The sequence below is a fragment of the Lontra canadensis genome, unplaced genomic scaffold (assembly GCF_010015895.1).
Source record: "Lontra canadensis isolate GAN:19392208 unplaced genomic scaffold, GSC_riverotter_1.0 scaffold65, whole genome shotgun sequence".
NCBI lineage: Eukaryota > Metazoa > Chordata > Mammalia > Carnivora > Mustelidae > Lontra > Lontra canadensis.
The window spans coordinates 3,679,744-3,823,922 of NW_022631059.1; the positions used below are offsets into that span (position 1 = coordinate 3,679,744).

The following is a 144,179-nucleotide window of genomic DNA, read 5'->3' on the forward strand; positions in this document are numbered from 1 at the left end:
CAATGAGTCCCCAACAGACCAGTGGGTGAGCAGTGGTGACAGGCTGCCTCGGGCGAGAGACACCGGTTTATCTCCCAGAACCTTCCTGAATGTAAACGGCTTGGATGGGTTTCAGCGCCTGCATTTGGACACGGCGAGCCTCTTCGAACCCTCAAGTAACGTGTTTTTTCATTTCATTTCACCTATTCTTATTTTACCATTTGGTGTTCTCGCCCGATGCATGGGGTACTTCTTCTAGAATTCTTCAGAACGAGGTATTCCCGGTGTGCCTGCCACAGTGGTTCTCAGCTGGGAGAGAGTCGCCTCCCGGGGTACACCTGGCAGTGTCTGGGCTTTTGGTTGCCACAGGTTTGTGGGGGAGGGACGTTGGCTCCTGGCATGGGGCCCGTGAAGCCCAGGGATATCCTCCAGGGCACACAGCAGCCGCTGGAGAGAAGCCCCGGCCCCCAACGCCAACGCGCCAGGGCTGGGAAACCTCGACCCGGCAGACCGCACATTTGAGAGCTCTCGGTCGGCAGACGGCAGACGCTCACGGAGCATTCCTTTGCACACCGGGTTCTGCCTTTAGAAACCTAAGGACCCTTTAGATTATAAGAGGCAAAACCCAGCTCAGACACAGAACAAGCAGGATAGGCTCTGGTGACCCCGGTCTCCGGCTGGAACCTTTCCTGGACTGAGCGCCGTGGGTGCCTTCGCGCCAACTCTGATCCGACAGAGCAGCGCGCCTGCGAACCAGACGTCGGGGGTGCATTGTCCGCCCCTGCTTTATCCTTCCGAAGCACCTGCCTGACGCCGGTAGAGCTTCTGTTTCTTGTCAGTGGAGGGGGAGGAGAAGGGAGCCCGCAGACCTTTGATTTTCTGCTGTCTTCCAGACTTCCTATAGAACTAGTTGGCATCTCTCTGGGGGTCTGGACTCTTTCCTAGAAAAGAATGGTGAAAATCAATGTAATTTATACATAGCTGAAGCTTACACACAGGCGTTGTGCAACGGAACGCCCCCTCGAGATGTTTTCTGTGCAGCCTTGTCCGTCTGCACTGTACTGAGAGGGTATCTGGTGAGTTCTGGGGCATTTAATCTGAGGCTTGAGCTAAGCTAGGATCTCCCCCTCGCTCTCAGAAAAAGAAAAAAAAAAGAATTTGTCTTCCTCAGTATCCATTTTTCACTCATGATCTCAAAATTGCCATGAGTTCTTTAACAATTAGGCCAATACGATTCAAGTGTTCTGACAGTCGCAAAGAACAAAAGGTAAATCACATCCAAGCCCATCACTGCTTCTTCCTCAACCCAAAACTTAAAAACTCATTTAAAAATAGCCTGTTTTCTGGTGAAAGATGGAGACTGTCCCTCATTTTGTGTGGCTGGCCGCTCAGAGGCAAGGAACTTGCATAGCGCAGTGTTCTTTCTGTCCAGAGATGACCCTGGCATCTGTGTCCCCAGCACGTGGGGCAAAGTGACAGAAAGACAGATGAGGTCCCTCCAGCCTATAATTTAAGACCCTCACATCTGTGTTGCATTTCCTATTTAAAAACACCTGTGATGTGTTTTGTATCTTTGAGTCTCACAGTATTCTCAAATGGGGCTTTTGGAGGACTGGAACTTTCTCGTCTTTCTGTCTTCGCGTGCCCAAGGCCGATCGGCTAAACTCAGGGTGAACCTGAGGAGAAAGGCCAGCCAACTGCTTCGATCCCCCTTTCATGCACAGGGAGGCCAACAGCGGGCCACTTTGAAGGGAGTCTTCTGAAGTTACATGGGAAGTTCGTGGAAGAGCCACCACAAGTGTTCCTTTCGGCCACGAGGTTCTCCTGGGAGCTCTTCAGAAAGAATCTCCCCCTTCTCGCCACGGCTCACTGTCCCCACTACATGCTGAGCTGTGGCTCTGTGAGCCTCTGTCCCTTTGTCTGTTGGGCTCTTCATCCTGGGCCAGAGACGGCTGTGCTAGTTCATAATCTGGTTTCCCACAGACCCTAGCTGCCGGCAGCCACAGCCCTAATTCAGAAGCTGTGGAACAAACCAAAGTGAACAAAGCATTATGGATTGGGGGTGGAGGCCCCTGTCCCCACCCCAGACTTGGGGCCCGGGGGGGGCAGGAATCGGGGCTGACTTACCTTTGTGTGAGACAGATACACATCCTGACAAAGGGAAATCCTCAATAACCACTTGCTCAGTTCACCCATGTGTCTAGTCGTCGTGCACCTGCCATGGCCTGGGATTCTCCTAAGCTTCCCACAGGCGTATCATCAAATCCTCAGAATGACTCTGGGTGACCAAGGTACATGACGGTGAGCAGGGTACTTCAGCTCTGTGGTCTTCTTCCCTCAAACCCACCACTGCAGTCAAATCACGAGGAAAACATCAGATGAACCCAAACAGAGGAACCTTCACAAAGCCCCTGCCCAGTCCTCCACCAACTGCCAAGGTCATCAAAACCAACTGGCATGAGTCAGAGGAGCCTAGGAAGGCACGGCAACCAAATGTCAAGTGGTGTCCTGGGTTGTGGGGACCTGCAAAGGACACTGGGAGAAAAGTGCCAAGATCAGAGTGAACTGTGGAGTTTAGTTACTAGTAACACACCCCCATGGGCAGTGTTGTCCTAGGTGCGTCGTGGAAATGTAAGATGTTAAAAATTGGGGAAACTGGGTGAAAGGTTTACAGGAATTTCTGTTCTCACTCTGCAGCTTTTCTGTAAGTCTAAAACAATTTTAAAATTAAAAAATTACTTAAATTAGAAAACTGGCTACAAAAATCTAACCCTTGACAGTAGACACTATTAATTGCCCCAGTAGGATGGGCAAGGGTATTGTCTAGAGCAGTTACAAATCACCGTCTCCTAACCTGATCACCATTCTTGCAACTTCTCAGACCCTGCTCTCAGCTCCTGTTGATACCACAGCTCCTGAGAATTAGATCATGGGAGGGGATCTCGAAGGGGTAACTTCTGTGCTTGGACACATGAGCAACCCGACTCGCTCTGAGGGGAAGCCAGTGAACGCTTCTGCACGGTCTGGGCGCCGGGGGCTCATGCAGTAATTGGATTGTTCGAGCACTCCCAAGGAAAAACCCTGCAAGACTGATTTAGAGGGTGCTCTGAGACCTCCTCAGAAACTCTGTAAGTCTTAGATGTCTGAGTGGTTGAAAAATAGTTCCAATTCAGCAGGGCCCGGGCAGCAGGAAATCATCTGGAGTAACCTCTAACACCAGCAAGACACCAAACTTTCTGCCTCTCTGCAGAGTCAAAGGCCCACAGCTGCTTCCAATCAGGAAAAGCAAACTTTCCATCTTGGAGCACCACGCTCTTGTGCATTCCCATTGCCGGCGCCTCAAAGCCCTGCTCCCTCACCACAGTGCAAGGAAGGAAACACGCACCCTTTCGAGATCCAGACCCAGCGTTCCCTTCCACCCGCTCTCCTCGAGAGTATCAGCTTTTTTGCTGAGTTCCAGTGGCCTCCAGCAACCCCCACAGGGATTTCCCGGAAGGCACTCTTTCTTCCAGGCTTTTCTATCTACCGCTGGATTTCCAACAACATGCAGGCATGTAGACTGCAATGGAGCCTGCTGGTTCCACCTTCCCAGCCCCCACAGTCCCTTCCTCCCAGATGATCACGGGCAGGGCTGTGTCCCCAAACATTAGCTCTTGTCCTCGAGCTTCTGAAAGAAGAGGTCCCCACCTCCCTCATCCAGGCCTGGCTTCATCACGGTTGCAGTGAATGGCTGGCACCAGGAAGGGAACACAAACCCAGTGGGCTTGACCTAAATTGTGTCTCCAGCAACAGAGAGTCCTGAGTGCTCTCTGTCATGGAGAACTGCTCCTAAGTGGTGCTGCAGGTGGCTTGCACAGCTTCTGGCCACCACCGCTTTACCCTTCTCTGCACCCATGTTGGCCAGTTAGTTATAGGACTACATTACTTATGGTGCCACCTGCCCCCTGAGAAAGTCACCATCAACTGCCTGAGCCATAATCCTCTCACTATTTTCTTCTACATTCAACTCGAAGACAGTGCTGCCTCTTGTTTTTTTTCCACAAATGCAAGCATCCTATCAACACGGTTACACCCTTTCCTTTTCGGACGCGGTCACCCTTCTCTGTCATACTTGTCTATCTACACCTTCGTTCCAACACCGTGGAAACACACCAAATGCTTGTACTACGGTGTGCTTCACACTGACCAGCCGGCGGGTGTGGAGGTTGTTCCCACTCTGTCGCTGCTGCAAACAGCACTGCCTTCTCTCATAAAAATGTCTTGGGTGGCCTCGTAAACGTGTTTTTGGAGGGCAAATGTCTAGCAGTGGACACATTACTTGAAAGGGAATATGTGTAATGAGCACGCCATGGACCAACCTCAAGGGCTCCTCCGTGGTCCCGTCCTCCGTGGCCGCCACCTGAGCAGAGGGCTCATCTTTAGGGAGCACGTTCTGGGTGTTGGTCTCCAATGCATCTCTCAGCATGTAGAATTTTTCTGTGCATTTAACCCTGAGCAGGAGAAGTTCCTACCCCCACTTCACAGATGAGAAAACTGAATTTTGGCAAACGTAAGGAATTTGCCTAAAATTGCATAACTGTTACGCACACAGAAAGTGTGGATTTGACTGCAATCCTGCCCAGCTCTGGAGCCTGTGCCTGTCACCCTCCCGGCTCCTTCCCAGTGGCTGTGTGTCTTGGAGCTAGGAACATCTTCCTAGTCTGCCCTGCTTTCTGAACTCTGTTAATGCCATTTCCACAATAATCGATTAGAAATCAGGGCAATCAGGGTGGGGTAGGATATGAAGTTCTCTTCATCTGGTTTGAATTATTATGAAATCGGGATTATGTTGTTATTTTTCATGCTACATCCCGGAGGAGAGTGATTATTTTCTCTTATTCATTTATTTTCTTTTTCTATCAGCTTCAGTGACTAAATCCGTCTCAGTATAACCTTCCGGATCTTCCCAAAATTGCACAGGATGAGGAGGCTTTACTGTGTCCTCAGCAAGTCTGCTCCTCAGGGTGGGTTAGGCGGCCCCACAGGCAGAACGGTGCTTCCAAGGTCTTTATCTTTTGGCCTATTTTGCCCATAAACTGTTGGTTTCTGCAGGGAAAACACATTTCTTCAATACCCCATCAACAAGCCCACATAAACTCTTCCACACACGGAATGCATCAGAAGCCAAATGGAAAGCAAGTTGTCTTCCGGAGCTGGGGCCACCATGTTCCTTGGCTGCTGGTGGGGCATAACACAGTGGGAAATAGCAGAAGACTCTGTGGACAAACTAGCTTTACTGTCCTCTCTCTCTTGCTTCCCTCCCCATGGCTTCCTTCAAAGACTTCCCTTAGAATTTCTAGGATGCTGCGTGGCAGGTCAGAAGGGTGGATCTCAATGGAATGACTGTGGGGTCACCACAGTCACCAGCGCCACTTTGGTGTAGCTCAGAGGAGGTGAGTCCATTAGGGGTGGGGGGAAGTGGTGAGGAGAGGAAGGTTCTACAACTAGAAAGGATGGCCACATCTCCCAATAACACCTTGTCTATTGGGATGGAGGCACTGATAAGTTCAGCAAAGGCATCAGGGACATAACATGTATAAAAAGTTCACCTTGTGTAACGGGGTATCTCAATGTGGTTTTGATTTGAATCTCCCTGATGGCTAGTGATGATGAACATTTTTCATGTGTCTGATAACCCTTTGTATGTCTTCATTGAGATACCACCTTACACCAGTTGGAATGGCCAAAATTAACAAGACAGAAAACAATGCATGTTGGAGAGGATGTGGAGAAAGGGGAACCCTCTTACTCTGTTGGTGGAAATGCAAATTGGTTCAGCCACTTTGGAAAACAGTGTGGAGTTCCTTAAGAAATTAAAAATAGAGCTTCCCTACGACCCTGCCATTGCACTACCAGGTATTTACCCCAAAGATACAGATGTAGTGAAAAGAAGGGCCATCTGTACTCCAATGTTCATAGCAGCAATGGCCACGGTCACCAAACTGTGGAAAGAACCAACGTACCTTTCAACGGACAAATGGATAAGGAAGATGTGGTCCATATACACTATGGAGTATTACGCCTCCATCAGAAAGGATGAATACCCAACTTTTGTATCAACATGGACGGGACTGGAAGAGATTATGCTGAGTGAAATAAGTCAAGCAGAGACGGTCAGTTATCATATGGTCTCACTTGTGGAGCATAAGGAATAACACGGAGGATATAGGGAGATGGAGAGGAGAAGGGAGTTGGGGGAAATCAGAGGGGGAGATGAACCATGAGAGACTGTGGACTCTGAGAAACAATCTGAGGGTTTTAGAGGGGAGGGAGTGGGAGGTTGGGTGAGCCTGGTGGTGGGTATTAAGGAGGGCATGTATTACATGGAGCACTGGGTGTGGTACGCAAACGATGAATTCTGGTACACTGAAAAGAAATATTAAAAAAAAAAAAAAAAGGAAAAAAAAAAAAAAGTTCACCTTGTAAACCTGCATCCTTCCACCCCGGGGGTTAAAACTTGACCTTCTGAGGTATCAGCTAACTAAGAAACCCAGCATATTCCTATGCATAAAGACAATAGAGCCATTTACAACCTAGAAGAGTGGGCAGGGATAGGCAGATAGGGTCATCCTGTTAAATAAATATATGAGTTAAAAGTGATGGGTACAGTGAATGCCTCGCAACATGGATGGATCGTAACAACAAAGGACTTCATTTTAAAAATGGAGCAATAGGACAAGATATATAGATCATTTATATAAATTGGAAATACACGCACCCCCAAATTTATTTATGGTAACAGAAGTTAGAATAGCGGTTCCCTTGGGATGCAGGGTGGGTAGTGATGGACTGGGAGGAGCATGGGAGAGGCTTCTGGATGTTGGAGGTCACCTTCACCTTGCTCCAGGAGCTGCATCTGAGTTACAGACGTGCGCTGAAGTCCCCTGAGCAATAGACTTCCAGACTCGTGTTTATATGTGTGTATGGGGGCGCCTGGGTGGCTCAGTGGGTTAAAGCCTCTGCCTTTGGCTCAGGTCATGATCCCAGGGTCCTGGGATCGAGCCCTGCATCAGGCTCTCTGCTCGGCAGGGAGCCTACTTCCTCCTCTCTCTCTGCCTACTTGTGATCTCTGTCAAATATATGTGTGTATGCACATAAAATAATAATACATATTTTGCAAATAATACAAACAAAATGATTAACATCTCTGAATGTTGGTTAGTGGAGTCAAAGGAAAGGGGAGTGGAGTAGGTGGTAAATGAGGATGAATGGCTAGATGGGTGGAGGGGTGGGGGGGTTAAGAAAAAGGGACAGGAGTGGATGGGTGGATAGATGAAAGGGAGGACTGGCAGACAAAGAGATGGCTAGAAAAATGGGAGGATTGAGAGAGAGATAAAGGGATGAATGGATGTGTGGATGGATGGATGGATGGATGGATGGATATAAGCTGACCTAAGGCCAGTTGGTGGGGAGGTATAATGTCATCGTTCTTGATCTACCACAGTAGGAGCAAGTAGCAGACATCTGAAGCTGACGCCATCTAGCTTAAGCATTGAACAAATTGATCAGAAGGACATAGGTGAGGTCATAGACCTAGGAAATCAGGCTCAGAAAGCAGGCCAGCCCAAAGGGAGCTGAGAAGCCACAGAGGGCTTGCGACAGAGACAACCTGAATGCCCGGTCTCGAGCAGGTAGGCTTTAATCATCCTTGAGACTTCATGTGTCTCCTTCAAGACTCAGAGTTCTGGTGGAGAGCATACGGTTAGCCAAGCGAGAACATGCGCCAGAGCCAGGGTCGCATGGGGTGGGGAAAAGGAACCAGCACCTCCATTGTCTTTTTGTCCCTGTAGTGATGGAGGGAGGCCACACTAAGGGGACTTCCCCCAGAGAGAACGGGTGTTCCCACGCCAAGCAGCCACTCCGGCCTCTCTGCTCTGACACAGCAGAAGAGGGGGGATACGAGAAGAGCAGTTCTCCAGGTTCAGGCGTGAGGCCAGTTCCAGCCATTAAGACCAAGGGCACTTGGGGAACACTAAGGTCTGAGCAAGCCACTGGCTGGAGCAAAACCAGAGAGAGGAGAGGGCAGAGGGAGGCTCAGCATGCGTGCCTCTGTGTGGGACTGTCAAATGTAGGGTGCCCGGCTGAGCAACTGTGCCCAGACCCGAGGGGGGCAGCGGTGGGACACTGGGCTTTCAGCACTCCCAACCGGAAAAGCCCAGGAGAACCAGGACAAGGTGGTCCCCATGGCAAAAGGTTCCATCAAGTTAGCACTGGGAGAACGCGGCTCAGCCTGGACCACTCACTCCCCAAAGCGGGGCCCGGATGCCAGGCCCAGACCTTTTGGTTCTGGAAAGCAAGTTCTGAAAAGTTTTGTTGACTTTAAAGATACAATAAAAAACATGTTAACTATTAATGACTTCCTCCGCTCCACTCCCTCCCCCGCCTTGCAGGCACTTTGATTGGATCTGGAGAGTTTCTCCGTGATTTGGGGCAGGACAGGAACGCAGTAAAATCGCCGGCCTCTCCCACTAGCTCCACCCAGGGCAGACTCTCCATTCCGTGCAGCTATCAAAGTGAAATCCATGGGGTATATGACAGGGCCTCGTAAATTGTAAAGTATTATGCAAATGTAAGTAAGATATCATTATTATCCTGGGTTGTGAAGGTCCCTTGTGGTATTGATGATTTTTTATATGACAAAGATCTATGCTTTTTCTGTGCTGAATTAATAACTCGCTTATGCTAATAAAACAAAGAAATCCAGTTGCCAGTGTCTCAAAAACAATCTTACTTCTTCCCATGAATTCTAATGTGGCTGGGTTTTTCCCCCTCGTCTTTTTTTTTTTTTCTTCTTCTAACTGGCAAATGGAAACAGGTGAGTTGCAAAGTCTTTAGGGTGTTTTTAGCCAAAAAGAGTAAATGGTCTGTGGATGTAAAAAAAGGGGGGAGTGAGGAACATTCCTCCGCATTTGCTTGGCCTCAGAGCTGCAAGGGCTCCGGGCCTCCTCTCAGGGGCAAGCCCTTTGATCAACAACCCACCTTTTTGGTCAAAGCATGAGAGATCTGAGCTGATGTGACATTTTGCTCCTGCCCATAAATGTGCCTGCCTCCTTGGTCCTCCACGAATGTGTGCTGTGGGCAGGCCCCACCACCAGGTAGACCACAGTGGGAGAGAGCTGCTCGGTGGCTGAGGATGTCTAAAACTTTCCAGATGATCTGACAGACTCTTCCTCTGTGAGTGACTTCTGGTTCCTAGAGATGTTCTGGAAGGGATTCAGGTATTTCGGGGGTGGTCAGAATCTTACTATTTTCCAAAGCCTCCTGTCTTGAGATTCTAGTGGCCTCGTTCTGCCCGCTTCTCTGGGGGCGGAGATGAACAGCTCTTCGGGGATGGGGTGGGATCATCCATGCGAGAGAAAAACGTCACATGCTTCAGGGTTGTCCCAGTGCCCCCATTTCCCTGGAGCAATGCACGTCAGGCATTGCTTTGTGCTCTCTGCCCCAAGGTGGTAGTGCAAAGTCCCTGGGGGCAGAGAGCTGGGTATAATTGCCAGCTTGCTGCTTCGCTTGTGTGGCATCAGTGAGGCCTCAGTTTCCTCATCTGTAGAATGGGAATGAAAATAGCCTCCGTCCTGGAGGGTTGCAGTGAAAATCTAATGACTTCCCACCTTGGTGCCCATGGTGTGGTCTGGGTCCCCTAGACCCTGTCAAGGGTCTAACCCTATTTTAACAAAAAGCCTCAGGGGTGCCTGGGTAGCTCGGTTTGCGTCTATCTTTGGCTCAGGTCATGAGCTCAGGGTCCTGGGATGGAGCGCCCAGTTGGGCTCCCTGCTTAGCGGGGCGTCTGCTCTCCCTCTGCCCCTCCCTGCCACTGCTCATGTGCGTGCTTTCTCTCTTTCAAATAAATAAATAAATATTTTTTAAAATAAAAAAATGATAAACAACAAAACTCAGATTCTGTTAGGACCACACAGGGGAGATTACGTGGAGAGTGATATTGCAACAGACTTTAAAAGTGATGTGCAAAAATGATGAATAATGCCCTTCTTTTCCCTAAATACCCTGGAAAATATCACTGGTTTCCATTAAAAAATACATAATGAGTTTATTACTGCTATTTTTAAATGAGTTAATGTATTATTCTGCATGTGTTCCATGTTAATTTATAACACAATAAATATCGATTGGTATGCTATAATAGAGATTTTGTAACAAAAGCTCTTTAGGGTTCTCCATCATGTTTAAGGGTGTCGAGGAATCCTGCGGCCAGAACTGCTAATACAAGTAAAGCGCTTACCGAATGTCACCAGTCTGAGTGGGGCTTCCTACTGTCCTTGTTTTAGAGAAAGGCAAACTGAGGCACAGAAATTCAGAGGAGAGGCAGACTCTAGCCCAGGTCTGGCTGAGTCCAAAGACTGTGTGTGTGGCCCGACATTGAGTGTACTCTCCTGCAAGTCCTCTGTGCTATCTAGTGACTGGTCGACCATGCCCCGCACGCGGTGGGCACTCTGGAAAGGCCCGTCGAGTGAATGAATCCATGACTGAGCCTCCCAGCTTACACTGTACAACTGAACACATCTTGGCCCACCACATGCCAGCGTGTGCAGGGGCTAAGACAGGTTTCCCCGGAGCAGGAACAAGCCTGTCTTGATCTCTGAGTCTTCGGTGTCTCACAACGGTGGGCTCACAGGAGCCCAATTTGCTATGCAAATTGGCAAGCCCAGGTGACTGCTGGGGGTCTATTCTCCAGGGAAGCAAAAGACTTGTTAAAGGAAACCAGTGTCCGTACTAACAATGAACCCCACCACAAAAATTTTGTCTTTTGTTTCAATACCAGAGGAAATCTCTGGAAGCTTAACAAAAGAGGGCCTTCTAAACTTGGATGCTAAAGAATTTATATTAATTCAGAAAAGACTTCTTGTCTGTCCCTCATTTTATCTTGACATTAGTGAACTCCTGGAATACCCCTGAAAGTCAGACACAACCACCTTTTGTCTCTCTGACTTTCAGGGTAGAAAATGGCTGAATGTATCCAGAGGTTTTTCTTATTCAAGGCAGATCTGAAATCTATTCAGGCCAGGGCCACCGCAAGGGCTTTGCAGCAAGGAAAGTAACATGCGCCTCGACAGAGGGCTGGCAAGGTGGGGCCCTTACAGATAGGGGTTTTCTCCCCCACAGTGCTCACCCCCAATACCCTAACTGCATCGTTTTTTGGGGTGGCGTGGTTCTGCTCAAATGCATACACACACGGGTTGCAGCCCCCATCCACGTGAATTCCCCTCTCTGGTACACCACGTAGTCATTTGAAATTCACATGTATGTAATTGGAAGCTACGTTTCCTCCCGCAGCGCAGGAAACCACCAAGCAGTGACCACAGTGGTGATTAATAATATAGCCTCCCCCACCCCACCGCCCAAGCTCCGAGGTTTAGGGTAGAGGTCAATTAGATTTCCACCTTTACGTTCCCTGCTGCTCTAAAGCATATTATTTTATTCAATCTGTCAGTAATTTCCCACAATCTGGTTATAAAATCAAGGTACAATCTGTAGGGCTTTTTTTCCCTCCATCCATCCTCCTATAGGTTATTTCTCGCCCAGATGAAATAGTGATGAAACCTGCACAATGGGGCTCTGATCCTTGGTCATACGCAGCCCTCGAATGTTCCCAAGGCTGCGGGCTTCTCCTGGCAGAGGGCTCTTACTTCTCCGGCCCTGTTCATGTCTTGTGGCAGGCGTGTCCCCCAGGAGGGGACTGCAGCTTTACTTTCTTGGCCACTTGTGAAAATCGAGTTGTCACAGCATGAGGGGTCTACAGTCGGTTCTAATCCTTCCTGCTGAGCGGCGTTTAGCTTTGGGTCAGCGGCACAGGCCAAGGCAGGTACTGGGACAGCTGGGACAACAAGCCCATCTTTGTGACCCAGAGGTTCCACACCGCCTTTAAGCCACCGGTGGTTTAAGAAGTTAAATGTTCTTCATTCTCAACAGTTTCCTTAATTAAAGACCAACATGCACCTTCTGTTCCCAGGCTTCCAGCCCTGATGTGGGATCTGACACTCTGAAGACAGCACATTTTGAAGTGCTTTTCCCTGATGCGCTCCTTGGCGGACGTGGACCACTTTTGTAAGTGCCAAATAAAAGATGACTCATCTACACTGACCCAGGAATTGGTTTTTTAATTGGATGAGCTCCATGGGGGAGACCTCAGCTACTAATTGAAAAGGTTAAGCTTTTCAAACTTTATGTTAAATAAGGACTCAACCTGCTGAAGGCAATAAAGCAGCCCGGGGGCCGGGGGGTGCACGCTCCGAGACAAGCCTGAGCAAGACCACAAATTCTTACAGCCTGCTCTTCCTCAAGCCCAAAATAGGCTTTTCAAATGCTTCTCCGCCATTCTGTCTGACTGAAGAGAGAATGAGGGACAGAGAGGGAGCCACAGACTCCGAACATGAGTCCCTTCTGGAATTTTATCATTTTCTAATTGATTTTGATTCTGCTCCTACATTAAGTCGGAAGAGAAACCTCTTACTCCGTGAGTCCCACAAGGCACAACACTGGATGGCAGACATCTAGAATCTTCTGGATGTTAAAGTGACCTTTTCCTTTCATCTTTTCAACCAGATGAACACAAAAATTGCAAGGCGATTCCAGCCACCTACTCCTTCATTACAAGCTTTACGGACTGCAGTTCTCAAATCCCACGGTTGACTGACCCTTTAGGTATTTTGTGTTATAGCTTAGATAATCCCATGTAGATGGTCTGTTGTGAAAACGTGGCCAGGTTCAGTGGGATGACAAAAACCTAAATAGGTCTGTATGAAATTTTGCATGGCTCTGCACAGTGCCTCCTTGCGCCACATTGAAAGAAGCTGATTTAATCTTAGGTTAGCTCCCATTCTCAAAAACTATACAAACTTCCTGGGCAGGACTGCCATTCTCATTTTAAACCAATTTCCAGCTTTCCGGTCCCACAACTTCCCTAGCTCCCCAAACATGGTGTGGAATTTTAGGTTGTATTGTTCAGGATAAAAGCACACTGCTTAACTCTGTCCACTGACTCCTCAGATCCAGCCTCGCCCAACAGTGTCATTCCCGCTCCTCTGTGGCCCACAGGCCACCCCTGTCTGCTCCTCTCCAGCTCCATGCTCCTTTACCAGGGGCACCATCACCCTCATCCCAGGTCAGCCTTCTGGGTTCAGCCCAAAGGCTCCCTGAGTCTGTTGGTTTCCCCAGATTATTTTTTCTTTTCTCACCTGGCATAGTCCCTTGTTAGCATTTGTTAAGTTGTAAGTAAATAATATATAATACTTTGTTCAATAACATCTTCTCTACCAGGCTATGCTGGGCAGATGGCAGATGCTCAGTACGTATTTGTTAGATAGGAAGGAAGGAAGGAAGGAAGGGAGGGAGGAAGGGAGGAAGAAAGGATAGGAAGGGGACGAGGGAGGGATGAAGAGGAGGAGGACAGCAGGAAGGGGAGGGAGGGAGGATGGGCCTGGAGTGGAAGCTCATTGGAGTAGATCCTGTGATGTCCCAGCCCAAATCCCCCAGTGAAGGGCCAGAGGGCTGTCTCCAGGCAGCAGTGGTCCCTCCAAGGCCCACTTGGGCCACAGAGAGCTGCTTCCCCCAGGGGCACCTCCAACGCACCCCATGGGTTGGCCAAGGCTGTCTTTGTATTAGAGCTCAGCCCCCTCCCTCTGCCCTTTCTGTTCCCCTGTGCTACTTTACACAGCTGTCGGTCATCCCAAGGGCCCTCCCAAACCAATCTCCAACACTAAATTCTGTTTCAGAGTCTGCTTCCAGGAAAAGCCAATCTGAAACTCTCACAAACCTCTCCTTGCGAATGGATGGTCTCCTAGGAGGAGCCAGCCAACCCCTAAATCTCGGGTTCCAGTGGGGAAAATCCTGGGTGCTACTCCCCAGCTATACCTCTAAGATGAGCCATAACAGTTTTGGCAAAAACCTTAGAAGAATGGCCTTTCTGGACCCACCACTGGAATCAGCAATGAGGCATCCAGAAGTTTCTTTCACCTGATTCAAAGTGATTTTAAAAGTAGAAAAAGTCAGGGGCGCCTGGGTGGTTCAGTGGGTTAAAGCCTCTGCCTTCAGCTCGGGTCATGATCTCAGGGTCCTGGGATTGAGTCCCACATTGGGCTCTCTGCTCAGCAGGGAGCCTGCTTCTTCCTCTCTCTGCTTTCCTCTCTGCCTACTTATGATCTGTCTCTGTCAAAGAAATAAATAAAATCTTAAAAAAAAAAAAGTAGAAAAAGTCACAGAAAGTATAGCCTGGTGCCTGGCAACATACCAAATACCCAATAAATGTTTGTTGAAACAATGAAAGCTGCTTTTTGTCCTTGTTCTCTGTTTCTCCCCTAAGAATTTAAAACCAGAAAAAGATAATAAGACTAACACATTCAGCCCCATGCAGTTATTTTCTTCAAATCACTTGTTTTTAGCACAAAAGGGATAACTACTTGTGATGTATTTTTCCATTATTTTCTTTGTGCGGGAGGTTTTTAAATTAATTTATTCTCTCTCTGCATCAGGTTGTCTTATAATTGAAGATGTGAAGTGTTTGTCTTCCACAGGCTTTCTGGTGATGTCTTTCTGCTGTTAGCGTCTTCTTTGTCTGCGCTTGTGATCCCTGCCAAATTGCCCATGGAACAGCAGCTCAAGTACATAAATTATAAGACCACATAGGTGCTGCTAACATCGCTGAGTCTAATGTCTTAGGACGGAAGTTTCCTTTTTGCAAAACAAACACAATCAAACCTTGGTTAACTAGAACATTTAGGAAATGGGATAGTCCGGATAATTTCATTATCTGGGTAATTTCCAATTAACTAGGAATTGATCAGTATTTTCAAACCCTGATGCAGAGAATCTTTATAAATAATGTATTGCTTTTCTTTGCACTTTTAGCAAGGATGGTAGAACAAAATGGAACATTTCAGAGGCAGAAGGTGACCGTGTCATGGCAAGAATGTTGGACTTCAGGGCTGAAGCCCAAGTGTTATCACGGCTAACTCTGACTCAAGCCAGGACAAAATCCTCTGGTTTTCAGTTTCCCCTAAAAAGAAGAAAGCTCAAGCCAACAAGCCGGCTCAGCTAAGTCAAATCCAAAAGCTTCCTGGTACCGACATCAGTATCCATATTCTTTCCTTCCTTTTGGCTCTGGAGACCATCTGAGAGTTTGGGCTGCATTCACCAAAATCCAAGCTTTTGATCTAGAAATATTTCCTGAATGTCTACTCAATACTCAAACACCTGTTCGCATGGATTTACCTTCTCGTGTCCTGGTTCTTTCTCCTCAAGGAGGAATGCAGAGTAGAAAAAGCAAATGAGATTCAGGGTAAACAGAACCATAATCAACAGATGGCCTCCTGTGTGCAGACTCTGGAAGCACATCCTCGTGCACCTGTGACGCTGTGGAAAGTGTGCTGGCCTGGGACGTGGAGCCTGGACTCTACTTCAGGTCCAGTGTCATCCCCATTATGAGGAGCAAGCTGTTTTGGGGTCTCTCATGTACTGTAACCTCACCTCCTGAGCCCTAGGCGCTCAGCTCAGTATGAGCAGCTCGGCGGACTGGACGTTTTTGTGCGGGGCCGGCCCATGCCCACCACAAGAGATGTGCCACAGGATGTCAAGCAGCATCCCTGGCCTTCACCACAGCACCCCTCACCCCAAGCTGAGACATCAAAACTGTCTTCAGACACAGTCCAATGTTCCCCTCTTGTCTAAGAACCCTCTTTTGAGAACCACTGCCTTTAAGGGTGATTGCTTAACCTCTCCTGAGAAAAAGAATCCAGGACTCAGATCATCAAGAGGACTTCAGATCATCAAGAGGACTTTGGTGGTTTCTGTCAAGGGAGTTAGGCCTAAAACAGGGCCCACATGCTACCATGGGATCCAAGAGGCATTCACCCCTAAGTGCTGGGAACCCTGTATATCAGCATGAAGTCACCATGTTTGGGTCAAGATATGCCACTGACATTTACTGAAGCGACCAAGAAAGTAAGCACAAGACTCATGAGATCACTCTGCAATACTTTCTGCCCCATGTGAGAAGAACCGAGGTGGTTGGCACAAAGTGGGATAGATCTTAATGTAGAGGATGACTTCTCCTGCTTTACTGAGGACAGTAAGAGAGAAACGTTTATTTGCATTAAATGTTTTGAATTAGGGTGAGATAGACACTCTCTAATACCTCCTTAGCACCACCTGAGAGTATATTGTTTACATATTTGTCTGTCTGGTTGGTTAATGGACACTCCCCCCTCCCAAATTAAAGCTCCATGGAGCCTGACTTTTTCAATCTTACATCCTCATATGCCTACTACATACTTAAGCACGCGGTAAATATCGGCTGAACAAACAGGATGGAGGAGATCATGGAAAGTGTTGGTACATTCTGAAATCGTTGGACAGAAACTTTGCTATATGGACCTTTCAGATTTACTCAATGCTCCCGCAACTGTGAGGGCTATATCTTATCTCTGATAAGGAGGATCAGGGCTGGGCCGAATCACTCATCTGCGAGTCTCTCCCTCTCCCTGCCGAGCAGTGAGCCACTTCACAGGCTTACTCAACAAATGCGCGCTAGTACTCGCTGGGAGCCAGGCACTGCTCTAGCTGCTGAGGACACCCAGATGAAGACACTGCGGGCCGTGCTCCAAGGAGAGCCCTCCTGGACTACGTATGTGGCCATCTCATTTCCTAGCTCACCAGCCCTGCTCCACTCGTTCTTGAACAGGAAGAGGACCTTTTGTGTGGGTCCTCAAGGAATGGCCTCTACATGTGTGCAGGAATCCTTAGAGCAAACGTGTCTGACTAGAACACTAGCATATAGAAAAAAACAAGCCTGGATAGCCAGCCTTTCACCTTTCATTTATAAGGGAGTTGGCACCTCATTTCTGCCAAATTACATCCCATTTCACACTACGTACACACGGAAGACTACCAGATTTGTACTGTGGGGAGAAATAGGACTATGTCACTCTGCCCCAGATGCCACACATATAAAACCACCAGTTTCTTATAGGAATCCATTCACTCACCCATTTATGCAGAAAAATAATTCATGTACTTCTGGGAAGAAATCAATCATAAAGGGTGCTGAACTTGCCTCTGGGAGGGAGACTGAAAGCAGAGATGTCTGTCACAGCTGGAGACCAAGGTCCTAGATGCCACAGGGCAAGTCCTTCTGCAATTCACAGCCGGAAGATCAACAGGCTGTCACCAAGCAGGAGACTAGAAGCTGCTCTCCATGGTTCTTGATGCAGCCAAATCCATTCGCTTCAAATCCAGGAGTATGGAGACAGGTCCTTGAGCAGCAGAATTGAGGATAGTCCTTGTGGTTGTGCACGGATCCTGAACTGTGCCTTCCTGGGTATCACGTGGTACTCACCAGCCACCAATCCATCAACCAACCCAGCAACCAAACACCAAAACAACAAAAAATGTACAAAAAATCTATCACAAGACATGATGTGACTATTCCTTTGCAGCTGAAGGATGCCATAATCCTTTGACTTGGAATGTCAATCACTCACCTATGAAGTTTGACTGACGAAACTTATCTGACAAAACTACAGGTCTACTTCCGGTCACCAGTTCTTTTGGCTTGGAGAAAAAATGGGGAGAGAGCTGTGCTTACCAGGAACTAGAATAGCTAAAGAAATTAACAATGCATGGACCTTTCAGATTCACTCAATGCTCCCGCAACTGTGAGGGCTATACCACTGGCAGTGTAAAGATGGTATTTAACTGGTACATGGATGAGTAATTTTTAGTAGTTTCATTCATTACAGATCAGAAAATAAAACTATCAAATTCAGGCTGAGATTTCACAGATATTATTTAGGGTAATAATCACTTCTTTGAGACAGGGATGATAAAGATGTAATACACAAACACACACACACACACAGTGGAATATTATCCAGTCGTAAAAAAGAATGAAATCTTGCCATCCGTGACAACATGGATGAACCTAGAGGATATTATGCTAAGTGAAATACATCAGACATAGAAAGACAAACACCCTATGATTTCACTTACATACAGAATCTAAAGAACAAAAACAGATAGATACTCTAAAATACAGAGAATAAACTGGTTATTGCCAGAGAGGAGGTGGGTAGGGGGGGTGGGGGAAATAAGGGGATTGGGAGGTACAAACTTCCAGTTAGAAAAGAGTAAGTCACAGAAGAAAAAAGGACAGCATAGGGAATACAGTCAATCTTACTATAATAATGTTGTGTGGTGACAGATGGTGATCACACTTAACATTGACAATTGTTTAAAACTGTTGAATCACTATGTTGTATACCTAAATCTAACATTGCACGTCATCTGTATTTCAACAATAAAAATTTTCTTAAATAAAAGCATGTGGAAAACAAGATGAGTTAAACACAAGTATTAAGTAAATAACACACCCATATGTGGACACATATGACAAAAAGCACTAAGATGATTCCTAAATGATTGAAGTTTGGAAATAATGGGTTAATTTATTACTATTAGAGTTTGACGAGTTAGCAAAAAAAGTCTCAGAGCCATCAATAAGTATATCTGTGCCTTCCATGTTTCCATTCGTACTTTTTCTCTCGATGCATTGTGTCTCCATTGACTTAAAGGGCCTTTAAGAGGTATAGATGTAGAAGACTCGCGTTGTATCGGTATGTAAAAGAACTCTACTTATTCTTGTGAAGAATACATGGACTATCTTCATAAGGAGGTGCTGTTTTGAATTAAGAATGTTTTTTTCTGTTGATGAATAATATTAAATATCAAAGAGACATCAATTCTAAGGGGAAAAGTTTTGGATTATTGCACTGTGGATAGTGCCCTCATGTGGCTTCAAAACTTCGCTACATTTAAGAATTTAAAAACACATTTTTAAGTTAAGAAGTCTAAAATATGGCAGACAATGACAAGTGAGACATGTGGGAAACGGAAACAGCACAAGAAAATGTGGTAATTTGCCATTACCCAAGCTTTTTGTTGAGTGGAATGGGATACCAATATGGTGGACAGGATGTCTGGTTAACTACTTGGGAGTAATCAGATATCATATTCACACAGGCTACTGCCTGTGATAGTTTGGGCTAAAATGTTAACAAATCACACAACACATTTTTCTTTTCAATTTTATTTTTATCAAAACAAAATAATTTAACCATATAAAGAAGATCAATTTCAACAAACATCCAAGAGGCCAATAGCTTTCCTGATTATGAACAATCAAGAGAGGAAGTTCTGAACAGCTGACTGCATATAGGAGATGCTGAGTCATCCTCTAGGGCTCCAAGTGACGGAGATGGGCTATCTTTCCTGGCTCCTTTTCTTCCAATGGTGAAGCAATATGGTCAAATGTTCCTAGACTTCTTCACATCGAATGACATTATGTGCCCACATAAATACAAAAGCCATGGGTAAAAAGAACTATACAGGTGCAAATCTAGCACACAAGATTTTCTGGGCCCTGCAACCTATATTTACTGAGTTCTGAAAGATAAAGACAATGTAATTGTGCTTAAATATCAAGAAACGTAGTGTTTCAAAAGCCAAAGAGAACTCTGGGAATCACAACTGAAGTGAGGAAAAATACACAAATCTGTTTGCTGCAGTTGTAGAAATCCGATCGCCATGGAGCCGGGCAGACCATTTTCTCCTCGCCATATTAAATTATGTCTGGGGAGTTGAACAGCAGCACATTCCAATAATGATGACAGTTTCCATAACTATAAAAATCTGCTGCACCAGGCAAATTTTGTGCAAAATGCAAATTTCTATGCTGGGGAAAAAATGAATAATGTGATCATTCTAAGTAATGAATGTAAATGCAAGGAAATACTTTTTGGCATAAGGCTGCAACTCGTTCATCTTTCATGCCAAGAACTGTGGTCACAATGCATTCTTGCAAGGCTACTCTTCCCATATGAGCCTTAGAAGAGGGATTTTAGGAGGAGAAAGTATAACCTGCCCGCAGTTACCCATCATGCTACTGGCAGGGTTTGATTAGAATCCAGAGGCGCCCCCCATCTTTTCTTAATCTCTTGGCAAATGAACCACAGGTTCTCTTGCATTGCAAATCAAAGGGATATTCATTTCATCCAGTCTCCAAGGTCATACGTATCAGAAGGGACGCGCTGTCCTCCATCATGCCTTACAACAAAGAGGATCCAGGTTGTCTGTTAAACACCATGTGATTTCAAAGGTCACTTAAGAGTACAGTCTGCCAAGGGAGGAGGTAAAACCCCTTCCCTCCATGCATCTCTGACAAGGGGTGTCTGGCCAGGTGTAGGTACAGCTGGAGAGATAAACCGGGTGGTGAGCCTTGAATATAACGTAACGAGTCATGGCACCTGTATACCTTGCCCTGAGAGAACAGCAAAGAATTCAAAGTGCACTTGACTTTAGTCTACACCAGAATCCCTGGAGTGGAAAAGGCTGAGCACCAACCGCCTAAGACCCTCACCTGAAGGTACAATGACATTAGCAGCCCTCGGGAGAGGGGGAGTCTGTGATCTGTGCACTCCGGTTTGCCTTGTTCTGAAATCAATTTGTTTTCCCCTCGCCACTACACAGTGGACACCTGAAGAGTAAAAATGGCAGCAATTATCAATTAATAATATTTAAATTTTATTTTCAATAACACAAACTGGGTTGTAGATTGCTGATAAATGTAGCACTAGGACTGCATTTCTCTTTAAGAAGCCCCACAGGAAAATTAAGATTTATAAAATCAGAGAGTATTTGTTGCTTTATAAAAGGATTCTTTTAAAAAAAAATTATACCTTAAGATGATTTCCAATAGCCAATTTCCCTAGAGTCACTCAAAATACTTTGTTGTTGTTTTTTTAAATCCATTGGAATATAGCTTTTCACAATTCATGCTGATATAAAGTGAGGCACCCTTGTAAACACTGCCACCCGTTGCAAATGACCAGCTGACAGGATGGCTTAGCAACCTGCTCGCCCTGATAAGACACACATACAAGGAGTCAGAGAGATGGAATCAATGTTCTACCATATTGGATCCAGGCTGGGATGTGGCAGCCAGCAATGGTGGCTCTTAGAAGGACAGAAATTCCACCACCATCTGAAGGTCAGTGCTATTTGGAACTGTGACTTACTGATATAGATCAGCAATCCAACTGACAGCTTAGCAGCCACCAGGAAAGAAATATCTGGAAGATAGTTTTCTTCCCCTAACCATGGCGTCTCCAGACAAAGTAGTCAATTCAGCCCATAGACATGCTGTCTTCCCCTCACAGGGTAGTGTTCTGGGTTTGCTTTCAATTTTTGAATTATGAGTCAAATGTATAAACTGGATGACTGTACCCCCAAAATCTGGAACTCTAAGGAAAAAGAAATCATATGGAGCTTCTCTGAGCTCATGTTCTTCGTGGCAATACTTGGCTGAAAATGTTCATGCTTCAGTTCTCCATGGTCCCCCCTGAAATGTCTTGTGGGGGGCCCTCCCCATGGAGGCCACCTCAGAGCCCCCAAACCTCTGTAGGTAAACGAGAGGGAGTTCATCTGACAAGGACTGGAGCCTGGAGACACATCCAGCTCATCTGGTCCAACTCTGATTCTCAGCTGGAGAAACTGAGGTACAGAGGGCATGTGTCTTACCCATGATTTCCCAGCTCAGTAAGGACACGGGCAGGCTTTTTACTCTCCCTCCAAGGCTCAGCCACTTTCCTAGACCTCCTCTCTCATTACAGGAACATGAAACATTCAAAGGTAGATAATCACCACATCATTTTTGTTTGGTTTAAGAAGTACACAAAGAAAAGAACGTACACAAAGTGAATACCTAGCAACCTTTTACCTCCCTTCTTATGTTTTACTTGGCTGGGCTTGAAATCACTTGAATATTTATGAGTGCATCTCATATATGCTAAGTCACCAGGGGAAGCTGGTCTTGTATTGAAGTTTCCTATGAATAACTCCAGAATCAGAAAACTCACGTTGACAATACTTGAAACTTGCCCATCCTTAGTCCCAGGCAAGGACACGTTAAGTGTGTTCACGTGTGTGAGATACTGTGCACTGCTGCTGCTCCTGAAGGTTCAAGATGTCATATAAACATCATCACATCAAAAGCTAAGCCAAAAGAGCTTGGCTATAAATTTCAAATTGTACAAAATCATACCAAAAGCAAGTATAAAATTTTTTCTGAAATGCAACAGTGTAAATCTCTTTAAGTTTTTCCTCTCCCATTTAAGGAGAAGGAGCAGAAGTCTTCGCTCACTGAGTTGGCTGACGTCGATCAGCTATTTTCTTCTGCACAGGGGCGCACTGGCTTGGAATACGGGGGAATTTCATCTGTACTGTTCTGACTTACACAATACAGAGGCTGATTTAATTTGACAGCAAAGTAACACCAAGCCCCCAAAATAAAATTACTGAGCTGTAAAACAGCGTCAAAACTCCAATTAGTTTTGTATCCTTGAAGCTTCTGGAGGAAACCTAAAAGGCTCCCGTCACGATGAGCCCCATCAGTTTAAGCTGTAGAGATTGCTAAAATGTAACCCTCTAATTGAAATTGCTCAGAGCACAATATGACAGAAAGAATCAGAGAAAAATAACTGATTTTTTCCCCCTCAAAAATGACTCATTACAGAGACTGTTCTATTAACTTTTAACACAGCGTTCCTTTGCAAGAGCTAAGAAAACCGAGGGTTTCAGAGGTCTCAACAGAAAAAGCACCGGGTCCAAGAGCAGTGCATGCCTGTGTCGCTGGACCACACGTAAGCATTGACCACTGGCAGGAACATTTAAGATAATCAGCATTTTACTAGATCATAGGCATTTTGGAGTATATTTACAACTTCCACTAAGGAAGCAAGTTATTCTAACCAAACTGCAGTTCTTAATGAATCTGGATTTTGTTTCCAGAATGAACAGATGTATCTTGATGCCCCATTCGTACCCATTTCCTCTGCAAGCTACCCCAATTATCCACGTGTGCTTACCACCTTTGAAGCAAACCCTCAGCTCACTGACGGAGAAGTCGGTCGACTCGACTCTACAGGTTCACTTGCACATAAACATGCAGACCGGCTGTCCTGGTTAACGCCACCTTATGGATGAGGCAGTGGGGAACGATGCAGAGGACGTGGCTGGGAGGCGAGTGCAATCGTTGTGCACCAAGCATTCCTACACTGGGCTCCATTGCTCCCTTTGCCCTTCCTGGCACCTGGTATATCGCAAGGGGACAGGGGGAATGTGGGCTGGAGTTGGCTGGGGATGGCTTGCAAAGATCCCCAGATGGCTTTCCTCGTAGGTAGGTGCTTGGTGAAAGAGTGTTCAGCTGTCCTGCCAGCCTGATAGCATTTGGTCTCTGACCACAGGCTCAGAAGCTTCACATCTCTATCACTAACCGGTCCTCATCGTCACTGCTGGTGTCACTGACCTCCACTCGAGTCTGCTTTCTCAGTCCTTCCAGACCCCTCCTCTTGACAGTCTTTGAAGGGACTTCAGGGGCTTCTCTGGGCTGCCCTGGGTTAGAAGTAACCACATGGTCCTTTAGAGCAGTTAATCCAGAGCCTCGACATTTCCCACTGTCGTTTCCTAAGGGAGGGCAGGAGACTATCCTCTCCCCACACCTGTAGTGTCCCCCAGTAGGAAAAAACATCTTGTGTTCCCCTTCCTCTTGGTATGAACTAGCCAAGCCTGGTCCTAAAGCTGGTATTTCAAGATGAGTTTTTCCAGCTGACCGCAGCAAAACCAAACCTGAAATTCTTTGCCCAGATGAAGGTCTCCCTGGCAGGACTGGTGGCGACATGCCCTCTGCTCTAGCTTTTCTGTCTGGGGAGCTTCGTGTCAGGGCCTCCCCTGCAGCTCTGTGGTCTTGTGGCCCTGCACTGTGAATTCCCAGGGTTGTGTGACCTGCTCTCTCCCCCAGAACACAAATGGCATCCACAGAGGGAGCAACATCCTTGAGGGGAGAGGTTCCTTTGGACTCAGGGGAAGAAGGTTCTTGAGCATCTGAGAAAACATATGGTTTCAGATCCACTGAGACTTGCTCCTCGGAGGGCAGGGGCTGGGGCTCCAGCAAGCCTGGGCCGAGACCTCTGCCTCCAGACAGGAGGCTGTCATTATTAGCCAGTGCCACACAGGACTCAGAGTGCTCGGACAGTCCTGACCCAGCAGCAGTGTTCTGAGGGCAGCAGTCACCGTGCCCACCGGCAGCTGGAGAAATCGCCTGCAGAAAAAGTGCAAAGGAAAATAAATGGGGGAAGAAAGGTTAATTGGTACAAAACAAACAAGCAAACAAACAAAAACCTTGTGGTCAGAAACGTGGTTCTCAATGAAACTAGGTCTTGAGTTCTTAATGATTCTTTACCAAGCGTGAACTTCAACAGGGTGCCCTCCATCAGTTCCCATTAGCAACTAACCGATGCATTAACTCGAGAAGAACTCCTTGTTGACACAAGATCAGTCACGGAGATTGCTAGGTGTTTTTATCTGGCTTTATGAAAAACCCAATCGCTCAATTATCCCTCTAGTTCCAAGCATCTGATGCTAGATTACCACTGCTCGTGCGGTAAATGTTACCTCAAACTTAAATTTTTCCAAAGAAGCAGCTTCGAAGTGTGGTCTGGATTAGCATTTTTGTGCTTTTCAACCCACACCCAACCCCTCCATCCCCAATCCCGCCTGGCGGTGAAGCCACGGCACAGGGATGTCGGCACATGACAGCATCTCTGTCCTACTCAGGGACTAATTAAAAGCGTACTTAGGATTTGAAGTGATCATCCCACTCTTTTGCGCACCATGTCTGCAGGTGTTTGTGTACCTACTGGGGTTTGTGTGCCGAGTAGTGGGGGGAGCTCTGCCTCCCAGGACACCAATGACAGCAAGCGAGACCCATTAATCTAGACAGCCCGCGGACAGAGAGCTCAGAACCGTGGTCCCCACCTTCATGGTTCCATGGTCTATTCCACTGCCAGCCCGTGAACTTGTGCTGGGAGAGAAGCTTCCTGACGTTTGTCTGGAGCCATCCTCCTCCTCCTCCTCTCTGTGCCCACAACCAACAGGCGATTCTGAAGAGGCACGAGATGGCTCCTCTTGTGGATTCAGACCTAAAATGGGGAGGCACACTTACACACACCGAAACTGGTAACATCAGCAAACAGGGGTTCCCTAGGACTCTGGCTTCCTCCGCAGCTCGGGGCTCATTTACCCGAGTCCCCCACAATGTGCGCGGGAACACAGCTTACTTTGAACCACTTCACACAGCCTAATGAAACGTTTCCACTTTGGCTAAGAAATGGTAAAACCAATTCCCAAGGCAAAAAAATCCCTAAATCACGTGCATTTAAAAAAAAAAAAAAAAGTCACATGGATGTTTTTCATCAGCACCATCTTCCTGGCCACGTTTAGGCCAGGTTAGGTTCATTTCAGGTTGGCAGGATTTCTCTGGTCATGCAACCGGGATGGAGGGTGGAAATTTCCGTCTCCATGGAAATGGGATTTTGTCTCCACTGGAGCACGGGGCAGCAGGAAGCCAGGCGGGTTTTGGTGTTGCTGTTGTTTGGTGGCGGTTACTGTGACCTGGGTGGGGAGAGAGCGCCGAAGAGGAGACCTTGACAGCATCTGCCACACAGCCGCGTCCTCTAAAGGGAGCAGCTGCTTCCCCTTCTGCCTCCCCCGCACGCACTCTCCTTTTGTCACAGTGGCCTGGGATACGGTCAGAAGGACCACGGAATTGCAGAGAGGACGGATTACATCATGAGATGAGATCAGAAAATATTCTAGAACGGCTGTGCCACCAGAGAAAAGCATTAGATCCCCTTTCAAATTTGCTTTCCTTTTGATTAAAGTTAGATATGCACAGACTTTCAAAAAGTCCAATCTTTCTACTTATTAAGAAAAATAACAATGCTTGCCCACCCACTCACCTTTACCCACTTTGGATTCTTTTGATATTTACCTACTTCACTTTAATAATATGCTACAGCAGTACTTCTTGATTACTTTTTTTCCGTTTGGAGGAGAGTCTATGGCTTCCCACGAGGGAAGACAAGCGTTCACCTTTCTCCAGCTCTCCTGGATCCAGAACCTTCATTCCCCCACCACCACCTGCCATGTATGCACACTGCCCACTCCATCTCCTTTCACAGTGACATAACTATGAGGTCATAATTTCGTTTAAGAGAATATTCAGTGTTTACATGTTCAGGACCATATCTCTCACTGCTGAACCACGTAATGTGGCGTGACTACACAGTCTTTCTGGCCAACACTGTTTCTCCTCAAGTTAACAGCTACTTTGTTTTTAAATTTTGCTTGGTTGTCCATAGGTCTACTACTAAAACCATCCTCCCACCTCTTTCCCAATCGTCTGAGGTTTTCTTTCATTTCCTTAGAAATGAAAAGATCTCTTTTCATTAGAAAGATCTCTTCAAATTCTCTGACCTTCCTCCAGAGGCCCACTGCTCCCTGGGCCCACTGTGTGGCAGCGCCCCCAGATCCCTTCTCCCCACTGTGGCGATTCTCCTCACCTACTTGGCTCCTGGAGCTCCCCACTTGTTTTCTTGCTTTCCTAATGCAAAGCTTCCCGCAGCTTCGTGAGAAAGGATGCATGAAATACAACTGTTCAGACTTCAGTCTGCCACTTGTTGGGGTATAACATTCTGAATTAGAATTCATTTGTTTTCAGAACCAAAGACACCACTCTGTTGAGTTCTAGTTGTTAAGAAGTCTGGAGCCAACATGATTTATGATTCATGAGCCTTTGGGCAAAACTTTTTTGTGTTTTGTCTCTCTGGAAACTCCTAGACTCTTCTTTGTTCAGTGTCTCCATGGTCCTGCGTCTATTTTCATTCATTGTCTGGGCATTCAGTGTGCCCTTTCAAACTGAATCATGTCCTTCGGTTTTGGGAAAACATGGTGCTGTTTCTTTGATATTTATTCTCCTGTTTTCTCTTTCCTCTCTTTCTAGAACCGCTCTTGGTAAGTTACTGGGCTTCCTTGTCTAATCCTCTTTTTCTTGTTTTTTCTCTCCTATATCCTACTTGTCTTTTTATTTTACTTCTGGAATTTTCTATTCCAACTCTTAATTTCCTATTTCTGCTATTAGGTTTTTTAATTTCTAAGAGTCTACTATTACTTCCTTCCTTAGAGCACCCTGTCATTACCTCATGGCTCTAGTATCTTCCATTCTGTCTCTGGCAATATTAATAATGTTTTGTCGCCACTGTTGTTCTGGCTGAAGTTTGCCTCTCCCTACATGATCTGTCTTCCAAGTTCCTTTTGTTCTCATTTGTTTTCACCTTTACCTTTCAGAGTAAAGCCTGCCCTGAGGTATCCATCCAGCAGTCTCAAATTCCCACCCACATCTAGCAAACAGGCACTGCACAACAGACTGGGAGCTCTTTACACGGGCACTTGGTCCACTGGGGCCACCCTGCCGGGGGCTACCTGCTTGCCACGTTTCATTGGGAAGCCCTGAAATAATTCTCTGGGCCTTCCACAAGGACTGGATGGCTTATGTGTGAGGGGTCTTCCAATCTTCTGCCTGGAAAGTACGATCTACTTCCTGTATCTCGAGGGGTAGGTTACCAGATTAGCAAGTGCATTAATCCTGAACAAATCAAGTCTGAAAATCTATAGGAAAGTGCAACGGTTTGGGGAAGGAAGTAGTCATTTTTCCTCTAATACAATTTTCACTTGAGCACCTGCGCATCGACACAGAACCCGACTCTTGGTATTCCATTCATCTGCTCATCAAACATGTCTTGGGCCTGTTCAGTGAAGCAGGCACCATGCTGCTCGGCCCCAAAGCACTGGAGAACAGGGTGGAGGAGTCCCGGCCCTCGAGAGCCTCTGCTTCAGTGGGAAAGACAGACGAAGGCCGGTCAACTGATCATATCATTGCCAGTTGTGCCGGGGTGAAGGAGATGAGCACACGGCGGGGCGATCGCAGAGGGGGCTCTGAAGGAGACTGATGGTGAACAGGGAGGGGAGCACATCCCCATCACCATAAGCAAGGCTCTCACAGAGAGCTGCAGTCAGTGGGGGGCACAGGACAGGAGTGGTAGGGGGGTCACTGCTGCCCATGACCGAGGAAGGTGTCTCTGAAAAACCAGCATCTGGAATGAAACTTCCAGGTGAGAAAGAACCAGCCCAGGATGGCCATTCCAGGTGACAGAGGAACAAATGCAGAGACCCTGAGGTGGGAAGGAGCCTGGGGCAGGGGTGGGGGGGGACCAGGGAGGAGACCATTGTGGAGGGGGGCAGTGAGCAGGAGCGACGGGAGGCGAAATGAAGGTGGGGCAGCCAGCAGGGACCCAGACGTTGTCGGGTGCAGGCAGCTGTGGAAAGGGGCTTAGACTTATCCCGCAGTCACTGTGAAGAAACCAGTTTCCAGTGGGGGGGCCCCCATCTTCTCAAGATGCATACTCGCCTGCCGCCCAGCCACCGGGGCTTCCCAGGGCGGTCCAGGGGCCAGATGAGACAGTCAGCAAAGGCAGCGGACGTTGAAATGGAGAAAACACGTGGATTCCAGCTATATTTTCACCCCCCCATGAAAAATCACCAAAAGATAATAATGATGATAAACGTTTCTCCAGCCCCTGCCCACCTCACTCTAAGTGGATTAAGCTGGGTCCCCACAGTGACAAAACAGCCAGGCAATTCATTCAGTCCAGTGAAGAAGGAAAACCAATTAGTATAGAGAAAAGAATCAGATTGGCCAAATGTCTTCTCAGCAGGCTGTTTGGGTTTTGAAGCTCAACGGAAAGGCCATGTGCACATTTGACCAATACTTTCTGACTCATCTGAGAGCGTGAAGGGAGAAAATCCATTGATTTAATTTGCTTTGACCTACAGTCTGCAGAGAAAAGTGAGTTATCTTTAATAATTGTGAAAAATGCCCAAGTAATGTCACTGAAGTGTGTTAAACTAATTTGGATTATTGAAGAAGGATGCTAACTCACTTTTAAATGAATGGCCCTTTGCAAAAAGTACGTGGCGCCCTGGCCAAATGGTAAAGCACAGAATGTGGTCCTGTTTGGGGCACAGCATCACTCCGTGAATCACTTCCTACATCTTCAGAAATGACGGACACTGCATCTTCACGCAGTCTCACACAATTACGGGAATCTTCTTAAGAAAGCACCTGTCCTCTGAGCTCCGCATGCCGTTCTGGTCTCCCCCTGATGAGAGGCTGTGCTTTTAATCATTTCCCTCAGAAATAATTGCCAAGCCACGTTGAGAGGAAGAGACTGCTTAAAACGTTGGAGCGAATTTAAATTTAGCCATCTTGAAAAGGCTACCAGAAACTGCAAAATAATTAGAGAGAAAATGGAGTGAAGCAGGCTGTGAAACTCACAGGACTGTCGACCTCTTCAGAGCCGAGCCTCCTCCCACTGCCTCAATCCCTGGGCTTTATGGAAACGCTAATGAACATATTACTCAAATATCATTATCAATGATAATGCAAGTAAACGGATACCTCTCCTTCGGTTGCCCCAATACACCAAAAACTCCATTAACCCGGAGACCAGACTCTGAATTGTGTATGAGGAAGGGGTAAAATGAGTCCACTGTGTTGGGCTTCTAAGCAAGGTACAAGCATAAACAAAAGCACAGGCGTGATCTCCTCGACTCTGAACTGATCTGAGATTAAACTGTTTAGGAGCATCGCCATCAGGCAAGGATGCACAGTGTGTTGGTGAGAAAAGTGCGCAGTGACAAGAAAGGCCGGGCGCAACTTTTCAAGTTCGGCCGCTATACTGGCAGATGTTCACTTACTTATTCAGACGTTCGCTGAACTCATTTTTCTGAGTCCCTCTTTGTTGGGCCCATACACAAACCCTATCTGTAAGCCTAACTATCCAGTGAGCCCAGATTTACCGAGCACGGAGTCCAGCCAATACTCGTGTCCAGAACCATGCCGAGCACAGGCAATGCATTCAATGGCAGTCAAGGCAGACACCCTCATGCAAATTACCGTCTAATGGGGGAGAGATGCAGCCACCACAGTAGGACGCAGAAATTGCACCAAGCAAACGTGGTAAACACCCTGAAGGGAAAAGTGGAAGGAGCCATGAGATGGTGAAAATGGGGCCCTGACCCCACCTAGACCTGTGGAGGACAGCAGAAGCCTGCACACTGCGAGAATGTGTGGACGCTGCCCCTGTGCAGGCTGCTTCTCTCTTCACCAAGTCTCGGGCATTCATTCATGTTCTTATTCAGCCAAAACTTTTTAGGCTCTGTTTCATGCCAGACATTGTACTAAAATATTTTTGCAAGTAAATTCATCCACTTCCTCAATCACACTACAAGCTTCACTGGTAAGAACTCTGTGGAAGGGTGATGGAAGACAGGACTTCTTCTTCTCAGGGAGAGCCTGGGGGACGTCGATCCTAATCAGAAGGTGATCATGAGCCAGCAGGCGGCAGCCTGAGACCCAAGTTCCACGGACGAGGGGCATGGGAGGGAGGACCACAAGGACACTTTCATCGGGGAGAGTCTCAGTGTCTCTGTGCCACCCTAATGCAGTCTGGTGAAAGTTTGCCTCTAAGTAATCACAAACACATCTTTTACTTCAGAAACTGCATTTCCTTGCGGTTTTCATCTATTATCTTTTTTTTTTTTTTTTGGAGGGTAGAGGGGCAGAGGGAGAGGGAGGGATGAACCTTAAGCAGACTCCATGCCCAGCACAGAACCCAACGTAGGGCTCAACACAATGACCCTGTGGCCATGACCTGAGCTGAAATCAAGAGTCGGACATGTAACCAACTGAGCCACCCAGGCGCCCTCTTGTCCATATATTTGATGAAAGGCAATCAGTCAGGACAAGAATCCTTCCCACTTGGAAATTCTTCACCTAAATTTTGTTTAGTGCAAAGGGTGGTTTAAAATCTTGCTTTCACAGGGCGTCTGGGTGGCTCACAGTTAAGCGTCTACGTTTGGCACAGGTCATGATCCTGGGGTCCTGGGATCGGGTACCACATCAGGCTTCCTGCTCAGCAGTGAGGCTGCTTCTCTCTCTGTCTCTCTGTCTCTCATGAATAAATAAATAAAATCTTTAAAAAAAAAAAAAAAACCCTTCCTTTCAATTATAAGTTTTATCATGTCCAGACAGGAATGTGACTTTAAGGCACACAGCAAAAATAAGATTAAAGAATCACATAAGGAAAAAAGAAGATCATAACAGAAATGCCATTTGGAACATTATAAATGCCAAGGCTGCACCTCGCCGATCTACTTCATGTATTGTTATTCCAGAATTTTCTTGTTGCTAAATGAGAATTGTCTATGCGAGCCTCTTCCCTAGGACATAACTGATACACCTGCAACATCCTCTCATCTTTTCTCAAGATTTACACCCTAGAATGAAGAAGGAATTATTCTGTTTCAGCAATTTCGGAGCACTAAGACTTAACTAATAGCTTTCGGGAAAGAATTAATACTTCTCTATTAATTCTAATGAGAGAAGACGTGGAGAAGTCATTACCTCCTGTCAGGGAGAGTGAAGGCACCGGGGGAGTAGAGCACTGCAGAGACCCCTCTCCAAACCCTCCTGTGTCTTCCTGACACTCGGACTACATTCCAGGGGGCACCCGGGTGAGAACAGGGAGGGGAGGTTAGCTCCCAAGGTGCCACCATGGACTCACAAAAGGAAAGCACCGCCAAGCGACCAGTGAACAAAGGCAGGAGCCACCTTTATTCCAGGGACTTATTCAGCCTCTGCATACACTAGTTAGAAATTGTACCTTTTATGTATGTAATTAGGTAAAGCTTTTACTTCAGAAACCACCTGTAATCACGGCATCTCTACATTTCTGTTCTTCAGATGAAAGGAATACATTTTGATCACTTTCTCCTCTCAGATATTTTCTCCAAACTCAGTGCATGGGGCTGGTTTGAAACATTTCAGGGATTTTAGAGCTTAGCCGCGTATGGAATTCCACGTGCCTTCATAAAGTGAAACCCAGGCCCACTGAATAGGGACATAATGGAGATGGCTCAGGCCCACTCTAGGAAAAGTTTACCTCAAAACCGGCCGAGGACAATGGGTTTTGTGATCCATCTGCAGCAGTGGTTTTTAACCGGAGGTGATGTGTCGAGACTTCCCATGGTCATCCTGACTTGAGCGGGGCAGGCCCCTGGCATGTCATGCAAGGAAGAGGCAGCCAGGGAGCCGGTGCCCAGGACAGGGCCCGACCCCCGGCAGCTGAGTCGCAGAACAGACGGCCCGCCTGAAACCGAGTCACAGACTCAAACGCCGTAGGGCTCAGGCAAAGAACATAAATGAGGGAGGCTGCCTGGGGCTAGGGACTGCGGTGAAGGGAAGGCATGCCCAGGCTCAAGGCCACAGGAGACCCCCAGCACCACCAACTGCCACTGGCAAGGACCAGTTTGCCACCTCTGTCCATTTTCCAAGAGACACCAAAAAACTGGATTCCATGTGTTTGTCAGCACCGATGATGAGTTTTCACACAGCGACACTGTGCTAACCAATGTGCCCGCGGTCTGAATTCGGCCAAGGAGGGTCCGTCTGGGGCGCTCGCCAGTCGAAGCTCCGGGGCGCCGACGGCGGTGAAGAGGCTGTACGCCTCGCCCGGGCCTCACGCTTAACCGGAGCGAAGTTTCTTTTTAAAAAATGCTGCTGACATGAAAAAATGTTCATCATCACTAGCCATCAGGGAGATTCAAATTCAAACCACAATGAGATACCACCTTACACCAGTTAGAATGGCCAACATTAGCAAGACAGGAAACAACATGTGTCGGAGGGGATGTGGAGAAAAGGGAACCCTCTTCCACTGTTGGTGGGAATGCAAGTTGGTGCGGCCTCTTTAGAGAACAGTGTGGAGATTCCTCAAGAAATTAAAAACAGAGCTTCCCTAGGACCCTGCCATTGCACTACCGGGTATTTACCCCAAAGACACAAATGGAGTGAAAAGAAGGGCCATCTGTACCCCAATGTTTATAGCAGCAATGGCCACGGTTGCCAAACTGTGGAAAGAACCAAGATGCCCTTCAACGGACGAATGGATAAGGAAGATGTGGTCCACATATACACTATGGAGTATTATGCCTCCATCAGAAAGGATGAATACCCAACTTTTATATCAACATGGACAGGACTGGAAGAGATGATGCTGAGTGAAATAAGTCAAGCAGAGAGAGTCAATTATCATATGGTTTCACTTATTTGTGGAGCATAACAAATAGCATGGAGGACAAGGGGAGATGGAGAGGAGAAGGGAGTTGAGGGAAATTGGAAGGGGAGGCGAACCATGAGAGACTATGGACTCTGAAAAACAATCTGAGGGTTTTGAAGGGGCGGGGGGTGGGAGGTTGGGGGATCCAGGTGGTGGGTATTGGAGAGAGCACGGACTGCATGGAGCACTGGGTGTGGTGCAAAAACAATGAATACTGTTACGCTGAAAAAATTAAAAATTAAAAAAAAATGCTGCTGCTGAGTGTGCTGTGGTGAGTGCTGTGAAGTGTGTAAATCTGGCGATTCACAGACCTGTACCCCTGGGGCTAAAAATACATTATATGTTTATAAAAAAATAAAATCTTTTTTTAAATGCTGCTGAAAACTATGGAGGAGTACACATGGTCTTGGAGAAGTACTTTGGTAGTACCTTACATAGGGAAGTATGTAACTATAAAATACCAAACGGAGCCAGAACATTTCCTGCAGCAATAGTTGTGGTAGAAAAACAACAGCAACCGACAAGAACGCCCATGGAAACAGGCAGGGTTGAATTAAAAAACTGTGGTACAGCTATGTCAAGGGATTTTTATGCCATGATTAAAATGATCAATCAATCTCTAATATAGGCCCAGAATTTTATACAAGACGGATGAAGAAGAGTTGCGCACTTCTACATATGGGATGACTCTAGTTGTGAAAAAGCAAGGAGCCCGAAGTGTCTGTTCTGAGTTTTACGCACGCAGAGGAAGGTGTGCGAGAACACGTCTGGCAGCTGCAGACGGCCCCGAGACTGGGGACCATCAGGCTCTCCTCAGATATGTCGATGCTGCTTTCTTTGCTGCAACAGGCATAGTATTGCTTTACTCATTTGAAAGAAAAATAAGAGGCACCGGCCCTAAAATTCACACCGAACGGAATAAGGAAAAGCCCCCGGGGTGTGCCCGGCATGTTTGGGCAAAGCTATGGCTCAGGTCAATTCAGTCACAACACAACAGACCTGCTGACAGAGGGATCGAAAGACTCACACTCTGGTGTGTCATGAAAGTTCTGCTTCTCGGGCAGAGAACAGGGGAGACTCACCAAAGAAGAGAAAAATACATTTTTCCATCTCTAACCAAATCTGGAGCATTTCTGAACTACCCTAATTTTTTTTTTTTTTTGAAATTTCGCCTCTTCTGAGTAATCATTTTTCAATCTCTTTTTTTCAGAAACCACTTTTCTCTATGGTTCGAATTTCTCTTCTCTTTCTCTGATGAAAGGCAATCAGTTTGAGAACACTTCACTTACCATTTTCTCCAAAAAAAACACATTTAGTGGAAAAAGTATGCTTAAAATCTTTTGGTAGGTTGAAACTTTAATCACACTCAGACAATAAGAGAATGCTCTAAAATGAAGAGAGGACAAATTGTGGGGAAGAAAGAAAACTAAATGGAGAACAAAAAATAGCTAATATTATTTGAATTATTTAGTGCCAAAATTGAGTCAAGAGAATCCACTTTATGGACCATTACTTTCAAAGTTTCTTAACTCTAAATGAAACTGTAGAGAAAAAAGTTCAGGCTTTAGAATATAATTGATGTGTTTAAGCAATTGTCTCATCACTTCTTAGGATTTACACCCTGGAGAAGGAGGTGTTATCCTGTTTCAGCAATTCTGTAAGCAATATTACTTAACTAATGGCTTTAGGAAAAGAATATCTCCCCATTAATTCTGACAGGAAAAATAATGGTACAGAGCCATTAGCTCTCATCAGAGAGGCAGGGAGGGAGTTCGTGGATTTGGAACCCTGGAGTTCAGGCTGCCATTCGTGTTTCTCTTAGGAAAACACTTGGAGGTGATTTGTGACAGAGAGGGCAGGGCACGACCAACACCAAGGGAGCCCTACCACCCCCATTCCACTCATGGCAGACTAAGAGAAGTTTAAAGACTAAAAAGGAAAAAAAAATGAAGATACTTAATTTCAGAGAATTACATCACTATGCTCACATAATATTTAGCTCTTCTACCTTTTCAACACAATTAGGTAAACCTTTTATCTCAGAAAGTACCTGTCAGAGAAGTTCTCTTTACCTTTTCTGTTTTTTCAATGAAAGACAGCTGCTTTGATAACGTTAGCCTCGGAAGCATTTTCCCTAAACTATGTTTGTGGGGGGAAAAAGAAAATCTAGTTAAAACATTTCAGTCACTTAAAAGTTTACTTATGTGCATAATTCAAAGGAAGAGATTCCAGTGAGAAAGAAAGTAAATGAGACAACGAGAAAGAATAGAGTGGCTCCCTCACCCTGGAATTAAATACAGGTTTATTGTCAATGATTGAAGTAGCTCAATTCTACCTAGTTGATGCAGCATGCGTGTAGCTGAAGAGAAGAAAATTAGGACATAATTACACAATGATTGGTATTGTGGTAAATACCACAAAGAAGATGAGTTATGAATCATACCACAAGGGCATCTAGTCCGGCTTGAGACTCAGGAGCAACCAGCCTACAGACCCACTAAAATGTCACCTCACAAAACCATCCAAGGAGCCAACATGAAGAAGGCTCAGCCCGGTTCTTCAGAGAGAGCATGGCCGAAGGACCCATCAGAGGGACCCATCAGAGGGACAGGAAAATACATTTACTGAAAACCTCACCACATGCCTGGGTACTTCCCTCTCCTAATGCAATATTCTGAAAGTTTGTCTCTTCCAAGTAATCCTATATTTTGCTTCAGAAACTACTTTTCTTAGCAGTATTCATTTCTTTTTCATTTCTTTGATAAAAGGCAATCAATTTCAGATTTTCCTCTTGGAGGATTTTTCTTTCCCTAAAAGATGTTTAGTGGAAAGTCATGTTTAAAATCAATTCTTAGTTAAAAGTTTATACCCAGACCATAATCATGTACTTAAAATTTACAGAGCAAATGCAGACAATGAGGTGAAGAGGCAAAAAATACAATTACTGGAAATACCATTTGAAATCTATAATGCCAAGACTGAAATCAAGAGTATCTACTCTTTGAATTATTATTTTCAATGTTACTCATTACTAAATGAGTCTATAAAAGGTAGTCCATTTCTCAAAATATAATTGAGGTATTTGAGAGAGCTCATTTTTCCTCAAGATTTGCATCCTTAGAAAGAAGAAATTGATCCATTTCAAGGATAACAGCTGGGAAGAAAGATCTTTCCTTTTCTACTTCATTAATCCTGATAAGGGGGAAAAATGGACTAATTTCAAACTAGAAACAAAGACAAGAAAGAAAATATTGGAGTTGGCCTCATCAATTCTGGTTTTCCAATATACCTTAGGAAAGAAAACATTCCCAGCCCAGTCTCTGTGAAAAGATAAATGGTCACGGAGAATCTAGCTCTTCCCTCAATTCTAAATTGTAGACTAATAAAACCAAATTTGATGACAAAACCAGGGAAAGAGGAGGAGGGAACACTCTTCTGTCTCCATGGCATGTTTGGGTACGCTACCTTGTATGGCACAGAGGTCATTTCTTACTTCAGAACACCTGCGGTGCGGTGCTCTTTGCTTTCTTGAGGAAAGGCAAGTGTTTGGAAAGCTGGAAACCCTCTTCCACTCAGATACTTTTTCTAAACAACATTAGTGGAAGAGCCTGTTTAAAATATTCCAGTAATGTGAAGTCCTGTACATGGACAGAATTCAACAGCATTTCTCACATACTATTTGAGAGCAAGGGGACCGGGATAAAGGGAAAGAAGAGAGGTGACCCCCGCTCTTTAAAAACTTTCATACCAACGTTCACTCAAGAATGTGTGGTTTTCTTAATAATGGCAGAACCCTGACTGGGTCAACTATGCCAGTCATTGAAATACTTGCAACTCGGCTCCATCTTTTCTCAAGACTTGAGAGAAACAGAACTTTTGTCCCTGCAATCCTGCAGCAACATAGCTCGAGCAGTGGTTTTTGAGCAAAAGCCTCTGCGTAGTTTCTATGGATCCTGATACGAAAATACAGGGGGATGGTCCCAAGTTCTTTCAGACCCCAGCAGGTAATGAAATGTCAAGAGTCTGGGCGCCTGGGTAGCTCAGTGGGTTAAGGCCTCTGCCTTTGGCTCAGGTCATGATCCCAGGATCCTGGGATCGAGCCCCGCATCGGGCTCTCTGCTCAGCGGGGAACCTGCTTCCCCCTCTCTCTCTGCCTGCCTCTCTGCCTGCTTGTGAAATCTGTCAAATAAATAAATAAAATCTTTAAAAAAAAAAAAAAAAAAGAGAGTCACCTGTGCCCTGCTTGGGAAGACCACGGACACTTGGACTCACAGGTTCCCTGTGCCTCAGAAGCTGAGACACGGGCAACAAAGCAGAAAGGAGGAACAATAGGAAGACAGGGGCCAAATTCTCCCAGGACTCTATGAAGTCACTCTTTTGTCCTCACACCAGCTTTAGAAATCCTCCCTTTTATGATGTGAAACTTGAAGTACCAAACTTTTTTTTTTTTTTTTTTTTTAACTTCAGAAATTCTCTCCCATGCTCAGAATAGCGCCTCTGGCCTCCTCTGAACTTAACAAAAGCTCAGGTACATGTGCAACCAAAAGCCTACCCGGAAATAGGAGTAAGACCACCAATGCAACAGGAAGGAAAGAAAGAGAATACAAAAGAGAGAATACTGCCCCAGAAATCATTTTTAATCCCAACTAATCAAGAAATCAAATTTCCAGATTTTTTTAAAATAGACATTGACATAGTGGAACCATCTAGAAAGTCCAAACTTTGAGGCATTTTAAAAAACTTTACACCCTTTCTGAAGACTTCTACTCCACACCCCCCCCTCCAAAAAAGTACGTCTGTTTTGCAGTTCTAAAGCAAAATAAGGGAAGGAAACCCATGGTCTGAGAGAAAATGGGTGGTGCCCTCAACTTTTGTCTGGAAAAGACTGTAAACAACATCGTGCACCCAGAAATTCCACCCGGAGAAGGGGTGGAGGGTGGAGTGGGAGATGAATCTTGAGGCGGATACACAGTTCTGTGTAATGACCAAAAGGAGCTGAGGGGGTGTGGCAAGAATGGAATTTAAAACACTTGAACCCGCTAGAGGGTGAGGGGACAATCTGTGGGAGCTTCTGTCTTGGAGCAGCTCCCAGAATGCTCCCAGTAGTGGCCCTGGGCAGGCACAGGTTGGGGGCATTGACACCCCTCACTATATAGCTGTCCACTTGCTCCTTTTCCTGAAAGAAAGACAGCTAGATTGGTAAGATTAGCTCTCCAAAATCTTCTCCCCATAGAAGGCACAGGGTCTGTTTAGAATGTGCGCAGAATGAAGTGAAAATTCAATTAAGCACGGAAAAAGAGGGTCTGAGGAAAGTAGCCTTGGGTGTGTGGGGGGGTGGTATTGTCACTGAAAAATCATTCAAGAAATCCTCTTGACTTGTCTTTAAAAATATGTTATTACTAAATTCAAATCAGAGAAAGAATACACAGCTTAAATTATCATGGAGTAAACTAACATAATGATTTTGAAATAAAGTAGTTTACACTGTTTCTGTGAATGCTGACAGGAAAATAATGAGAAAATTGCATGAACATCCATCAAAGAATGCAGGCTAGAAGCACCAGGAGCGGGTTCTGGTAGATTTGCTCACTCAGGCCCCTCATGAAAATTGAAAAAAGTCAGTGGAGAACAAAGCAGAAGAAAAATGGCAAGTGGGCTCCAGCCCCAAAGGACGCTGGTATACAGAGACAGAGAGCCCATGGCAGCCTGCCAGGGAGAGAGAGATGCGTGGATTATGATGTTCCACGCACATTCTATCACTTCAAGGAGTTTCCAACTTCTCTGTGCAAGAGCAACCTTCGAAACTTCTATCTCGAGAAATTATTAGTCTATTTTCACCTCAAATACTTCTCTCATACAGAGGAAAACAAGGCTATCCATTTTCCTTGCAAAATACCCTCCAATCTTGTATTCACCATGAGCGGTTGCCAAGTACACTTCATTATTATGAAAGTTCTCTCAGGGAGAGAAATCCATACCCAGCCTCTAATAAATTCAAGGGGGAGAGGACAAGAAGAGGTGAAGTAGCATAGATAATAAAATTTAAAATAGGTTCTAGTGTAGAAATGTTACCCTGTACACAATATCGTAGTTCGCTGCCACCTATTACTAGGGCTTCCCAGTACATCTTCTGAGCCAGAATGGCGCAGCTTTGATGCTTTCTGCCTCACGAATTTCAAAGAGAAGAGAAAATTAACCCCTTTCCTTCCATGATTTAGCTTTGCAAAAAAGGAAGTGAAGGTGGCAAAGTAATGGGGGGAGGCCCGTTACTGTCCTCCTATCTGTCCTCTGGTTGGGGTAAGCAGCTGGGAGGCCTCGGACCCTGAGGAGGAGGAGGAAACCCTGTATATTTGAGCCAAGGACCCAGAAGCAAGACCAACAGACATTCAGAGAAGCGAAGAGACCAAGAAGGATCAAAATGGACTGATTGCAGGAGACTCCAGAGGGTCTGGATGGCCAGGATGGAACCAGCCTCCCACTCCTCTGACAAGGTACTTAAGTAAGAGTTCCACCACCCCAAAATCAACGCAGCCACCAGGATTCCAGGCAGATGGGGCAGGAAGGACAGGAACTTCCAAACTAATGACGATTCAGAAGCGAAATCAGATTTGAACGAAAAGTTGAAGGTAAATTTTGAATCACATGGAGTCCTCCAGGGAGGCCTCAGCCAGAAAGAGTGCTCTGAGGATCTCGGGGAAGGGTTGCCAGATAAAATGGGGATGACCACTTAAATCTGAATCTCCGGTCAGCAAAGGATCATTTTTAGCATAAGTACGTCTTAGGCCATGTTTGGGACATACTTATGCTGAAAAAATATACTCACTGTCTGAAATGTAACTTTAAATGGGTGCCCTATATTTCCATTTGTCAACTCTGGCCACAAGCCATATGGCGTAGGGAAAGGGTGAGCTGGTTGGGAGCCAGCTGTGCTCAGAAACATCTCAGTGAAGGTGCTGAGCTGGGCAGCCACCTCTTCCCCTGACCAGCTCCAGGCACCACACACTGTAACTCCGGGGATGGTTGCAGACTCTGGATCGAGCAATTATCGAGCAAGAGATCTTGTGACAGGGCACACCACAAACATGCGACAGTCAGATGGCCCCAACCAACTGTTCTTTTAAGATTTTATTATTTGTTTGTTTGTTTGTTTGAGAGAGCGCGCATGCACTTGAGTGGGGGGGGTGGGGGTAAGAGGCAGAGGGAGAAGCAGATTCCTCGTTGAGCAGGAAGCCCAATGTGAAGCTTGATCCCAAGACCCAGGGATCATGATCTAAGCTGAAGGCAGATGCTTAACCAACTGATGCAGGCATCTCGGCCCCAACTGCTCTTGATGGAGAAACGGCTTATGCATCCGAAACTCTCAGGAGCCAAGCCCACAGGCAAAGGCTAAAGCCGGGTCTGGCGTGGGGAGAGAGCCAACATCCCACAGCCCTTCTCCCAATTTTAAGAATTTTTTCACACCACCACGAGAAAACAACCTTCAGTCTATTTGGGAAAATTATTAGTCTCTCTGATCTCATTATTTCTCCCACTCCTGTGTATCTAAGGATCCCAAGCCATTCATTTTCCTCCCTAGAACTTCCCCTAACCCACACTCACTAGAAAAGCCATCGAGCAGAGTTGGTTATCAGGTTTTCTGGGTGAGAGGCCATGGCTGGCCTCTAACAAATGCCAGAGGGAAAGACAAGCAGAGCAGAAATGGCATGATGCAGGTAACGGCACCAGGAAGGCACATTCTGCAGAAAGGCATTCTAGAGTTCCCAGCCAGTACCCAGGACTGGCAGGTGCGACGACACTTTCTAGACGAGAGTCTTGTGCTCATAACTTCTCCAGCAAGAGCTTTAATCCAGAGGAAGGGAAGAGAGAAAGAGCAAACTTTTTTTTCTTCTTTTTAAGCCATAAGGGGTGGGGGGGGGGGCGAGTACAAACTTTGGCTCTTAGTGGTAAACTCGCCAATGGTATCTACTTCAGAAAAGGGAGGGAGGTTTTTCCTGCCAGGAACATCTCTTTTTCCCCAAGGGCAAAAGGCTCATAGGAAAACAAGCCCCATCCAGAGAAAGGAACTCTGCCCTCAAGGAGGGCTCCCTGAAGGGACAAACCGAGCACCCCAGAGAGACGCTTGGGTATTCATTTCCCCTCCTACACCTGCTAGAGGAGGGAGAAGGAAGCAAAAGGACACAATGAAATGTCTGATCCAAGTGTTCGCTTTTGGGTTCACCACATGGTTACACACAGCAGAGAAAGGCATGAGCTGCTTCATGAAAGCATCTTGACGCTGCAGGGATCTGGGCAGGCCTGGAAGGAGGAATGAATTTACGAGGATTTCAAATGGACCCAGAAGGCCACAATACACAGACAAAAAGTAAGGGATTGACCAATGGCCAGGCTGAAAAATCAGTATCCCATTCCCTTCCTGTCAGTTCAAGGCATTTTTAACCTCACTATGCAAAAACAGCCTTCAAAAATTCTGTTTTCAAAAATTATTAGTCTGTTTACCTCAGAAATATTTCTCCCCAATATCTGAGGACCCAAGGCTATCCATTTTTCTCACTGAACATCACTCTACTTGCGGGCCTTGCGCTCCCCGGAAGAGAATCGGATGTGCACGCTCCAGGATCATGAAGGTCACTGAAGCCGAGAATGCTCTGCCCACCTGCTAAAAAATTCAGGGAGCAGAAATGGGAGCCCATGAAATAGAGCAGGGTAAATAGTAAAACTTAAATCAGGTTTCAGTGTGGAAATGTACCTTACGGTTATTTTCTAGTTAATCTCTCTCCTCTGACTATAGGTCTTACGTATGTTTTCTCAGTGAGGATTCTAATGCAGTTCCTATCCAATATTTTCAAGGAAAATAAAAGTAATTTACTTTTCCAATAATGTCTGGGTTCAGGTAAAGACTCTGTGAACTTGGGTCTACCAGAGCAGCTCTGGGTTATCCCTATTCCAGAAATCCTAATTACACCATGCATCATAGGAGACAGAATCTGGTCAATGGGGAGACTCTTGAAGGCAGAGGGCCGAGTCTGCAACCAAAGGAAACCCATGGAAAAATGGGGGAATGGGAGAGGGAAGCCAACTTCCTGCAGGTAAAAGGTTAAGGGTGGGCATAGGGGCCAGGTGACCTTGCAGGGGAGAGCTTGACAGACCTTAGCCAGACGGTCAAGGACAACATCAACTGCGGTGAGTCATGCCAAGAGCACGCACCCTTGATATGATGGGTCGAGAAGGGCACTTCACTGCTGGAGTCTTGCTCCCCAAACCATCTCCCCAATCTAATCAAGGTGAAAACACCAGACCCCAACAGAGGGACATCCGACAATATACCTAGCCAGTCCTCCTCTAAACTGTCAAGGTCATCAAATACACGGAGGGTCTGGGAGATTGTTACAGCCAAGGGGAACCTAAGGAGACATGATGATAAAAGCCATGTGGTGCCTGGGTGGGGTTCATGGGCTGGAAAAAGAACATGAGAAAAAAAATAGGGAAATCTGAATCAACTATATAATTTAGTTAATAATTCTTTACCCATAGCTAATGTATCACTAATTATAACAAATATGCCATACTAATGTAAGGTGTTAAAAATGGGAAACTGGGTATAGGCTATATGGGCATTCTCTGAATGATCTTTACAACTTTTCTGTAAGTCTGAAACTATTCTAAAATAAAAGGTGATTGGGGGAAAAAAGGAAAGGCCAGTGTGCCAGGTGCTGTCTCCTGGGGCCAGAGCTTTGTGGTAGAGGAAGTGGTCTTTCCCTTCCATTGCTCTAGAGGTCTCAAGACTTAGACAAAAATTTGAGGTCCCTCCGGAAGCCCACATCCTCTCCCTTACTCTCCACGGCTTGTACAACTTGACGGGGCTCTTCTGACATGTGACCACGAGGGCCTCTTTCCTCCCAGAAGGGACCTGAAGCAAACATACACCTTGCCCCCATTTTCCTGTCCAACCACTTTCCTCAGCAGAATTCCGGGTACTGTGCTGTCCAGACACACGGCCTCATCTGCAGGCCTCATGTAAATGAAAATGCAGGCTCTTGTTCCAAAGGACTGAGCTTTTCAAGCCTCCCAGCAGAGCCCAGGTCCCAGTGTGGGGCCCTCTGAGCGCCCACATGGGTCACACACTGTGAGGGCTGTGGTAGGAGGCTTTCGCAGCTTGCCATGAAGCTGTTCTTAGTACCAGCACTGACAAGCCACAGAACAGCACCTGGAGGGCAGAAGAGGGGAAGGATGGAGTCTTATAAAGCCTGACGTGCAAGGAAGTGAGGTGTGCCAACTGGAGGAGCTACACTCTGTGCCCTCTAGCTCCCGAGGGACCCCGAGCCCCGCCTCCAGCTGGAGGAACCGGACAGCCCAGAGTGGGGAAAGCCGTTCACGACCAGAGGTGGTAGTGAGGGTGGGATGGTGATCTGGGTTGTTTTCTCTCTTATTCTTTCCCAGAAGGTGGGAGTGGAGTGGAAAAGGGGGGCTGTTGGGTTTCGGGGCGGGCACGCATGCGCATGCATACACACACACACACACACACACACTCTCTCTCTCTCTCTCTTTCCCTGAGAGAGGGATTAACTCCTCAAGAGCTGGCACACAAGGACTATCGTTGTCAGTTTGGATCCTCAGGAACATTGGAAAGGGGCTTCGGTGAATCCCTCAAGCTGTCACCCTGATTTCTGTCATGTCTTTGGGATAAAGCAGAGGAGTGGCTTAGGTCTGATAAATAAACCTTTCATCCAACCCCAGGCCCACACGGTACTTCAGGGATTACTGAACCAGAGAGATCTGGATGGGGACAAGGCGCGGGGGCGGGGGCTCTTCTTCCTCTGAATGGATTGTTTTTGAAGCCTTGGCTTTGGTAGAATTTACATTCAGGGCTGTTTCCTGATCAGATTTGTGGTTTTTTGGTTTGGTTTGGTTTTTGTTTGGGTTGTTTGGCTCCCCTGTTGTCCAGTGTGCAGCAGACGCCCCCTGAGTTACCGTGTCCTTGCTACACTAGTGTGTCCCCCACCACAGCTGAGGGGCTCAAAGGCAAATGTCGGGGGGAGACCCCTGGGCCCATGACAGCTCACTGAGACATCCACTGCCCGTGCCGAGGGAGGAAGGAGGTGACAGCCAGTGAATGAGCCTGACACCTCAGAGCTGTGAAGAAAGTTGTGGGCTCCCACCTCCAGTCTGTGCCTCAGTGTCCTTAACTATGTGATGGGACGATTCTAGTCCTTCCTACAAGGGTGGTGGAGAGAATTCAATGAGCTGATAGCACATGCACCACGCTCAGGCCTGGGATATTGTGCCTCAAACTTGTGGGGCTGCTATGGCCTTAGCGCTGCCAATACCGTCACCTCTGTGGCATTTTTGTGTTATCTGACTCATGGCTTTGTGGCTTAGGCCCATCTCCCTCTGGCATAGTGACAGGACCTGGTCCTGATCGTAGGTTTTTCCAGCACCTAAAACACTGTGAGTGGCACATAATAGGTACTTCATAAACAACCTGTTACATGAACTCACCAAGTGAAAACTAGTCTTAACTCCAAACTCAAACCCCACCCTGCTTTTCCACTTCATTCCTTGAGATCACAAATATAAATTTGCACAGAGACTTCCCCTTCTGATGTGACTGCAGATCCTGGGGGAGGCTCATCAAGGGTTAACGAAGTATCTAGCAGGCTGGGGCGAGGGGGAGAGGTCCTACAGTAGAGGCGGACCCCAGGGAGGACTCACAGTTGGACAGGCTTTCCAGAAAATCTCGTCTGATTAATTCACAGCAGTTCTTCCCTCCCACCCCCACAAGTGAGATCAATAATGATTTGACTCTGCTCTACTATTCTCACTGATTATAATCATATTTAAAAACCCTGATCATTTTCTTAAACTCCATTTAGTGTGAATTTGCATTCATCAAGGGTTTTTCTTTAAAGGGGTAGTGCTCTTTAACGGCTAAATCTGAATTTTGAAGGTGACAGGTCCTAAGTGTGAAGGGAGTTTGAAGAAGATGAAAGGTGCCCGTGTTTTTCAGCCATGTTCCCGCAACAGGGCCTCACCATGCGGGAAGGCTCTGCATCCTCGGTTATGAGCCAGCTCGAGCACGTGTCTCTCCTCCCAGTGACATGTGGTATTAACCTCCTTCGAGTGGGTATACAGGCGTACCCGTGAGCAGACCCTGGGCGGTTGGCAGGAGGCATGGGGAAGGAAAAGGGGAATATGTACAGACGACGGGATGCACTTCTGCAGTGATGACGGGCTCACGCCTTACAGCAAGGTGTTTCCACTACTGCGAGCTGCTGCTGACGCTCACCATACAATTTGAGATTTCTTCAGTGGGCGACGGTGGGAAAGAGCAAGGACTGAATGGAAGTGACAGGGAGGAAACCAGCCACCATCGGGTACAGGGCCTAGAATCTTGGGGACAAAGGAGGAAAACGTGTTCCCTGTTTTATAATCGGGGGGTGGGGGAGACCATGCAAAAGGGTTTCGAAACAGAAGCATCCAAAAGTACACACTCAGGAAAGAAAGGCACGTCCCCAAGCTTGTAAACATGCACATGGCTGTTTAGTAACAAGACTCTTGAGCGGGATTGCTCGCCTTCTGCAGATAAACAGACAAAAACATGCTCTTCTCTAACGAGCATTTCAAAGTTCTAGCTGTAATTTTTTTTCTTTTAACTTGACTTCTTACTGTGATAGAAAATGCAATCACGAACAAGATTTCACTCCTGCTTAGGGAGGCACATGGTCAGGGTACGGAGGGAAATCTAACCGTGGAAACAGAACATGGAAAATTGCATTACTGCATGAATGTTAACTGAAACTTCTCTTTACAGGGAAAAGAGTTTTGGACATTCCAGCCTGTCTGTATCTCTAGCTCATGGGGCAGAGCATGTGAGTTGCCTCCTTATTCCTGATCCCTTTTCTTAGTAACAAGAACCTACTTTCTAGGTGAGGTGCACTGTTGCTCTGCTTAAAAACTACATTTCTCAGTTTTTCTTGCAAATATGACCAGGTAATTAAGTTCTGGCCAAAGAGATATGAGAGGACATGATCCACAGAATTTGCAAGGCATGCCCTTAAGGGGAAAGGGGGTAGATACCTTCTCCTTTCTCTTTTCCCTTTTCTGTTGGCTGGAATGCAGACCTAATGGCAGGAGCTGGGGCAGCCATCTTATACCACAGCAGAAGGAAAACCTATGGCAAGGAGAGTAGAGCAACAAGACAGAAGGAACCTGGGTCTCCACAGCACCATGGAGCCACCATACTAGACCAAACTACCTACACAGATGGTTGTCTCTGGGAGAAATAAAGTATGTATCTTTTAAAATCATTGTTACTTTCAGTAGTGGTGAGAGAAGCTAAGACTTTATTGTGCTAATACCATGGTAATGAAAAACACTACAGTGCAAAAATCCAAACTTTGTCCATATACAATGTTAGTGAATCTGCCATGTCTGCTGACTGCAGGAAGTATTAAGCCTTCGTCATTTTGCCATATCTGCAAATTATCTGAACTAGGGGTGAGCAAACTACAGCCTGTAGGCCAATTTGGCCCCCCACTTATTTTTATAAATAAAGTGTGATGGGAACACAGCCACGCCCACACATCTACCTTGTGTCTACAGCTCCTTCTGCCCTATAATGCCAGAGTTGTGCAGTTGCAACAGGGCCTGCATGGCTAGCAAAATTTTTTAAAAATACAAAAAAACCCTTATCTGGCCTTCTAGAGAGAAAAGTTTGCAGACTCCCATCTATACTATTAATTACAAAAAAATGTTTAATTAACACTCTTTTCTACTTAAACTAAATTATTTTTTTAAGATTTTATTTATTTGTTAGAGAAAGAGAGAGAGACAGAGCGCAAGCACAGGCAGACAGAGTGGCAGGCTAGAGGCAGAGGGAGAAGCAGGCTCCCTGCTGAACAAGGAGCCTGATGTGGGACTCAATCCTAGGACGCTGGGATCATGACCTGAGCCAAAGGCAGCTGCTTAACCAACTAAGCCACCCAGGCATCCCTAAACTAAATTTAAAAAAAAAAAAAAAAACTATATTACTGCCTCAGGTGGGATGCTGGTATCACTCAGACAGGCACTGTGAGCTGTCTATCCACTATTATTCTCCATTCTTTCTTACCCATGGAACCCCAAAGCTGTTTGGGGCACCCCTACAATACTCTTTTCCCGGACTCCCTGCAGCCATGGGTGGTCTTGTGACCCAGACACCCATAGACAACGAGACACAAGTAAGGACTGCTGGCAGCCCTCAAGAACGTTCTGGAGGCATTCCCCTTTGGGCTTTAGGCCCTTTCCCTGCCTGCAGCACAATCTTGAGGTCTGCGGGTACTGCAGAGATCATGCTATCCACAGAATAAAGGCACAGGGTGGCAGAAAAACAGAAGGATCCTGAGTCACTGGCAGGCTCCCCGGCCAGCTGTACTAGCTCAGACCTCCTCTCCTTAGCCTACTTGTTGTATGAAAAAATGAGCCATTTTTTTCCAGAGCTCCTGACAAATGTGTTCTAAATTGCTACATGTGCTCTAAATAGAAGGCAGGGTTGGCTGGTAACACAACACACACAAAACCAGCCAAATTCTTCACCGTTTCCTGTACCCACACCCTCTGCAATGTGATTTTTAAGGTCGTTCATGGGAGGTGGGGTCAATTTCTTCACCCTTAAATCTAGGTTGGTCTCGTGATTCTCCTTGGCCAGTAGTATACAACAGAAATGATATGCAGTCCTAAACCTAGGCCCCCAGAGATTGGTGTGAATCTCCTCGCTCTCTTTCTCTTGCTCTCACTCCCTCTGAAATCAGTGCAGGTTGGGAGACATATTCTTTTCTTAACTCTCATTCCCCAGCTGAAGCCCAGCCAGCTTCCAGGGATGCGAGTGAAGCCTTCCAATCTCCCAGCCATTGCCCCAGCCCACCCCACAGATGTGTGAGCCAATCTGGCAAGGCTGGCCCAGCCAGGGTCAGGTCAGCAGAATGCCCCGTTAACCCAAAAACTCACGGACAAGACTAAACACTTACTGCTATGAGCCACTGAATTTGGGGTATTCTGTTACACAGCAGTAGCGAACTTCAGTCACGGCTAAACATATATTTGATGTAAGTTAGCTACTGCTGTACAGCAGACATATTATGGTCACCTCTGGTGTAAGCTCTATACAGAAGTACCCTATGATCTAGCAATTGCACTACTGGGTACTTACCCAAAGGATATGAAAATACAGATTCAAAGGGGCACAAGCACCACAATGTTTACAGCAACAGCATCTACAAGAGCCAAATTAGAGAGAGAATCCAAATGTCCATCAACTGAAGAACAGATAAAGAACTTATGGGGTGTGTATGTACATATATACAGGGCAGACTATTACTTGGCCATCAAAAAGAATGAAATCTCGCCACTTACAATGACGGGGATGGAGATAGAGCATATTATGCTAAGTGAAATAAGTCAGGGCAAGAAAATCACATATGAGTTCACTCATATGTGGAATTTAAGCAACAAGACAAACAGATGGGAAGGGGGAAAAGAAGGAGGGAAAAGAAAAAGAGAGGGACATGAACCGCAAGAGACTCTTCATGAGAGAGAACAAACCAAGGGCTGCTGGAGGGAGGTGGCTTGGGGGGGGGCGCTGGACGGTGATGGGCACGGAGGCGGCACCTGTCCGGATGAGCACCGGGTGTTGCGCGCGAGCGCCGGCTCACTGAACTCCCCTCCAGAAACCAATATTGCTCTGTATGTTCATGAAGTAAAATTAAAATAAAAAGTTTTCTTAAAAGATGTGTGACCAAGTGAAAAAAATAAGATGCAGGTGTATATTTATGATTGACAGGCATATTTCTTGACAACTAAAATTATTTCAGACTAGGTCTTTGTAAATCGCAGAGGCAAGCACACTACGTGTCAGAGCTTCCCGTGACGGCTAGCGAGGTTTAGAAAGAGCAGCTCAGTAGCTGATGACCTGGGACGGGGGTCAGACGTCCTACATTCCTGCCGTTCCTTGTTCCAACCACCACCAAGTCAGTTACACCTCTGGGCCGATTTCCTCATCTGTGAGATGAAGATAATTACAGCACCTGTGTTTCCGTCCAGAAGCTTCCAGGAGCCGATAAAATGGCTTAGAATAATGGCTAGTCCATGATAAGTGCCCCAACGATACAAGCTACAATTATTCCTGTGGTGATTATTAGATAACGTAAGACTCTACGAGCAAATCACAATGGGACCAAGCACTGAGCAGAACCAGAGTCTGGGAATAGAGATGTTCACACTAGAGAAGCCTAAAAAGTGAGCGGTTCTTCACAATAGCGCATGGGAAGCTAGAGTTTCCGCGAACGTCCCTGTCTGACTGACTCATCACTCAGATGCTGGGTCTCCTTCTGTACCTGTTTGTACTGAAACACTGTGCTTTCAGGAGGTCACGTCCAAGTCAGGCAAGACCCGCTGGTCCCACCTCAGCCCACTGCTGAGCATGCAGAAGGCATGGTACACAGAGGACTACACAGGTCTGACTAGTAGAGGTTGCCCTAGCTCATCCTTCAGAAAAGATGGAGCCACTTTATGATCACATCCTTACAAAATCTCCTACTGTATGAGCAACTCCCCAGTTACTTCATGTTGCGTTACAAAATACAGTTTAGGAAGGTGCACTGGCCTCATACCATGTCGGCCCCTGGTGGGCCGGGTCACTGACAGGAGCACTAATAAAACTGGTGCTGAAAAAGGCCACGGGAGGGCGGAACTTTAACACAAATCTAGTTATTCTTGGGCACTTAGGACATGGTTATAAGCACTGGATATTGTTGTAGATAAGTCTCTTGAAGATTGCCTTAAAAAGCAAAAGTCAACAGGGCCTGTTGACCCATGGAAACCACATATGTGCATGGACCAGGAGAAACTAAAGCAGCCCCGGGTAGATGGCTGTGACAGCACCAATTCCAGAAGCACCGAGTCTCAAGTGTCCCAGATGAAAGTGCGGGTGTTGTGCTCTGGAAACTCTTGTCTGACTCTGGCAGGTTGCCCTTGTGGTGACAGAGGCCACACAAAGATGCATGCCACAAGTCTGGCTAGAATGGCTCATGCAATGGGAGCAGGAGACACAAGACGGCTAAGTTAATAGTTTATGTCACGGATGGTTTAAATTGAGTGTGGGAAGGAGAAATTGCCTGCTTCAGCTACATCTTTACTTATTATATTTCAGGTTAGCTCCCAAAAACCTTTCAATCTTTGTGCTGAGAAAAGAGGGAGGCCCGACATTAGGGTGTGAGTGGTGGGGAGCTGCAACACACGATGTGCAGGTGACTGCTATCTTGGGTTCTTGTGCAAGTGATTTCTGGAGAGGGTGCTCCCCGGAGAAACCCGACAGGAGCTGGAGAAATAAGAAGTCAGACAGCAGTGTGACTTCTGAGAAGTCTAGCCTCTGCCTGAGCCCCCAGGGAGGTCTGCAGTGTGTCCCAGTTGGGGGTCAAGGGCTGCGCAGCTCGACCCCCAGTCAGGCAATGCCCTGTGCTTGCGGACGGTAAGGTGGTCCCATCGGCCAAGGGCAATCCTTTGCAGAAGGGCCCAGATAAGAGCAGGAAGCAGCATGTGGCAATGGGCGGGTGCCCGGCCTGAAGGGAAACCTGGGCAGGCCACCAACAGCACCGGCCGCCACCGCTGCCCACAGTAACTTGCAGCACCCTGCATGGAGAACAAAGCTGACCCCTTGGCTCTGACCTCCCACACCGAGGAAGCGAGAGAAGCTACGATAAACATCTGAGTTCATTCTGAGTTCAGCAGCGGGCTCATCCACCTTCACTGTCCTTTGGGAACATCCTTTTCCAAAAGAAGTCAGCTGGCTCACGATCACCTCCCCATCTCCAGCTACGGGCACATTCTGCCCATCGGCCCAAACAGAAGCTTCCGGGCCAGGCGCACAACCCAAACCTCACTGAATCAGAGTCAGTGCTGGGGCTTCGGCGCTAAGTGGGGAGGATAAAAGCTAGGGCCCCTGGGGGTCAGCAAATGGAATGAAATGGGATAAAAGCAACCCAGAGGAAAGCCAACTCCAATAGGAAGATGGGAGCATCAGAGCCCAGGTGACATCGCTGAAGTCCCAGTCAGGGCTGCTGGGGGCTCTGCATTATGTGAGCAAGCCACGTCTTCCCGGTGCTTAAACCTTTCTGGGTTGGGATTTCAGTTATTACCAAGAATCACGACCCATACCCAAATGTCCTCTGACTTGTACAGACTTCCTCCCCCCTTCCTTGTGCCCCAGAGGATGAGAGGGGCAGGCGCCATGAATACCCACTAACCCTGAACACCCTCTTAACCACATTAAATGTGGGATTACAGATTTCCTTCCCGTTACCTAATGACAGATCTAAAATTCAGACCTTGATTGTCTGCTACCAGCCCCTGGAAAACCATCTAATGTGTTTGCCTAAGAGCTGCAATCATGACTTTGATGAAAGAAGCCAGTCTTTTTTATAAGGAGACATTTCCAACAGACATTGATTAATCTAGTTTCCCATTCTTCTAAGCAAAATAATAGAGAAATCATCATTTTCTTCCTTATCTAACTACACAGATGACTGCTTCGTGACTCCTCAAATTTATTGAGTGGCAAAACTGGAAGCAAAAAGAAGTATGTCCTGTGTCCTCAGAAGCATCGAGAGCCTCAAGATGTCAGGACCAAAGCAAGCAGGGTGACGCCAGTGGACACACATCCAAACAGAGGCAGGGACAGGCAAACAACATCGGGAAGAGCCTCTTCTTCCTCCAGGAGGCTCTGGAGCAAACCAGGCTAAGCAGGTCTTCTTAGCATTAATGCAGAGTTACTTAGAACTCACTAAAAACGTTCCCCATTTTTTAATTTAAAAAAAAAAATTATGCATTCATCGAGAATGAAATGTTACTTAAATGAATCCAAATTAGTTGAAATTAAAGACAACACAGACTTCAAAAGGCAGAGTGGATCAAGATTATTAAGTGAAAATACATGCGCCCTCTCCCCTGAGCAGTGCGCGGCGGTCTACAGAGTAGAAAGCACGGGGAGCCCTGCAGACACAGGAAGCAGTTTTAAAAGGAAAATAATTGTTTTCATATTAAAACATACAAAACCGATTTCTTTTGAATCACTAATGTGTGGATTTTTAAAAATCAATAACATATTACATTTAATCCAGTTGAACGAAGATAAATGGGAATGCTTGTCCTTGGTTCTCAGCAGTGCTCATGAGAATGCTTTTTGGAATTGCTGTTAGCATGCAATTTCTGTTGTTTTCTCTATTCAACTTGGAAAAGCTTGAAAGTCTCAACACTTTAGGAGACAGCGGGAACACAGTGAAATATGCTTGATACGCCCTTCAAGACACAATGTCAAATGCGCAGTAGCTGCTCAGTAAACAGCCCCAAGGGCGTGGGTGCCCGAGTTGAGAAAGATGCCTCTGCCAGGACCTGGCCAGGTATGAGAGCAGTCAGACTTATCACAACAACAGGGCAGCAAGCATGCGTGGGCAACAAGCACCATCCTCAGGGCGGAAGGGCATGAAATCAGGAAGGGACAAAGGAAAGCCAGAAGGGACCACAGGCAGAAGGGGCAGCCCCTATGTTCTCTTCTCATGGTGCAGGGGAGTGTCACCCCCTGGAACTTGGGAGAAGCCAGCCTGGGAACAGATGCCACTGACGGAAGCCAAGAAGAACCCTGAAGCAACAAGGTGTGTGGGCTGGCAAAAAGCACGCACCTGTTGGAAGGAGAGAGAGAAGTCTCCAGGGACAAGGACGAGGTCACACCATCACATTTCCATAGCAGCTACTGAAGATTTCCTCGTGCTCTTGAACTCACAGTGGGTGCCGTCCATATTCTCCCAGGGGGAGCGGAGTGGGCCCACTTTCCCAAAAATCATTTGCCCCATAGTAGCATGAGCACACTGGGTTTGGCGTTTGGCTCGAGTGCCCCAGATGCTCCGGGTGCTAGATGGCAGCCAGCACCCTCCCTTCCTCCCCGCTCCCTGCTCCCCCTGGCAGCCTCTAAGGTAAAGGTCGCAAACTACCTGAGTGCATGTGGGGTCCAGATTAGTGTGTACATGTGTGTTTGGATGTGAATTCATCACCATCATGTAAAAATTGGGAGAGTTTCTTTAATGGAAAATTCTGTGTCTCTGGCTTCTCTATGAAGATAGATTAGTAACAATGAGCTGGCATGCTCACCATACAGCTCCATTTTAAATTATATCTGATTAAATTATAAATTATAATTATTAAATTTTAAATTATATATATATGATATAAATGGTAACTCAACAGCAAGTAGTTACTGCTAATATGAGCCTCATGTTATGGATGGTAAACCAAGGTGGGGAGGAGCAAAGACTCTCCCCAGAGACCAGACAAGGGGGGGGCGGGGACCACCAGATGTAAGCCAGGTTGTCTCCGCCCCCGGCCCCAGGTTGCCTCCCAGTTACTAAGGCACCAAGGGGAGGCACCGTGGCCCCTGCTGGGCAGGCTGCTGCAGCCGCTCTCCTCTCCTGCATCTCTGTTTTAAAAGGTTTGCTTTAACATTTTTGCATGTGCTTTTCAAAAAAAACATGGCCAACTCTGAAAGAGAGCCGGCAGGTCTCCTAGTTGTGGAGGATAGAAACATCTCCTACTTGGCACAGAGAGCTGCAGAAGTCAAGCTCAATACACAAAGACAGGGAGCTTGAGTTCGTGGCAGAATCCTGGATTCCACATCACATGCCTCAGGACGGTCCTCAAACCCCGAAAAGGTGCTTGAGTGCCCAGTGCAGTCCTTCCCATCTCTTCCCGCATCTTCTCTTGCTCCCCCTTTCCTCCCCTCTCAGACTCTCCTGCTCTCAGCTGGGGCTTCTGCCTCCTCTCGTCTGGTGATCATGCTTGTTCTTGCACACGCAGGCACCATTTAAGTGCAAGCAACAGAATCACACAGAAGACCCAGGGTCTTCCTGCTCTGACAATGGCAGGAGTCCTTCTCCAGCAGGGGTCCAGCCTGTTTCCAGAAGCACCAGGGCTCCCTGTCTCGAAAACCCTCCTCTCCCTTTCTCTGGCTGCAGCCTCGCACATTAGTTCAGCCACGTAAATTCCTAGGAGCAGGAGACAAATCTGTGGTGAGGGGCCCCCTGGTATTCAGAGCAGCCCCCCATGTGCCCAGCCCCCGCCCCTCCCTACCCCGGGGAAAGCCAGGTCCAATGCACGTCCAGACCCACGCCTGGCTGAGATCAGGCACCCGGGCAGGAGCAGGCTGCAAACGTGTGCTGTGCCTGCCTGTCCTCACAGACCGGCGCTAGGGGGCTCCCTTGAAGTTTGGAAGACGGTTTCACATCAAATAAAGAGTCGTGCTTCACTTCTTCCGGTAATAAATTCGCAGAGCTTGTTTTTTAACCCCCACCAGAGGTTAAAACAGTTTCATAAAAAGTTTTGGTAAATTCATGGGTAACTTTGGAGGTTATACGAGGTTGTTGCCAAAGGAAAAAAAAAAAAAGAAAGAAAAAAAAAAAAAACACAGCCTTTTTCTCTGCTCATGTAAGAACCCGAATGACAGCGCCCGAGAGGGCAGACAGGAGGGGGGCTTTGGGCTTTCTGGTTCCTTCTAGAAGGGTCCATGCAAAGACATGGTGCCCGCCGCCCCCTAATGCCAATCAGTGGGGGGCCTGGGGGGCTGGGGGGAAGCAGAGGCAGGAGATTAGCTGAGCTCATCCTGCACCAGGGCTCAGACTGCTGAGAGCCCCTGCAGCCCAGATTGCCCATCCAAGGCTGTCCGTGCTGCCTTCCTGATTTTTCCACTGCTCTCACCCACACTCTGGGGCAAGGGCTAGTCGGCGCTTTTGCACCCGTTTCTTCCTGGCAGGTAGTCAGGAGTAAAGCAAAAGTTCCAGTCCCTGAGTAGGGGGTTAAAAAGAATGAGAACTTTATAGGATTCATAAGAAATCAAAAGAGACAAGAGGAGGCAGAAGGAAAACAGTGCAGTTAAGGGAGGGGGCGTCGCACATTAACTATGATTCAGAGACTCAAATGCTCTGAGTTCATTTTTCAATCTGCCTTTAGCTAGGGGGAAAAAAATAAGGAAATTATAGAAAATTGAGAAACAAACATCTCCGAGAGTGCTTTGCACCCGGGGGTGCTTAATGAACACTTAATAATTTCAAATGCAAGTACTTAGAAAAATGGTTTTTGTCCATTCCCGGCATGCCAGGTGCCTTGTAGCAGAAAAGGGAGAGCAGACAATGACTGAAAATGATCACTAATGTCTACGTGGAGGGGTACAACAATTACTTTTTCGTGTCTCTGGAAGTTAAGGAAATAAACAAGCCAAAATTTTTAGAGTTTTAGCAAAGGAAAAACCTTGGAGCTCAACTTGCATTTCTTATCCTCAATGTTTGAATTCAGGCAAGACTCCTAATTGGGATGGAGGATGGCCACAACGCCCCCCTGCCGACCCCATGGGGTCATAGTGAAAATGAGAGGAGGAAAAACACTTGGAGGAAACTCTCCAAATGCTCAGGCAGAGGGCAGTGCTTGTTGCTGGAGCGGATTTCCTGTGCCCCTGCCAGCATCCAATGCTGGGGGGAGGGCCAGGGTGGATGCACGTCTTCAGAGGAAGGCAGTGCCCCTAAGCAGAGCTGGGGGTTGCCAGGGAGATGGGGTGGGGCTGGGTCACAGAGGGTTATTCTGATCCTTCTTGCTTTTCTACCTTCAAAGGGTCTCGCCTGAGACAGGGAGAGCACCTATGCAACCATGTGTCATAAAGTGCCCCCAAAGAGCTCCCCAATAACAATGAAATTCACCAGCCACTGAATTCATGGGACTTGTAGATGTCTTCTCCAGACCTGGGGTGGAAATTTAGCACATAGCCTCCCACTGTCAGCCATGAAAGCCACAACGCCGACAGAGTCCTCTATGGTTGACAGAATACCCTTCTACTCACCAACACACATAGCTTGAGCCTCTCAACAGCCCCCTGGGCAGATTCCCAGACCAGTTTCATGGGGTTTTCAAGGGTCAGGTGAAATGATTCAGTGCAGGTGAACACCTCTGAGCTCTAACACCCCTATTTTTACAGATGAGGAACTGAAGCAAAGAGAAGGGATGGCCCTTGTCCAAGAATGCAGTAAGAGGAAAAGTCAGGATTTGACCAAATTCTTCTGAATCCAAAACCAAAATTTCTTCCCTGTACCAGTCCTGGCCTAAAAAAGGCTAAGAAGAGGGTACTGGGATTACTGGCTTTCTAAGGTCTTTTGTACAAATCAGCTGGGTAAGATGAGATGTCCAGCACACAAGGATACCTGTAAATACAAAGTAGTAAAAACAGAACCGTGCTCTCAAATTCTAGCTAGATTTGAAACCTAACCTCTCTCTGTTTAACAGGGAGATTAGTAAAGAGTTGGTTAGCAGGCAGTAGAATCAAAACAAGACATTCTCCATGATGTAATCAAGAGACTTAGAGGGGAATTAAGAAGAGAATTACCTTCTCATTATGACTGATGTATTTTAATGTAACTGTATATATCCCAGGATCATTCCTCCTCTAGGCTCACCACTGGTGCCACCATTCTGCCTCAACTTACCACTAACACCTTAGTTAGAATTGATCCTAGAGGATCACCTGTCTCCAAACCTCCCCACTCCAGAAGAGCAGGTATGATGTGGAAGTGGGAAGAGAAAGACCCAAGGAGGTGAGCTCTGAATCCTTGATAATTCTGTACGCCAGCTGGAGGTCTGCTGAACATCATGCCAGAGATCATCACTTCTCATTCTGTCTCATCCTCTGACTCTATATGACTACTGGCTTCAGCATTTCACACAGAAAATTCTAGAACAAGACTCAGATCTTCTTTTGTGGGATCTGAGAAGGGGCTCTTCCAACTCAAGGTTGAGAATGGTTTTCAGAAGGTCCTTCAAAAGCAGGACAGTTTCCATTTCAGGTGTGGGACTGAAGGTATGTCTTTCTCTCTCTCAAACTCTCAATATAAACATACATCTACCTTTCAAATACCCATATTTCAACTTCTCCTTAAATGACTGTATCATCCTGCCCTCCCACCTCCTCAACTGAACCAGCCATGAGTGCACGTTCCCACCTTCCGTTGGCACAGAAATCAGAATTCAGAATGTATCGCTCTGTTCCTACAGGAATCTATTAGTGACTGCCAAGGGAAACACTTAGCATTTTAGATAAATAAGTAAATAGTAGTTAAGTGCTGTGCGCCTCCATTTCCAGCAGTTTAGTGTATATGGCAAAATTTCTTTATGATCCAAGGAGGAAAAGACGGATGACAGAGAATGCCTGCCTTTGGGCCGGCTGCGTGCTGCCATCACTCCACTCTGCGGTGGGGGCCCAGGTGGAGGGGCCTTCAGGGTGGGTGTCAGAAGCGTGGCGGCCCCCCCTCATTATGTTCCTGTTTATGCTAGCCTACTCTCCCTTCTCGCTCCAGCCGGCCTTGTCAGAGTCCCTCATTTGGCAGCTTAATCATATCAGCGAGCTTACCGCACTGCATCTGTAATGACTTGTTTACCAGTCTGTGCCGGCTCCCTCTGCCAGACTGGGCTCTCCCTAAGGACAAGGGCCGCGTCATGTTCTTCTCTGCCTCTCTTCCTGCTCCCACACACTGCCTGGCACAGAGCAGGCCCCAGTAATTGCATGTGAACCTCAGGCTGTGTGACTCTAGTCTGTGCCACAAAGGCGTCCCCATCCACCAAACAGTCCCTAAGCTCCTTGAGAAGAGGGCCCACGTCATCTTCCCCCTTGGCGCTCTCAAGGGGCAAAAGGGGACTCGACTCGTCACCAGCGTGTGCTGAACTGCATTAGCCCAGGAGTAAGAGGTAATCTGGACATCCGTGCTCTTTACCTGCCTTGTCCCCTCTTCTTTGGGGAGACCGGCTCTCCGTGACCCTTAACTGCCGTGGCAAAGGAGACCCCTGCCAGTCCCTCCATAAGAGGTCAGGTACGCGATCCAGACCTGGCCACTCAAATCCCTAGTGACTAACTCAGGAGAGACACATGGCCCCATTCGGGCCAGCAAAATTCAGTCTGGGAACTTGGGCGAGGAGCTGGGCAGAGTGTGAACAGGCTGGGAGGTCCCAGGGGAGCTGCAGCTGACAACCAAGAGGACAGAGGGGCCAAGCGATGGAGAGAAGCATCGTCCTGATGGCATCACCCATACCTCTGAACCTGGCCAAGCCTGCGCCATCGTCTTGCACAAGGCAATGAAGGGTTTTGCTCAGGCCCGTTTCAATGGAGTCCCTCTTCCCTGCACCCAGAGTCCTTCCTACCACTGCATGCAGAGTGGAGAGCTCTGCCTCCAGGGGCAACATTTCCGAATAAGACAACCAGGGTGTCTGTTTGGGGATAATAAAAGCTTGCAGAGAGAAACATTGCTATCATATTGGCAGACGCAGTTCTGTGAGCCTTCTCATTTTATCCTGGGAGTCTGGGCTGTGGCCCCAAATCCCACACTAAACCAGAAAGGACTGAGAAATCCATCTCTCTGCCTTCTGTTTATAATGCAGAGCAAAGACGCTGCTCAGCCTCTCTCTAAAGCCCTCACATATTACTGTTTGCTCTCCGGAGCTCCCGGGCGGCCTGAGCTCTCTGGGAGGGAGCTGAGCGACACTTAGGGCTCAGCAGCCTGCAAATCAATTAATCCCTCCAGCAAACTGCTCACCGGGTCTAATGAATTGGCTAGGCACAGAGAAGGCCTGCATGGCTCTGTGTCCTGCACAGTGACAGAGCTCTCTCAAAGCAGACTAAGACATCATGCCTTGACTGAGGAACAAATCTATTAATATTGGGAGAGAACATCAAACTGTACTGGTGGACTTAAAGTCTGGTCAAGAGAGACTCACTTCCCTGCGATTTAAAAGAAAAGAAAACAAAAACAAAAACAGTCTTGTGATTCCTCCAAGTTTTTTCCCTACTGGATTAGGCCAGCCTTCCACATGGTCCATCTGGGCAAGGGTCCCAAGTGAGCTGCCGCGTGGGGTGGGAAGGCCACGCTGTCCACGGGCACTGGAGGCAGTATCTTTTACCCAACAGAGGAACTTTTTTTAAAAGTTGGAGAAGATCAAGGAAAAGAAGATGTACTTTGAAATGCTACAGCTGGGAATGTAAACAGAGAAGCAATCTGGAGAGATCTATCAGAAATGTGCAACCCAGCACCCAGAGACCCAGCCATCCCTCTACTTGGGTCTCCCTATAGAAACCCCCCCCCCCCGGCTCAGGCCAAGGAGTTTGAACGGCCGGTCCCAGGAGCAGGATGCAACAGTGAAAGGCTGGCAATGCCAGACTCCCCCCGATTAGCACAGCTCCATAACTCAGAGCCTCCCACACAGAGAGGCTCTGTCCCTATCTGCAAGGTTGAGATAGCTCTCTGTGTATTTATTAACAGTGTGGAGAACTATGAAATGTGGTTGAGTAAAACAAGCAGCAAGTTGCACAATGAGACATACATGTGGCTGTTAAGCACACACGCACGTGGCTGTTAGGCACACACGCACGCACATGCACAGATAACCATCTGGCAGATGCACTCCCAACAGCCGTTTTATCTGAGGGGGTGCTGGGAATGGCGGGGGGTGGAGAGGTGGTCAAAGCGACCATTAGCCTTATCTACTGTACTCTGATGCGTTAAAGGAAGTATCATTCATGTTTACACACATAATTAAAAATTAATAATTCACTACTTTATACCTCTAGGTGGAGCATCAATTTTCCCAAGATCTCTTTAAACACAAATGTGCCCAGCCTGTCTCCAGGGCCTTCCAATCAGTCTCCTGGGGACCACGCCATCTGCCACAGTCCCTGCTCCACTCTGCGCCTAGAGTGATCTTTTCAACGCCTCCGTGAACAGTCTCCTCGCTGCCCTCCTCCTTGTACCCAAATCCTTCAGCAGATCTCCGTCTTCCTCAGAAGCAAGATCAACGCCCCACCCGAATGTCTGCAAAGGCCCAAAGAGTGCCCGGCCTCTCCTGCATCCTCTCATAGCACCTGGGCTCCCAGGCCCTTCTCACCACCCCCTTCCTCAGCAGACAGCACCCCAGAAGCCTCTGGGACGCTGTGTGGGAATCAGATATACAGAGTCTGAAGTTGCCTGGGAGGCCCCTGGCAGGCCCTGCCCACCCCTAAGGAGGCAGAGAAGGTACGGACTTCAAGGAGGGTCCGTGCAGGTCATCCCATGGCCTCTGCAGCTGACTCTGGTGAATGCAGAGTTTAAATCTATACAGGTCAAGCAAGGCCTTATAAAAGTTAAGGAAACATTAGGTTAGGACAACATAAGCTGAGGGAGGTCCTTCCTTTTGTGAAGAAAAGGGTGTGGCAGCCACCAAAATCCCGGGGAGAGGAGATTCCCAGCTTAAAGTTAAATAAAATTGCATCACACAGTGAGAGAGCCAGTGCCCTTGGAATCCCTCTCATCAAGGGAAAGAAGAAAGTCTCAACTGGGTGCTAACGGACCTCTAATGCCCCTCAAGACTTCACACTCTCTTGCCAGCAGAGGGGGGCCTTCCGAGGGCTCCTGGCCTTCTGCCCACAGCAGACTGCAGTGGGAATCCATTTACCATCGAACGTTAGAGTGTTTTTACCCTGTGGCACTCTCTTAATGCCAGGCGATGTTGGCTTTCCATTATCCGTGCGCAGAAATAGTTTCTCTTTAAAATAAATGTATTTGCGTTTTTGGTGAATGAGTTTAAAGGATAAGATGAGCAAACATTCACACAAGTGACATGCAGACACAACATTTCTAGAGGTGACACGTGGATGATGTGAACGCAGAGAACACTGCTGACCACCAGCTTTATCACGCCAGTGGCCCCAGGCAAGTTGCTGACGCCTCTCTGGATCTTGTTTCTCCAGTTGCAAAGGACATAAAGAGTCCCTTATCACTAGCTTGCTGGGAGAGTTTCTAAAATCTCACTGTGAAACACAGCCCTGAACTTCATCATGTTTACTGTTTTAAGCTATGCCAGCTGCAGAAAATTGCAAAACCATAAACATGGTATAGTTCTTATGGTTCAATAAAACAACCCCCTCAATCAGTATGACTTCAGACATGTCCTCCAGGCGGAGGGCCATGCTCGGCTCCCCTTCAGTGTTCCAGTTTTAGTCTGTGCACCAGCAGAAGTGTACAACTGCCAATGTGCCCAATGAAACCCGAATAATTAACCTCAGCCACATCAATGTTCCCCCATTCAGCTCTGCAAAATGCATTTCTAAGGAAATATATAAGCGCGCTCTTCATACCATGGAATGTTTTAATGTATCCCAGCAGCAGAGTAAATAGAACAGGTCTCAATTAATGGAGCAGGTCCTTTTAACACAAAGGATTTCAAGAATAAAAAAATAAAAACTGATATGTCGTCGACTGGAGAGAAAGGGATGTGCATATAAACATGAAAACAGGGCAAACCTGAGATTCTTTTTTGCAGCCCAGGGTCAGTAACGGTGAAATGAGGAAACCGGTAATAGGGTCGCATGCTCATGGGTTTTAAGCTCCCAGAGACCAGAAAGTCCCACTTGAAATGCAAACAGAATTCAATAATGTTGTGTTCATCTCCACTGCGCCCCCCATTCTGAAAAGAAAAGTATTCATTTCAGAGCAGTGACCTCATCAGGAGAAACACATTGGGAACTGAGTAACCACAACAAAAGAGAATCAATAGCTGCTTTTGCTCAGGTGGTGTCATCTACTTTATATGGATGTGTGGGTTTTTCAATTGCTTTTCTAATGGAAAAATAACCTTCGAGTGCGAGCACGTGCACACATGTGTGCACACACATGCACACACGCACACACACATGCACGCATGCCTGCACACACACACACACACACACACACCTGCACAAATTCTCTTCTTAGATGAGACCCCAACTTGGGAAGTAAACAATAAACCACTGTCATGACAAGGGTTGGTGGAGAACTGCCCCTTATAGAGAAGAGACGGTCTTTGGCTGACCTGCACCAGCTGGTTCACACTGTGTGGAGCAGCCGCCATCCAGAGAACAGCCCCCAAGCGCTAAGCCAGCACCAGATGAGAAACACCAGCATCCCACCGCACATTCCGACACTCAACTCTGAGATGCTGCTCCCCACACCGCCCAGAAGACACAACTCCAATATCTTAATCCCACTACAACAAGCCAGTCCCTCAAGACGCCCGGAGAGGTTTGAGAGGCTTAACGCTAAATGCAAACGGCCAGCACCGTGCTGCAAAGCAAGGACACTGCAAAGTTCCTCATTCCCCTCCTTAGAGGGAGGGTTTGTTGTTGATCTTCGAACAGCTGGGACAGACAGACTGCCTCTTTCCCTTCCTTCTTTTACTCAGTGGTCCTCAAACATCTTGTGCATGAGAATTTCTGCTGAGAGCTACAGACACCGAGCACACTCTTGTAACCGAGTTACAGGATTTTTGAAGATAGCGCTGCCCACAGGTTGTTTCGACTGAAGTGCGGGCTTCGGCAAATCCCCCACTCAAGGTTTGGTCCCATCATTGTGTAAGAGAAGATCCCAGGTTAAGAGACATCAGAGTGAGCATCCTCAGGTTCAAAGTCACCGTATGTGCCTCTCCGGGGCTTCCATCGGTACATCTGAGGTGGCATTAGACAGATAATCCTTAAGGTTGAAGATGGTAGTACCACAAAACTGAGCCCAGCAAAGGTAGGGGAACATGGAAGCTTCGTTTTAGATGAAAAAGTTTCTTTTATGAAGAAAATAAAGAGAAGGTTTCTTTTATGCTGCTTCGCTCCCTGCCATCCAAACCACACACCCACCGGCCTCCGCTCTTGCTGACAAAGCTCCGAAACACACCAGAGATGAAGTCTACCAGCTGCCTGCCCCTTCCTTCTTCTCCAAGAAGCCCTGGGGGTTGATTTTGCGCATCCTTTCAACCAGGCTGAGGTTCAGGGCAACTCCTTTCTGTTTGTTCAGTTGCTCATTCCATAAATGCTGGCTAAGAACCCGACACTGTGCTAGGCACAGGTGCAAAGGCAGAGATGGCCCATCCGCTTGGCAAATAGGGCCCTTATTCACCGAGGTGAGTAAGCTTCCCCAGTGGCGGTCGGGAAAGGCCACTGCGGAAAGGCCACCTAAAAGGAATCCATTCACCATGGGGACCAAAATCACACAGTAAATAGTGGGAACTCTATTAAGGACTCTGAGAATTTATCTTGAAATCAAAAGCTGTGAAAGGAAGCTGATAAACCAACAGAGATAAAATAAAAATAAGCCTTCACGGCAAACTGTGAGCTAATTGTTGAAATCAACGAAGGTTAATCCAGTGCTGATGGGGACAAAACCATAGAGCAGTTCTACAAGCTGTTCTTCAGTCTACATTTATGCTCACAGGAAGATCAAGAGGGACCTCCCCTCCCCAATATTATATGGCGTCCTCAGTTTTCCCAAGGGGCTTCTCCTAACTCTCCAACATGTACCTCGCTCTCTTGGAATTAGCCTCCTTGGAGTTCTCCTGTCCATTTGTCAACTAGTCAGATTCTGTCACTGAGTTTCAATCAAGGCAGTGGTCACTTCCATCAACTTCATGAAATTCTATGGCCTGAGCATGACTTGTGGTTTCACTTGGCAATCCATTTACATTATATCGTGAAAATTAATCTGAAGGGCAGGAATGAAAGCTACGCTAAGAAGAGAGAGAGAAAGAGAGAAAGTGGTACTTAAAAGGAGTCTAAATTTCTAAGCAGTCAGTTTATTGGAGAATGTTCTCATCCTATGACAATCATTGCCTCCCCAAACAACCTCTGACTGGGGTGTCCCATAAAGAAAGTTTGGGTTATAAGGTTTTCCCTCAAATCGCTGTATGCTCTCTTTGGGATATTCAAAGACTTAGTATCTTAAAAAGCATCTTTTTATGAATCCCTTTGATGAGGAACCTTGAGCTTCTGAGATTAAAACCACCTAATGCCACGCCTCTCTGGTGATCCTGAAGCGCACAGGAATGAGGAAGGCAGTGCTCCGAAACAGCGACACCCCTGACGATGGACAGTCACCAGTGCTGCTAGGAATTCATCGCTACTTGTTATTTAAAGGGAGACTTCCTGCTTCGCCGGCCCTCTTGCTGGAAACATGGAAGGGACGGACCACTGGGTTCAGGTTTAAAAACAGACTCAGTTCTCAGGAGAGTCTCAAAGACTCTAATCACTCTAAAGTCTTATAAATTAGGTCTTTATCCTTCCTAAGTTCTCTGGCCTTCTGCTTGCAGATGACTTCACTGCCAAGCCATCTGTCAACTGCAGTGATTAGTACCAAGCTATCAGAATAGTTTAAAGAAAAGGGAAATTAAGCATCCTTTTTAAAAAATATTTTTCAGAAACATCCTCTTCCTCTCATCTTTATACACTGTTGACAGGAAGAGTCACCAACACTGAAGAAGACAAAGAACCGGTTATGATAGTTTCTTTCAGCCCCCAAACACAAGTATTCATGCCTACTTATTTGAAGAGATGTTTCTGATCCAAGTTGACTTATAAGGATCAGGGCTAAAGGTTTTCCCTATCTTTTAATTGGGAAGTTCCCCCCAAAGACCATTCTCAATTTCTTTGCCGCATTTCATCAAGTTCCCCCAAACTTGCAGCCCCTCAGGTCACCCAAAATAGATGATTCTATCGTTGTCCTGCTGTGGGAAATAGGACCTCCTGCCATACACACCTCTCGCAAAAACAAAGACACAGCCACATGCATTCACAGGCAGGTTCCTGCACAGGCACGCGCACACACACACACGCACACACGGACACAGTGAGGTCAGCTTCCTCACTCAGAAGCCAGCCCTGATCTCTCCATGCAGGACCTGCCAGGTCAAAGGATAAAAGAAAGTTGTTTGTAGATGGTGGGTGACCAAGGCCCGTTGTTAGGTTCCTTTGAAGTAACGGCACTTTGTCTTCAAACACCCAACACTCAGAGTGCCTGTCACTCAAATATGAAATATTGGTATGGGCAAGCAGTGGCAATAAACTCCCCAGCCCCTTTGATTTCCAGGAGGTATTTATTTTAATGCACTCTACCACCCTCCGACTTGGCGTCCATCATGACCTGTCCACCCTGGGCTGGCCGGTTGGGTAAACCAGCCAGCCCTATTCCCACTCGGACACTTCAATAAGGGACAGGGAGTGATTAATACTCCACGGGCCAAAGCTTGGCCCACATCCCGCAGGCTCACACCTGCTCTTAATGGACATCCTCCATGTTCTTCCTAATTGCGGGGGAGGGAGCCCTTTGAAAATGGGCACCAGTGACCCAGGCCTCTGGCTCAATCCGCCTCTCAAATAATAAACACGAAAGCAGAGACGTTTGTCACCACTTGGGCTATTGCTGGGGCATTATAATACCCCCGTGTGGGGCCACATCCCAGGGGGCGTTTGAACCATGGACGGCCTCTCCTTTCTCAGCTCCACGTTCAGACTGTGTTTCTGATTTGTTTGTCTGTTTCGGTCTGTTTTTCATCCACATTCACTGTGCCCCAGTTTGCTGTGAGGCTTTGGTAGGAAAAGCTGCCGTTGAGATGGGAGGTGGATAGAAGTGGGATTTCTCCCAACGTGGAAGGGGTCTCCAGGTGCCCTCCATCAGTCCATATGGGTGGGAGCAGGACCACCCCGAGGCTGAGAGAAACTTGCAGAGGGAAGAAGGGGGCGCAAAGGACAGTGACCGGGTCAGAGGCTTCCCGCTTGGTGTCTCTGCTTACGTGGGGGCCCCCAGTCCGTGAGCACACGGGGCCCCTGTCCACATTAGGAAGAGGCACCCACTTCCACTTGCGAGCTGCAGCAGAGGAGAAAGAAGCCAGGGCTGACATCCCCATAGTCAGAGGGCGAGGCTGGACAAACCAGTGGGAACTAAACCGCAGGCCCTGGGGGCACAACCCACATAGCAATACCTGCAGGGCTCGCCCACGCCCTACCCCGTCTGTCCCTGGGCTTCTCCCTAAAGAGAAGCTAATGGGTTCTCTACCCCAACACACCCGGCCTGGTGTGGAAGCTACTCCTAAACTCTTCCCCCAAATCTAGAACCTGTCCTGCTGGAGGTGGGCCGGGTGACTCTTAATGAATGTGTGTTGGTTTGGTTCAAACAGAACTTTCCCACCCAAACTGCGTGTACACAGTAAGAGCACAATGGCCTCACCAAACCCTGAACGTCCACGTGTGCTGCAGCTTTTCTCACTTGGAAACGTGTTTTTAGGTCACTTCTGCTGGTTCGCAGAGTGGGGGAAATTGTAAAAGTGGTACAGTGAGTGAACTGTGACCCCAAAATCGTATGTCCAAGTCCCAGTTTGCAACACCTGTGGCTGTGGCCTTACTTGGACAAAGAGTCTTCGCGGGTGTCATTAAATTGAGACTGGAAGTGAGAGCAGCCTGGATTTGGGATCAGCCCTAAGCCCGATGACAAGTATACTTACAAGAAAAAAGGAGGAGGAGATTTGATTCACAGAAATACACAGAGAAGTCCACGTGCGGAAGAAGGCAGACGCTGGAGAGATGCAGCCTCGAGCCAGGGGACAGCCGGAGCTACCAAAAGCTGGAAGTGGCAGGAAGGCTCCTTCCCTAAAGCCTCTGGAGAGAGTGTGAGACAACTGGCCTCCAAAACTGTGAGAAAACTAATTTTTGTTGTTTTAAACCACCGAGTTGGTGGCAATTTCTCCCACAGCTGTAGGAACTAGTACAGGTGGTAGCCAAGTGGGGCACCGGCTTCAGTGGCTGTCCCCTGTCCCACCGGCCCCAGCGCACTGGCCCATCTGGGCTCCAGCTGCCCTATCCAGAGTCTGCATTCTTGCCCCTGAGCCCCTACTCACCACTTCCCAATCCAGCAAGCCTCTGTTCTGTCCTCCCTACATCTGCATTTCCAGATGAAGCCCTATGTCTCTGGAGAAAACCCCCCCTTTCGGTCCCTCCCCCAACACGGACCTCATCCTCTGCCAACAACAGAGACACTTCCATGCCACATGCCCCACACTCGTTTGGCACTCGGCACCCGCCCGTCTTTATGCAGGTGTGCTTATCGTGCTCAGCAGATCGCCACAATCAGCATCCATCATCCGCTGTAGAGTCACGCGGCGCCTGCTGCATACAGCCGCACGCTCGACACGCACACTGAGCCACTGGGTAGGTAAAACCTTTATCAACAGCCTCGCTGTGCGGACACAGATCCCAGGGGGCAGCTAACTGACCTGCCGTGTTATCCCCCATGTGGCTGAGCGAAGGGTGAAGAGCAGGTCCACCAGCCCCTCAGGCTTCACCCTGCAGCCCAGAGGATCATTTCTCTCCTCCTCAGCCCACAGCACAGCCTTGAGAATACACGCATGGCAGCTGCCGCAAGCTTCCAGCAGCAGCCTGACTTAGCCCCCTTGGAGGCGCTGGGAAGAAAGCTGCTGGGAAGGTTCTGCCATTTGGGACAACCGGCAGCGTGCCAGTGGGTTCTGCTGGAGGGGGCGGGGGTCACCCAAGCCAGCCCTTGGGCAGCTCCCTCGGCTGTACCCATCTGAGAAGAAGAGGCATGAAGTTGAGAATGTGGCCCAGAAGTGAAGGAAGGATCAGCTGGGCTCCGTGGGGCCTTCGGGCTACCGCCCCCCACCTCATCCGAGCCTCCCCCATACCATCTAAACCTCCGTGGTCCTAGCAATGCTCTTCCTGGCCAACCTCCAGAGCAAATACTTACCTTGATTTAAATTCTCACTGAGAAACAAAAGACAAACCCCTGTCCTTGCCTACAGGAGAGGGTTTGGGGCATGGTGGGGAGGGGGAGTGCGGAAGAGCCATCTGCCGGCAGGGGGCACTGGAGCTACACAAAGCTGGAGGGGGAGGTGCCCCCAGCCAACTGTCCCCAGGGACCCAAAGCTCAGCCATCAGACACAGCCCAGGGTCAGCCCTGGAGCCAAACAGACAATAATCAGCCACAAAAGAATGGTAATTCAGTCACAGCTGGCTAGATGGGACCTTGTAGCCTTTCCACAGAAGCTCTCCATTTGTCCCTGTCAACACCTTGCAAAGGAGGCTAAAGCTGGGCCCATGGCTGCTGGGGTGGGGGAAAAACGGAGGGGAGAATGGAGGTCCGGAAAAGTGCAGTGATTTGCCCTGGTTGCCCAGTGATTACAGCTGAAAATAGTCCTTTTTCCAGGAAGCGCTCTGCATTAGTTCATCCTTGATTTATTTCTGAGCATGACAAAGAGTGCACCTCTGACGCCTTCCATGTAAGCAATGTTCCCTGCAGCTCCCACGTGTGCTAGCTGCTCATCTTTCTATTCCAACACTGACTCTCGAGCCCCCCATTGACCCACTGCAGCCTCGAAATGGCCCTGTGGAAAGAATCAAGTGAACTTCCTTTTTAAAGACGGGAACGTGGAGGCACCAAGAGTTCTGACTCATGTTCCTGAGGTCCTGGAGGAGATCTGTACCCAGCACAGGGCCCAGCACACGTGGCCAGGACTGAAGGATATGCCCTGACTTCTCCATATTCTCACCCAGTATGCCCCCTTCCCAGTCTGGGGTCACACTGACTGTCCCACAGATGTCCCACCTTTGTCAGCGTACCTTCAGGCTCCTGAGAGCAAGGACAGCCGGCTCCCGCCCGTCCTCCCACCCAGCCTCTACGAGGAGCCCGGCCCTTCAGTGTGCCCAGTTTGGATTCACCTCCAAAAAGAACATTACCTGCTGTTTCTGAAGAAGGCTGCTTGCAGGTCCCACGTGGGTCCAGCCCCTCGAGTGGGGAGGGGTGGCGGTCTCTTCTCAGCACCCTGAGCGGCCTGCGCAGTCCACTCCCTCTCAGCTGAACGCGGCTCTGTAAGAAACTGCCTTTGTACCTGTGGGACAGAGAAGCACGTGTGCTGTACAGCCTTCCTGAGAACATGCACCCAGAAGCCCAGACACACAAACATTTACAAAGGCAACACTCAGACAATAAACCCTCAGGTCAGCCTAGAAACTCCTTATCCTTCCTATCCTCCTTTTCCCCTCTAGGACATGGAGACAACAGCGGGACCTAACTCGCGAGGCCGTTGGAGGGACCACATGAGACGGTGCATAGGAACGGCTTTCCGTGCTGCCTTGCGCAGAGCGCGTGCTTGCTAAAGGCCAGTGGCTGTAATGAAATCCTGAGCCACACGGTCCTGACTACGTACAAACACGCGGCTCCGTACAACTTCCGGCAACGACAGGAATGTTCTGTGATCTGCACTGACCATGTGCAGCTGTTGAGCATTTGAAATGCAGTGTTTCTGAGGAAGCGAGTTTTACTTCATTTCATTTTAATGAATTTAAATAGCCACATGTGCCCATTGACTACTGTATTGGACACTGCAGGCTTAGAGGGCCTTTGAAAAAATGGGCATTGTACACTTTCCATCTGGAGAGGACCTTCCAGATCAGATCATTTGGTCTAATCTCTGAAACAGTATTCCTGTCCCAGTGGGAAGGCACAGCAAAGTTGAGAAAGAAAATACTGGAGCTTTTATTTATATTTGTTTTCTTCCAGACTTTCTTGAATCTATTGCTGTATGCCCTCTATAATATGCATAACACATCAGTAGAGTAGAACGTGTGTATAATTTGAGTAAGCAATTATGCATGTATTAGGATGTGCAACCAAACATGCAACCAGAAACAGACCTGCACGCTGCTCCAGGGCTGCCGCAGAGCAGGGGCTGTGAGCCCTGAAACACTTAAGACCCCTTCGCCAGCTGGAGCTAGGACCCTGGGTCCAGTGCTCTGTACTGGTTTGTGACAGGCCACCATCAGCGGTCAGCTCTCTGAAGAGACCTTTGCGCTGCTTCTCTCTGCCCCATCAAGCCACCAGGACACACTTTCTTTTACAAGCCTCGGTATACAAGACTTCTACTCTCAGACACTCTTCAGCCTGCGGGGGAGGTGAGGCCACCTGCTTGGCCATTTTCCTTTCTCATTTGTCTGAGCCACCGCCAGCCTCTAGCTGCAGTCCCCTAATCACCAGGGCTGCTCACAGAATTTTAAATAAGATCTGCAGGATGCTGTATTCTCTTAGGTGCTGGTTTTTACAGCATCAAAACAATGAGAAAGTGATTTTTTGTTCATCTTTTCTGGAGTCCGTGTTGGGGAGAGACTCCAGTCACATGACCCAGCTGCCTCCCTGGCCTTGGGCAGGAGCTGTCATTCCCCAGGGGTGCCTGCCTTATTCTTTGAAGCAGTCCTCCCTGCTTGTCAAGTCCACAGGTTCCTGAAAGAGTTATCTGCGCCTGGGTAGGGAGCTAATCACAAGCCCCCGAACCAGTCAGGGCTCCTGCTGGGCCTGGGCGGAGAGTGATTTGGAAGTGTAGAGACAGAGGGAGGAAGGAGGGTAGGGGGTGGGGGTTATAGGGAGAATTCTTCTCTACGCGCTGTCAGATCACCTTTACCCCAAGTCAGTGGGCGACTGCCACAAGCTTGCAGGTGTTAAGAATGGCACAGTTTGAACTGCTGGGAGGTTTTGCTTTTGGAAAATGGCCTAGTGAGGGACTCTGCTCAATGAAAACCACGAGACTGCGGGAGAGCCCCGGCCCCTGAACTCAGGTCTCAGGAAGGTAGAATCTGGGCCCTTTAGCCCTTGGGGGAGCCCAAGAGGATCCTAACCTAGCTTCAAAGCAGCATTCTGTTGAGTCATGGGCAGGGCCTGTTGCTCCCTCTCCTGGGTTCTCTCAGAGCATCCTGCACGCAGCCCCTCCTGCAGCCCCTTCCTCTGGGCAGGAACATACAGGTGTGGCCGGGGAGGCTAGCTTGTCACCACCACGAGACAAACAAGGCCTCCGGTACTTTGGCAGACGCCATGAAGACCCATCTCAACAGCCTTCACCCGGCTACACGTTGTGTCCCAGAGGCTGGGGGGTTACTGCTAGTGATTCACATCTACCCCCTTCTCAAGAGGACTGCCCTTGGCTGATGGGAGCCATCTTGCCTGAAGAGGCCTGGGGAAGTTTGCACTCACCCCAGGAAGGGCCCTTAGCCCCTGACCGACAGTTGCAGAAGGTGACAGCTCAGCCCTTTTCTCTCTGAGCAGGACAATGTCCGGTGCATCTCACACTCCAGACCTTCCCACAGGATCAGGTAGGACTGCCAAAGCCCGGTGTGTTTCCCTCAGTCCCGAGAGCCTCCCCTCTCAGGTCGCCTGCCTGGGAATGCGCATCTCAGGCTCTGCTTCTGGGGAGCCTGACCCCAGACACATGATTCAAGTGTCCCCCTCTCCTCTGAGTCCTTTGGCCTATCTTCCCCAAAGATTCTCGCTCACATATGTCGACAAACATCCTTAAATACGCGAGGACCCTTGTAAACACATGGTGCCGCTTTAGTGTGCGGCGCCGCCCCCGGAGCCTTCTTCCTCTCACCGTGGTTTTCCCGGACGTTACCTTTACAGTCCACCTAGGTTTCTGTGTTTGTGTCCACTTAGCTGCGAGCTAATCCACAGAGTGGCTCACAGGATTTTTAATAAACTGCCATTTACAGTCCAGATTTTAGATTTAACTCCTACGCTCGGGGTGCCCCCGTGCTCTCCGTCTCTCTCCAGAGGTCTTGCTCTAAGAGCCTGCACTGCTGACACCTATGTGAGACCAGCACAATGTTTTTGTTGATAGGCCTCATGAAAAACTGGTCAGAAAAAAAGCCTTCTTACCCCACATCAGCTCCAGCAGACACCGGTGACTGGCTGGCCACGGTCAAGAACTCAGGAGACACTGGTTTTAACTAGAGTTCAGTGAGAAGCTCTCAGAAGGAGGCAGAGTGAAGTTTTTGTCCTGTATCTTGAGGCTGACGGAAGCCACCCGCCACCCTGCCTACTCCAGCCGCACCTCCCCACCGCACACACTTTCACTGCTCCTTTCATCAGCCAAGTCTACGGGAAGGAAGGTGGATCCAAGGGGAGAGTGAGGTCCCTTCACACATGCTCGCTCTGGGGGGAAAAGAACACGTGCTGTCATACTGTTCCTCCCATTGGATCCTACAGGAAATAAGAAAGCAAAAGGAAGCAGAGTGGAGGCCTGCAGACCTTTTGCATGCCGCTAAGCAGGACGCAGGACTGTGGCCAAAGCCTCTGGCGCCTTGGTGAATGCGACAAAGGTCTCAGCCAGGTGTGGTGGCCACCACCATATCTCTTACATGTATCTCCACCTCACCTCAGAGACTGCGCCATCGTCCCTGAGAGCGCTACTTCCCTGAACAGGTAAACTGTGTCATGACGTGACACGAACGGCAACTGCATGGATAAAGAAGATACACTATATATACAACAGAATATTGCTCAGCCTTAAAAAAAAAAAAAAAAGAAAGAAAGGAAAAGAAAAGGAAATCTTGCCATTTGCTGCAACACAGATGAACTCCGGAACAGAATAAGCCAGCTACAGAAGAACAAAGACTGCATCATCACTTCAGTCGTGACTGAAGTGAGCGGACACGTACCTCAGACAGACAAACATCCACTCTAGAGGGAAAGATTTTATTCTCAGGGCCTGGTTTTCTCTCTCTCCCCTACTTTCAATGACAAAACATATACTTTAGGGTTTACAGTGCACACTTCTCCCGTGTGACCCCCAATCTCTTCCTCGCTCATTCTGGTCCACTCGGGACCTCAAAACCCATTGTTGCATTTGTCAGAAGCTTCCTAGAACAAGCGTTGCATGCTTCATACAGCACTCTGCACAGTTACAAAGTAATCAATAAAATCCAATTCCATGGTCCAGCGCTTGCTCTGGGCACGGCAGAGCCGTAGTCTGTGGGCGCTCTGAATCTCTCTGCCTCTAGTTTATGTCAGGGCAATTAGGCATCCAAGTATGAATTTTCTACATTTTTCCATTTCCCCTCTAAAAATGGATCCTGCATTTTCTAATCCCTCTCCTTTAGCTCATGTACTTTCATTAATGAAAACAGCCATTTTCATTACAGTGTGGTATTTAGAGTTGGCAACAAATGAAGAGACAAATAAAATCAAATGGAGGGCCCAGAAATAAACTCCAGGTATAAATGGGAAGGTAAAATATAGCAAATAAGTAAGAAAAAAAGGTAAATTAATACAGCGGTCTGCAAGTTCTCTGTATAAAAGTCTAGAAATAAATATTTTTCAGACCACATACCATCTCTACCCCATATTCTTTTATACACACACACACACACACACGTGTGTGTGTGTGTGCACGCGCACGCTTTTAAAAATGTCACAACCTGTCTAGCTCACAAGGGCATATAAAACAGGTCAAAAGTCAAATCTGACTCACAGCCCATAGTTTTCCATATGGACAAAAGTAAAACTAAATCCTTCCTTACATTAATATACACAGAACATAAGGAATACATTTTTGTGTTTTTGACGCTGGGAGACTAGGAATGATGAAAGATCTCTTAGACAAGACCAAAAAGTAATAATCATAAAGGAAAAGGCAGCTCCACTTGAATACAACTAAATATATACCTTCTTGATGATATAAAGAAGTCCACTTCCAACAGTACAGCTGACCAGTTACTCTGGTTGTCTATCACTACACTCCTATATTGAAAGCAACTAAAAACGCAGATTAAAACATAAAAATGTTCAACACTTCTACATAAATCTATTGATGTTCTGATTAGAAAGTGAAATATATTTAACATCAAAAACCAAGTGAAAACTGAAACCTGAAAAGGTAAGAGGGTTTTCATTTTGAGAGGATTTCCCAAATCAAGTGAGCCTGATCTTCCATTTCTAGGTCTGGTGGGGTGCAGGGAGCAGGATTCAAAGCCAGAATCCCCCCTAGGTGCAAATCTAGTGGAAGACCCAACCTCTAATCCTGCAAAAGCTGAGACCTCAGAGGGAACCTCAATATATAGGTGAATTAGAAATACTACACCCTACCCTCACCGCCTTCCCAGGGGACCCTGAAAAACTCCAATCTTATCACTAAGTAAAGAGGGCTAAAGTCTCTTCTGTTAATTTTATAACAATAAGACAGTCTTCTCATAGGTTTGTAATCTGAATTCACACTACACATAACATAAAAAAGCCAAAAAGTAACAATTTTATTTAAAGTAGTGCCCAGTGCATGCCCTCAGGGGATGTTTAGCAGACGCAAAACAAATCATTACTGGAGAAACCCACCTCTACCCCACGTCTCAAAGTCCAAAAATCTCAGCTCACCATCAAAAATCCAAAAACAAACAGGGAAATAAGTTACTACAAAGTGAGAGCAATGACACATAAAACAGAGTCAGATGTGCCATGACTCCCTATGTTGGTATTATCAGATGTAAAATATTAAGTGTGTTTTTAGAAAAGGTTGAGAATGAGTAAAGATTACAGAAACTTTAAAAAACAATCCTAAAATTCATACACAACCACAAGAAACTCCAATTAACCAAGGCAATCTTGAGCAAGAACAACAGAGCAGGCAGTATTATATTTACTGATTTTAAAATATATTTCAATGCTATAGTAATAAAAATATTATGGCACTGGCATAAAAACAGATGTATCAACTAATGGGACAGAAAAGAGAGCAACAGAAGCCATAAATAAACCCACACATTTATTATAAACTGATTTTCAACAAGAGGGACAAGAATATACAATGAGAAAACATTGAGAAAACTGGATATCCACATGCAAAACAATGAAACTGGACCCTTATTTTATACTACACACAAAAATCAAATCAAAATGGTTTAAAGACTTAAAGATAAGATCTGAAACTGTAAAACTCTTAAAAGAAAACACAGGGGAAAAGCTTCTCGGTATTGGCCTTGGCAGTGATTTCTTGAATATGACACCAAAGGCAACAAAAGCAAAAATAAACAGCTGGGACCACATCAAACTAAAAAGCTTCTGCATGGTGAAGGAAACCATCAACAAAATGAAAAGGCAGCCCACAGACTGAGAGAAAATACCTGCAAATCATTTATCTGATAAGAGGTTAATGCCCAAAATATATGAGGAACTCATGTAACTCAATAGCGAGGCAGGGAGAGGTAGGGAAGAAACAAACAAACAAAAAAAACAACTTTAAAAAAAAATGGGGAAAAGACCTGAGTAGACCTTCCTCCATAGAAGTCATAGAAATGGCCAACAGACACATGAAAAGGTGCTTGACATCACTGATCATCAGGGAAATGCACATCAAAACCACAGTGAAAGATTACCTCACACCTGTGAGGATGGCTACTATCAAGAAATAAAAATAAAAGATAATAGTATTGACAAGAATGTGGTGAAAAAGGAATCCTTGTCATGTGTTGGTGGGAATGTACATTAGTATGTCCTCTATTAGTATTTCCTCTATGGAAAACAGTATGGAGGTTCCTCAAAAAATTAAAAATAGAACTACCTTATGATCCAGCAACCACACTCTTGGGTATATACCCTAACAAACTGAAATTAGAATATCAAAGAGATAACTGCACACCCATATTCAATGCAGCATTGTTTACAGTAGCCAAGATATGGAATCAACCCAAATGTCCATCAATCAATGAATGGATAGATAAAGAAGATACAGTATATATACAACAGAATATTACTCAGCCTTTAAAAAAACAAAAAAGGAAATCTTGCCATTTGCTGCAACATAGATGAACTTTGGAATAGAATAAGCCAGCTACTGAAGAACAAAGACTGTATGACCCCAATGATAGCAGAGATCTGACACAGTAAAACTCATAAAAACAGAAAGGAGAATGGTGGTTGCCAGGGACCAGAGGAAGGGGGAATCGGGAGGTGTTGATCAAAGGGTACAAAGTTTCACTTGTGCAAAATGAATGAATCCTAGAGAACTACTGGACACCACAGTGCACACAGTTAACAATGCTGTATTGTGTACTTACAAATTCAAGAGGGTAGATCTTCTGTCAATTTTCTGATTTATAAAAAAGGAAGAAGCTTCTAGAAATTAAGATAAGTTTAGGACATCATATGTGAGGATGGTTTCATGGAACTCTCATGAGTTTTCATATCTTCAAACTCATCAAAATGTATACATTAAACATGCAGAGATTTTATGTATGTCAATCATAACTCAATAAAGAAAAGAAGACTAAAGAGCAAGAGACTATAAAATGATCAAGCAGATCTGAAAAATAAGTGGCACTTTTTGGAAATAAAGCACAATATACATAAACAATCAAATTTAACTCTAGATAAATCAGTAATAGGAGGGCAACTGGGGGAGGGTGCAATTAAGAAGCCACTGCCACTGTCCTTTTCTCCTGAGCAAGATGGTTGAACGGTAACTACATTTATTCTCCCAAAGAAAAAACGAGGCAAATCTATAAAACAATGGTTTTCAGGACAGGAGACATCATGTAATGAAAGCAGTGATCCCTTGAGAGTAAAGACACGGATGAGGCAGATCCTGTAATTGCTCAGCTTCCTGGTGAAGGGATTTCCCAGGTCCAGCACCATCCGTGGAAAAGACTATACTCTCCTTTGAACCTTTGGGGAAAATCAACTGACCAAATACAAGGGGCCTGTTTCTGTACTGTCCATCCTGTACCACAGATCTATTTGTCTACTTTGATGCAAATACCATTCTGTCTTCGATATTTTAGCTTTACAGTTAAGTCTTAAAGTCAGGCTATGTAACCAAGATAGTGTGGTGTTTGCATCAAAACCAAGAGATGGACAAAGGGCACAGACACAATTATATGTCCCCACGCAAACACGGGAACTTCCATCTATACCACTCGATACAGAAAAATTAGGTGAAAATGGATCATAGGCTGGAATGTTAAATGTAAGAGTATAAAACTTCAGAAGAAAACCTAGGAGAAAAACCTTTGTGGCCACAAGTTAGGCAAAGATGTTGTGGTAATGACACCAAAAGCACAATCCAAAGAAAAGAATGATGACTGGACTTCACCAAAATTAAAAATATATGTTCTTTGGGGCGCCCAGGTGGCTCAGTGGGTTAAAGCCTCTGCTTTCATCTCAGGTCATGATCCCAGAGTCCTGCGATCCAGCCCCGCATCAGGCTCTCTGCTCAGCGGGGAGCCTGCTTCCTCCTCTCTCTCTGCCTCTCTGCCTACTTGTGATCTCTCTGTCAACTAAACAAATTAATTTAAATATATATATATGTATATATATATATATATATATATTCATTCATTCATATATTCTTTAAAAACACTGTTAAGAGAGTTAGAGAACAAGGCACAGAGTGGAAGAAAATATTTACAAATCCCATATCTGATAGAGGCCTTAAAAACAGAATGTAGGGGCGCCTGGGTGGCTCAGTGGGTTAAGCCTCTGCCTTCAGCTTGGGTCATGATCTTGGGGTCCTGGGATCAAGCCCCACATCGGGCTCTCTGCTCTGCAGGGAGCCTGCTTCCTCCTCTCTCCCTGCCTGTCTCTCTGCCTACTTGTGATCTGTCTGTCAAATAAATAAATGGGATCTTAAAAAAAAAAAAAAGAGAGAATGTATAAGGAATCCTCAAAACTCCAAAATAAGAAAACAACCCATTTTTATAATGGCCAAAAGAGTCGAAAAGATACTTCACTGAAGCAGATACAGGAAAGGCAAATAAGCACATGAAGAGCTGCTTCATCCCATGAGTCATGAAGGAAGTACAAATTCCAGCCTGTGGGACACCACTACACAACCATGAGGATGCCTGAAGGAAAAAGAACGGCCACGCCAAGTCCCGGCAAGGCTGCGGAGAGGCCGAGAGCCTCACGCAGAGCTCGCAGGAGTGTGAGATGATACCGCCTGGGAAAGAGTCTGGCATCCACTACACAATCCAGACGCTGCACTCTTATTTGCTCAAGAGAATTTAAAGTATATACCTGTACATTTCAGAGTCTGCTCTTTTGTCTCTTTTCTTCTGTCTGTTCATTTTGGGTGGGGGATGGGTGAAACAGGGGAAGCGGAGAGAGAGCACACTTCTCGTCATAAGCCCCGAGAAACGTGCAGAATGGCTGAATCACTGTATGAACACCTGATGCTAATATAACACTGTATGTTAATTATACTTGAACAGCAACAAAAAAAAAACAACTCAGAATTTTAGAAAATAAAGGATATATCCATGCAAAGACTCGTATATGGATATTTATTGTAGTTTTTACTTGCAAAAGCCCCAATCTGAAACAAACCATTAATGTCTGCCAACAAGTCAATGTATAAACAAATTATGACATATCCACCCAATGGCTTACTACTGAGCAACAAAAAGGAATGAATGACTGGGCACCTGGCTGGCTCAGTTAGTTCAGCATCTGACTCTCAATTTTGGCTCAGTTCATCATCTCAGGGTGGTAAGATCGAGCCTGGTGTTAGGCTCCACACACTCACTGGGAAGTCAGCTTCTCTCTTTCTCCCTGTCCTTCTGCCCCTCCTCACACTCGCATACTCTCTAAAATAAATAAATAAGTCTTTAAAAAAAAAAAAAAGGAATGAATTATTGATACATGCAACAGGATGAACCTCAAAATAACCATGCTGAGTGAAAAAAAAGCCAGAACGGCCCACCCCAAAAAAGTATATATTGTGTGATTCCATTTCTATAAAATTCTAGAAAAAGGGAACTACTATATAGTTACAGAAAGCACATGAGAGGCTACCTGGGGATGGCAGGAGGGAGGACACATGGAAATCTGAGGGATTTTTGACACATGACCTTGATGTTGTTATTGGTTCACAGGTGTGTACATACATCCAAACCTATTAAATGGTATACTTTAAATATGCATAACACTACAATTCAGTATACTTTAGCAGAGCTTTAAAAAGAATAACTCAGGAGGTTGAGAATATTAGTAAAATTTTAAAGATAGACCTGAACAAAGTATCTAGATTTTAGCAGAGAAAGACAAAGTTATTGAAAATAGAGGTTAAGACACATAAAAGAGAAGATCTAAGGTACATTACTTCAGTGTTCCAGAAAGAGAAGACCGAGAATGGGATACAGACAATGTTTGAAGAATTTTCTAGGTAGACATCAATCCACAAATCATAAAAGCCCAATGGATTCCTAATGGAATAAATAATGGCAACATACACCTGGACACATCAAAGTAAAACTATGGAACACCAAAGATTAAAAGAATATCTTAAAACTAGCCAGAGATAAGAGACCTTCAAAAGACAGATGAGCACACTAATAGCCGAATTTTCCACCACAAAATAGAAGCCAAATGACAGTGCGGTAATAGCTTTGATGTGTGGAGAGAAAGTAACTGTCAGCCTAAGGTCGTATACCCAGCAAAACATTTTTCAACAACAAGGAAGAAATCAATGTATTTTCAGACTAATGAGAGTGGAGATTTTTCTTCTTTTACAGAAGTTCTAAAAAAAATATGCTTCAGACAAAAAAAAACAATCTCAGAAGTAAGATCTGATATTAAAAAAGAACGAAGAGATAAGACATTTGCAATTATGTGGGTAAAACATACAGAAATGGGCTTAAAAAGAGAAAAGAACAGATTTGGGAAAATATCTATAGTGTGTGTAATGGCAAAGTACATACACAAACCTAGAACATATACCGAAACCTACAAATTCTGGATGGGCACAGCATACAAATATGCTAATAACAAACCTTAGTAGAAATACGGGAGCAGGGCGAATTCTCACTCACAGCTGGAGGAAACACAAAGTGACCCGTCAGCTCCCAAGAGCCATTCAGAAATGACATGTAAAGTTGAAGATGTGATTACCTTGTAACCCAGCAATTCCACTTTCGGGTCTAGCACTGAGAAAACCTCTTGCATTGTGCCTAAGGAGGCATGTATGTATATGCATTCATTCACTGCAAATCAGCAAAAAAAAAAAAAAAGAAAGAAAGAAAGAAAGAAAGAAAGAAAGAAAGAGAAAAGAAAAGAAAGAAAGAAATTGGAGATAATTTCAATGCCCATAAATAGGGGAATGGACAATAAAATGTGTTATACTCATGGGAAGGAGCTCTCTATGGCACCTATAATTAATGAATTTGACCAGCATGCCTCAATCTTCAAAAACATGACACTGAATTTAAAAATCAAACTGAAGAATGATTAACTCTGTATGATATTTATACACATGCTTTAAGGACTCAAAACAATTGTATATATTATTAGTGTGTACACCGAATTGCAAATTATGAAAACACAGGTTGAATCTGTGCCAAATATGTAAAACTACATAACATTTATGTATACGTGTATATATATGCTATATGTATAATATAAATATATACTTCAAATATAAAATAATATTTATTTATATATATTTTATATATTTATATTTATATATTTATTTATATTATATTTCATTTCATTTTTTTAAGGCTCAATAAATAAAACAAAATGTTCATATTTACTAATTCTGGATCATTACCCAGGAGTCTGCTGCATATTTCCTGAACTGTTCTGCATTTTTAAACGTTTCTCAAAACAAGAAGTGAAACAGAACAAATACTCAGCAACACGGGTTTCACCACATGCGCTGGAGCTAAGGCCTGCAAAGAATCTCTGCTGCAGTATTTCATTTTCTGGTGAATGTGAAGACAACTGAAGTGAAGTAGGAACGTGAATAAGAAAACAGGCCTCTTTCTCGAGAACACACGAGTGGATAAATGACAGAGAGACGCACGCATACACACGTACAAATATGAGTGCGCAGATACATACATTGATGCATACAAGTGCATATGCATCATACACATGTGGGGAGACAGACGGACAGGTAGACGGTGTGGAATAATGCCCCCACCCTCAAAGATGTCTGTGTGCTAATCCCCAGAACTGTGACTATGTGACATGCCCGGCAAAAGGGACTTCGTGAATGTGACTAAGGACACAGTCCCCAAGATGATAAGGTATCCTGGATTATCCAGGTAAACCTAAACTAACCACATGAGTCCTTAAAAATGAAAGAAGAGGCGGGAGATTGGGTCTGAAAAGTGAGACTGAACGAGGAGTAGACCTCAAGTGTGAAAGGGACCCAGCCCGCCCTTGATGGTCTGTGATACGGAAGAGCAGCTGCTGGCCAGGAACAGAATTCTACCAACCACCCAAATGAGCAGGAAACTGAATCCCCACTGGAGCCTCCAGAAGGAATGCAGCCCTGTTGACACTCTGATTTTGTCAGGTAAGACCAACACTGAATTCTGACCTACAGAACTATAAAATAATAAACTGGTGTTCAAAACAAAATTTACATGAAACTAGTAATTTGTTACAGCAGCAGTTATTCTGTTACAATAGAAAACTAATTAGGGGGATGGTCCATACGTAGGCGGGAGAGTAGATACAGATGTAGACAGATGGAGGGTAGATGAGAGACCCTTCATCAAAAGTTTTCCTGTTGGGTTATCTGCAAAATAAGTACACGGTAAACAAACCCTATGTTACTGTTAACGTCTGTTATAAACTGGCCAGAAGTTACTATGTGAGAAATGGATGGATTTCAACATACTAAAGAGGAAAATTAAGCTGTGCAAATGGCCTCCTGAGCACTGAACTCAAAACCCCTTTAGACCAGGCACTACCTCTCAGCATTTTCCCGATATTGCCCCTCAGACTGGGCACCAAACCCCTGTTTCTGAAGATGGACTAAAATATGACAGAAACGGAGAGGACACTTCTCCAAGAAGCTCTATCATCCAACCAGAAAATGAATTGAGTTGGAGACCTCGTGTGAGTCAAAAAAATCGGTCATCTCCTTTATCAAACCTTTGCATCCCAAAGGCTATCAAACCAGTGATAGTTTGGTAGAAGGCTTAGTAAGAAATTTGCCGTTAAAGGGAACTCTTTTCTTATAAGCCCAGCGTCATATTCCCTTCCGAACACCTCTCCAGAGAGGTGCATCCTTCATTAAAAGGAGAAGTCTTAGCAACCACTCACCATGAGTGGTGTGAGGGAAGACAGTGGGTCAGAAAACTCAGACCACAGCCCTCAGTGCACGCCTTCTCACCCGTTAGCTGGGTGAGCCAGGGAAAGCCATTTCTGGCAGACACACCCTAGAATTACCTTTGTGTAATCCTCTCAAGTGTGGTGTGACCTGCTCCTAACAAAATATGGCAAAGGTAAAGGTATTTTTGCTGATGCAATTAAAGTTTCTAATCAAGAGATTATCTTAGGTGGGCCTGACCTAGTCAGGCGAGCCCTTCAGAGGAAGATCTGGAGATCAGACTTAAGGCAGCAGAGGCACATTCTCTCTCCATTGTTGGTGCTGAAGAAGCAAGCTATCATGAACTCTGTGCCTCAAAAAAACAAATTCTGCCAAAACGCTGGGAAGGTAATGAAACCAGATAGTGGGAGGGAGAACACCGAGGTTCAGAGGTCAGAGAGGTCCCACTGCGATAGTGCTGTCCTTGCTGAGACAAGGGAAGGCCAGCTAGAGGAGGAGCCAGAGGTGAGATGTGCAGGAGGAGGCAGAGGATGTCACGTGCCAAGGCTGCAGCCGGAAGCTCCAGCAAGCTGGAAAGAACTCAAAGGACAGTCACAGGCCAGTAAAAGCACAAATGATGGCTCATTCATGGTTGCCCAATAAATGCTTGACAGATATAAACATCTCAATAGCCTCATCCTCACCCAGGACTCAGACGTCTCCTTTTTCTACCCCTGCGCCCTCTCCTACCTTCCCACCCGTGGGCCCTTGCCTATAGGCTCACTGATGGAGGAGGCAGTTTTTAGGCTCCCACAAAACCAGATATTAAGACTAAGACTTGCAAACTCAAATGTAACACAACAGGGAGAGGTAGGGACCAAAGCAAGGTGCAAGGCACAGGCACGCTCAATTGGGGATGGCCACTACTCAGTTCCCACTAGCTGCTGCCACACAAGAAGACAGGACAAGCCTCTCCAGAGCTCCAAATACTTCAAGACAAGCTAGAAATTCAGGTTTTTACGTGAAATCTCCTGGAATTTATTTGGCTACTAAGAGTCAAAACTTTTAAGTATGGTCAGGCCTAAGGAGATTCTCACCCAGGCTGTGCTTGGTCCAGGAGGTGCTACAGACCTCTCTCTCCAGGCCTCCCAGAGCATCAACCTGGCACCACCAGCGTGGTATGGGGACGCTTTCCCTGTGGCCTCCATATGTGGCACCTGGCACCTAGCAGGTGCATGGCAACAATCTATTGTATTAGCTAAACTGAAGCCTTGGGAAGGTGGGAGGAATCGATGAGGTACTCAACACTGGTCCCTCACCCCACATCTCCTTGGACCATGACTGAGGCCCAGAAGCAGGCTTAGTAGCTGTCACTCCATGCAATTTAGTGCTTCTTCCACATCGGTCCAATGTGGGAGATACTGACGGGGCACAAGGTCACCTGCCAACGTCCCTGCACTCCCTGAATCCATGAGCAGCTACTCTGGCTAGCGTCCATTCCATCTGAGGGAGCCATCCCTCCCCAACTCTATATGGCTCAGGGGTTTCTGGTAGGGCTGGATATCCCTGTCACACAGGCAGTGACCCTTCTTTTGCTCAGCTTTGAACAGCTGGGCTCCTTCTGGGAAGGATGCAATGTGGTTTGGGGCAGCACAAAGAATAGCTCCTGCAAGAGTGTTCCCCAGATGCCGGCACCCTGAGCATCACCTGGGAGCCTGTTAGAAATGCAGGGTCTCAGGCCCCATCTCAGACCTGAGAAATGTGTCTCAGCATCAAAAGAAAACCCAGGTGACTCTTGTGCCCGTTGCAGGCTGGGGAGCACAGAGCAAGCTGCTATCTGCCATACGGGCTCTGAGGTAAGACTTGCTGATTCAGGGGCGGGGGTGGCTCAGTGGGTTAAGCAACTGTCTTTGGCTCAGGTCACGATCCCAGGGTCCTGGGATGGAGCTTCATGTTGAGCTCCCTGCTCAGCGAGGAGTGTGCTTCTCCCTCTCCCTCTGCTGCTCCCCCCTGCTTTGTGCACACTCATGCTCTCTCTCTCTCTGGAATAAATAAAATAAAATCTTTAAAAAATAAAGTAAGATTAAAATAAAATAAAAGACCTGCTGATTCACATCAGGGTGCTTGGAGAGGCTGCCCGATCTGTCTGTGTCTCAAGATCCTCAGGGGAAAAATGGCGGGGGGTGCGGTTCACAGTCACCCAGTGCCCAGCACATAGCAAGCCCTCAGTGGTGCCAGCTCCGGACATGCAGTCCGACAGACAACAGAAACGGGCAGGGGCCTCATCTCAAGGCCTGTCCAGACGGCACATCATCTCTAGCCATGGAGGTTCTGAGCAGCTGTAGGGAAGAGTCAGGAATCTGCACTGCTTCTTGAAGAATATCTCAGCTTTGGGTCAAATACCAACAATGAAGGAAGAAGGCAGGCAGATTCCAGGAAGAGGAGAGTAGGAGGCTGAGATGTGGAGGGGGAATTCAGGAAAGCATTAGGGCTCTGGGCTCAGAGTGCAAATTCGAAAACAGGAGATGGGGAGGCAGCACGAAGTCACCCTGAGCAGGCCCAGAGGCCACGGGAACACCAGAGGAGTGGGGCACAGAGGAGTGGGGCCTCGTGAAAAAGTGGCCTTTCCCCTTTGTCCCTAGGGGCAAGACTGTCAGTGATGAAGAGTGGTGTCAGGGGGCGCCTGGGTGGCTCAGTGGGTTAAGCCGCTGCCTTCGGCTCAGGTCATGATCTTAGGGTCCTGGGATCGAGCCCCGCGTCGGGCTCTCTGCTCAGCAGGGAGCCTGCTTCCTCTTCTCTCTCTGCCTGCCTCTCTGCCTGCTTTGTGATCTCTCTCTGTCAAATAAATAAATAAAATCTTTAAAAAAAAAAAAAAGAGTGGTGTCAGTAAAACCTGTGCGTCCCATCTGTTGTCTGGACATGCTGCGTGTGCACGCGCCACAGAGAGAAGTCTGGAAGAGAGAGCCCTGCACACCAGCAGCAACCCCAGGGCAGAGGCAGGCCCTGCGCACCAGCAGCACCCCCAGAGCAGAGGCAGTACCAGGGTGCTTTAGCATCTCCTCCTCGCTGGCCTCTATTTCCAAACTCTTCTGCAAAGGACACGTACCGCTCACATAAATAAAAAAGCAGTAAAAGCAGTCAATAACTAACGCGCTCTCTCCTCGGGACTTAAATGGGTGGGCGGGTGTGTTTCGACTCCGTTATTTTCAAAATTTACTGGACCCCTGGCCTTGGAGAGGCACCCCCAGAAAGCACACAGTCGGGCCTGGGGTCTGCTGTGCAGATGGACTGATGGGGAGCCTCCATGAACCTCCTTTCCCCATGAACCTCCAGACCCTCACTGCCACAAAGACACCTCTGGAACCCCTGCGAAGGCTTCCCTGGGTTAGCAAATCACCCCATAGCTCCTGACAGGACAAGAACACCAGGCAGACAGAGGTTGCCACGCCCCTACCTTCTGGAGCAGACGCTTAGCTTCTGTTTGCCGCTTCCCCGAAATATCTTCGCCTTCCTCCACAGCAGTCCTTTCCTCCCTTCAGACTCAGACAGCTGCTCCTGGGACACTATCCCTGAGGCCACCGGGCAGGAGAGCTGAAAACACCAGGCATGTTGGCATCATGTTGCTCAAAGCCCCGTGGTGTTAACTGGAGGCCCAGGGAACACCACGGCCAGGTCTCCCCCCAGCCCCCAACTCCACCTCTCTAGGAACCCCTGCCTTTTGGGAGGAAGGAGGGCCCAACTGGGTCTCAGCCCACCCCCCCCCCCCATCTAAGCCTCAGCACATCTTTATTAACCACCACTCTCGGGACGAAGAAGTGCCTGCGAGGCTCTGGAATCCTGGCCCTGTCAGCGTTGCCCACGGTTACATCAGAACAGAAGCTCTGGGACCCTCTTCAGCTTCCCTGGCCTGAGACTTCCCAGAGCAGCACATAGTCCAGACACATAGATTCGTGCTTGAAATGGGACCACAAACTTACCACTAGTCACCAAGTGACAGCTCCAGAGCACTTGGCCCCTTCCCTTTTAGCCACTCCCAGGGAACTTGGACATCAAGTTGAATCTGATCATAGTAATTGTTTCCCAAATTCCTGATACAATAGCTCTCTCTCTTTCTCTCTCTCTGTTGCTCACTCTCTCTTTTTTAATTTTATTTTTAAGTAATCTCTAAACCTGATGTGGGGCTCGAACTCACAACCTGAGATCAAGGGTCCCATGCTCTACCACCTGAGCCAGCCAGTCACCTCAATAATTCTCTCCTTTTAAGAGATGGTGTTCTGGGGCACCTGGGTGGCTCAGTGGGTTAAAGCCTCTGCCTTCAGGTCAGGTCATGATCTCAGGGTCCTGGGATCGAGCCCCGCGTCGGGCTCTCTGCTCAGCAGGGAGCCTGCTTCCTCCTCTCTCTCTGCCTGTGCCTCTCTGACTACTTGTGATCTGTCTCTATCAAATAAATAAATAAAATCTTAAAAAAAAAAAAAAAGAGATGGTGTTCTACCTGGAGTGTATCTCTCAGTAACAATTTCCAGCTTATAATCCTGGGCAGTGTTTCATTTCACTTTTCACTGCTGTTACCAGGATGCTCAGAGTTAAATTTAATGTCTAATGATGAAAAATATCTCATCTTGGATCTCAGTACAATAATTCTTCCATTAGAAATGCATCTTTTCATTATTGTTTTGTGTTACATTTTTTGCCTTTATCCCACCCTGCCATGTATGTGGCAGCACCCCCTTCCCTCAGGAGCAGGCTAAGAAGACCGTATCACAAAGAGCCGGTGTCCCCAGGGTGGCTTCATGCCTCCTCTCCATCATTAGGAGTTCTGCATGCCAAGCACATTCCCCCAGCCCTGGGGCCCCAGGCAAAGGAGGATGTTACCTTTGATGTCTGGACCTGCCCTCCTTCTCCCAGGCCTGTCTTCATCCGTCCTCCCACTGTCTTGCTCACGGGCCGGGTGTCTGGACCCTTGTCCTGGGTGCTGCCACCAAGGAAGTGCAGTGCCAAGTACACAGAAGCAGCCTTTCCCTTCTGCTCTGTGGGCAGAGGCAGGCTTCGGCTCAAGCAACACCATGTAAGTCGGGGCTCGGCCCTCAATGACGGGAAAGGGCCGTGGGCCCTGAAACTCCACTGGGTCTCTGAGTGGGCACACAAGGCCAGCTCTGGCCAGCTGGGGGGTGTGGGGGCCGTGAGGAAGGAGCAGCAGGAACTGAGCCCAGCCAGAGGTTCTGAAGGAGGGTCTTCCGAGACATTCTCAGGCGGTCCCCCCAACTCCCTGAGTGCGCAGGGACTCGGGACACCCCCAGATGGCCTGGCCCCCACTGCAGTGCTGCCCACGCAGAGGTGTCGGGCATCAGGGGGCCCACTCTGCCGGGTGGCACACGCTGGGGTGGGCAGAAAGGAGGCTGTCTCCCTGGTGGTGCCAGCGGATGAGACAGGGGACTGCCCCCCTGCTGGGATGCAAGTGTCCAAGTCTCCTTTCTCCTCTCCCTGTACCCCTTTTCTCCTGCCCCATGGCCTAGAGTAGCTGGGGTCCTCCTTGAAGCTGTGTGCCCCACTGGTGGCCAAGCCTGAGGCTGGACAGGGAGGCAGGTGGGTCCCCAGCTCTGACCCAACAAAGGATGCCAATTCCTCAGGCCGCCTGCTCCTGCACACAGGGTCCTGGCCTTCTCCCGGCCTCGGGGTGACAGAAGGCGGTGGGCAGGTCTCTCCCTGAGGCAACTTGAGGAGGTACTTAGGGGGGAAGGTAGTGTCTGCCAGAGCAGTGAGGACACCAGAAGCCGCGTGGGAATGATGCCCAAGGGACGTGGCTGCAGGGCACGGCAAGATCTCTCCCCCCAGTTCCGCCTGCCTCTGGGCCACAGAAGGAGTAGCAGAGGCGGCACCAGAAATCTCCAAGGGCCTGCCTGGCTGCCCAGCCCTGCCCCTCGCCATGCCATCAGCACTCTCATGTAGCTCCCCGGGCTTATCCCCAGGGTCACTGTCCTGGTTCTGAGATGGTGGGGAGGCGGCCTGCATGGGGCCACCCGGGGCCTCTCTTTCTGTTCCCAGAGGCTCTGAATGCTCCTGGCAGCTCAGCTTCTCCACCTTCAGCTTCTTCCTCTCTGAGGGGAGCTTGTCCTCTGAGGGCTGGGGTTCCCCAGAGTTGCCACTGGGCCGCCTCGGCACAGTTTGGGTCCACTGACAGGGCTCCTTCTTGTCCCCACCACCAAGGGTGCCTCCTTCCAGCTTCGGGTCTGGCAAAACCAGCTTGGGAGTCTCTATATCACCTCCCCTGAGGGGACCAGGTACTGGGGGCAGCTGACACCCCAGCTCCAGCTTCCTGTTTGGAGAAAGGAGGGGGCTCTCGCCACCTGAACAGGAGGGTTCTCTGCAGCTGAGGGTAGGAGGAGACATGGCCCTGTTCATCCTAGGCTGGTCACTGCCTCCTGCTCTGGCCACCATCTCCTTCTGCTTGGGGGATTCCATCACTAAGATGCCCTCCGGGGCCAGTGGATTTTGGCAAGGCCCTGGTTTGGCCCCCACAGATGTGTCTCCATGAACAGGGCTCCTCCTGTCCTGGGACGGTACTGTGCCCTCATTCCCTGCTAACTCTTCCTGGAGAGGAAGGTCCAGCTCTGTCCCACTACCCATGGTCACCTCCCTTGCCTTCTTGCCTCCATGGCAGCTGGTTTTCATTTTCTGGTAGATTCTCTTGAACGTCTCATTCCCATACACCTGCCACTTGTCCTGGGAGAACATCTTCAGCTTCCTCTGGCTGCATTTCTTACTGGCTGCTCTGCCCTTGCTGGCTGCCCCCTCCCCAGCAGCAGCTCTGTTTCCATCCGGGTCCTCTGCAGGCACCAGGCTGTCTCCAGTAGGGGGACATGGCAGGTCCTCCACGGCAGCCTGTCTCACCAGGGCCCGGGGGTGGCCGCTGGGGACATCCACCAGTCGGGCGGGGGCGGGCCTGGGGCTCAGAGGCTTCTGCCTCCTGGGGCAGGCATCCTGGGGGTCCGGGGGCTCCTGCCATGTCCTGGTGCCCTCAACAAAAGGCAGTGAGTTGCTCCTGGTGACGGGCACACATGCCACAGTGGTGGAGAGCTGAGTGGGGACCGAGTGAAAGAAGAGCGGCCGCGCCTTGTCTGGGGGGGTGAAGGTGGAACGGGCGGAGCTGAGGGCAGCGGGCTTCCTCCGGCCAGGCTGCAGCGCCCGGATGTCAAAGTGGAAGGAATCTTTGTAGGTATAGGGCATGGGCAGGTCGATACTGCCTTGCTTGCACAAGACTGTCTTGCGGGGCCGCACGTTGTCCAGCTGGGAATCGTCCACCACAGCCTGATTGTGAGAGATGAGCCAGGCGATGCGCTCCTCTAGCTTCTTCTTCTCCAGCTGCAGGCCGGGCCCCCCAGGCCCCAGTGCCACCTCCCCCTCGGACTCGGCACTGTGCTCCAACAGGCCGTGCAGGGGGCTGCCAGGGGCCGGCGGCTGCTCTGCACTATCAGAGCGGGACAGGTAGCCCGAGTCAGTGCTCTCACACTTCCGCAGCCGGCCCTCTGAGGCCTTAGTGTCCCAGGGCTTCTCCGAAGACGTGACTGCCTGCTGCTGCTGTAGGGAGCACAGCCGGCCGGCAGTCAGGGACGTCTGCTCTGGAAGCTTCCACCTCGGCTGGGAGCCAGGCAGGGCGAGCCCAGGGGAGGCCGTGTGGGCAGAATCCACAGGGGTCTCTCTGTCAGCAAATGTGGACCCTGGACAGGGAACAGCTTCCACCTTCAGACCCAAGGTCTTGGCAACAGAAGACAGGTGCATGGCAGGCACCAGGCAACGCCCAGCACCCTGGGTGCCTGGAGAAAGGGGTCTCTCTGATCGGGCCCCATCACCCACTCTCTGGCTGCTGCTGTCCCCCAGGCCGTCTGCTCTGGAGCTCTCTCCAGCCTTGTCCCCCTCCTCCAGGAGGCTGCCCCCACCTCCATCGGACTCTGAGGACAGCCTAGAGTGGTTGAGGTGGGTCTGGGTGCGTCTGTGCTTATATAGGTTGCTCTGGGTCTTAAAGGCAATGCCACAGGTGGCACATGGAAAGGGTCTCTCACCCGTGTGGGACCGGATGTGCTTCTCCAAAACACTGGGCTTTAAGCAATCCCGGCCACAGTGTGGGCAAAGGTACTTGCCAGCATTCCGTACCTTGCCCGGGCTCCCCAGCGTGGGCCCCAGGCCTGGCGACAGGACAGGCAGAGTACCCACGATGTTCACGGTGAGTGCTGGGCACACAAGTGCCGGCTTCCCCATCTGGGCAGGGCCAGGTCCTTCAGGCCGCAGCAGGGGGCTGAGAAGAAAGGGTGCACCGCCCCCATCCAAGCTGCGTGTCACTAGGGGGGCACATGGCTGGAGGCCCCCTGGAGGCACTGTGTGATACAATGGGATGGGCAAGGCCTTCAGGAACACTGTAGGGGCCAGACCCTGCTCCGGGGGCAGAATGACAGGGCTTAGGGTCAGGTGAGGTGAGACCTGCCCACCGGGGGCTCCTGCGTGTCCAGGAGCGGTAGCTGGCTGGTCCCTGGCAGGCGAGGCAGGCGAGTGAGTCCTGGCACCTCCATGCTGCATCATCTGGGTGGCTCAGGATGCCGGCGACCTGCGGGCAACAACCAAATTTTACCGTGGGCACCTCTCTTCTCTCATCATATAGTAAACCCTTCCCGGCCCCCATCTGGCATTTTATCACCCCACTGGAGCCTGGTAACAATCCCCCCACAGAAGGAGCTATCCCCACATTATTAAAGGGAGACAGAGGCTCAGAGAGAAGAGACTTGACATGCAGCTAATACACAGCAAAGCAGGGTCTGGACCCAGGTCTGTCTGAATCCTGCCTCTTCTTCCACATGCCTTACAGGAACTCTTGACCCTTGCCCTCTACACACTGTAGGCTTGCTACTGTCATCCCCCAACACCCAGCACAATGGTCTGTGCAGAGGGGACACTTAGAAAATGTGCTGCCTTCATGAAAAAGAAAAGTCGTGTAGCTTAGCAACGTCCTCAAAGTCCACAGTGATTCCATGCCGGGATTCGGTTTCCATATCTGTAAAATGGGCAGAGAATCAGCACCTCCCTAGGACTTTTTCACTCTGGAGTTCTTAGCTTCTGCTGTTGGATGAAGGCAATAAGGAAGAAAACTGACCTGAAGGGAAGCCTAACAGATTCAGCCTTCTTTAGTATACACACATCCCAATCTTGCACAGGTCATACTTATACTAAAAATTATGTACTATTTACCTGAAATCCACATGTAATGGCAGCCTATATTTTATCCGGTTAACCCACTAGGACAAGGAGCACTTCCTGAAACTCAGAATCACACTTGGGTCTCTGCTCAAAGGTGGGGCTTCCAAAACCCCTCCAGAGCCAACTGGGACACAATCAATTCCCTCTCAACCAGAGGGAAGAGCTGGACAATGTGAGGCAAGACAGCAAGAGAGACCTAGCCATGTTCCTCAAACCATGGGAGGGAAAGACAAACACAACGGCAAGAGGCAGGACAGGCCCGTGGTTGCAGGAATGGGGGTGTCCAGGTGCTTCCTGCTCAGATATCCATTCCCTAGGAGCTCCATAAGCACGCCTTGATTGTCCCCCAGCTCAGCTCCTTCAGAAAACCAATACATACAGCAGCTTTTTGCTGCAAGCTGGGTAAGGTAGGAATAGTGGCAGGAGGGAACCGGCTCCTATTGGTTCATACCAGCTCACGCTGGCTCATGAGAGCTGATTTTCCGGAATTTTGCAAGCCAGTTGTTAAACATGGCCATAATTAAGAGTTCAGTTATATAAACTTTTAAGTTATATTAAAGACAAAGGTATACAACTGGATATTCACATGCAAAAGAATGAAGTTGAAATCCCTATCTCACTTCATATACAAAAATTAACTCAAAATTGACCAAAGACCTAAATATAAGAGCTAAAACTACAAAACTCTTAGAAGAAAATATAGAAGTAAATCTTCATGACCTTGGGTTTGGTAATGAATTCTTAGATATGACAGCAAAAGCACAAGCAATTAAAAATTTTTTTACATCAAAAACTAATGACGTACTGTAAGATGACTAACATAATAAAAATAATTTCTTAAGTAGAAAAAAAATATAACCAAAGGTAACTATTACAATGTTAAATGTGTACCTTTGAAGTAAAATTTCTATGCTGAAAGCCTAAAAAAAAATAATAAAAACTTCGCACTGTTAACACATTTAAATGTATCTTTAAGAAAAATAACTATATAAATAGCATTTTGTGTGATTTTATACTAACTTTTTAAATCTAATTTTATACCAACTTTTATTTTTTTAAAGATTTTATTTATTTATTTCTTATTTGACAGACAAGAGAAGGGAGAGCGGCAGGCAGAGGGAGAAGCAGGCTCCCCGCTGAGGAAGGGGCCTGAAATGGGGCTGGATCCCAGGGCCCCGGGATCACCAGCTGAGCCGAAGGCACCGGCCAACATGAACGCGCCTGAATGCTGCCAAGATGTCCCCTTTAAGACAGTTAAAATGTTGAGTCTGATGCTATGTGAATTTTACCTCAATAACAAAGGTTCTAAATACTTAGAGCTCATCACTTGCTAATTATTCTGTTTCATCTTCCCGTTACTGGTGCTCTGCGGGCCCTTGATGCTGACTGCGTCGGCATGAGGGAAATGCCACGTAATGGTGCAGCACTCCGCATCCCAACGTTGTCCTGACTTCGGGTTCAGTGATGGCACATTCATAGCCTGGGACTGGCCATGGTGGGGGTATCACACCACAGAAATCAGCAAATGCCACAAGCCAGTCTTTTTTTAATCCTGAAACCAACTCCCATTCTCTGTCCCTCACAGATCTGACATTATGGATCTCATGCCACCATGCCACCTGCCTCAAAACACTGGGCAGGTTATAATTTTTTAAGGGAAGATTTAAAGACAAAAATATTTAGAGATCAGAAGAGAGTACTGGAATTCCTCAGAGCTGACTGACATCGAGGAAAGACAATGGCTTATCTCAAGGCACTGTGTCCTTTCTACTAGCTAAAGAATTTCGAGATGCTTCCCAGAGGAGCCATAGGACTGAGTTCCTGTCCCTGCTCACTGCCGGTGGATATCCCTCAGACCCAGATCCCTCATCTCTGAGAGCAGGTCACTTGGGCAGAGCTACAGGGAGCTCTCCTGAAACAGTCTGTGGGAACACTGAGCACGGCACCAGACACAGAATAAGCGCTCCATTTATTTGGGTTTCCAAAGTACACCTTGATATTTTGAACTATTAATTAGTGAATCCTCCCCCACCCTCTCTTCTCTCCTACCCTGTTGCTTCCCCCATCAGTCTGCAGACCCCAGTCATTGTTTCTGGGAAGAGATGCTGCCTCATGCTGGGTTCCCCCAAAAATGATGTCATCACAAGGATTCTATTTGGGAGGTGATCCCAGAAAACACTCGTAAGGGAGAGAGAAAGATGAGATGAGGGAAGCTCAAAGTGTGTATCATGGGGCAGGTAGAAATTGAGCCCGAGGGGGAATGATGAGAGACCACACGGAACACGCATCTCACTGACCCCACACAGGAAAGGAGCTGTCATATGCCAAGAGCCCTCCTGAGAGCAGTGCGATGTTGGTGGTGCAGCTGGCCACGGGCACACAGCAGGCAGCTCTGGGGACCTCAGAGTGCCATCAGGCCCGAAGTGCTGCCCGAAGCTGGCTCCTACAAGTGCAGGGAGAGATGGGTAGGCCTCCCACTGGAGTTGCTACGGCAGAAACAGAGTCAAGTCTTCCAGATTCCAGAGCCTAAACCCCAAGAAGGAAATCCATCTCCCAGTCCTCAGTTATGATGGTCCCTGAGTTGGGAGGAGGTGGAAAGAGGAGAGGTGGGAGGCAAAGGAGGAGACCTGTCAGTTGGCTTCAGGGGGAGTTGGGTGGAGGGGTGACCTGGACCCCACTCGCTGGGGGAATCAGGTGAGGGGCCAGGACAGCAAAAACAGCCCACTGTGCGCGTCCAGGCAAGCAGGACTGAGGAAGCCTACAGGGCTCCCACGCCCCCAAGTGAATACCAGAGCCCCAGAGAAACTCCAGTTGGTCCTGGGGGTCCTGCTTGGGGAGCTAAGGGCTGAGCACATGCCCCCTGAAATCAGCCCACCCTTGGGGGAAGGAGAAAAGCAGCCCAGAGTGCCTCAGGGAAGCACGGGGCTTCAAAGCAGAAATTCCAGAAAGAGTGCTACATTTCTGACACACCTGCCATGATGATTATTTTGCTCTCCCTGAAGCCTGTTCTGTGATCACAGCAAAACCAACGCCCTTTAGGAGCAGCTGATCCCTACCGGCAAGATAATGAGCCAACTAACACCTTCCTCCAGGGAGATGGTACTTTTCTCAGGGAAACCTCAAAAGGCCGCCGCTAATTTTTCTCACTCTGAATCAAGGCAGTAGCAGGTCCTATTATCCCCACTGGCCTAATGGAAAAACTGAAGCACAATGTGGAGAAGGCAGGCATGTCAGGCAAGGCTCTGGGAAGACCACATGGTTGGCAAGACTCATGCGAGGCACTCACCTCCTTGCCATCCTGAGGGTCCACGTGCGGAGAACGTGAAGCACCCCTCACCTCCTCCATTCTGCCACATGTGCAGACCCGCACCTCCTCTGAGCTCCCCAAGCTCATAATACTCATTGGGATGAGCGTGCAGCTTTACAGGCAGGTAAATGGAGAGGCGGCAGAAAGTTATAGGAAAGTGACTATTTCCAAAGCTCCCTTTTTCTCAAAAACAACCCATAAAGGGGCCTAGGGAAAGAAAGAGCATGGAAATGCCACAAATAGGTTCTAAAAATGCATGTTTGGGGCCATGAAAGAGAACGCTTTGCAGAAGCGTAGCCAAGGTGTTAAACACATTGAACTTTTCAGGAAGAATCTGGTGCTGAGTCCACTGTTTTAGCTACAAGTTTCCCAAGCCACCGTCTGTCACCTGCTGTGCCGTGTGGGGACCTCTCACACCCTCACTTCCTCCCCATCCTTGGGTAACTGGGGTTTGCTGGAATACTTATTTTTTTCTTTTTTTAAGTTTTTTTCTCTCTCTCCTTTTTTTTTAAGTTTGTTTATTTATTTGAGTAATCTTTACACCCAATGTGGGGCTTGAACTCATGACCCTGAGATCAAGAGCTGCATGCTCTTCCAACTGAGCCAGCCAGACGCCCCTGGAATATGGTCACTTTAAAAGGGAGCTGTGTGCACGACAGCGTGAATGGGCTCGGTGCCACTAAACTGCACACTTAAAAACTGTTGTAATGATAAACTGTATGTTGTGTGTATCTTACAACTTTCAAAACGTAGAAAGAAAAAAAGGTATGGGACGGATGGGTTGCTATATCATTACCCAATAAGCCAAAACCTTACACTCACACAAAAACCTGCCCATGGATGTTTGTAGCAGCTTTCATCATAATTGCTAAAACTTGGGAGCAGCCAAAATGGCCTTCAGCAGGTGAATGGAGAAGCTGTTGTCCGTCCAGACAGCAGAGTATCACCCAGCACTAGAACCAAATGACCCATGAAGCCACGAGAAGGCCTGGAAGAACCTTCAGTGCATATGACTAAGTGGAAGAAGCAAGGCTGAAAAGACTACATCCTGTATAATTCCAACTACATGACTTTCTGGAAAAGGCAAAACTATGGAGGTAATTCCAAGATGAGTGATTGCAGGGTTTGATGGAAGGGAAGAAGGGATGAGCAGGTGGGACGCAGAGGATGCTCAGGGCCGTGAACGATTCTGTTTAATACTGTAATGGCAGATACGTATCATTATACACTTGTCCAAACCCACAGAATGCAGAACACCAAGAGGAATCCTAATGTCAACTCTGAACTTCAGTTAATAATTACGTATTAAGGGGCACCTGGGTGGCTAAGTCGTTTGGCTCAGATCATGATCTGAGGGTCCTGGGATCGAGTCCTGCACTGGGCTCTCTGCTCAGCGGGGAGCCTGCTTCCCCTTCTCCCTCTGCCTGACTCTCTGCCTACTTGTGGTCTCTCTCTCTGTCAAATAAATAAATAAAATCTTTAAAAAAAAATAAAATTAAAATAATGACGTTTTAATACTGGCTTGTCAACTGTAACAACATCCCACACTAATGCAAGATGTTAAACACAGGCCAAAGCAGACGGGAGGCTGGGGGTGAATGCTACATGGGAGCTCTCTGTACTCTCCCCTCATTTCTCCATAAACCTAAAACTGTCCTTAAAAGATGAAGTCTATTAATTTTTAAAATTAAAAAAAAATCAGAACAATGTTTTAAAAGACACATGAAAAGATGTTTATCCTTAAAGCCAAGAAACGCAAGGTGTATATATAGGATGCCATGTTTTGCATATCAGAGTAAATTAAATGAATATATTCTTGTAATAATTGGAGGAAAAAAGAGATTATTTTTCCTTAGAACTATTATTAAAATATGTAACAGTCTTTTTAAACGTGTATTTGTGGGGACCTCAGATGATCTAGCACAACCGAGTGGTATGGACCCATGCTGTGGCGAATTAACTCTAATTTAAGGTCCTGACCTGGGACACCTTCAGCTAGACCCTCCAGATAAATCAGATGATCTTCCCTGTGCCTTCCCTCAGGGAGTAGCCATGGCTCCCTGGTCCTCTGGTGAAGACTGGCAGGTCAGAGCAGGAGGGAGGAGAGCTGGGACAGGACTGGTTCCGAGGGAGCGCCCTCCGTCTGCTGAAAGCCCAACGTCTGCAGGCCGCATCTCGGGTCAGCTATCCTCCGGCCCACGGGCCCTGGCTGAAGCCCCACCTCCCCTGGCTGAAGCCCCACCTCCCCTGGCTGAAGCCCCACCTCCCCTGGCTGAAGCCCCACCTCCCCTGGCTGAAGCCCCACCTCCCAGACTCAAATTCCAGTTCAGACACTCAACGCGGCAGCAAGTTCCTCTCACTTTAGGCTTCTCATTCGTAAAATGGGGATAAACAAGGAGGATAAGAGAGATACTCCCCACAGGCTCTTAACACAGCATAAGCACCGAAGGGGAACAATCTGCTGACAGTTACTGACATTTCTTTTTTCCTTTTCCAAGTTAATCAGTTTCGCTTTGGTCAGCCCGAGGCACCGACCAGCCGAGAGACGGGATTTTGACAGGCTGGCAGCAGGCATGGCTGAGCCGCATCTAGTGCCTGCCATGTGTCGGTCAGCAGCCCCGGGGCCTCACAGGGGCTGAGTCGCCCCGTACACACCAGGCTCCCGCTTCGGAAGGCACTGCGGGGCTTCAGGGGAGCGGGAGGCTGAGGGAAGGAGAGACTCGCCCAAGGGCAAGCTGCTGCGGAGCGAGCTCCCTCCTGAGGAAGGGAGACAGACGGAGAAACCGGTAAGTAAGCTTCAGCTTCCCACCTGCACAGTAGGGTTTCTGGTAAGACGTTAATCTCGAGAGCAGATACTATTGTTGAGGGCGAAAGGTTTCTCCCAATTACTTTCTCTCTTCGTTTGACGTTTTGGGTTCCAAGACGAGAGGACCTGCACCCGGGGGTAAGTGGTCCCCGTGTCCGTGTAAGGCGGAGGAGGACAGAGGCACACACGGACAGCCAACGTGAAGACCATGCAACCAGACAGAGACAGGGGGTGCGGCCGCAAGCCAAGGGGCCCCTGGAGCCACCAGAAGAGGCAAGAGATGGGAAGGAGCCTCCCAAAGCCTGCAGAGCAAGCCCCGCCCTGCCCACACCTGGATTGCAGACTTCTAGCCTCCGGCCCGTGGGAGACCACACCGCCGTTGTTTCCAACCTCCCAGTGTTGTACGGGGACTTGGTTCTAGCAGCCCCAGGACACTCATGTGGGAAACAGAAGAAAATGCTCCAATTCCTGATCTGGAAGATGGTGAAGGGGTCACGGGCACAGAAGAGGAAGGCAAGCAGGACAGGAGAAGGTGTAAGGCTGGGCAATACCGGGCCGTCCCCCACTCTGTTGAAGCCCTATGTAAGGAGATGGCCAGAGCCAGGCAAGCCTGGGCAGAGGGAGACCCCTGGGGCTAAGCCATCTGGAGCTGCCACAGGTCCTCCTGGAGGCTGAACAGGGACTGGCTTGAGGCTCACATGGTGCTGGGAAGGGGGTTACATGGTAGGAAGAAGACCTCCGTTAACAAAACCCCAGAACAGGCCGAGCAGACCGCCAGATGCCATCTTGGAGATGCTGTGGGTGAAGGAGGGGCAAAAGGATATGAGATGAGGAGACCCAGGACACTTATTTTAATTTACTCTGCAGAGTGGTTAGAGAGAGGCGCTTGGGAGGCAGGCCGCAAACCTCACCCCGCACTTATTCGTGCTGTGACCTCAGATGACCTGCACAACCTCCCTGTGACTCAGTTTCCTCACTGTAAAATGGGGAAACAGTAATACCTACCCCACAGGGTGGTGAGAGTTATGTGGCTTGGAAGTGTGCCTGGCCTAAAATGCCAGCTCAAGAAAGTCAAGAAACACGTACTAACCTTCTTCTTGCCTCCTGCTAGCCAGGAACAGGGCCTTAGAGAAGAGCTACTTAGCCACAGGCAAAGGACAGGAGCGCTCTGCTCTATGAGCCGCAGAGTGAGCGCTCTTTGTCCATGCCATGCAGTTCTGAGAATCATTACACTTAATGGCTGTATATTATTAAGCATTGGTCTGGACGGCCCAGTACATAGTAGGTGTTCAATAAATCAACTGTTGAATGAGTGCAGCGTTGGAGAAGAGGATAAAGAAATGGCTTAGCTTGGATGGGGAGCTGTGGCAGATTCAGTGCCCCATCCAGTGACTGCCCACCCTGTCCCCTTAAGAAAGAAGTCAACCATAATCAGGGCCCAATGAAAGCAGAGGACACTCCCAGGTCCTGTGTCCCCACAGAGTCAGGAGTGAGGGGTAGGTGAGGCTCGTGCCCATGACACTCCAGTGTAAAGAGAGTCCTCACCTGACACGGACCAAGCCATGCTGCCCCAGTCTCTCACGCCTCAGAAACCCCAAAGGTTCATACAGGGGGGAGGTTGAGCAACAATGAAAATAATCATTTCAATCTCTTGGCAGCGCCCCTCGTCAAGCAAACAGCAGGGTAAAAGGAGCGGACCTGAAGCCCGCTTGGTTCTCACTCCATGAGCATCTCATCGCTGAGCATGACCCCAGTGCCGGCGGTATGTTTAACGCTCCATGCCCTGAACAGACAAGTCCCCGGCTGCACGAGGTGCTCAAACAAGGAAACAAGATAAGCTTTAACACCAAAGGAAAAACTGACCAAGTCTGAGGTACTGAGAAATACTGTTGGCAGGTTGCAAAAACCGGCCTCAATCCCTCACTCCTCACTGTTTCCACGGCCTTTGCAAGGGGTCTTTGCTGCTCTTCCCATTAAGATCTGGAGACTACTTCTCTACCCCTCGACTCTGGGTAACAGAGTGGCATTTATGATCATGAGCTGGTTCCCAGCCTGGCACTCAAAAACCCTCCATCTGCCTCCGCTCTGCTTCAGCCACGAGAACAAGCCCCAGCTAGCCTCCTGGAGGACAAGAGCCTGCGTGGAGCCAAGACAAGCCTTCCCAGGGAGGCCGCCTCAGTCCAGCCAGTCCCCAGCAGAGCTAGTTGCTGGCCACAGACACCTGAGTAAGCCCAGCCAGGATAAGACCCACTCAAATGAGCCCGACCTCAGATACTGACCCACAGCATCATAAGCTCAGCAAACGGTTGTCATTTTAAGCCACTATGTTTGGGGTGGGTTGTTAGGTAGCAAGAGCTAACTGAATAGTATGATAGCAACATGGTGCCCACCTGAGGAATTTTAAGAGTAATATTGACCAGTGGTGATTTTTTTTTTAAGATTTTATTTATTTACTTATTTGACAGAGAGAAAGAGATCACAAGTAGGCAGAGAGGTGGCGGGGGTGGGGGGGGAGCAAGCTCCCTGCTGAGCAGAGAGCCCCATGTGGGGCTCGATCCCAGGACCCTGAGATCATGACCTGAGCTGAAGGCAGAGGCTTAACCCACTGAGCCACCCAGGTGCCCCGACCAGTGGTGATTTTTGCCTTACCACATCCCTCATAGGCTGTGACTCCACAATAACCCACTTCCCCCGGGGATTCGCTGCTGGGACAGACGATTGCATCAGCAGTGAAAGGGGTCAGAACTAATTAGTTCCTCTGGCAGTGGCACAGTACTTTGTCTTTAAATATCGAAAGGTCTTGACATAGAGTTTCTTCAGCTTCCCTTTTCCCACCATTGGTCACCCTCCCAGGCCAACTAAGCTTTGATGATGGCCTCTGTGTCTGATCTTTGCCCTCTGTTTTTTCACCCACTTCTCTGAAGGGCCCCCACAGCTCATAAATTAGCATTTTAACCTACAGCAAGATTATCTTCCGCTGGTTAAGGCAAGTACTTGCATGCTTTTCGACATCCATTTGAGATCAACACTGGTTGTTGGGATGCAAAAGAAACAGCTAGGAGGGAGGCCGCAGGACACAAAGGAGAGCTCTCCCTGGCCGAGAGAGTTGGCAGCAGGGATATCCCACTCACCCTGGCTTAGAAAATACTATGTGTTCTGCCCCACTCGTCTCATCAGCTGGATGTTGTGCCAAAATGATGGGGGTGTTCTCATTAACAAAGCACTTGGTTTATTTAGTAAAATATTTCAAACAAAAAGTGGTAGACTCTATTAGCACTGCTCAGGATGACATCAAATAGAGGAGTCCAGCTTAGTTTTCACGTATTAAAAAATCATTTTTTGATCCATTCAAATGTTTATGGAGCATTTACTCTGGGTCAGGTGCTATTTCATGTGCTGGCTTCCCTTATGATACACCAGTACACAGAGAGCTGAGAGAGTTTTTTTAAAATGAATTATATAATGCATCAGAAAATAAGTGTTACAGAAAAAAATAGAGCATAGTAAGGAAAGGTAGGAGTGAGGCGGGGGTAGAGGCAGGCAAGGAGGAAGGGCTACCATTTTAAATGGGACGGGTCAGCTAAGCCTCACCTAGAAGGTGATGTCTAAACAAACATAGGAAGCTACTGATGGAGTGAGCCACAGGCGTATCTGGGGGAAGAGGGTTTCAGACAGCAGGAATAGCAGTACCAAGGCACTGAGGTGGGAATGTGTTTGGCATGCTTGAGACATGATACCCTAAACGAAAAGGAAAATTCATTCACAGATACCAACCTGCCCAACTTTATTTTGTGATTTTCTCAGCGATAGTCCATTTCCCTGGATCTTTGTTTCCTCAGCTGCCAAGCGGGAAGAAAAAAGTCTAGGTACAAAGTGACCTACAACTGTAGGTATAGAGGGACCCTTCTCAGTTAAATGACAAGAGGCTTGTCCCTATCACCACTGCCACTATTACTCTCCTCTAAGGCAGATGGAGAAAGCACAGCTTAGAGCTGTCTTGTTGGCCAAGAGATGGGGATAACCCAAGGGGAGAACCATCCTCCAGGGCCACCTCCCTTTATCCACAGAACACGAGTTCGAAGGTCACCTTTGCTAGATGTCGTGCATCCCAACACCAGTTCTCTGTACCACAGGCCTGGCCACACTGGAGGCTTATCATGACCCCCTGCAGCTCAGAACCCATAAAATAAATGGTACATAACACCACAATCCATGATCACCTGGCAGGATATAAATAGATTTGTGTGTTTACGGTATGAAACATAATTCAGAATATGGTATTGGAGATAGTTACTGTTTTCTATAATTATATTAATTAGGCAGGAAAACTGCAAACAGATGTAGTGCTGAATTCAAAGCAGAGTAGGAAAGAGGGTTCCAAATGTTGATCAGATTCAGAGGATTACAAGAGTTAAACCCTACCTATTCAACTGGCCACTCTGGGAATGTCCCATACAGGCAGGCCTTCTCTGTATATACACACATTGTGTGCTCTGCATGCAATGCACAGATCCACCTTACAGGGGCTGTGGGCTCTACTCATGAAAGGCACAAAGATGATCTCTGGCTGACAGGCGATGGTATTCCTCAAACTTCTCCATCTTTTGGCAATTCCAGCCTGCACCAAACTTTTTCAATTAAGCTACAATTTACATACGGTACTATTTACCTTTTTAGTATATGGCTTTATGAATTATGATAAGTAGATACAGCTGTGTACCACCACCAGAATGGAGATACAGAAGAATACATCCTCCTCCTCCCAATTACCCCATACCTCTTCTGATCAGACCCTTCCCTTCCCCTAGCCTGGCAACCACAGATCTATTTCTGGCCCTACGGTTTTGCCTTTTCCAGATGTGATACAAATGGAAAACTTTGAAAGAGTTAAAACTTCTTCAATTGCAGGAAGGAAAGATGTATCTTGTTAGGCAGAAATACAGAGTTGTTTCATTGTGTTAAGGAAGTCCCAATATGTACATGGAAGCTGAGTGGCCCCAGGGGCAGGCTATGTCAGTTATGAATTTATTGCCTGTCAGTACCAAATGCACCCTTCGACATATGCTATACTATAAACAGTGCAATTCCTTTAAGATTTTAAAGAGGGCACAATGTTAAGGGACATTCCAGGAAGGAGAGGCTTCCTACAATTTTTAGCAGGGACCAAGGAGAGGGTCAGCGGTGTGGGTACAAGGACTTGTGCCGGAGCCCACCCTGCCGGTCCCCACACACACCCCTGCGATCCTACAGCCTCAGCCTGACACTGAGCTGTCTGCACCCCCACGCGTGGAAACCAAAGCCTGCCTATGGCCAGAGAGTCACACAGTTGTGCAGCTCCTTCTGTATCCTGGGCACAGCCCTCCTGTGGCTGTGGTGTCCACAGACAACCACTCCACCTCCCACCCACGCAGCCCATTAGCTCCAAAGGCCTCTGTCCCCACTGGTGTCCAGATGCCCAATGGACACCCATGTCTCCTATTGTCCATCACCTGCTGATGGCCTACGATCCGGAATGTGGCCTATTGTTCAACCAGCGACTCCAGGCAAGCTCCAGTCTGGCTACATCAGTCAGCTTCTCTGCTGTTCGAGATCCAAGCCATCGCCTCTCCGATGAGGTAGGAACCTCTTCCAAGTTTTTCCTTCCTCTCAATCCTAAAGTACCCTACAAAATTTCCTTACATATTATAGTCACTCTCAACAAAGGATATTACTTCTTGTTTTAACTTTCTCTTGTATAACCTGTGTAATTTCTACTTCCTGCCAGGATCCAGATGCCACACCAGGAGAGACCATCTCCCAGACTGTAACACAAACCTTAGTAAGAACTGAAATCATACAGAGTGTGTTCTCTGCCCAGAATAAAATCAAACTGGACGTCAATAACAGAAAGGTAATGGGAAAATCTCCCAACACTTGGAAAGAATCAGCATACCACTAAGCAACCCAGGTGTTTAAAGACGAGGTATCGAGGGTAGCAACAATAATACCACCACCGAATGAGTGACAATGACAATACAGCCTCTCAGAATTTGTGGGAGCAGCTAGCACAGTGCTCAGAGGGAAATAGCACTAAAGTCTTGCATTAAGTAAGAGAACCACAAAGCAAAAATCTAAGCTCCTACTTCAAGTATCTACTGAAAGAAAAGCATCGTAAGCCCACAGCAAGCAGAAAGGAGATAATAAGGAAAAGGAAAGCAATCAATAAAGTTGGAAGAGAAAAATAAGAAAGTCAATGAAAGGAAAAGCTTGTTCTTTCAGAAGATCAATAAAATTGATCTTCAAAATCTCTATAAATACTGAGAAAGGAAAAATGAGGCAAGACATCCATTAGTAGTATCAGGAAAGAAGCAGGGATATCACTACAGACCCTGTGGATACCAAATGGATAAAAAGGGAATTCTGTGAATAAACAGGACACTCAGATAAATCTGATAACCTAGATAAAATGGACAAATTCCTCAAAAAGCACAAACTACCACAAGTTGCCGAATATGAAAGACATCATTTGTATACCACTTTATTAAATAGACAGAATTTGTAATTTTAAAGCTCCCAAAAAAGAAGTCTCCAGACCTTGATGGTTTCACTGAAGAATTCTATGTAATGTTTAAAAAAAGAATCAACACATTGGGGCACCTGGGTGGCTCAGTTGGTTAAGTGTCTGTCTTTGGCTCAGGTCATGATCCCAGGGTCCTGGATCGAGTCCTGTATCTGGCTCCCTGATCATTGGGAAGCTGGCTTCTCCCTCTCCCACTTCCCCTGCTTGTGTTCCCTCTCGTGCTCTGTCTGTCCCTGTCAAATAAATAAAATCTTTTTAGAAAAAAAAGAAAGAAAGAAAGAAAGAAAGAAGGAAAGAAAGAAAGAAAGAAAGAAAGAAAGAAAGGAAGAAAGAAAGGAAGAAAGGAAGAAAAGAAAAGAAAAGAATCGAATCAACACCAACCTCTTGCAGGAAACAGAAGAGGAGGGAAGACTTCCTAACTAATTTTATGAATCTACACGTTATCCTGACACCAAAGCAACAGCAGAAAACAGAAAACCATGGAGCAACATCCCTCCTGGATACCCAGGCAGAGTCCTTCACAAAAATGTTAACAAACAGACTCTACAGTATAGTGCTTCACGGCCAAGAGTTCCGAGGATGTACTAATGGGATCCACCACATTAACATAGTAAAGGAGGAAAATCACATGATCACACCAATGGATGTAGAAAAAGCTTTCAGTCAAAGTCAAAACCTACACGTGATAGAATCTCTCAGAACACAGAAAGAGAGGGAAAGTCTCTCAACGTGATGAGGAGCACCTGCAAAACATCCATAGCTGAGAGGGCCTGGGCGGCTCAGTGGGTGCCTTCGGCGCGGTAGTGATCCCAGGGCCCTAGGATCAAGACCCGCATCGGGCTCTCTGCTCAGCAGGGAGCTTGCTTCCTCCTCTCTCTCTACCTGCCTCTCTGCCTACCTGTCAAATAAATAAATAAAATCTTTAAAAAAAAAAAACAAACCATCTACAGCTGATACCACACTTAATGGAAAAAAGCTGAAATACTTCCTCCTTAAGATCAGGAACAAGACAAAGATGCCTCTCTTATCACTCTCATTCAACACAGTACTGGAAGTTCCAGCCAGCGCGATAAAGCAAGAAAGGGAATCAAAGACCTATGGATAGGAAAGGAAGAAATAAAACTGCCCCTTTTTGCAGATGACGTGATTGTCTACATAGAAAATTCCAAGAAATCTACAAAAAAAATTCCTAGAACTAATAAATTCATCCAAGTCACATGATACAAGTTCAACATATAAAAGTTAATTCTACTTTCATAACTAGCAATGAACTGGAAACCAAAGCTTAAAATACAATGCCACTTAAAAATCACTCAAAAATGGAAATACTTAGGTATAAATCTAATGAAACCTGTGCAGGACCTATCTGCTGAAAAGTGCAAGGCACTAATGGAAGAACTCAAAGAAGGTCTAAATGCAGAAGGAGACACTGTGTCCACAGACTGGAAAACTGACCTTAGTAAAGATGTTCATTCTCACCAGACTGACGTGCAGGCTCAAGTCAGTTCCTATCAAAACCCCAGTAAGGCTTTTTATGGCCATAGACAAGACTATTCTAAAATTTATATAGAAAGGTAAAAGAACTGGAATAACTCAGTTTTGAAAATGGATAATAAAATGAAAATGATCAAATCAGTCTACATGATTTGAAAATGTATTACACAAGGTGCCTGGGTGGCCCCATTGGTTGAGCCACTGCCTTGGACTTAGGTCGCGATCCCGGACTTCCAGGATCAAGTCCCACATCGGGCTCCCAGCTCCTTGGGGAGTCTGCTTCTCCCTCTGACGTTCTTCTCTCTCATGCTCTCTCTCACTCATTCTCTTTCAGATAAATGAATAAAATCTTTAAAAAATTTTTCTTAAAAAAAAAGAAAATGTATTATACAGCCACAGAACCAAGACTGAGCTGTAGGCGCAGAGGAACAGAGCCACGTGAATATACCCAACTGATTGTGAACCAATGTTCAAAGGCAATTCAGGGGAGGGAGGATGTAACTTTTTCAGCAACTGACATGCATAGGTACAAAAAATAAACTCAGCCTCAACCTCCCCCCTTTTGTAGACAAAAATTAACTCAAAATGTGAAACGGGCTTGAATATAAAAAGTAAAACCAGAAAGCTCTAGGAAAAAACACTGGAGAAAATCTTCAGGCTCTAGGGCATAGGAGAGAGTTTTCAGGGGCCCCTGGATGGCTCAGTTGGTTAAGTGTCTGCCTTAGGTTTGGGTCATGATCCCAGAGTCCTGGAATCCGACCCCACATCGGACTTCCTGCTCAGCAGGGAGTCTGCTTCTTCCTCTCTCTCTGTCCCTCCTCCTGTTTGTGTTCTTTCTCTCTCTTAAAAAAAAAAAAAAAAAAAAAAAAAAAAAGTTTTCAGACCTGAGCTGAAGATGAGAAATCATTGCTGTGTGAAAGCCCCTATTTAGAAGACAGCGAAAAGAGTACTGCAGACTCAGACTCACAGGCTCATGAGATGCTCAACGCTGTCAGCCGTCAGAGAAATGCAAATTAAAACCACAGTGAGATATCACTGCACACCTATCAGAATGGCAAAAACAAAGCACAGTGACACCACCAGACACAGGGGTGGATGTGCATTCACTAGACACATTGGTGGTGTGAGTGTGGAAAAGTACAGTCATTCTGGAAAAGAACTGGGCAGTTTCCAAAAAAAAAAAAAAAAAAAAATTAAAGATCCAACTACCGCTCAATCCAGGGACTGCACTTCTGGGCATTGACCCCAGAGAAAGGATAGGTTCTGTCCACATAAAAGCCTGTACACAAATGTTCTTAGCAGCTTTATAAGAACCAAAACCTAGAATCAGCCCAGATGTCCTTCAACAGACCAATGCTTAAACCAACTGTGGTACACCCACATCATAGAATACTAATTGGCAATAAGAAGGGCTAAACTAAGGGGGGAAAAAAAAGGGCTAAACTACTAATACATAGAACTGGAATGATTCTCCAGAGAATTATGCTGCGCAAGGGAAGTTAATCCTAAAGGCTACCTGTCAAATAAATAACAGTGTGGTTATTTATTTGACAGGTATGTCAAATAAATAACCACACTGTGTGGTTCTATCCATATAACATTCCGAAAGTGACAAATTCTAGAACTGGAGGATACACTGGTGGTTACTAGGAGTTAGGAGAAGGAGGGCAGGAGAAAAGTGAGCGAGACCATGAGGGAGGGACATTTCTGATGATGGAAATGATCTGCAACTTGACCTTCCCAACATCAATATCCTAATTGTGATCTGCAAAATGTTACCACGGGTCGGGGAGGGGGGCTGGATAAAAGCTACACAGGATCTTTCTGAATATTTCTTACAACCACATGCAAATCTACAATTATCGCAAAACAAAAGGCTAATTTATTAAAGTAATAAATAGTAAATAAATAAATAACTGAAATAGGAACCACCTTGCCAGTGTGTGAATCAATGTATTTAATGCAGCGCCCATAGTTTCCCTAAACTAAAACCATGTCCCTAACCTGGAATTCCACAAGGCTCCCCTTGGAGAAATGGCCTCAATGTGCATCATTTTCCTTGACATGGTCTTCTTTGTACCAACCCCTTTTCCTTATGTATTCTTATATTCGAAGCCCACAGGACTACTGTATATGGAAAGCTCCACCATGGCTATGAATACCGAGTGGTCATCATGAAACCACAGCTAAAGCAATGAAGGTCTGCAAAGACCGCGCTCACTTGGTTGCAAGCCAAAGCAGAGAAAAGGCTACCTCCCGATGCCCCAAATGGGCCCTGCAGAAACTACCCCCCAGTGCGGTCATCCCAGGGACACTCAGCCACCACCACAGCACCACACCCTGAAGGGCCACTTGGGTGCTAGAATTCCCAGACTCCAGAGACAACACCTGTCTTTGAGTGTGCTGTTCCTGACAAACTCTGTGACTTTGACTAAGCCATCCAACTTCTCCACGCCGAGCATTCCTGATATAAAGAGTGGGGCTCATGTCCACTTTTTCAAAGAACTGGAAACATAGTAGATGTGATTGGTGTGTGCAGAGCAGGTGCCCCACGTGTTGGGATCTTCCCTCTTGATCAAACAGAACTCCCCCAGCTCCCTTCTACAAGCTTGGTTCTCTGCATACATGTTCACAATTTCTACCAGGAAAAAAGTCTCTGGCCAGTACCCGTTTGCCTTTTGTGGTGGCCTCATTTCCCACAGGCCACCACGCAGTGATCATTTAGGTTCCTCTGGATGACCCGGATCACATGGCTCCCCTCCTCTGTGACCGCACCCCTCCCTCAATTTCTCAGCTGAAGTGCAACTGAGGAAGCCCGTCTTCATCCTTTGTGTCCTCAGGATCTTCCCACAGTCCCCAAGATGGCTGCAGAACCTCCACGCTCCCTCGAACTGACATTAGCCTTGTAGTCCAAAATGCCTGCTCTTATCTGGGGCAGTAGAATTAGGCACATTATTTTAAACTGGCCCTGACGTTGATTCTGCTTTTCCCAGCCAGCCAGCGCTATCATTTTTCTAGCTCGCATCCTGTCCCTCGCTGCATTTTGGCAGATAACATCTCTGGTTTCATTCTCACAGAAAGATTTGCTACGGGAACAGAGAAGCATGTTACCTCTCAGAGCATGGCTCCATGGCTTATCTGACAGACCCTGCAGCTCTCAGCTATTTTGGACACTGGGAAGCCAAGTATGTGTGTAAATAAGTGGTACAGGGTCCATGGTCCCTTGTAAATCTCATTGAAAAATGCTACCCTTGGGTGATCAGCAGAAGCACTATAAATAGGCTCCGTATCAAATAGCTTTTTAGAATCTACTGTACATTTAGTTTTGCACACTCTTAGACTAACATAACTAGTATTTCTAAACAATTCACACCATTTTAATTAGGTCCATCACTAGAAAAAAAACTGCTTACAAAGCCACAAATTTCCTATAGCTTGTTTTCATGTTTAGTCAGACACGGATTGTAGACCTGGTTTCTGACAGCCATTATGAATTGCAGTAAATATTTTGACAAAAGCAACAGTGCTGTTAAGCACACAAGAGAATTACTGAACTGGGTCAGACCCGGTTTTATGTGGTATTTCTTTTTAACTGCAGGCTTAAAGATAAATGTATCATTAAGAACACAGGCTTAAAGAAAGCTTGTTTTTTTAAGCTGACATCTTCTATATGCTTATCTCATGGGACATGTTACATACCTTTATGAAGCTTGATGATTTTCAATGATGCTCCCACTCAAATACAAATGACCTGGCCAGAAACTGAGAAGACAGCCATAGTTCCCAAAGAGACCTGTGGGCTGCCCCCTCCGCCCAGGACAGAGGGGGCTCAGGTGCCCTCCTGCTCCTCTGTGTAGGGAGTCTGTGACTCTTCCCCGAGAAGGTGTCTGAGGCATCTTCCACCATCCCAACTCCGCAGGCAGAATCTCAAAGCACAGAGAGATGTTCCCTGCATCTTAGAAAATAAAGCAAAAGAGGATGGCTCCCCCATTGCTTGGCCTTTGAGTCAACTCCATGTTGAACTAGAAAAGCACCATCCCGAGCAGCATGGAGGAGACTCAACCAGAGACGAAACCCGGGCTGGCTCCGAAATAGGAAGTACATGATTTTCTATACATTACTTAATGTCACAGTAGCAGCCCTTAGAAAACAGGAAGAGACCGACACAGATGGGGGAAAAAAAACAAAGCCCCAGCTCACATCTTGTAATTGTGATTATTGATCTAACGACCCATAAACAGAGGCTGCCCCCTGGAAATGAGGGTGTGTGGTCCCGTGCATCACAGGGGAGGCTTTTCCGGGCAGGCTGGTAAGAAGCAGAGCCGGGGTGGTCCTCCTCCTGGCTGTGGGGTTGGAAAGAGCATCTGCACAGCCTCCACATGCACACCTGGAGCTTCCCAAGGGCCCAGAACGAGCATTTCCACTGCAGGTGATGATGGCGGGAGACCTCACAAGGATCTCTGCGGTGCTGTCTCCAATTACAACTTGATATTTTGTTCAACCTGGAACTGTCCACGTTCATTTTTATCTGTGACACAGTGTAGTGAACTATGATCCCCTGACTGCATCGTGGGTGTCCCTTAAGCTGTGCACCCATGATGAGTCCCCCTCTCTCCCCACAACTTTGAAAGGAGCAAACAGGACAGCAATGGAGGGTGAAAAACGCAGCTGTTCTAAGAGGTGGAGGCCGACAGCAAAATGGGCGCCGCTGGGAAGAAGTGCGCTCAGGGAGGCCAGGCTGACCGGATGTGCTCCGGACACGGGCACTGGGGCATATACACCCCTTTAGGCCGGCGTCTCATTGCTCTGAACGCACCAGTTCTCACCGGGAGACGGAGGCTTCCTCGCCCCACTTTGCAATCAGTCATGTCCAGCTGGTCAAGTATCTAAGACTCGTGTTCGGCTAGCTTGGGTTTGGGGGCAGATTTCATCTGGCTGAGGGATCTGGGCTTTGGAAGAACCAAATGGTGCAGATCAACGTGGCTTCCACTCCCCGCCCCCCTACATTAGGAAGCAGACACCTCCCTGGCTACAGAGGCCCCAGGGAGCGCGCAGCTGAAGACGGGAAAGTGACTGACGCAGAACCAGCTGTGATTCGACCAGTCCATGCGAGCGAGATGGAACTCAGTTGGCATGTGCGGCACAGCCACACCTCAGTGTCCCCTCCCCTCCTCCGAGCCCAGCAGCCAGGAGTAACTACCTGCCTGGCTCCGACACCATCTGGTCTGATTTGTGGGGCTGCACCTCTTCTGTCGCTAAATATTGTCAGAAACACCCCTGGCCACAACAGACATACAAACAAAACTTTGCAGAGCCCAGAGGAAGAAGGTTTCAGGAGCCTTCCTGGAGGAAATGACAGATGAGCTGGGCACTGCCAGATGTGGAAGAGTTTGATGGGCAGAAGTGGCAGCAAGAGGCAAGCTGGGAAGGCCGGAAAGTTCATGAAGGCCAAAGACTTCCACATGTTCCACTGCCCCAAGAGGGAGAGGGCCACAGGCAACTGGATGAGAGGGGCATGGGGGATACTGGAAACACAAGCCAGCATGAGTCAACAAGACATCAAGCTCTCATGGTGAAGACAAGGGCCTTGCCAGCCATGAGGTAGGGCCCTAGCAGCTTGAATGCTTTGGAAAGGAGGGACCAAAGCAGAAAGGAGTGAGGCTCCCTGGGGCACTGCCACCCCCATTCTCTGAGGGGCCTGACTCAGATGTATCCCCAGGCTTAGCTAAGAAGGTCCTCAAGGACAAATTTGTCTGTCTGTCCTAAAAGGTCTTTGATTTGCCTTTTTTTCTCCAAAGTTATAGTCTGAACACTCCTCATTAAGATAAATTAACAGGGGCACCTGGGTGGCTCAGTGGGTTAAGCCGCTGCCTTTGTTCGGCTCAGGTCATGATCTTAGGGTCCTGGGAGCATCGGGCTCTCTGCTCAGCGGGGAGCCTGCTTCCTCCTCTCTCTCTGCCTGCCTCTCTGCCTACTTGTGATCTCCCTCTCTCTCTCTCTCTCTCTCTGTCAAATAAATTAATAAATAAAATGTTAAAAAAAATAAGATAAATTAACAAGGTTTCCTGTACAAGAGCTAAAACATTGATTAAAAACAGTAACAGAAAAAAAAAAAACACCTTTTGGAGTTGATCGAAAATAAGTATGTCAACAATGAACAGATAAACATCCAAACATCCATACAATGAACAGACCATCATTAGGCAACAGAAAGGAAATGAAGTCCTGACACCTGCTATCACACAGACACCCCTTGAAAACGTCGCGCTAAGTGAGAGAAGTCAGACACACAAGGACTCATGTTGTGGGCTTCCATCTCTAGTAAGCGTCCAGAACAGGCAACCCCACAGGGCAGAAAGTGGATTTGCGGTCGCCATGGGCTGGGAGAGTTGGGGGAAGGACTGCTGACGGGCACAATGTTTATTTGGGGGTGCTGAAAATGTTCTGGCACTAGATCATAGTGGTGACTGCACAACTGTGTGAATATATTAAAAACCACTCAGTCGCACACTTTCAGAGGATGGGCTTCGTGGTGTGCAATTCCTACCTCAATGTAACAATAATCACTCCTGGGTCGAGCTCTTGAGCAATGACCTAACTCTCCAGAGGGGTGCAGAGAGCCGATGAGCTTGGCATTGGCAACAGTCATCAAAAAAAGAAAAGAAATGTAATTTCCAAAGAATGGTGAACTTGCTCTCTCCAGCCTTTTACCCCCAAGGAAACAAACAGAAAAGATCACTCCTTTGCCAGAGCAAGTTTTATCTGGCAACACCACAGTCTTCCAGGACTGTTCGTGGGACAAAGCGAGCTTGGCAGCTACAGCAGCAGCAGCAACAGCAGAACCAGGAGGAGACACCGGACACCCTGGGGGTCCCACTGAGCCCAGGCAGGAAGAATGACACACACACATTCCTACTGAGAACCCGAGCTAGAAGCAGAATGCTCCCTGCCTCTGGGGTTCGGTCTCAGGAGTGTGTCCCCGGTCCCCGAGTGTGCCGTCCCACATCTGAAAGAGGAAGGGAGAGGCACTGGCGGTAGTCGGCCCCCGGCCACCTCAGACTGCCTGGGGACTGGCCCAGCCTCACCGGCAAGCAGAGCACAAAGAAGTCGTTCCCACCGCCGCCCGGGTCAAGTCAAGAGCAGGTGCCAGACCAGTCCTCCAGTGCTGCCCTTCTCCCTACCTCCTGCCACCTGCCTTTCCCTGCCCCACCTCCGCTGGCCCTCTACAAAGCACTGAATGGACCTAGAACAGTACCTACCTAGCACCGTGTCACAGTCCCAAAAGTATGGACCAAATAAATGAACATTTGTTTGTCTGAACCCAGTATGTGAAGAACTAAGGCCACACAAGGCCAAGCAAGACAGATGCCACCCCTTCTGCTCTGCAGGCTCTCCCAAGATGGACACACACAGCCCATCTCCTGTTCTGCGCGTGCTGCCCTTCTTGGGCCGCGTGCCCCGTGTGTCGCCAGCACTCCCTCTCTGCCAGGCCCTCGCACACGCCCAGCTGCACAGCCCGCATGGGGCCGGGCACAGAGGCAGCCCTCAGGCAGTGTCTGCTGAAGGACGAGCCCTATCAAACCCCTTGCTCCCTGGGACAAACCCAGACCTTGCACCAAGAGCCTTACAAACATACAAACCAGGCGGGACCTGCCTAACGTGTAAGCCAGAGGCCGGCCTCTGCAGGGGGCAGGGGGCGGTGGGACAGCCAGCTCTGGGCTCTACAACGAGTTGCCTTGGGGACACGCATACTCGGATTTGCATTCAAGCCCAGCAGTCTCGGGGGTTCAGCTCCCCTCCATATCCTCCACACGCTGTCCTCACTGTCAGAAGAGGTTTGTAATCACAATCCATGTGGGCTGGGAAATGAGGTGTACCTGTCGAGCCCCTTCAGAAAGGAGCACTCCACAGATGTGTGACCTCGTGCTGACGGCTGCTGTTCTCATTTCTGTGCAGATAGAAAAGGGCCCCCCCCCGAAGGGTAATTGCGCGAGTGCCCCATGCAATTATCTGTCTGCACGTCCTTGGGGCCACTTAAACAATGTTTTTATTTAAAACATGATGCATCCAGCCAGTTTTTGATTACCCATGGTAATGGGGGTCAAGGATCAGCTGAATAATTGAAATGGAAACTTGATTCCCACCGAGAGTTTCCCTCTCCCCCACCTCCTTCCTTCCTTCCGCGGAGGAGAGAGGCGCTGTGGGACTGTGGAAGGGGCGCTGGGCTGGCGGCCGCATCCCAGCCCTGGTCAGGACTTTGTGACTGGCTTTCTGGGGGACGTGGACCAACGCCCTTCCCTTCGGGGGGTTGTGACGGGAAGGGGCTGGGCCGCAGCGTGCCTCAGCACCAAGCTGTGTGGCACCTTTATTTAGAGTTACAACAGATTTCTTCAAACTGACTTGCTTTTACCGCTTAATGTGTCCCAAACAGTATCATTACTGTAATAATACTAATGGACATGGGCCTCAAATTGTTTTTGCGATGTCCATTAAAATAACTCCCGAAGCATTATGCTCTTTTAAAAGAGTCTTTTGAAAGATACCAGGCAGAGCTTCTCTCAAATGATGTCCTTGTGACTCACATGCCAGCTTCCCCCGAACTGTCCTGACACAGCGGGGGCTATTTGGGAATAAATGCCTCCCTTCCCTGACCCTTTCCGGAACAGCTCCCATCGCACTGACAGAGAGGGCTCCATCAGGCCGGCTCGCGCCTCGCACCGGCTCGGACTGCGGCGGCGGGGGAAAGGTACAAAGCCTCCCAGAGCCCATTACACCCGATGTTCTCCTGCCGTAATTGCCAGCTGCCACTCATTTCCCCAAACCATGGCCCCTGGCTGCCTGAGTGACAGACGAAAAGCGAGGGAAAGCAGGGCATTTGGTTTCCCCACAAACTGTATCCCTGTTTAGGAAGATGTGATGTGGCTCTTGGGCGCTTGGCTATCAGACTTTTAATCACAGAGCGTAAAAACGAAATCATTTCCAGCACCTGAAGTGATCTTGCTGGCGTCACCCACTGTTTTTGTAGATTAATTTTTTAGAGCAGAAAGAAAACCCTTACATATCAGCTGTAACAAGAAAAACTGGTTTCTCTACCCCCCCCCAACACTTCCAAAAGTTCCTTATGTAAGGACTTCATTTTTTATTTTTACTTTTTTAAAGGTCCAGATGGGGAACAAAATGGCAGGGTTAAGACCCCGCCACACCCCACCACTTGGGAGACTGGTTAATCAGTGTCTTTTGGATGTATTCACAAAAACAATATGTTTAAACATTTCAACAGATTAAAACACAGATTTGTATATTAGCCTCTGCCAGCTGCCTTTCCAAGCCAAGAATCCTTTTGTCCTTATGAAACCAAATGATGATTATTCCTCGAATCCAAGGCCTGGCCCGAGAGACCCTGGACCTTCCTGGGGATTTGGTCGTCTCTTCCCTCTGGGGGCCTCTGATCTCACGTGCTGGCTTTATTTCCCACTGTCCTAGCCTCTGGGTGTGTTCTTACTGTAAGTTCCCCCGAAGCATTTTTGGAAGGAAGTAAGGCTCGAGTTGTAAGCCACCCAATTTCCCTCCAAAGCCAAAATCCAGAATCCCATCCACAACCAGAGGAAAGAGCTGGCGTGACCTCAAAAGCATGCTTCCAGCAGCACAGAGACCTCCAGCCCCCAGCAGGACTTGCACTTAGGGGCTGGGAATTTCAGGGGCTTTGGCTGAGCAGCAGGGAAAACACACACCTCATCCATACCTTCCTCAGACTGCCCATCACTCCCTACCCCCAGGAGAGCTTTCTCAGCACATCTCTCAAGACCAGCCTCCGCAGATGAAGTCTCCCGATGTGGGAGACTCAGGGTCCCCAACACATCTCTTAGCATTCCCAATGGATGAGTACTGCCTGGAATTTAGAGAGAAAGCTGCTTCAAGGACCATGTAACCCAGCAATGTCAAGTGCGGGTACACATGTCCCCACCCCTCCTGGCACCCATGGCTACTTGGTCACAGCACTCTTCCCCACAGAGCTAGGCATCGGAAGCCTCTTTATCTGGACCTCTAGGAAACATCCCCAGTGAGATTCTGTACTTGAGCTAAAACCAATCAGCCACCTCCGCATTGTAAAGATCACAGAAGGGGGACGAGAACCCACCTCTCACCAGAGCCCACGCCATTCCCCGCAACACCAAACGATGGCTGCCACTAGTTTTGTCATGGTGTTACCTGCACATACATGTAGCTGCAGACACACGTCCAGGTACGTGTCCCCAGCCTTGCCTGTTTTCCTAACCTGCTTGGTCCAGGCTGTCCCTTCACTTCCCACTGGCTTGAGAGGATTTTGTCTTCACTAAACAACTCTTCACTCTTTCATGTGATACATAATCAAGATAATTGGGAGAAATTAAGGACAAAGTCCAAACAGGCAGACACTAACCCCAAAAAAGCAATGAAAAAAGAAGACATTACCCCTCCCAGATGTCTGGGAATTTGCATTCAACAGGTACATATTCACCAAATACTGCTTGAGTACCAACCAGGTTCCAAACTCTAGGTCAAAGCGTCAGGGAATAAGACAGACAAAGTCCTTGCCCTCACGAGGCTGACATTCTAGTGAGAGACATCATCATAACTACGAAAACACATCAATGAGTGGAGTAACCTCAGACAGAAATGAGTGTGATGACAGCAGAAAACTGCAGTGGTCTGACGAGGAGTGAGGGAAAGGGAAGGAGGAGCATGCCTGGGAAGGGACCCGAAACAGAAGAAGGATTCAGCCAGGAGGAAACATGAGGGCACTGGGTCCCAGACAGAGGGAGTACCACATGCAAAGGCCCTGGGGCACGCACTCCCTTAAGCAGGTTAAGAGCAGCAGAAGGCTAAGGGCACGTAGGGCAGTAGCCAAGAGGAGAGCGCCGGGAGGCGGCGAAGGGCGGGCAGGCGGCTGGCGGTGCAGAGCTTTATAGGCCACAGGAGAAACCGTATTCTTAAGAAGCTTCAGACAAGGTGTGAAGGTTGGGAGAGCACCTGACAGAACAGCAGGGTCAGAACAAAGCTAGGAATTTTTCATAGAATCTACATGAGAGAAAGTAAATGGAAAAGGAAAGAAGAAATTTTACAAGTGCTGCTGTGGGTCATGGTTCGACCTCCCAGGGCTGAAAAAACCCAAAGAAGCACGCATTACCAAATCACTTCCTGTTTTCTGCCCTGGGTCTGATGCTCATGAAATTGCCCCGACAAGAGACCACAGAGGTGTCCACTCTAAAGGCCGTGCATCCTGTGGGACCAACCGGGAGGTATGACGACGCGTGTGCATCTTTGGAGAAGTCCCCGCGCTGGATGCATGTTTCCCTATCCCTGAGTGGGAAGAATGGGTCCAGGCTATCAAATGTTCCTCCCTCTATGAGACATGACCCAACTGGCTCAGGCTGTGGGGACCTCCACCCCTCCGGGGTCCCAGGGCAGCGGCACGTCCTTCCTCACACACTCGGCATGGTGTGCTGTCATGATCAGTTTACACATCACTCTCTCTCACTAGATGATGCACTCCTCGACAACAGGGACAAGAGTTTAACTTTGTCGGCCTAGCCCCCAAGTATGTGTTTGGTAAGCAACTGTTGAGCAAGACCCCCCAGCTGTGAGGGGAGACCCCGTGCAGCCCGTGGCTTTTTCAAAGGCGTTTGCTGCAGCACAAAGCAGCAGGGCAGGACGTCCCTCTCTGAGGCTGTGCTGGCCCGGGCATCTTCCCACAGAGTCCCTGTCCCTCTGCAGGGACACCCCACCTCTGACTTGCCCTTCACAGGGCATGCTGGTGGGCCCTCGGGACCATCAAACATGTCCGGCCAGCCTCCCAATCAGGTCCTGGCCCTTGGGAGACCCAAGCGGTCTGGGTAGCATCCGGCACAATTAAGCTCTTCACCTTGTGGGCCTCTCTCAGTGGAGCAATCCGCTCCTCCTGCCGAGCCTTCTGCTCCCCGGGAAGTCCAGCCCATGCAGACGTGCCTGGCCGGCGAGGAGCGCCAGACAGAAATCGGCCCTGACCCCCTCCAGAGTCAGCAGTGGGTCTGCAGCAGGCTCAATATCTTGTGGGCTCCTTTCCGTTCCCCTTGGGTCCGGCTGCACAGAACTTGGCTCCAAGGGGAAGAGCTCAGAGTGCGTGGGCTAGCAGCCAACGCACGTGTTCTCCCGAGGAAGGTGGCGGGGAGGCCGAGGGAGGGGTGAACTCAGGAACAGGTCTGCATGACACGCTGCTCCGGGGGCTAAGCTGTGAGCCACTCAGCAGCTTGGGGATGACAATGGCGGCCAAGCAGGATTGTGGTCAGGCTGGCTTCAGTCGGTGAAAGCCATTCCCTACCCTCACCCTGGCTCCTGGCAGATCCAGTCCCCTGCAAGCCACAGCCAGAGGGATGGTTCCCAAACACAATGACATCCATCCCCTCACGCTGGTGACAACCCTTAGTGCCGCTGCTCTTGGAATTTCAGCGATCGGCTCTGCCTTCGTGATCCACAGGCACCGGCCTCCACCGCCTCCCTAGTTCCTCCCCAAACTGCTCCTCTGATTTCCACATCCCAGCCCTGCTGGCCACACAGCCCCTCACAGTCCAGCCCATGTCGCTGCCGCCGCTAACCCTTCAGCTCTCAGCCAGTTCCCGGCTCCCTGGGGTGGGGGCGGGGGGCAGGGGCCGCTGGGACGCCCGCTCCCTAACCAAGCCAGAACACGGCGTTCAGCCCAGTTACAGCAAAACATCACACGCTAAACGACGCAAACCCCCGAGACCCTTCTGCTCTGTCACCGGCTGCAAGGCTGCTGCCCTGCACGAGTGAGTCAACGGACGAATCATCCACTCAAACTGGACAGCTCAGACCGCCCCCACCCCGCACGCCTGCTCACACTGCTCCCTCCGCCTGGCGCTCCCACAACTTACCGCTCATCAAGACAGATCCAAATGCTGCCTCCCCGACAGTGGCCTCGGGGTCCACAGCTGGAAGCGGTCCCATCAGCAGCACATACTCTGTGGCACTTTGGGGGGTATCTTTACCGCCCCCACTGTAATGAATTTAGCTCAGTTTCCTGAGTTCTAGGACCATCAAAGGTGAGAGCCACACATTCCGTACTACTGCACCCCAGTGGCACCTGGGGTGGCACCAGCAATGACTCATAACAGCAGAAACTTCTTGGGCGATAGACCAGCCACGCCTCCAAGCCTTGGTGTGAGGTAGGCAGCCATCACGCACACCGTTTCACAGGTGAGGAAAAGGAGGCTCACACAGGTGAGGCAACTTGACCCAAATACTCAGCCAGGCATCAGCAAAGACACCCTTTAGACCCGGACTACGATGCCACCCATGCATAGCCGTGAAACCAAGCTCCCCTCTCTCAGCCCACAAGAGACAGGGCAAGAGGCAAGGCACTCCCCGTCAATGCCCCCTGCGCTCAGAGCCCAACCTGGAGAACACCGCCCAGCATGAGGTGTTCAGAAGGCACCAACGTCCGAGGCCAACCACACTGACACTGACAGCACCGATCCCAAACTACCTCAGTTCTACCGGTGCAAATCTCCATAAAGAATTTTTCGAGACAGTGCTCCCCTGTCAGAGAGCCCGTGCCCAGGACCCCGGTGCAGAGACTCTCTCGTATTCAGCGAGCAGAGGTTCACCCGACCGGGCAGCAGAGCCTGAGAGCCAGTGGCACCCGGGGCTGAGCTCGGCAGGGTGTCTCGCCCATTGCGGGCAAGATACTTTACCTTCCAAAGCCTCTGTGTGTCCACCTGTCGGTCAGGCAGGGACAATCACCACACAGGCACCTTCAGGAGAATGAGGTACGAGGTGCTCACCAGAGGACAGGTAGACCTCCAAGCCTCAGCAAACGTCAACAGCAGCATCACTGTCGGGACCATTCTCATCAGTCATCTCTGGGGCCGGCCACCTCAGCAGGAGGGTGCCCGGGGAAAGGGGCTTTCTCCTGCCTCGGGAGGTCATGCCAGGAGACAGGAGCCATGCGGCTTGCCAGGCGTGCACAGCTCGAGGTGGCAAGTCACGCACATGTCAACATGCTCCTCCAGCCTCACACGTCCACCTCCACGCCAGCCCCCTCGCACTCGCTCATGCACACACACACACCTCCTGGCCCAGCCCACGTGCACCCTGGAACGTGGACCTCGCCAGGGGTCCAACAGGGCTCAGCCAGGTACACCTGCCCTACCGGAAAGCCAGGCTGGCAGGAGCTGTGCTCATGGGGGTCCCGTCAGATAGGTGAGCCTGTGAGGGGGCAAAGTGTATTTGCATATAATTTGCATGCACTGACACAGCCTTCCCATCTCTGCACAGAGCACTTCCAAGCTAACCTGTTATTACCGCTCCTCCAAAGCCTGGTTTTTCTCAGCACTCGTGCTGCTTACCACCCACTGCCAGAAAGTACTATGCAGTGAGACGGGCCAAGAGCTGACTCTGAGCACCGGGCAAGCCTCCCTGAGCCTCCGTTTCTCCCCTGAACGACAAATAACAGCCTACACCTCCACCGGGCAGACCCAAGGAGACCTTCCTGCACAGGAAGTGCCGGCGCGTGCCTGCAGCTGGCCGCTTTCCTGCTCTTGGGACCAGAAAGCAAGTCTGGGTGGAGTAGATGGTCCAACACTCTGCCAAGATGGTTTCTGAGCCTCAAATGGCGGATTCCCTGTGCTGTGGCTACCAGTTGCAGCAAATACATAAAAATGCAGGACAGCTAGCTAAATCTCAACAAAATGTTAGCATAAGCATGGCCTGTGTAACATTTGGGACACATACCAAAAACGCATCTGTTGCACACCTAGAATTTTCTTTTTTTCTTTTTTTTTTTTAAGATTTTTAGTTTATTTGACAGAGATGACAAGTAGGCAGAGAGGCAGGCAGGGGGCGGTGGGAAGCAGGCTTTTTGCTAAGCAGAGAGCCCGATGTGGAGCTCGATCCCAGGACCTTGAGATCATGACCTGAGCCAAAGGCAGAGGCTTAATCCACTGAGCCACCGAGGCGCCCCTGAAATTTTCATTTTAACTGGGGGTCCTGTATTTTATCTGACAACCCTACCTGGGACTCGAGGACTCGAGGTTCCTAATTATCTGTCTTCTCACTGCGTTTACCTACGCCCGGAGAACATGGGACTTTGTTTCCTAAATGTCCAGCTTCCGAAGTCAGACAGGAAGAACAGAGGTTACATGGGAAGTGAACTGAGAACTGCTGACGGGAGACGGGAAAAGAGAGAGGGGAGGGACATGTATTTCCTAATTTAGTTAAAAATCTACAATCTGTTCCTCTTTGGTCTCTGTGAGGAGCCCGGTGGTTATCACTGTGAACGTGAGGTCACGTTTCCTGTAGCGAAGGGTACATGTGTTTGCATCAACAGGGCCCGTTTCTAGGGCTCCTTTCAGGATGTGAGGCCCATGGCAGGTCACAGAGGAAGAGGGAGGGCCTGTGGGCAGGGGCTGCTTGGGAGGGAGGCTCTTACTCTGGGGGCTCCCTTGAGAGAACCTGCCCCCATGGGATAAAAGTCTCCTCCCGCTAGCCCTTTGCCCAACTTCCCCACCACACACCAGTGGACTAGGACCCTCTGCAGACACAGAGGTGATCATGTGTCCAGTACCTAATTTCCACTCAGGGGTTGGCCTTAGCAGGAAGGGACAGCGCTGAGGGAGTCCCACCTTTCACTGGGAGTTGCCATCAAATGCAGAAGGTTTGAGCACGAAATGTGCATGGAGAACATGGTCTCTGTACTCAGGATGTCGCAGTCTGACCCCTAACGTGCTAAGCTTGAGCTTTTCCTGTTCTTCTAGAATGGGCAGAGTGCCACGGAAGTACCACCTAGTGGCACAATAAGCATGTGCCGCACATGGGAGTGACAATTTTTGAGATTTTTTTTTTAGAGGAAAGTGTTAATTTACAGTCAGATCAATGGAAATACTATAGAGTGCCATGCCAATTTTTCATATTTTTAAATAAAACACTAAAAATAAAATTTGAAACTTCCAGCTTTCTCCTTCTTAAAGCAGTGGCGGAAAGCACGCCATCCTCACAGACACAGGGCCGCTGCAAGGACTGAATAAAGAAATGCAGGTAAAGCCTCTCCCTGGCACAGAGCCAGGCAAAAGTAGGCCCTTCTCTGACTGGGACTCTGATCACCGCTGAGACTGGACGCAAGGATTAAGATCTCTTCATCCGATCATGTATATGAGACCTCCCTGTGCATAAAGGAATCATGAAGTAATCAAAGAACTCTCTGGGCTTTGGGCACCAAAGGAAGATTTCATTTGATTTTCTAACGGCAGCCTCTGGTCAGGTCTCAGACACGGCAAAAGTCTGAAGGCCCCCTGCCTAAGACAGGCACTCATGTTCTACATCTGCGGCCACAGACGTGGCCGGCCTAAAATGGGCCAGAGATCCTCATTATCAATAGAGAGACCATTCACTGGCTCCCCTTTTGTGACCTCTTGCCATGGCTGAACACAGGTGTTCCCAGCCCATACTAATCCAACTGTGCCTGCTGAAGGTGCCAGGCCAAAGGCGCCCAGGTGAAAAACATGGTCAGCAGTGTTCAAAGAGCATGGTGTAGTCAGGAGGGCAGATGTACGTAACTGAGACTGGTGGGCTCAGGACCCTTGAATGAGCTGTCTGGGTGGATGGAATGGGTGGGGCCTCACGGCAGGACACCCAAGGTCAGTGCTTACTCATACCCTCTGACCCTTCTTCTCAAGAAGTTCAGAAACTCAGTGGTGGCATTGCTTCTTCAGGACTGAAGACCGATCTGGCCAATGCTCACCTACGTTCTGTTTCTCCACTCAACAGAGAAGCCAGCCATGTGCCCTGGGAACTCTCCCAGACTACTCTGAAGACTGTCTGTGCTCCCGTCTTGGATGGGCCAACCAGAAGCGATTTGTAAACTAAAGGAAGACTATACATAGGCCTTGAGAAATGGCACTGAACAATTAGCAGTGACTCAATCTGACTCTAGGACAGCAAGAGAATATTGTGAATAATGTATGAGAGTAAAACGCACATCTCTTTAGGGGCCGCGATGTATTCACGCTTTTTGAACTAACTTAATAATTGTCGCAAATGGATAGAAACAATTGTCCCGACAGCTCAACTACCTTTGCCTTCCACTTCTCCTTCTTGCTTGTGCTCGAGCTGGCTGCTGTCCTGTTATCACCTCGGAAGGCAAGGTGCCACGCTCATGGTAACTCCTACATTTAAACCACTTTTCAGATTTACAGCCTCGGCTCTGAAACACGAACAGGCTTTCTCAGGGTAATTAGCCTCACACACTATTTCAGCCAACATGTGATCAACCTAGCCCCATAATTAGTTCCTGCTAAAATATTACACTTTGTCTAAATTACATTGGAATGTGTTCCTCAGTTATGAAATCTACTTTGTCAAAATTAGCCTTGTTTGGAGATTGAGGGCCTTACTCTTCTTCTTCGTGGTGGTAGAGTTGCCCCCAAAGCCATTTTTGTTTATCCAAGCCATGATCCAGTATCTTTTTTTTTTTTTTCCAATTTCAGCTTGTACAGCCTTTCCTTTTTGAAAAACAAAGCACAGCAATCACAATTCTCCCTTGGCCAGTGGCCAGATATCCAAGGTCTGGAGCCAGGAGATGAACGGATACACCCAGAGAGGGCAAGGTCAGAGAGCAGAACATCTTGGACATGTGTGTGTCAGGGACAGACTCACAGGACCACAGAGCACCCCTACATGAGGGCCGGCTCCTCCCAGTTTGAATGACATGCGAAGGCCCTTCCAAACCAGTGGATGAAACATGCCTGTGACACTAATTAATGCCAGGCAAAATGTAACAGCAGATCTTGGAAACTAAAAATAGACCTATTCCAACTGATTCATCCCCTGACTGCACAGAATTCGGAGGTTTTTGTATCTGTTTCTCTTCTGCATGTACGTTAGATTATGGCCTCTTTCCTCTCCCTCCATCTTTGTTGTTCTTCTTTTATGGCTCTCCTTCTTGTTGAGAGGTTTAAACCTTCCAGAAGAGATGTGCCCACTTGGCTACCCTCCGACCCACAAACATGCTTAATAAGCAAGGAAGTCCTCTCTTTTCCTGGCTCACATGCTTGGGAGCTATGTAATTTGTACTTAATATTTTCCATACGGATGCTTCTGCCTGTTGCATCACACACGACTCTATAGCTGTACTTCCCATTACGGTCCCTTCTATTTTAAACTTTGTTGATTTCTACTGGGAAGGAAGCCTATTTCATACAGATTAGCTGGACAGCTGGGTCTGATTGCTTCTGATGACTGGGCTTGGGGCCACCGAGGAAACAGGTTTCCCGAAGCCCCTTGGATGGAGCCCCGTTCCACACAGCCCCAAAAGAACGGGTCGGTGCTCACTTCAGGGAGGAAGGGTCAGCAGCCCCGGGTGGAAATCAACAGGTCAAGCCAGAGGCAGGATCGGACCCCGTTCCACATCTCAGGCTTAGGAGGCTGTGCTGGAAGGTGGAGGAGGGGGATCCGAAGCCCCTGGCTCAAAAGCTCTCACCGGGACCTGTGTGGGGGCTCGTGTCAGGGAGAACGACGTGTGCTTGGAAGGAAGCATCCATCACGCTTGCCTGAGAGAATCACTCGGGAGGCAACAGACAAGGCTCAATGATTAAGGTCCCTTCATCCGGCCTTGCATCCCAGACCTCCAGGTGCATAAAGAAATCACAAAGACCTCTCTCACCTTCACGTGCTCAGTCCACAGGCAGGTGGGGGCTGCCGCGCTCTCCCGAAAGCCGGTGGCTCCGATGAGGCAGGAGCATTCTCCCTGCTCGTCCCATCTCTGCCTTGCTTCTCTTTATGCCTTCTCTAGAGAAAACCGAGCGCTGCAAATTTAAAAAAAAAAAAAAAAAAGGTGGTGTGTGTGGAGGGTGGTGGGTGTCGGGGTGCCGGGGCGGAGGGGGCGCAGAGGGACGCCGGGGGCAGGTGTGCAGCCTGCCCTGGTGTGGGTTCGGGTGTAATGGCCGACGCGGGTGATACGGTTGCCTGCCGAGGCTCAGTGCCACTGCAGCTCCGTGTGTGGGCGGCGGCAGCTCCACGGCTGGGTTTCAAACCATTACACTGAACATTTGCAAACAGATAAAAAAACAAACCACCCGGTACCAGTGGAAACTGCCGTCTTCCCCCCCCACCCCCCGCCTGCGCTCTGCCCCTCGCCACGTGCCGGTCGAGGGTCGGAGGGGGCCCCGGGGGCGCACGGCCCTGCGCTCCCCCGGCCCCGGGTCCCGCCGCCACCCCACCCGCTCCCGCGGCCGCCGGCGTGCGCGGGGCCGTCGGACCATCGAGACCCCACCGCCCTGGGGGCGCCCGGGTCCCCGGGAGAGTCTCCCTTCCGCACGGCCTCGCCCGGAATCCGGCCCCGGAGCCGTCAAACAAGGCGGCGTGGGGCTCCGGGCTTCGCCGCCTCCCGCCCCTGCCCGTCTCCAGGCTACCTGAGAGCCGCAGACGGCGGACGGAGACGCGCCCTCCCAGCTGGGTGACCCTCTCCTCACGGAACGTCCCGAGAACGCGCGACGCGACGGAGCCCGCGAAAAGAGAGAGCGGGTGCCCTGGTCAAGTGACTTTGGTAACCGCTGTATCCGGCATTGCTCTCAGAGAGTCACACAGCGCGTCAGCCAGCCAAGGCTCGGAGAAGTCCTGCGATTAAGAATCCTGTTTCTCCCGTTAAACCCGGCGTTTCCACAGTGTGCAAGACCTCAGCCCACAGACCGCCGAGGGCCGGACCAGCATCGCCGTCGCTCACACCACGCGGGCGCACGCATGCCGCGCACGCCACGCACGCACGCTGCACGTGCATGCCGCGCACGCGCCCTCGCGCCCGCTCACTCCCTTCCAGGAACCTCCGCGGGCATTTCCACGGCTGCCCCACGCGGTGAGCCTGAGGCCGCCGTTCCGGTTCCGGCGGGACGGGAAACACAGGGGTGCGGACGACTCCCTGGGGCTGCGGGCGCCCAGCCTGATGGGTCCGCTCCTGGCTCCTTCCTCCCAGAGGCACAGCGCACGGCCGCACCCGCGGGAGATCACGGGGCGCCGTGGGGCCCCCGCCAGCAGCAGCCTGAGAGCCCCCTGCCCGCCGACCCTGCCGCGCAGTGCAGAAAACGGCCGGGCTGTCCTCTCCTCGACTGCATGATGCTTGGCAGGCAGAAGAACAGAGCAGGAAACGCGTCGCCTCCAGAAGGTACAGTTGCCGGACAGAGGCTTTCTTGTTGGAAATGGCCGGTGGGGCAGGCCGGGGCGTGGAGGGGGGCACAGGAGAAGAAAAGATGGTGCGCTCCGCTGGACTGGGCCCATTAGTGCCAGGAGCTGCCAGCCCCACGGCCCCCCATCGTTGGGCTCTGGGCAAGGCCTTGGAGCCACAGCCTCCTCATCTAAAAACCGTTTTTAACCAAGGAGGATTTTGACCCCTGGGGGACATTTGGCAAAGTCTGGGGACACTTTTGGTTGTCAGAACGAGGGGTGAGTACTCTCGGCATCCAGTAGGTAGCATCCAGGGTAGGGCTGAACATTCAGAGATGCACGGGGAGGTCGCCAAAAGAGAATGATCGAGCCCCGGGGTCAACAGGGCGGTGGAAGCTGGGAACCCAGTCCAGGCGGACCCTCCAGGCCCCCTCGATGGGGCTCAAATGAGATACCACATGGGGTTCTGACTAAACCAGAAGGCAATTACAGTATGTTCGGTGAGAAGGAGACTTCCATATCATGTAGACGGCATTTAATTTCTTATTGAGCAACAAGATGGAAACAGATGGAAAGTCGAGTAAAAGCTCTCTCTCTGCTTCAGGCCAAGATGAGAGAAAGGCTGCCTGGCTTACAAACACTCCAAATTGCACGATTTAAAAAAATAAATAAATAAATGCCTCCTCTTGCTTAAGTACATCAGAGAACTTGAACTCTGTGTGAACAAAGTGAAATGAGTGTAGAAAGGCTTTAAAAAGCTTGCAAGCACTTCGAAGGATAATCATTGACAATTAGAGCATTTTATAGAATCCATTAAAGAGGCTTTAAACAAAGCTGAAATTATTTGTTGACCTTTCCTCCGAAGGAGGGTAACAGTCTTGCTGACAACACTAATGTGTCCAGCCTGGTTGGAAGTTTTCTTTTAAAGAAATCTTCAGCCAAGCTTACAGTACATGGCAGATTATTAGAGATCAACAAAAAGAGAAAGTGAAATTAAAGTTCAGACTCCTGTTCCAGCTCACGTCCCAGCCTCAAAAAGAAAAGCTGACCATGCCTCTCTATGCACCCCCATTCAGTGGGAACCTGAGGTCTTAGAAATGATTTTCTCTTGGCCAGTAGTGAAGACTGAGGTGGGTGTGAACTCAGGACAGGCAGGTAGGGCCAGGCCTGCTATAATGGGAGCAAAGGAAGACAGGCTGTGTGTGCAATCAGTGCAGAAACCAGCACTCTTGCAAAGAGGCTTTCGAGGAAGAAATGACAAGCCAAGTTTCTGACGTGGACAGTGCACTGGGCCCATACTAGCCAGTTACATCAGCTTCCTCTAGGAGCCAAAACAGCAAGGCCTGGCTGTTAGGTTTGACTTTCCTGTGCCTTCCTCATTCACCTATCCACTCTAGCCAGGACAAGCAATAGCCGCACATCTGAGAACTTCCTGTGCCCACATTTTGCTTGGCCCTAGGAACAAAATGGTGAAGAAAAAGCAAAGGACAGCCCTTGCCTTCATAGTGCTCATAGTCAGATGGAGACAAAAATCAAAGAATTATGAAAAAGGCACATCCAATTCATTCACTTAGACATTGGCTGAGAATTGGAACCTCTACTTTATACTAAGCACAATTCAAGGAGGAAAAAATTGCACAAGCAAATTATTATTAACAATGAAAACAACAATTTTATGAAACTCTATGTGAAGACTAATGCTTATCAGGAGCTCTAAAGCCAAGGCCACCTCTCTTTGTTAAAAAGTGATGGGAGGGACCAGGTGTTAAAGACCTACCAATCTAGGCTGGGTTGGTTGGAAAAGGAGTAGCTTCCCATTTGGTGATGCATCATTAGACAACTCCAGATTCCGTGCTATCCAAAGCCATCTCGCACTCCACAATTTCTGTGAACTGTAACCTTTGGAAACACTCCCTTAAACGTGGAGGCATTGTTGAAGAAGAAGAGGACCCAAACCACCCCAATCATGGACTTGAGGGCTTACCAAGGGAGGAGTGCTGTTCAGAACCTAGGACAGCTCTGGAATGCCTGGCTGTCCAGTTCTCTGCCCTTCCCTAGGTGCTGCTGGGCCAGAGGAGGTGTGCTTCCCACCATGGGAAAAAATTTCTCTACACTTCAGTGTCTACTGCTTTTTGTATGCCTCGCTCCCTCATGTCTCTACTTTTTCATAGCTTCTGCCCTATTCCCACTGCCAATTCCTGACTCTTTCCACCTGACACTCAAATGTACCAAGAGAGGACCTGGTTCACTTTGTTTATACAGGGCCTCACAGCTGGTCAGAGCTTGCCCTTTGGGTTTACCCAGGAGCCACAAGCCATCTTACAGATGACTGCTATGGAGTCAACCAGCTACCACTGAGCCAGCCCTAGACAGGGACTGAGTTTCTCCAAAGGGCAAAGCCAGCGTTCTATGGAGGCCTCCCTCCCAATACAGTGGTGTTAGGAGATGAGGGTCTGGACCAGTCTGGTGGTCCACGAGGTCATTTCACGTGACTTACAGATGAATATTTTAAATTGTCATAGTTATATTTTTATTCTAATGTAACAGTACAAAAGATCAAACTCGTGTGTTTCCTTTTTCAATAAATTTAATAGCCAATTTTTAAAATACCAATTTTATTGAAAGAGTTATATGTAAATCTAGATGAACTAGAATAGTTAATTGATTTTGAAAAAGATGAAGAAAGTCAGAGGAATCACACTATGTAATTTTGAGACATTATATAGCTACACTAATCAAGACTGTGGTATTGATGGAGATAAACACATAGATCAATAGAACAGAATAAAAAACCCAGAAATAGACCCACACAAATATGCTCGACTGATTCTGGCAAAGGTGCAAAAGCAGTTTAATGAAGGAAAGATGATCTTTTCAACAAATGATGCTGGGGCAATTGGACGTCTTAGGCAAAAAGAAAAGAAAAAAATCTATGCTAAATCTCACACCTTATACAAAAAGTAAATTGGAATGGACAGTAGATTTAAATGTCAAAGGTAGAACCATGAAACTTCCAGAAGAATACATGGGAGAAAAGCCTTGGGACCTCAGGTTAAGGCAAAAAGTTCTTAGATTTGACACCAAAAATGTAACCCACGAAGAAAAAAATATTTTTTTATTAAAATTAAATCTTCTGAAAAAAAAAATTAAATCTTCTGCTCTGCAAAGACTCTCTAAATGATAAAAAAAAAAAGTTTTTTTGAACAAATGGTATTGAAATAACTAGACATCCAAATGCAAAAAAAAAAAAAAAAAAGAATCTGGGGCCCCTGGGTGGCTCAGTCAGCTAAGCATCTGCCTTTGGCTCAGATCATCATCCTGGGGTCCTGGGATTGAGCCCCACATTGGGCTCCCTGCTCAACAAAGAGTCTGCATCTCCTTCTCCTTCTCCCTGTTCCCTCTCTCTGTGTCTCCCCCTCTCTCTCAAATAATAAAAATAAATTTAAAAAAAAAGAATCTAGACATAGACCTTACACTCTTCACAAAAATTAACTCAAAATGAATCACTGACCTAAATGCAAAATGCAAAACTATAAAACTCCAGGAAGATAACCTAGGAGAACAACTAGGTGACCTTGGGTTTGGCAATAATCTTGTAGATACAATACCAAAGTCACCATCCATGAGAGAAATAACCAATCAGCTACAATTCATTAAAATTAAAACTTTTTTTTAATTAAAAACTTTTGCTCTGTGAAAGACAATGTCAAGGGAATGAGAAAACAAGCTACACATGGGGAGAAAATAGACATCCAAAACATAAAAAAGAGTTCTTAAAACTCAGCAATAAGGAAACACCCCAAGTGCCTGGGTGGCTCAGTCAGTTAGGTGTCCAACTCTTGATCTCAGCTCAGGTCTTGATTTCAGGGTCATAAGTTCAAGCCCCTGGGTCGGGCTCCTTGCAAGATGTAGAGCTTACTTTAAAAAGAGAGAGAAGAAGAAGAAGAAAAGAAAAGAGCCCAGTTAAAAAATGAGCTAAAGACCTTAATATACATCTCACCAAAGAAGATCCATAGGCAGCAAGTATGCATATTAAGAGATGCTCAACATCATATGTCAATAGGTAATTGAAAATTAAAAACAAGATGCTACCACATAAGCCTTAGAATGCCTGAAACCTGGAACACTGACAACACCGAATGCTGATGAGGATGTGGAGCAACAGGAACTCTCATACATTGCTGGTGGGAATGCAAAATGGTACAGCCACTCTGCAAGACAGTTTGGCAGTTTCTTATGAAATTAAACATACTCTTACAAATAATCCAGTAATCACACTCCTTGGTATTTACCCAAAGGAGTTGAAAACTTATGTGTGCAAAAAAACCTGCACACAGATATTTATAGCAGCTTTATTCATGATTGCTAAAATTTGGAAGCAACCAAAATGTCCTTCAGTAAGTGAATGAATAAATGAACCCTGGTATATCCAGACAACGGTTATATCCAAACAATGGAATATTATTCAGTGCTAACAAGAAATGAGCTTCAAGCCATGAAAAGGCTATCCACTGTTTGATTCCAATGATATGATACTCTGGAAATGACAAAACTATAAAGACAGTGAAAAACTGTAGAGGCTGCCATGGGTGAGAGGGCGGGGGTGAGTAGGTGAAGCACAGAGAACTTTAGGACAATGAAAATACCCTTTATGATGCTATACTGATGGATGCATTTTACTATACATTTGTCCAAGCCAATAGAATGCACAACACCAAGAGTGACCTTATTGTAAACTATATACTTTAAGTGATGATGCTGTATCAAAGAGGGTTCATCTGAACCTTAAACCACTCTTAAAAATTGTCTTTATTTTTAAAACATGGAAAAAGTATTTGCAAATCATACACTGGATAAAAGACCAGTATCTAGATGTAGTAAAGAACTTTCAAATGTAAATGTAAATAACTCTCAAAACTGAATGGTAAAAAAAAATCAATGTAAAAAATGGGCATCCAACATGAACAGACACTCCACCAAGAGGACAAGTAGATGGTCAAAAAGCACATGAGAAGATGCTCAACACCATCTGGGAATGCAGACTAAAACCATCACTGCATACCTGTCCCAATAGCTAAAATAAAAAACACCAACAGCACCAAATACTGGCAAAGATTTAAGTGAACTAGATCACCCACATCTGATCACCCATGTAAGAAATTGGACACTCTGAAAAATATCCTGGCTGTTTCTAATGAAATTAAACATATTAGACTTATTAGACAACTTGGCGATTGCATGTTTGGGTGTTTCTCCCTGAGAAATGAAAACTCTTTTTCACATATCTGTCTATGCATGTTTATAGGTGCTTTATTTGCAATAGCCAACAACTGGGAACTACCCAAATGTCCTTTAATAAACTCATGCATCTACACCATGGGATACTATTAAGAAAAAAAAAAAAAAAACCTACTGATACACACAACTGGGATGAATTTCAAAGGCGTTGTGCCGAGGGGAAAAAAAGTCAATCTTACGCACTATATGATTAACTTATGTAATGCTCTCAAAATGACAAAATCATGGAGATGGAGAACTTACCAGTGGTTGCTGGGGGCTTAGGGACAGACAGTAAAGTGAGATCGTGAAGGGGCAGCACAGGCAGCTGTATCTTAGTAGCATCCACACAGGTTAAAATTGCACAAACCTACACACAGGCACACACACACACACACACACACACGCGTGCATGTGAACACTGGCAAAGTCTGAATGAGGTCTACGACATAATTAATTGCATTGTACGGTGTCCCTTTCCTACTTCTGATATCGTACCAGAGTTATTAAGATGTTGCCATTGAAATGATGAAAGGTCAACAGCACCTCTCTCCACTGTTTTTGAGTCTGTAATTATTGAAAAAAAAGGTTTCAAAAGAAAAAAATTATTAATTAGATAAGAGTATAAGTAATTCATGAATTCAGCAGGAAAATTGAGGTAGCAACACAGACACACCCAAGGTTCGGGGATGGACCTTCCTCTGGTGCCAGCGGCCCTGGTCCCACCCACAGGCAGACATCCAGTGGAGATAAGAAGCAAGACTCTAGCTCGTCTCCATTCAGGGCTGGGCAAATTTAAAATTACAGTGGCCTCTGAGTCCAAATGAGCCAACTTTCTAAATGGCCAGAGGCCTTCTTTAAACCCAACTGAAATTGAATTGAATGACACAGCAGATGTCTTTGTGATAAGAGCAGCCTCAGACAGAAATACCACATTTCATCAACTCTAAGACACACAATTGCAAGAAGCACCATTATTTTTTGTTCCGCTATGAAAGAAAAATAAGCTGCCAATTAAACCACGACACATGCTTTCTTATCGCTTGGAATTTTCAATTTTACTTATTGAAAGAGTTCTTTGAGACTTAATTAGACAGATTTTTATCACATATTACTATTGTGCATACATAAAAATGAAAATACAAGGGAAATAAATTGGTTGTTATTCCTCAAACTTCTTTATACTGAGTCCAACTCTTCTGAATCACTTTTCAACTCAGACTCATCAATGTCTCGGTTTTTTCCACATTTTCTCCTCCTCTGTGCGTTCATCTGTAGCACTGATGATATAGCTTAAAAGGGGATTAAAAGTCATAAGCATGGGGCTTCAGCAGTCTCTAAAGTTATAGACATTTTTTCTGCCTCGCTTCCCACTTCAACAGTATCACTAAACAGGAATGATTTGCTCAAATCCTTCACTCCATCCCTACAACTATGACATTCATAGAGGTTACAAGAGGGCTCACTGTCCAAATCAGGATCTTCCGATGTACTGACACTGCTCAGGTCTGTATCAGTTACATGTATTTGCTGCAGAAGGGAGTGTCAGGCTTGGATGCTGGGCTTTTTCAGGTTTGTGCCATGCACAGACAACTTGACTGTGTCATGGCCTTTATGACACACTGTGGACCGTAAGATCCATTCTAATTTCAGAAAAAATTGTTCCTGTAAAAAATGTTCATCTTAGAAATAATGAAAAGCAGTAAGTGGATAAATAAAATAATGTCGAATGGCCTTAACTGTGATGAAGAAAATGAAGCAGGAAAATGTCAAGAATGGCTGTGAGGGAGCTGGACAAAGAGAACCTTTCTGAGGCCAGGATATCTGAAAAGAGTTTGAAAAATAAGAAGCCATGGACCAAAGGAAAATCAGGAGGAAGTGTCCCTGACTGTATCAACACGAGAAGTTAGATTATGCTGCAAAACAAAAGAGCCCCCAGGTCTCATTACATAAAACAATAAAAGTTTGTTTCTAATTTATACTTCTTGTGCATATGCTGGTAGACTGAAGTTTTCTTTCTCATTTTAAGACCCAAGGTTGATGGAGAAGCCACTGTCTGGAAATCTCCAGTTGCCATGGCAAAGAGAAAGAAAGGGGGCAAATTCCACACAGGTTGTGAAATCTGCTACCCACAACCGACACATGTCCATCTGCCCACGTTGCTTTAGTGAAATCAAATGACTAGGGCTGCTTAACTTCCAGGGGACAGGGAGTAGAGCACAATCTACCGTGTGTCTATGAGAAGAGCCAGTCAGATTTAGGGAACACCAACGATGATGACCACACGAGCAGAGAGGAGCAAGCGCAAAGAACACGGTGATAGGGATGGAGGCAAGAAAGGAAGAAGGTCAGTGTGACTGGAGAAGCGTGGAAGGGGGGACGGGTGGCAGAAGAAGACAGAACCCACCATGAAGAGTGGAGAGACCTGTCCTAGAGCCCAACCATGCTCTGGAAATCACAACTTCATCCTATGACCTCAAATGCCTATAGACAGAATTAAGCAACTAATTGTATAATGAGGTGGTTCAATTACACCTAATTTCCACAAATGCTTTTGTTGAGCAAACACTGTAACACCAGAATGTGGTTTTCAGTCATTTAATTAGTCTTCCAAAATGCTCCAAAATCGGTGTTAATCACAGTTTTAAAATAATACAGGTAATGTGTCCTTAAATACTTTACTGAGTCTCAGCATTAATCCTCCAATTAAATATGTTGAGTAATTGATACGTATTTAACATCTGGCACTTGGAATTTTGAAAATAACGCATTTGTGAAAGCAGGTAGCCAAGGCGTAATGTCCGACGGGCCTCAGCAGTTTTATTTGGGATGCCTGGGGATGGAGGGGCCTGGCTCTCAGAACTGGGGTGTGTGCAGAGATGAGGCAAGCATAAAAACAAAGGGCCTGGGGCTTGGTGCAGTGTCAGAGCCTATCTTGGAATAACACAGCCGCAGCCAGGGGAACCTATGGGCAGGCCCCTCCACCCAGCATTGGGTGACTGCAGATGCTCCGTGAGCACTGTTCCTCTCTATCTGGAGACTTTGCCAGGATGTGGCCATGTTGGTGATGCTGCTGAAAACCAAAGGCGGCAAACCACGGGTGGACAGTATCCTCACAACCCGACTCAACACAGGAACACCTGCCCGGCCTCTGCCTGACTACTAGGAACTAAAGGAAACATCAAGGGGTGGGGAGCTGATGGGGACAGCAGCTTTGGCATCTGCATAAAGTCTGAGAAACCAAGAGAACCTGAAAAGGCTGAGTGTGAGTTTGACCACCCCTTACAGCCCAGAGATACTAGGTAGCATCTCTTCACTCCCAGTTCTTCATCCCAGCTTCGCCAGTGAACAAAAAGAGGGAATCATCACATCTAATAGAAAAATGTAGTGGAAAACACAAGATATTTTTATCTTGTATACCATGCTTCATTGATTCACTCCAAAAAAGGGTTTATTGGGAGCATATGAAAGGCATATTAGCATGTATGACTTGTCAACAATCTGGATATTGCCATCTTGGGATGAAAGTTTGCACTTTGATAATAGAGATCCAAAAATTACAGTGGCATAAGCAAGATAGATGTTTGTTTTTCTGCTATGTAACAGTCCTGTTACAGGCAGTCCAGGGATGAATGGCAGATGCACAGAGTCAAAGACACAGGCTTCTTCTAACTGGTTGGTCGGCCTCCCTGGCAGATGTCCTGCCCACACAATCCAAGATGGCACACCACCTCTTTTCAGGATGGACCAAGGGGTGGAGGTGGGTACACCCCTCCCCTGTAAGAGCTTGACATGGAAAGTGTCTAACTCATTTCCCTTTGCGGTTATTTGGCCAGAAGTTAGTCATAAGGTCATTTCTAGCTGCAAGAGAAGATAGAAAGTTTCATTTTTATCTGGGTGACCAGGTGTTCAGCTATGAGACAGAAAGGAAAAGAGACAGAGGGGGACAGCTTGTAAGCCCTGGCATGTTGCCCTCCAGGAGTTTGGAGGCTGCTGGAGGAAGAAAAGCATATGGTCAGATTCCAACATTTCATCCCAGAATGGGCCAAACACCTACTGAGATGGAAACTCACAGGACAGGGTGGTTTGGTGACCAAACTCAAGAGGGAGCTACAGTATCTACCGCAAATGATAGTTAACAGGCTTAGCATCAGCTCAGGAGTGCGGAGCAAGGCAGGGTGGTAGAAGGTGGTCTGGGTTCCGGGGTCATACAACAGAGCCTGCCCCACCACTTAGTTTCTTGGTGATGGTGAAGGCAGAATTTTAAAGCTATCTCCCAAGAGTCCCAGCTGCCATTATTCAATCAAACATGAGCTAGGTACAGTTGCAGACAATGTTGGCAGATGGCATGAAGATTACTAAATCAGCTGAGACTCTAAAAAGATTCTGGGGGCACCTGGGTGGCTCAGTCGGTTAAGCGTCCAACTCTTGATTTTTGACTCAGTTCGTGATCTCAGAGTCCTGGGATCCAGCCTGGTGTCGGGCTCCCCAGTCACCCAGGAGTCTGCTTGACCCCTGCCCCCTGCCCTCTCCCCTGCTTGTGCTTGAGGTCTCCCACGCGTGCACTCTTAAGTAAATTTTCTTTAAAAATTTTAATAAAATAATAATAGTATTCTGGATTATCTAGGTGAGGCCAGTGTAATCACACGAGCCCTTCAAGGCAGAAGAGGAAGGCAGAGGTTCAGGGAAAGAAGATGGGCGATAAAGCCGCAGGGAGGGAAAAGAGGTCTGAAACAGGAGAGGGGCTCAACCACCAGACCTGGCATGAAAGAGGCCTTGAGCCAGAGGGTATGGGTGGCCTCCAGAAGCTGAGGATGTCCCCCAAGCCCAAGTGAGTAAGAACAGGACCTCAGTCCTACACCCATGTGGAACTGAATTCTGCCAACAACCTGAAATGAGCCCAAAAGTGGGATCTTCCCCAGACCCCCCAGACAAGAACACAGCCCTGCCAAACCCTGGATTTCAGCATCCTGGGACTTGGTGCAGGGGACCAGCTGAGCCCAACAGACTGTGAGACATTAACTGCTGCAGCTTTAAGCTTTAAGTGCAACATGTGGTCATTCGCTACGGCAGCAATAGGAAACAAGGCCAGTGACCTTGGACAAGTCCCTTCCCTGCAGCTTGTTTTCCTCATGGGTCCACAAGAAGAATAGCAGTCATTCCTGAGAGCCAATAGGAGGCTAGAAGAAGGCAGTACAGACCTTTGATGGAGGAGACAGTAAAGACACGCTCCTGCTACACCACGGGGTGGTTGTTATTTCCACCTCGGGGATCCCAAGGCCGTTGAGACACAGAGGGAGGCAGGCACTTAACACACAGTCTTACTCAATGCCTGCCACTAACCTATAAGGCAGTTCCTTTTATTGGTCCCATTTGCAGAAGAGGAAACTAAGCACAAAGTGTCAAGGTGATCCAGCTAGTAAGAAACAAAGCTGAGACCCCACCCAAACCACTGGGTTCTAGAGCTCTGAGACGAGGGAGCCAGGTGCTCCCATCCCAGTCCCATTGCACAGGTGAGCAAAGAGAAGCTGGGAGCCAGTCTGTAGGGAGTTGGGATCCACAAGAACAGCAGGTCTTGGGTTCAAACACAGCTGACCACCTGCCTTCCAGGCATGGCCCACGGTGGAGCCAGTGGCTTTCTCTCATCCTTCCTGGATTACAGGGAAGCCTAGGTTCTTGCTGTCCAGCTTCCAAGAGCAGGTTGCCTGAAGAGAAAAGTCATAATTTTCATCCATTTAAAGGCCAACAGAGAGAAAGGTAGACTAAAAGCCCGAGCGCGTTCCTCCATTATTCAACAATCACTGGGCTCCTTCTGGATGCCGGGCACTGTTCTTGGTGCTGGGCTACCTCACTGAGCAAGCTGGGCACAGTCCCTGTAAGGAGGTTAGGACAAGAAACAAGTAAATAACCAAATGAGCAAATCTGACCGTTGTGGGAAGAGAGGGAGCCCTTCAGGCTTGGGTCCGTTAGCTCCTGGTGCCACTACCCTGTTTGGTAAGATGCTGGGCAGCACGGTACATGTTGGAGGAGTCTGGGGTGGTCCCCAGTACCACCAAGAAGCTGGCATAGAGCTAAGTCACAGACATGCCCAAGGTATCTCTGGGAACCAAGGAGGAGATTCTGGGCTTCGACCTGTCCCCGTATCAGGGCCCTGATCGTTCCTGCTGATTGCCATTGAGCCACACATCATGGAAGTGACTATCTAAACTCCGGAACCCAAGAACAAGCACAGTGGAAGTCAAGCAGAGCCTAAAGGAGGAGGAGGAGGCATGAGGTCTCCACCCAGGGGAGGCCCTGGGCACTAGTCTGCCTCCCCTCTCTGAGCCTCCTTTTCCAAGCTCTTGATGAAAGAGCAAAGCGAGATGAGCCCTCACATCTCCAGCTGCCGGCCTCCCTCACTCACTCGCCCAGCCTTGGTCTGCCCCTGCTGTGCACCCAGCCCTGCATTCATAGCTATAAATTGATGCTTTCAGTTCCCTCTTCCTGGTTGGCAGCTGTCAAACGGAGCCACACATAGGGCCACCTGGATGGCCCATGGGCAGGGCTGTCTGGTTCCGCATGGAGGCTCCTGTGCAGATCTGCGGTAGTATATGCTGCTTTAAATCATCTTAAAAATTGACTTTGGGCAAGAGCTTGACAAGCGAGGTGTGTTTTCCTACTGGAAAAACAAACACAGCAGCAGCCCAAAGCGACCCCACAGAAGTCATGTGGGGGCAGAGGTTGAATGGGCCCTAACACATCAGTTGAGAAGTTCCCAGCTGCGGTCAGCAGCATAAGGGGCCCCGTCAGGCCCGGGGAACCTCAGCAGAGTAGAACCGTCCCCCGGCAGGGTTTTCGCCTGGCTCGCCGGGGCCCACAAGACGGGGGAAGTAGCCTGACCCCCCGCAAGGGACTCACCTTTCTCCAGTCGAGGCACGCTTGAGGTGGAGTGGAGCATTCGCCGAGGATTTGAGCGAATTCACCAGTTTAGCAGTCCAGTAGCTTACCAATAAGTATGAAAGGAACCAAGAGTCCAAAGTTGGCAAAGATTGTTCCAGAAAGTATGCAAATGTCCACGGAGCGGATGAAAAGATTCTTCACCAGGAGAAAAGCATCAAGAGAAAAGCTTGTAAAAATGAGCTCACAACAAGGTCAAATATTGCGAATGTGGGTTGCCAAGGGCAACGGAGACAGGTCATCTCCTACCCTGCTGACTCCTCCCCCAAAGGTCAACTTTTTAGGGGAGTCCCGCTGGGCACAATTGGCACAGTGATTAATCATCAAGGAATTTTCCGCCCAACAGCATGATCAGACAAATTCACAGCACGTGTGTATGAGGTGGTTTGTCGAAGCCAGAAAATGCTCCCAACCGTAACAAAACAAAATACTTAAATCCCCTAAAAAAGACCCTTGGCCAGCTAAATTAAGGGACATTCACACAATGAAATGAAGTGCAGTCATTTTAAATGCTGATATAACTTTACATTTTTTGACTTAGAAAGATGTCTTTATCACTTTCTTGGGGGAGAAACAGCAGGTTACAGAGCAGCACACTGTGGTCTTCCCATGCAGGCAGAATTGCTCATGGGATGGGGCGTTTGTGTGCAGAGTGCCGGGAGACGCCGCGGAAGACCGACCCCAACTTACCCCTCCTCGGAGGGAACCGGAGGGATTTTAATTTTCATCTTCATGCTTTCCTGTGTGGTTGGAATTCTTTACAACGATCATGCATCATTTTTATAATCAGAAAAAAGTACAATAAAAGCGGTTTCCATTTGAAAAAGCGAGCGAATTCAATGAGGCACGAAGAATATAAGATTCTGAAGGCCCTTGCCAGGCCTGGGTGGGAGAGAAGTCTACCTCACGCCCCAGAGAGCAGGGCGTCTGCAAGGCCATCCCTGCCCACAGGGGTACTTGCGGCCTCGGACCTCCGCTGCCCCACACCCTGCCGGCGAATTCCCACCCGTGCCAGGGAGCACACCTCCCTTCTTTGCCCCAGGGCCCCATGAGGATGCCGATGCCCAGAGGGACACATGCACAGGACTGGGAAGTGGGTGGCCAGCACCCTGTCCAGGGTGCAGGGCTAGGGCAGGCAGCAGGAAGCCCGGGGAAGGGGGCGTGGGGGGCAAGGCTTCAGGAGCCAGGTAAACCGGCCAGCTGTGTGTCAGTGAGCAGCGGACCCCACCTCCTCTTCCACGCGGTGAGATACAATGGGCCGTGCCTCATGCGGAGCTAAGGCAAGTGGGGGCCAAGCCCGGCCTCCAGATGGCCTGGACTTCACAGAGGGAACCAGCCGTATGAATCACTCTTGTTATTGGAAGTGTGGTTCCTGCCCTCCGAAAGAACCAAGACTCTGACTAGAGGTGAGCTTGAAGTGTCTGGTGACCTTGGGCCTCAGTTGTCAGATCGCTGGTCATGCAGAAGGAGGCCTCCACCAGTGACCTCAGACTGGGAAACGCCCAGAGATGTGGGCAGGTTAGCACTGGGAGGAGAGCGTCTCTGGACCCTCTCGCCTGTGCAGAAGAGTGTTTTAAAGGGAGGCCCACTCGGAAGCAGCTCACACGTCCTGACACTATTGTGCACCACACCCTTTCACACGCAACTACCTAATGACAGTATCACCAGCACTCATGGCAGAGGAGGAAGCCATGGCATCTGGACCCGAGTGACGGCCTCTGTCCCACCAGGAGTAAACGTCAGACACGGGACACTGGGTCCCAAGTCTCGAAAGTAGAGATTGGGAAACCCACCCCCGAATTCCTGGGCCTCCTGCTAGGAACCACCTGTAACCCTAAAACGCCACAGTCATGCATGTTTCTGCACTCATGGAATTGGGGGCGTTTATCATCTCTGGGTTAATTGTGCTACCAGTAGCTTCCAATACCACAGACAAGCTCCCCGTGAAAGCACCTTGCGTTTCAAAGGTGCTCTTGTCCGTTTGGTGGGGCTCAAGGGCATAAACACGCACAGGCACCTTTATAAAGGCCGTCTCATACGTTAGCAGAGGAAAGGAGCCAGAGGCCCCAAACCTATTTCCTGGCACACCCCTGCTGATGGGGAGGCTGGAAGGCGACGCATCGGGTGACTGCCCAGCGTGCCAGGACCAGAACAGTTCAGCAGTTCAGGGCATCCTGGAAACTGAGGGGGCCTTTCACCCTTCAAAACCCGCACATCACCCAACAGCTGTAATAGTTCACATCCTGTTGGAAAAATACAAGGAGGGAAGGAGCTCACGACACGGCCTGGCATTCTAATGACCTCCCTCTTCCATCATGGCAAATGCTGGGCCGCGCAGGGAGGCGGGCCGCTCCATACCCTGGTGGTGGTGGAGTCGCATGAATCCGCGGGGGATGAAAGCATGTAGAACTACACACACACACACACACACACACACACACGTGTGCTTGCACACACAGGCAATTCCTCAGTGAGGTCTGCAGTACGCAGACGGCATGGCACAAAGGTCAGTTTTCTGGTTTCCATACGTGCCGCGGCTCCACAAGGTGCCTTTGCTGGGGGAAGCTGGGCAAAGGGTCCCCAGGAACTCTCTGTACTACCTTCATAACTTCTTGGGAGTCTAAAATTATTCCACAATAAAAAGTTTTCGAAAATACTTCCAGAACCTGACCACTTCTTCCCACTTCCCAGTCTGAGCTGCACCATCGCTTAGCTGGTCCCCCTGTGGCTCTCCCCAGGGGCCACCAGCCTCTCAGGTGGGCCGAAGGCCGGGTGCATCAGTGGCCAAAGGCCTTGTGTGATCTCCTCGCCTTCACTGCACCTCCTCTGCTCTCCAGGAGCCACGTGGCCCCCGTATGTTCCCGGCATCAGGCCACGCTCGTGCCTGGATCTCCTGCGCCCACTGCCTTCTCCTCCTTCGGGTCCCAGAGACCACCTCTTCAGAGAGGACTTTTGGGAGCCCTCGTCTACAGGACCCCTTCCAGGCCTGACTGGGGAGGGACACAGAACTTTCTAGAGGGGTGGAAGTGTGTCCTGGTAGGGGTGTTGGTGGTATGGGCGCACACACTTGTCAAAGCTCGCCCAAGGCAACGTGGAGGAGTCGTGCAGATCAGATCTGTACCTTATGTGCTTACACCTGATTTAAAAAATGCGGTCACAGTGTCGAAGAACCTGCCTATTGCAACTGTTTGATCCTGCTATCTCTTCTCCTCATGGCACATGTCATTGTCTGTCATCATCTTTTCTTATGTGTTTCCTTGTGTGTTGCCTGTTTCCTGACACACACATGCACACACTGCACACCCATGTGGTCAGCAGCCCTCCACGTGAGGTACAGCAGAGGGTCAGTGAGTAAACGCCGGCCAGGCTCTCCACCCTGCGGGCACGCGGCACAGTGAGCTCACCAGTGAGGGTCTCAGATCTGTCTCACTCGGACCCTCCCCAAAACCCTGTTCCTGTGTCTTGACCAGATCAGTCCCGTTTCAGGAAGGTTCAGCTGACAGGCTGACCAGCTCATTGGACGAATGCTTACGGAGCACTGTGTGCACGGCAGTGACCGAAACAGGCAGAGCCCAGCCCTCGAGTGTCTTCCATTCTGAAGGGTGACAGACACTCAACACCTTGATGTCTCACAAGCCAGGAGATGAAACTGCCCAGCAGGTAAGTAAAAAGGAATGCACCCAGGAAGCAAGCCCATAAAAGGACAAACAACCCAGGCACACACCTGAGGGAAGCAAGTTCCAAAAACAGAGGAAAGCAAGCATTGGTGGTCTCAGCTGAGGCATGTTTGGGACAACCCAGGCAGGACAAGGAGTCCCTGTTCCATGGGGACAGAAAGATGTCAGGCCTCGAGGCCATAATGAGGACTTGGGGTTGTACTATGAGTAAGAGAAAAGCATGGGAAGGTTCGACCGAATAGTGCTCTGATCGGACTGCGGTTCTAAGAGGGCCCTATGGACAGCTCGGAAAAGGGAACACCATGGGGACATGAGGGCAGGGTAGTGGGGAGGCAAGGTCACCTCCCAGAGGAGGCGAGAGGGCACCTGGAACCTAGTAGGCAGCATGAAGGTGGTAAGACCCCAACTGTCAGGGCGCCTGGGTGGCTCAGTGGGTTAAAGTCTCTGCCTTCAGCTCAGGTCATGATCTCAGGGTTCTGGGATGGAGCCCCACATCGGGCTCTCTGCTCGTCGGGGAGCCTGCTTCCCCCTCTCTCTCTGCCTGCCTCTCTGCCTACTTGTGATCTCTCTCTTTCTGTGTCAAATAAATAAATAAAATCTTTAAAAAAAAAAAAAAAGATGCCAACAGTCCTTCAACCGGAGCAGCCACAGGATGGATTCCGGGGGGCACAAGCTAAAGAGAGGAGTCACAGTATCAAGAGTTCTGCCCGGAACGACAAGAAGAGTTGACATTTACTCAAGAATAACTGAAACTCAGCCCACCGGGGGAGGAGCAGCCTCAGGCAGGGAATCAAGAAGGGAGGAACAGCCAGCCGTGGAGGGGGCCGTCGGGCTGGCAGCCACAGGCAAGGGTGCAAGCAGTGCCGTGAACTCGGGGTGCGCAGACACATGGCGGATGTGGGTTGTATACATTCCGTGCCTCACCGAGGAGAGAGTCAGGGACACCAACACCGGAGACCAGAAGACGAGAAGAATCCACCCAAGAAGACGGAGACAGGGCCACCAATGCCATTGGTAGACCTCTAAGAAAGAGTTGGCCCTAGAGGGCAAAGAAGAAAAGATTTCCAGAAAAAGAGAGGACTAGACTGTGTCCTGCTGCTGGCTGAGGGCCGACTGTGGAGTTGGGCCACCTGAGGCCCCTAGTGAGCATGAGAGGAGCCTTGTCTTCAGGGTGTGGGGTGAAGGCCAACCTTCGCCGGGCCTGAAGGAAGATGGCAGACAGGTGGGAAGGGGAACAGTCTGCTCGTGGGAGACGTGGGCATAGGGAGCAGAGAAATGGGGTGGCGGTGAAGGGAGATACGAGGTCAGCAATAGCCCTTTTGTCAAGACGACAGAAGTAGCATCGGATTACACGCAGCTTGTCGGGAAAGGCGACCGACGTCACTGGAAAGGGGACACAGCAGCAGCAGAGTGCGCGTGCACCCGTGGGGAAGTCGGCTGTCCCTGGGAACACAGACCACTGAAGAAACTGCATTTCCTGAAGACATTCATTACTTTCCAGCATAGGTAATGATTGGAAGTAACTTCTAACAAAGTGTGTTAGCCAGCCGGGGACGTGTGCATAAGGGACACTCAATAATAATATTTGTTGACGGATTGATTTTCAAGCACGGTTCCCGCTGAACTTGAACACACAAGGTTCATTTATAATTGGAAGCATCTCGTTACATCTACCTAGTGAGCCAAAGTCCTTAAAAACAGTTTGCTTTCCATCTTGCTCCCACTCCAGCCAGCCCTCAGCCCGGCCCCAATTTAAATTATCACTTCAAAATTGGTGAGGCCTGAATTAATGAGATTTTCCTGCACTCACGGCTTTAGATTAAAATCAATGCTACACCCAAATGCAAGTCGATGAAAAATAGTTAGGGAAAGCAGAAACTAATAACTCAGTCACATTTTCCCGGGAGATGCCGGCCAAGACTCTCCATCTTCCTGGCCGCCTCCCCTGCTCCTTGGCGTACCTGGGACGGGCGCATCAGACCCCACAGACGGACACATCTTCCTTCGTCTCGGGGTGGGGGGATGCAAAGCCGTCCTCAGTCGGGCGTGTCGAACAACAAGCAAACCCGTTAGGGAGGGGCTCCTCAGATTTCGGGGTGGTGAGCGTGATCTCCTGCGGTGGCTCCCACATGACCAGGACATTTAGGGAGCACTGACCCGCAAGGAACAGCCGTCAGCACTTACAACGGCTGAAACCATAAGTCAGGGTTCTGTGGGCCCTACAGCCGGGCAGAGCCAGGGACGACGAGGCCGGGGGCCCCACAGCTCCCAGCCGGGACCTGCGTTCCTTCACTCCCTCCCATCTTGCGTCCTGGGAGCCCAAGCCTCGTCCTCGGGCCGTCACTGTCCCAAGACGGCCGGTGCCATCCCAGGCAGGCATCCCACCCAGTCCCAACACTGAACGTCTAGCCAAAGAAAAGAGCCATCTCGGCCTGCGTCTGTTTTTAAGAGGAGCTTTTTCCGGAAGCCCCCGGCAGATGTCACCTAGTGCCTCATCGGGCCGGCCTGAGATGCTCGCCCACCCCAAAGCCAGCCCCGGTCAGAGGAGGGGGATTGCCAAGGCTGACTGACTCTGGTCGGAGCTGACCCCTGCCTGAGGAGGGGAACACGTGCCCAGCTTGGAGGACGATGGGCGCCCCCACCAAACAGAGCTTCTGCCGGCAAGGGTGAGGCGTGGGAGGGACAACACCAGCTATGGGGACAGCCAGTAGGACCCAACCGAGCCTCCCAAAAGGGCCGCCCCTTCCTCTGAGAAGAAGCTGACGTTCCGAGGGAGGTGCCTTGGCCTGAGCCCCGTCTGCCAACTAGA

General features: G+C 48.2%; 1 protein-coding gene across 1 annotated transcript; it reads right to left on the reverse strand.

The window, feature by feature from the left end:
* Positions 1-20,011: 20,011 nt before the first annotated feature.
* On the reverse strand, positions 20,012-90,448 carry ZNF831 (zinc finger protein 831). Its single transcript, XM_032878879.1, is given in 7 exon segments — positions 20,012-20,557; positions 22,947-24,178; positions 24,895-25,058; positions 68,773-68,924; positions 85,342-85,478; positions 86,760-90,427; positions 90,430-90,448. Coding segments are annotated over 6 exon segments (4,983 nt in total). The 3' UTR covers positions 20,012-20,557; positions 22,947-23,335.
* Positions 90,449-144,179: the final 53,731 nt, after the last annotated feature.